Consider the following 144,179-nt stretch of genomic DNA (forward strand, 5'->3'; position numbering starts at 1 on the left):
AGCTTTTTACACTGTTAAAGACTTGGATTCCCATCCTAAACATAGACAAAGTTTCAAAAACTAATGTTGGACGTTTGATGGAGTATTTCTGTGTCAAAAATACTCCTTCCGGTTTCTCACAAGTTTCGGCGAGTTTTTTTTCGAGTATGGGTCTATTTGACGTTAATAAGAGCGGAAGGTCCTTGTATGGGCCGTACGGGCTCTTCTCCCGGTAGGGTGCGCGCGCGCGTGACTAGAGCACGCTGTAAACAGTCTCTCAGCTGCAGATCCAGTCGTCCGTGAACGGCGCCGCGCTCCACTTTATTCCTATGGGTGACATCAAGCGACTTCAACGCTTCAGCACAGCATTCCGGGAAGGCAGCACTGCATTTGAACCGATTTGAACGCAGAAATGACGGGAAGCTTGACAACATCGTTTCAGTTGCGTCTCAAAATGGATTTACACGCCACTGCTGTCACAGGACTTTACCAAATCATACCAAAGAAGTGTGTTTCTGACGGAGCGGTCCCAGCGATAAAGCTTCGACGGTGAGTTAACTTAAACTGCTTCAAATGTCTCTGCTATTGGCTACCGTCGCATGAGTAAACATCAGTAAACGACACGATCGCGTGCTTCGTCATTCAAATGCGCTAACGGTTACTCCATTGTTGTTCTCTGTATAACGTTACAGTATTCTGACGTGCAAAACCGTTTTGCTTGCTACTTCTAAGGTCTAGTCGCATACAATAGTCCATAAACCGAATCATGTCCTCATACACTGCAAGTAAACACACAGAAATGTGGAGAGGCCATTAAATACAGTAACTTACATACCACAGAGACGGACGTCCTGCTGTTGCCATTTCTCCTGTTCAATTTATTTCTCCCTCAGATTTGATTGTGGATCATTATTTGTATTAGCTGAGATAGATGGGTTCCTCCACGCTTGAGGACGTCACCGCTTTGCGCGCTTGTCATTCTTTAGCTCCGCCCACACGATACGCCTCCAGGCGCTCGTTTTTTTCCGGAAAGACTCGGTACAGCCTATATTTCTTTTATAAATATGATAAAACTAAAGACTTTTCGGAGATATGAAGGATGCAATACTACTCTATAGGTACTCAAGATTGACATGAGATTGACTGAAACTGAGTGTTTCACCCCCCCTTTAAGTCTACAGTTGTCACATGATCCTGCTGGCTCAAGAAACATTTCTGATAATTATCAATGCTGAAAACTGTTTTTATTGCTTAAACTGTGACATTATTTAAAGAAATCACCACTTTTATTTAAAAAAGATGCATTAAATTAATTAAAAGTTGCAGTAAATGTTACAAAGGTATTCTCTAAATACATGCTGTTCTTTTCAATTAATCTTTGTATTCAATTAATTCGCCTTGTGCTGTATATACAGATACATATCCATAAAAATTGAAGCAGCACAACTGTTTCCAGCATTGCTAATAATCATAAATGTTTCTTGAGCAGCAAATTAGCATATTAGAATAATTTCTGAAGGATCATGTGACACTGAACAATTGAGTAATTATATTGAAAATTCAGCTTTGACCATGAGAATAAAGTACATTTTAAAAACAGAATAGTTATTGTAAATTGTAATAATATTTCCCATTATTGCAGTTTTTACTGTTATTTTAGATTAAATAAATAGCGTTGGTGAGCAGAAGAGACTGGAACATAAAAAACTTTTGAGATCATTCAATATAGTTTGTTCACAATCAGAACTCTGATTAATGATTTATGTAACATTTTCTGCAAAGCAGTGGAGAAGAGAGAGGCTGTGATGAATCTATTTACACAAACTGCCCAGAGGCCCGTGTTTATGACAACTGGGGGGTAAGTGCGACTTTGCATTCTTGAGAAAAAAAATACTGTTTCACAACTTTTGCATGCAGTCTGTTTCTGAGAAGTGCATCTGTTCATTAGATATTCATAGGAGTGTTGGTCTTGTTGTGATCTGAATGTGTTTGTGTGATATATGTTAAAAATCTTTGTAGATAAAATGAATTATCTATGCAACTTAATCTACTTTGTTTAAATATCTGTAACATATTTTTGCTTCTTTTTAATTAGTGTGATGTGAGACCATCTGAAAGCGCCTTGGAAGATGAATCAGTCTATGCTAACGTTTGACAAAATGAACATGTGTTGCCCTACCAGGACTGACCAAAAATGATCAAAAATTGCCAAAAAGGTCCTGCTATGTGGTAATATCATACATTTGAAAGTGTTTAAAATAATGCACTGATATATTTAAGCTTGGATGTTAAAATAATTCCTCAAATATGCAATCTGCAACAAGCTGCCTTATATTACATGTTAATAAGTTGTTATGGTCAAATCTATGCAATGTAATGCTTTCACTGAATATATATATATATATATATATATATATATATATATATATATATATATATATACACACTTTTTTTTCCTAAGTAATATTAAAGGCGGGCGTACAAGGTGCAATATTTTTTTTTTTTTGCTGTCGTACGAACTGTTTTTCTCTCTGTAGAAATCGCACGACATCGTGGATCGTCGTGGCTCGCAGCACGTGAGAGGAAATGCGAAACGTGCCGAACACGTTACAAGCACCTCCTGACCTTAAGATCATTTTTAAGCATGTTTAGAAAATTTGGGGAGTCGGCCCAGTTTTCACCAGCGTGTGGCTCCTATTATCAAGGCATGCAAAGCCACGTCACATAGGCTTGATCTATGAGTATTATTATGCTATAGCTCAGTGGCTGCCTGCAACCATACAGCGTACACACACACACATGCACGCACCAACCTGGTCTCACAGAATTCTGTGAAATGAACACGGACCCATAAGTAAAAAATCTGTGGTAGTTTCACAGAATCGCCGAAAATTCCGTGATGGGTTCATGGAAGTGATGCCTATGTATGTCAATGACAGGCAGCATCCGTGGTCCACACACGGATTCCCAACACACATTTAATTATTTGCATTTGTAAAAGTAGACATGATTTTATGAATATTTATAGCCTACTTTTATATTTCGGAGTAACTAACTCCACTCCTACCCTAAACCTACCCACTTATCAACAACATAAAACACATAATTAATGTATTACACGTGTATTAATATTTGGCGGATGGACTCAACGTTTCTGATCGTTTTGGGGGATTTTCTTCAAACAAATCAATCGTTTGGCCTCGGAACACTTGGAAGTTTCTGAATAAATTGTGCCTGCCGTATCTGTGTATCTGTTATACCTGTTATATCCTGTTTTTTATAATACACAAATGGGTAGGTCTAGGGAAGGGATTGAGTTATGTGTTCAAAATAAAAATAAAAATAAATGTAAATAAATTACGCTGACTGAATCAAACTGACGAATATAAGGTGTTGGAACAGGGAATCTGTGTGGTTAAGGGTCTGTGTTCATTTCACGGAATTCTGTGAGATCAGGTTGCACACACACACACACACACACTCACTCTTTCTCTTTCTCACGTGTGCCGTCTCTCTCTGTTTCGGTTGAAATAAATGGCTATTGTTCTCTGCTTTTTAACAAATCATTTGCACACATATCTTTTCTTTATTTTTTGTATCTGAAGCTATCAGCAACATTGAAAGCTCCGATGTCTTCGTTTAATGCGAAAGCTTGTGTGATCACCGCCGGTTTGCCGTGCAGTACAGTCGTGTTGTGTTGTGTACCAGCAGATTTGATGTGATTATCAAATTAACTGACTCGTAGCGTCTGCAATATCTCACGACCTCCCGAGTGTCCGAATTTGCACAGTGTACGCCCGCCTTAAAGGGGTGGTTGCATGTGATTTCACTTTTTTAACTTTAGTTAGTGTGTAATGTTGCTGCTTGAGCATAAACAGTATCTGCAAGATTACAGCGCTGAAGGTTCAAAGCAAACGGAGATATTGTCTTTTAAAATTATGGTAGTTTATTTCCAACAAAAACGGCCGGTGTGGACTACAACAAGCTTCTTCCTGGGATGGAGACATCATAAACCCTTGCTAGTCTCTGCAGATGTGACTTCTGCCTGTAATGGTAAGGGGCGTGCGTTTCAAGACAACTTGTGCTTGGCACTTCAGCCAATAAAAATACATGAAACTACATTTGGCCATCTAACCAATCTAAGGCCCCATTTACACTGCATGGTTCAAGTGACCCAATTCCGATTTTTTCCTCTCACGTGGCACAGAACGGATATGACGTGAACGTGTAAGCAGTAAAAAAACGCATGAATTCCGATATCCTCAGATCGGATTCAGGCCTCACTCATATGTGGTAATAAAGCCGATATGATTCGGATACGTGCATTAGCGTCTGCCATGTAAGTGGTCAAATCGGATATTCCCCAGTAAATGCGAGTCATACGTCATTGAAAAAAGGACGGAGGCGAATGACATCAACTCAGGTGGACACAAACTGCGATCCAGTGTTGCCAAGTCCGTGGTTTTCATGCGGAATTGGGCTACTTTAACACAGTTTTGAGTTGCAATTGGCGTGTTTTGTTGTGAAAACCTGGCAACCCTGTCAAGGGCTCTCCTCTTTTTCTCCGCCTTAAGAGAGAAATGTTTGCCGACCTTTAAAGATATGTGGAACAGTGCAGACAGCAAAACATTGTGCAATCATTTTGTCTGTGTCCATTGCATATCGCACTGTTTTACTTCCTTTCACCGGTTAAGAGCGTCTGGGGCTGTTTCGCCAGTGTACAGTGTAAATGCAAATATCTGATACGGTTCGCTTTTGAAAAGATGATGTAAGCGGGTCGTCAAAAAAATCGGATATAGTCACCAAATCGGAATTGTGCATCAAGACCTGCAGTGTAAATGCAGTCTTAGACCATTGCATTTTTCGGAGGGATGGGCTTCATAGAAGCAGGAAGCAAGCTGTTCAAATGACAGTGGAGATAGCGGTGTGGAATAAAGGCCAAATATAAGAAAAATACAGCGTAAAAAAAAAAAGAAGTATTAAGACATGTTATACTGCGCCCCATAAACACAACCAAGCTTAGAAAAAAAACAAAACATGGAACCACCCCTTTAAGGCTTTTTTTAAGTGTAAGACTATACTGGAGACTAGTGTGCTTGTGAAATAATTTTGCAGTTGGCACATCATGTTCCTCAATTCTACACCAGCTAGCAAAGACTATGTACTTCCCAATAAACATTTCTGTTTTCAAAAAAAAAATGTTTCCTTCATTTCCTTTTCTTTTTTTATATCAAAAAAGATCACATGCTTTTTAATTGAGCTATTCTTGACCTAAAGCTCTACACTGTAAAAAAAAATTGTTGATTTTTGTTGGTTTAACTTAAAAAAGTAAGTAACCTGGTTGCCTTAAAATTTCGAGTTTATTGAAATTAAAAAGTTTAGTTGATACAATGAAGGAAATTTGTTTAAGAAATAGAAACTCAAAATATTATTGTATCTGAACCACATAAAAAAATGGATAAATCATGAAAATAGCACTATTTGGTATGTTTCACTTCGCATCAGAAATAAAACACACACAATTACCCAATATGCTTACAAAATCTTTTAATAATATTTTAATAAAGGTTGTCAAATCTCAAAAAATGTTCATTGTATTAACTCAAAATTTTAATTTCAATTAACTCAAAATTTTAAGGCAAACAGGTAACTTTTTTTCTAAATACTTTTTTACAGTGTACGGACTAATTTCTTACTAAAATTATTTAGTTTATGTATTTATTATTGGCCAATTTAATTCTCAGCCAGTAAACCTTCTAGTTGGAAGAAAGAAACGAAAAGAAAAAAAGAAAAGAAACTGAACGCTCACTTCTTATGAAATGAAAGTGAAAGAATGAAAGTTGAATAAACATTGGCATTTGAGGCCAGTTTCAGTTTATGTAAACTCTGTGAATATATCACCTGAAAATTCCTAATTAAATTAGCAACTGATAAAGGAAAAGATGAACTATTTCCTCCTTATAAACAAAAATCATCAAGATACCCCTGAATAAACCTCTGCAAGATTGCAATGTTTGAACTCTCGACACATTTGTAATAATCCTCCTCAAATTTGACTTTGAGCATTTTGGTTTAAGAAGTCATGAGTACAAAGTATACTAACTGTGTTACGTGACTAGACTTTCTCTCAATGGCTATGGCATCTGCAGAACTTACAATAACATTTGCACTAAATTAGCCAAGAACAATAATGCTGGCTCTAATACTGTGCATTGTTTGGATTGTGGTCCCCTAGGAAATCAGGAAACGTGCTTAGATTTGGCTACAGTCTGCTGTTTGGATTGGCTGATGAATGCTCAGATATGACCCTAAGTTGAAGCATCACTAAGCAAAGTACAAAACAAGAAATGATAACATCCTGTTAAAGTGATGTGCACCCATATTAACGGGGTTGGAAAGTGCCCCCTTTTTGGGGTGCTTTAAAAAAAAAAAAAGTTTTTATAAAGGAATATAGATAATATATATATATTACGTACATATTCCTTGTCAAACAAATAAAGTTACTAAATAAAATCTAAATATCAGGTCAGGAGATTAAACTTTGTCCTTTTGTTCTCTTTACCTCGCACACAATTCTTTTCAAAAAGAAAAAAAAAAAACACCACTGTCATCTTTTTTTCTCACAGGAAATCAAATGCAGAAGAAAGTACTTGATGAACAGTTTTTTCAACACATTTCATAGATCGTGACTGATCTGCAATAGCCATCTGCATTCATGGAACCTGCTATAAGATTTTATTTACAACCACTTTAGATTTACAAATTAGGAAAAATCTATCTAGTGACTAATTGTACACATTAATCAAGTTAATTTAACCATAAACAAACATAAAACTAACTATATAAATACATGTGGTTTAAACCCATATAATTGTTCATTAAAGCTGACGTTTATTTAGTACTTTACTTATCAGATCATTACTATCAAAAATTGACACTGCAGTCTGAAGCTATTTGTGACTACTACAATTAAAACACTCACCCTGGGTGTAGGTCTAAATATCCTTGCTTCTGCTGTATTATTTTATTTTATTTTTGTTCTTATAACAACTGAAAGAACTTAAAATACTCCATTGTTTTAGGTCAGACAGATAAGTGTACATTACTTGAACCTGTAAAAGGCCTTTTTTATTCATTATACACTCACAATAATAACAAAACACCGTGGTTTTGTAAAATAAAGAAAACTGACACGCATTTTCTGTCATCTCTGTCTCTGATAACTGCCCATCACAATAAACCGAAACTCTATAGGCTATTTGCCTCAGTCACAATAATAAATATGCACATAGTATACTTAAAATGTAATGAGATATTCTGATTATGTAATCCGTATGAAACCAACAAAAGGTACAGATTAATCTGCTCAAATGTAGATTTTTATAATGTTTATTATGTGTACTTCCCAATGAAGAAAGGGCAAGGCATAAGAGTGAAAATCTGTAAATTAATCTGAATCAGTCTGAATTAAAATGTAAAAATGGATTTAAAAAAAAAAAAAAATCTTTGTCGAAATGTTCTGATATTGTGTCATTAAAGATAATTAAAGTTCAAATGATTCTATGAATCTCTTTAGTTTGCGAACTGCACAAAATACCGATGGGGAAATATCCATGCATGCAATGATATATTTTGACAAATAAATAAATAAAACTTTTTCACCCCACCACCCCCTCCTCATTTTTTTTTTTTTTTTTTTGTGAGTGGGACATATTGAACAGCTCCTCCCCTTTTTTAATATAGCCAGTAACGTTGAGTTTATTTCACAGCTCAGCCAAAGCAGAGTAAGCTGCAGTTTCCTCCAGTATATATATATATATATATATATATATATATATATATATATATATATATATATATATATATATATATATATATATATATATATATGCACTCACCATGTCATTGTTTTGAAGCAAAGGTGACATTTGCAAATGACAAAGGTCACGTTAAGGTGACATTAAAAATGTCTTCTTCATTTGATCCATACCCCCAATAAATTCAGTCTGTTGAGAAATATGAAACAATAGAAATATATTCATATATCCAGATTAAAATGTAAATGTAAATATGAAATGCAATTGAATAAAGTATAATTTCTAATCTGTGACTATGTGTTATGTGATATCTGTGACAAATGATTTTGGACATGCATCAATTGCTTTCATACAACTCTCCGCTGTTTTATAACATTATAATTTGCTTGTCTTGTCAGGCAAAATTAACTTGTGAATGCTGAATAGTCATTCCATATAAAACTAGGCTAATAGTCCTTTAACAGATTGCTCCGAGACAAAGGCTGATGATCCAAGTGCAGTATTTATTGAGAGAAAGGGTACTCCACAATCGCTGTCCAAAAACAGGAAAGAGGTCATAACAGGAAATCAGTCCAATCAAGGAAACAAAACGGAGGAGACGGGCAGAAGGGTAATCTACTGAAAGGCAAGAAATACAAGACCAAGAGACATGAAACCATAGAAATGCTCAGAAATGCATTTGTGTCGCACTGTATGACAGAATGAACATGGTATAAATAGGCAGAGGTAATGAACACCGAGTTTAAACAGTGACTGCTAATGAGTCTGGGCAAAGGATTTTGGGCAATGTAGTCTCTGAGAGAGAATGACAGTCTGGATTGGAGTGCCCTCTGGTGGTTATGGCAGTCACACTGTTGAACTGTGACAAGCCCTCATTTCATTGCTTTGGCCATTAAATGTAGAACTAGTTGCCGAAATAAGTCAAGCTAATTTTACACGTTTTTTGTACTTTTTTTAAATATTTTTTTATTTTTTTAAATGTCTCCTAAATTGAAACAAATTATCTCAGGTGAATCTTACTTTTTGAGAAGGGGTGTGTGAACCATTAGTTCTATGTATGTTGTATGTTCAGTTCCAATATGTACTGCAATATTGTTTACAATTGTCTACCCAAAGGGAGTTTATGTTTTTCATACATATGGGTGTATTTTGTATTTATTTTTTATTTTGCACAATGCTGTGAACAAATTAGATGTGCAAAGAGCATATGCAGTAAAAATGTGAAACATACATATTCAGTGTCTTTTACAGTTACCTCACTAAATACAGTAATGTGTAACTTTACTGTATTTTTCAAATGGCTGTGTATATAGTATAGTGCTGTCTTGAGCATTTTTCAGGTTGTGTCATCAATATCTGACTTTTTGGCACTGGAAAATATTTGCAGAGTAAACTGTCATACAGTTGACAATGGCATTTGACTATCTTGTTCATAAACAATATTGACTTTTCCTCTTGATGACACTGACACTTCCATTGACATTAATACTTGCTTTTGAGGAATGAGCTAAATACATTTTGAGCAAGTGACACACTTTTGCAGATTATCAACTAGTTTTTGCAGTTACTTGTTAACTAATGGTTTTGAGAACTGCGTTGACTGTTGTGCAAATGTAAATAGTGATGTGTAAAATGCTCCAAAGCGCCTGAGAAAAACTATTATATTTTTTACCTAATGGCTGCAGCCATTCAGCAAGACACAACACAGAATTCTAATCCGCAGCATTCAGGTAAGTTGGTAGAAGGGGAAACAAATCATACACTTTTTTTTCACATTCACATTCAATAATTAGCATATTTCATCCGACCAATAAAAGGAAAGTGTTTTTAATACAAAAAAGTCAACCTTCAAATAATTATGTTCAGTTATGCACTCAATACTTGGTCGGGAATACTTTTGCAGAAATGACTGCTTCAATGCGGCGTGGCATGGAGGCGATCAGCCTGTGGTACTGCTGAGGTGTTATGGAGGCCCAGGATGCTTCGATAGCGGCTTTAAGCTCACCCAGAGTGTTGGTCTTGCGTCTCTCAACTTTCTCTTCACAATATCCCACAGATTCTCTATGGGGTTCAGGTCAGGAGAGTTGTCAGGCCAATTGAGCACAATAATACCATGGTCAGTAAACCATTTACCAGTGGTTTTGGCACTGTGAGCAGGTGCCAGGTTGTGCTGAAAAATTAAATCTTCATCTCCATAAAGCTTTTCAGCAGATGGAAGCATGGAGTGCTCCAAAATCTCCTGATAGCTAGCTGCATTGACCCTGCCCTTGATAAAACACAGTGGACCAACACCAGCAGCTGACATGGCACCCCAGACCATCACTGACTGTGGGTACTTGACACTGGACTTCAGGCATTTTGGCATTTCCTTCTCCCCAGTCTTCCTCCAGACTCTGGCACCTTGATTTCCCAATGAAATGCAAAATTTGCTTTCATCAGAAAAAAGTACTTTGGACCACTGAGCAACAGTCCAGTGCTGCTTCTCTGTAGCCCAAAAGTGGCTTGACCTGGGGAATGTGGCACCTGTAGCCCATTTCCTGCTCACGCCTGTGCACGGTGGCTCTGGATGTTTCTACTCCAGACTCAGTCCACTGCTTCCGCAGGTCCCCCAACGTCTGGAATTGGTCCTTCTCCACAATCTTCCTCAGGGTCCGGTCACCCCTTCTCGTTGTGCAGCGTTTTTTGCCACACTTTTTCCTTCCCACAGACTTCCCACTGAGGTGCCTTGATACAGCTCTCTGGGAATAGCCTATTCGTTCAGAAATGTCTTTCTGTGTCTTACCCTCTCACTTGAGGGTGTCAATGATGGCCTTCTGGACAGCAGTCAGGTCGGCAGTCTTACCCATGATTGCGGTTCTGAATAATGAACCAGGCTGGGAGTTTTTAAAAGCCTCAGGAATCTTTTGCAGGTGTTTAGAGTTAATTAGTTGATTCAGATGATTAGGTTAATCGCTCGTTTAGAGAACCTTTTCATGATATGCTATTTTTTTGGAATTTTGGGTTTTTATGAGCTGTATGCTAAAATCATCAGTATTAAAACAATAAAAGACCTGAAATTTTTCAGTCGGAGTGCAAAGAATCTAAAATATATGAAAGTTTAATTTTTATAATTACATTATGGAAAATAATTAACTTTATCACAATATGCAATTTTTTTTAGAAGGACCTGTAAACTGATCAACAGCAGAATGCATTAGTGTTTCAGATATGTTTTATTTATAAATACATTATTAAGATTAAAAGTTAACATTTATTAATGCACTTTGAATTAGCATGAAGGTAATCAGTTAACACAAATTTTAGAAAATGCTGTAGAATATATTGTCTATTGTTAGTTAATGTTAGTTATAGCATTAGTGTAAACAAATGAGACAGTCAAGTGTTACCCATAGCACCTCTTCTTGTGTATCCAGTTTAGCTGTACTCTGAATGTTTCATGTGGGACAGGACTTCCTGTTAGCACCTAACAAAATACAACCCATTTTCCTGCATGAATAAACATGCATTTTTTTTTTCTCAAAACATTGCTTTGGCCATGAACACAAAACTTTCAATGAAAAGAGTAGCCTAATGGATGAATAATGGGTAACAGTTATGAACCAATTTAAGTATTTAACTGTAAGGTAAAACCTTCATCCTTGAATACGGCACAGGAAGTCTAACAGACGTGTGAAAAAAGCACCCTCACTGACTTACACATGCGGGTTCAGATAAGAACAACAATACTGTAGGAAGCCCCTGATTTGTGAGAAGCTCAGAGGTAAGTCAGATAGCACTGATTGAAACAATTCATTTATTGAAAAAGTTATTGGAGATTTTACCCCCAAAATGGCATTTAATCTGTTGCTCCTGTAACAGATCATTGTTTTTCAAATTTACAGACAGAGAAATGTTATTCAACAATGTCGTTTTTGCCACAGTCTTCTTTGCTTTTTATCCTTCAGGTAACACACTTACTCTCATTTGTTTAGTTTTTGTATTTCTGATGTATTTTCAGCTAGTGGCTTTAAACTTAAAATACATAGGTCAGTCAAGTATTAAGTTTTGTATTTATGTATTATTTTGTACTATATTTATATTAAAGGCTGCAGTCTGTAACTTTTAAAAAATAATCCAAAATCAAATTTTGTGCAACCAGCCAGTTTTCAAAACTATCCCTGTACATTGTAATCTGTAATAATAATGGTAAGCTTGTAATAATGTGTTATAAATTGAGTGGATTTCCACTGGAAATTCCAGCATGTCTTTACGTCCAACCCGATCACACGTAAATGCGTATAATAGTACGAGTGTGCAATGTCGTGGAATGTATATGACAAAACTCATTTTGGCGTGCATATGATACGCATATATATAAGACACGCTCTTTAGGGTAGTGGGGTAGGGGGTTCGTTTGTATAATACGCCATAAAATGCGTATCATATGCATGCGAAAAACAGCATGGCCTAGACACGCCACTATGAGTTTTGGCGTATACATTCCACGACATTGCACACTCATACTATTTACACGCATTTTCGTGAGATCCAGGTGTTACATCATGTCTGTATAAAGGAGGAGTCCGACTAGTAGGCTATCACATGTGAGGATGCTGCAGGTGGCGGATCATTTATTATAGCCTTTTCTCACTGCAGCTGTAATAATTGCATTTATAATTTTGATGACGTTGTAATCCAGAAAACTCCAAATGACAATCCTCAGTGACAACTGGGGATTCACCAGTAGTCAAAATCAAAAGATTAAGCTGCACATAAATTGAAATCTGGAGGTAAAGCTAATACACACTACATGTAGTCACATAATGCGGATGTTGTTAACATTATGAATTTGAGAATGAAGTATAACAATAACAATAATTTGCATGGGTTGATGTGATATGAGCTAAGCGATCGTTAGATATACCATTGGTAGTACGGTTTATTGTAATGCTTTTTTTCTCAGTTGGTCAGAACAAAAGTAGCAGACATGTTACTTTCTGGTTCAGATGACATTTTCAGGTGAATATATATTATTTTTGTTGTACTTCCAAGACAATATCTATAATTCTGAAGTACAGTATAAAAAACAGGTGCGATGACTGACAGCCATACATACTTCTCAAACCGTTAGATTCATCCGCTCTGAGGTGAAGAGAATTGTGACATAAAGATAATAACACGTACAAGTAAAGATAATAATGTCACTAACTAACTGCAATTCCAGGTTTCAAACAGACATGGTGACAGAGAGGCAAAACATACTGACTGCAGCTTTAGCTTTTATAAATGAACCAATATTATTGTTTTGTTAGTCAGTTTTCATATCTTATGTTAAGTATTCATGTACATAATTTAGACTACATTTTCATTTAAATTAATAATAAAAAATACATAAAAAAGGTTTAGGCTAAATAATAATAAAAAAAAGTATTTGCACTTTTCAGTATGCATCTTATTTTTTCCACATGTGCTTTGTTAAAGGTCAGCATTCAAGCAACAAGCATTAAAGTGATGTGTTAAACGGTCTAGTTCCAGTGGTGTCAAAGTGAGGAAGTGTGCAGTTTCATTACTAATAGAGTTTGCGGTAACACTTTACTATATGGGTGCACTAATATTGATTAATGCTTAACTAATGCACAGATAATCATGAATCATGAAGAACTAAACCATGTATTAAAGAAGCACCAGGTAACTTTTCAACCTTCATAATATATTTTCAAGACCCTTGTGATGACACATCGACTTACAATAGGTTGAATGACATGTCTGCCATAGCCTGACGGGGTGTGTATCGTTTTTAATCGTAATTTTAAACTTCGGGTTTCGGGTAGTAATCCTAGAACAAAAAGAACTACAAAATCCGACTGCTTTACGGCTTCTTTTCCACCACCATCCCCACTTCCTTAAACTCAGACCTGCGAGCCCAATTATCGTCTGTTTGCCATATGTTATATACTTCTATAGCATAATGTTGTTTTTGTGTATTATGATGAACCTTGTGTTTTTTGGCTGAAAAAAACTAATTTCAAATGTAAGCCTATGTCTAAATGGCATGTACAAGTTTGGTAGGGGCTACATTCTTGCAAGTAAATACAAGATGTACAAAATCATATTTAAGGATACCTAACATGTCTGTGATATTTGTTTATTTGTCTTGCCTCAAGCTATAATGCCAATCGATTTTTCAAATGTGCAGATTCAACTATGGAAGCTTGATATTATAATATTGACGATATATGGTTATTACCTTAGCCTGACAAGCCAGACCCACATCAAGATGTTTGGTCTGGAAACTCACCATTGACGGCTCAATCCGAGGGGCGGGATAAACGGTTGTCTTTCGAACTCCCTCTGCACAGCGTGCACGTAGTTGGATAGCGCTACAACCAACCAGAGCAACGAAAGTGAAGCAGAGCTCATTGACAGATTAAACTTTCGTCGTATCCGGTCGGCAAAACTCAGAACACATCTTCCCTTCTTAAGAATGACTTCAGTGCCGCTCTTTGTTCTTTTCTAAGAGAAAAGCTTAACGCCAAGTCTTCCAGAGTCGCGGTCAAAGCTGATTCGAAAGAGCGCCATTCACCAGTTTCACATTTCACATGCGACGCAATATATAATAACATATTATTTATTATATATATATATATATATATATATATATATATATATATATATATATATAATATTATTGTCCCATAATAACATATTATATTAACTAATAATTTATAATAATTAACTAATAATTTAATAATAATAAAGTAATCATTAATAAATGCTTTAGTTTTTCATGAGTCATACACTAACTCATTAACACTAAGAATTATCTGTGCATTACTTAAGCATGAATTAATGCATATTAGTGCACCCGTGTAGTAAAGTGTTGAGTGTTACCGAGCTTGCAGGATCACAGATTTTTTAGATGGTCTTCACTGTCTGCATATATGCATAATCAGTGGTTGAAAAAGCACACATATTTTCTACTTCAACTTAAATGTCTTGGATGTCTCCATTCTTGCTATTTGTTACAGGGAAGGCTCACACACAAAACTGGGTGAAGCAATGGCCAGGTGAAGTGTACATCACACCAGGAGAAAACATCACCATACACTGTCACACTCATGGAGACATTCAGGAGGCCATCTGTTTAGTACATTGGTACTATAACAAGAACAGAGATGGGAAATACGACCGCATCGACAAGCTAGCTCAGTTTAGAGGAAGACATTTTGAACAAAGCAAAGCAAACCACTCAAATTTTACCCTGACATCCCTAGCGCTCATCGACACCGGCATGTTCCACTGTAATTATATCTGCAAAATTGATGGCATTCATGAGCAGTACTATGGGACCGGGACTAGACTTTCTGTATATTTTAGGACTGAAAATGTGACTCAGGCCAGCCCACTGTGTACCTCCAATATTACAAGTAAGAAGCGGGTATAGCTTTGAAACCGGTATGGTTTGGTACATTTTCACTATCACTCTCTTGTTCTCTGACTTTCTCTAGCTGTTTCTTACTTTCTTTCTTTTTTCCCCCAGATGGAGACGAGGGTACCTCCAGAGTTTACCTGCTTTTCCCCTTTCTTGTTTTAATTGTTTTATTATCTAAACTTGTGGTATTTATATACATGAGTTCGGTTGCACTTTTTTCTCCACATTAAATCAAATCCATACGTTTACTCGATGCAAGGCATGTTTATTTATATGGCATATTTCATATACAGTGGTAACAAAGAGCTTCAACTTGTATAATTTAGTGAGATCATTTTATGTAAAAATATCTAAGGAAAGAAAAAGACAAAATGAAAACCAATAAAAATGTTGAAATAAATAATTAAATGATTAAAAGAGAAAGAAACAGTGTTTTCACTACTGTACAAAAGTTTGGAGTCAGTGAGATTTATTTTTAAAGAAATTAATAATTTTACACAAGGATCAACAACTGTTCATTACATTTATCAAAAGTGACAATACACACTTTTACATTTGTTACAAAACAAACCTATTTCAAATAAATGTGTATCTATTTCCAACATTGATAATAATAAGAAACATGTATTTTGAGCATCACATAAGCATATTAAAATTATTTCTGAAGGCGTGACATTGAAAACTGGAGTAATGCTGAAAATTCAGCTTTACTATGACAGGAAAAAAAAAATATTAAAACTGTAATATTTCACAATCTGGCTGATTTTACTGTTTTTGATCAGATAAATGCAGGCTTGGAGACTTCAATAAAACATAAAAAATCTAAGGGACCCCAAACTTTTGAACAGTAGTTTATACAAGGACAGTAACTGAATGAAATAATGTAGAGCAATCAGATATAGCAAAGTAAAATACAGCACAGCAGTTTAGTGAGAAAATACACAAAACAATGAGGACAATCATCATCAAATCCTATAAAGTACTCTTCAGTTTAATTACAATGGAAGATGTGACTCAGTGTGTGGGCACATTAGTGATCCCACATCCTGGTGTGTATGGGTCAAGTGTTCAACAGTCACTACATTCATTTCACAAGAAATGTTTTCCGTTATTGTACTAGTAAAACAATAAAAAAATAATTCAACATAAAATGCCCTTGTGCTTTGCATGAGGCTTTATTAATAATGAAACCACTGAAACCTCAACTTACATTTTTCTCTTTTTTTTTTTTCTACAATGGTGTGATGAGATAGGTTACACTGTGTGTGGCAGTATTTGCAGACGTAGCCATAAGGCTACCTGACTAACCTGTTTGCTCAGCTGTATGTAAATATTAATGTCAATGGAAATGAACATAGAAAATATTCTTCATTCTCATTATTTCATCAGTTGGAGGATGATGATAATCTCACATACACATTTTGTTCAGTTTGCACCTAAATCAGGTTATCTTGCCTCGATTTGTTAAATAATAACACATAAATAAATTAAAATATCAATTAAATAAAATTATATTAAATTAATTATTTTAATTATTTTAATATTATTTTATTTAATTAATAATAATTTTAAAATATTATTAAATATTATATATAAATGTTAAAATAAACAAATAAATTAATTAATAAATTAATATTATTATTTCTTGAAATAGCACATCAGATCCACATGTAGCCTAAAATAGCTGGATGTTGTGCCTGTTAGTAATTGGCATCTAAAATAATTATTAAAACAGTATCCTAACTGCATTAAATAATAATAATAATAATAATAATAATAATAATAATAATAATAATAATAATAATAATAATAATAATAATAATAATAATAATAATAATGTATGAAAAAAATGTCTTCGTCCCTGTAATATAATGGAACGGAAGATACAGATATGAAGTAAAGTACACCTACAAGTGCTGCAAATAAATAAAAAGGGAAAAAACTCTCACCACAAGGGGGAAACATTGACCTTTATTCCCTCAGCGCGTGCAGCTCTTGAGGGCTTTTAAAATGAGATCCGCATGGAGAGAGAGAGCGAGAGAGAGAGAGAGAGAGAGAGAGAGAGAGAGAGAGAGAGAGAGAGAGAGAGAGAGAGAGAGAGAGATCATATGACAGGGATGAGGGGTGTGTTCACTATCAAAACACTTTCACAAACGTCTAAAATGAGCTTTCAGAAAGACCGCCGAAGACTTTTTAAGTGCTGATTTTATTACCTCGTACCTCACAACAACTTTAATGCCTGAGAGTAAGAGTTTTCAAAGGATTTTACGATGATAGATTCTTGTGATGAATCACGCGTAGAAGGGAAAGGTAAAAACCATCTGGACAGTAATGGACCCGTTGGGAAGTTTAAGGGAATTAAGTGCAGCGTTGCGACGGGGAATAACAACAACTGTCGGTCCGTCGCACCTGTGACCTCACCTGGGTCTGCCTGCGCGCGCATCTCGATGCCAGGCGTGATGGATGCAGAGGGGCGAGTGGACGAATCCAGACTCAGGATGCATATATTTAAAAATGGTAAGTAATCGATCATCATCATCATCATATCGTTTGAGGACAGTCGCATCATAACATAGGCTAATTAGTTAAAACTGTTGGAAATGAATAACTTTTAAACATGACCACCACTAGCATGAGGTGACAGTAGAAGTTGTTTTAATGTATGGGTTGTGATTTTATTGTGATACCAGATCAGCATTCTCTTGTTTATATTGTTACACAACTTTTATCTGCATTAGCATTAGATATAGCATGTCTAAGGATTGTGACACCACAGTTTGTGTGTTTCTGCTTGACCAACAAAGTTTTCATTAAAGATTGCAGAGAGAGAGAGAGAGAGAGAGAGAGAGAGAGAGAGAGAGAGAGAGAGAGAGAGAGAGAGAGAGAGAGAGAGAGAGAGAGAGAGAGATATCATAAAACTAGTGGGTGTATAGCCACCAGTGTAAAATGTATTACTAGCTACTAATTACATATTCAACAGTGTAATTTGATTACTGTACTAATTAAATTCAAATGTCATATCAACCTCGACCAGTTTAAAAGTAGGCCTACAATGATAGACAACAATAACGTTTTTATTTTTATTTTTTATTATTCTTTCAAATAAAGCATATATAAATCTGCATAATATTCTTACAAATTCAGTATCTCCGAAAATTAGAACATTGCTTAAGACCAATACAAAGAAAGGATTTTTAGAAATCTTGGCCAACTTAAAAGTATGACCATGGAAAGTATGAGCAAGTACAGCACCCAATACTTAGTTGTGGCTCCTTTTGCCTGAATTACTGCAGCAATGCAGCGTTGCATGGAGTTGATCAGTCTGTGGCACTGTTTGGGTGTTATGAGAGCCCAGGTTGCTCTTCTGCATTTTTGGGTCTGGCATATCGCATCTTCCTCTTCACTATACCCCATAGATTTTCTTTGGGGTTAAGGTCATGTGAGTTTGCTGGCCAATTAAGAACAGGAATACCATGGTCCTTCGAGCAAGTACGGGTTGCTTTTTTTTGTGCAGGTGCCAAGTCCTGTTGGTAATTGAAATCTGCCTTTCCATAAAGTTGGTCAGCAGCAGGAACAGGACCTCAAGCAATGTGGATTGTGTTTCCCTCTTCTTTTCCTCCAGACTTTGGGACCCTGATTTCAAAAGGAAATGCAAAATTTACTTTAATCAGAAAACCTAACTTTGGACCACTCAGCAGTCCTTTTTGTCTTTAGCCCAGGCGTGACGCTTCTGACGCTGTCTGTTGTTCGAGAGTGGCTTGACACAAGGAATGTGACAGCTGAAACTAGGGCTTGGCGATATGGCCCCAAAAAATTATCACAAAATAATTTTCCATATCAGTCGATATCGATAAATATCATGATAAATGTAAAATTATTTCTTTAAAATTTAAAGGCATATTTTTGCTCCTGAGTGAAAGATGCAGAAAACAGTGATAATTTAAAACTGTGGTTTTAAACTATCCTTTATTGTCAAAACATGGCAAACACTTCCCAATAGGTGAACAATTTATTAAAACTGAGGTAGATTATATCACCAAAGACAAACAATTATGATAGCGATGTACAAGTCCGATGTTTTAGTCATTAAAGTTTGGTAGCGTTAGCTTGCAAGTCACCCACTACAACTAACAAGGTAATAAGCCTGCTGTGCGTGAATGTAGTTTATAGTACCACTGTGTTGGGCTTAATGTTGTATGGAAGAACTTAGAAGAAGCACGATCATTTAATAATTCAATTCCGCCTGGTGAACCTATGATAAGCAGCCCACGCACGTCGCTCTGTTTTATGTCGGATGGGATCGCCAAAATATCTCCGAACCACTGAAGTTGAGTGAACAAACTTGTCAACGATATCTGTGTCCTCCGAGTTGGTCGTAAGCGCTGCATTTTCTTCACTATTGCTCATTTTTATCGCTCCACTTCACTCCAAGCCTGTCAGCCACAGACTGTAAACAACAGCGCGTGCAGCTCCCAGAAGCCCGGTCTGCAATACGCATGCGCAGCATTATGCATAGCACGTAAGCATTACATCGAGAATTTATCGAACTGTTCTTATCGTTTTATCGAGGAAAATTATAACGTGATAATTATTGTTTTATCGCCCAGCCCTAGCTGAAACCCATGTTTTGCATGCGTCTGTGTGTAGTGGTTCTTGAAGCACTGACTCCAGCGGCAGTCTTTGTGAATTTCCCCCACATTTTTGAATGGGTTTTTGTACTATCCTCTCCAGGGTACAGTTATCCCTATTGCTTGTACACTTTTTTTCTACCACATATTTTCCTTTCCTTTACCTAATGTGCTTGGACAGAGAGCTCTGTGAACAGCCAGCCTCTTTTGCAATAACCCTTTGTGTCTTGCCCTCCTTTTGCAAGGTAACAATGGTAATCTGTTGGACAACTGTCAAGTCAGCAGTCTTCCCATGATTATGTAGCCTACAGAACTAGTCTGAGAGACAATTTAACAGCCTTTTGCAGGTGTTTTTAGTGAATTAGCTCATTAGAGTGTGCCACCAGGTGTCAAATTTGTTCAATATTGTTTTCAATATTGAACCTTTTTTTACAATATTCTAATTTTCTGAGATACTGAATTTGGGATTTTCCTTAGTTGTTAGTTATAATCATCAAAAATAAAACAAATTAACATTTAAAATATATCATTCTGTGTGTAATAAATGAATATAATATACAAGTTTCACTTTTTGAACAGAATAGTTAAATAAATCAACTTTTTGATGATATTCTAATTATATGACCAGCACTTGTATATGACACAATATGGAATAAAAGACTATCATAACTTCCATTTAATGCAGATTTTATGTAAATTTTATAAAGTCTTAATGAAAATGTAAAAACGCAACAACAAAAAAATTGTTATGTATGGGGATAAAAATACAATATCATATAAGTATAAAAACAACAGATGTCAATGGAAATCCCAATACTTTTATATTCAAATGCTTCTCTGTATTTGCTGATCAAATCAACAATCAAATCAGCTGATCAGGGGTCCGTTCTTCATACATTGCTAACTAGGGCTGAACGATATATTCTGTTTTAACATCGACATTGCCATGTGCACGTGATGATCGCTCAGATAGTCACATCGCCGGAACATGCGAAGTGAAGGGTAGTAGCCCATGGTGTATTAAGAGAACGGTAGCACACAGTAAACACGAGTTTGTTGCTGGAGTGACATGCACGTTCCGCGTGCCTGCAAATTGATTCGTTCGCTGTGCCGCTACTCACCGCTCACGGCCAAACATTCACTGCTAAAACGCGCGACGAAGAGGAGCCGCTGCATAAAAAAAAAAAAGTAAAAAAAAAAAAGGTTTTGTTTCGGCTACAAAAAGGAGTATGTTGACCAAAAAGAGGTACTTTGCATGGAGTGTCAGAAAGTTGTGGCCACAAAACAAGAACGGTCCTTGGAAGCTCTTAAAACGGCACCACAAAGCTCTTTACGACAAATACAAAGCAGGGCTCGACCTTAGCGCTTGTCCGGGACAAGTGGATTTTTTGAAGGGACAAGTGAAAGAGAATTTTACTTGCCTGATGGAAAAGAGCCTGATTAAATCAAAAATAACTAGCGAATCACCCAAATTGCAAGAATGTTTGCGCATTCATTTAGTGTAAGTGGCAATCGATAGTGGATAATAATATATAATGAACTGACAATAATAAGGTCACGGCGTTGACGCTCGTGCAGGCTCTCGAGGAGAAACTACAACACTTGAGCGTTTTTCTGAATACCATCACGACTGTAAATGACACTGATTTCATATGACAGTTCCATTTACATTTTAGATGCAATATTTAGTGTTTTTGTTCTATTTCAGCAGTGAAAATCGTTCACAGCAGACGCGTCTCACTCACAGCAAAAAGTGTGTTACTGAACGATTCAGCATTTGAATGAATCGTTTGAATGAACAACTCAGTGACTCACTCATTAATGGGTCCTGCACACTGTGCGATTTTTCAAATGTCACTTGTCAGACTGTACGAACATGATCCCCGATGTAAGCCATGTCACACTGTAAGATCTCTATTGGCATTAATGTCAGACTGCACAATAGTGAAGGCGCGTTAAAAACGGACGAGCACAAGAAAACTCGTCAGGAGTTTTATATCATCAATGAATGATGCGTTCGGTGATAGTGAGCTGCATTACACGCGGGACTGAAATGGTGGCTACAAAGAAATCTCTATCTCTCGTTTTGGTCATAGTTTGTCTTGAAAAACGGAGATATTTGACTGCCGTCGTAGGAGAAGTCACACTGATTGTGTGTGTGCCAAATCTTCTGACACTGCCAGAATTTCGTCTGAGGTAAAATTTGATTGCAGCGCTCATTTATCGGCTGCCGGTGAACATGACAAACTAACGACCAAAGACTAGGGCGGTTAATACTCGGTTAACCATAGTGTGCGTCAGGGTTATTTTTAGCTTATTAATTTGACGACCACCATCTCCGTAGTGAACACGCATATATAGAGAAATGCAAGTCATGGATTACATAATCAGAGAGTAGCCTATTTCTTTTCGTTTTAAATTGTTAAAAGACATTTTAAGTTTCTTAAGATCTATTTCATGTCTGCGAGGCGTACGCTGAGTTTCGTTAAATTAGGATGAGATGCGCTCCAGTTCACGAGCAATGATTAGAGCATGTAACGTTAGTATGCAGCCGAGAATGATTCACACAGACTCAGCGTTTGACTCGCACGGCTGAGCCTCTCCCGGCAGAGTTCAAGCATCTGTGGTCTCGTCCCTTCAGCTCTGGCCATCTTGCTTTCAGTCCGCGATTAGCTTTTTTGTTTTCTTCATTACAGTTAAAGTAACGTCTGCTTTTCTCTAGTCATTCACAAGTTTCTCACTTCAAACTTTCTTTCTTCTGCTCTGTTATGCACAGCGCGCGCGGCTCGCGCTCTGCTTCTGCCCTAATGCGACTTTTAGTCCAGTGCGACGTATGTTATTTTCCTCTTCATGACGCATATTTTGACTGATGCGACTCATACTCGGGAGCGACTTATAGCCTGAAAAATGCGGTAAGCACTGCATTGCAATACTTGCATTTTGCCCCGTCACTCTCATTTTTAAAGTGCTCCCACGCTTTCTTTGCCCGCTTCATTGCCCGCTTAGAAAGCTGGTCATGACTTCTTCTTGTGGATATTACAAATGTCTGGGAGCGTTCTGGCGGTCTCTAGGGGTGCAAACATATATTACAACTAAATTCAAGGCACGTCATTGACGCCACTTAACCGAGCAAAATGTTTCACTCGGTTACGCAATTTTTAACGGTTAATCGGTCAATCGTTTAACCATGGACACCCCTACCAAAGACGTCAGATTTTAGCCTAGGATCTGAGGAATCTTTTAGGATTTGCTAAATTTGTCTCAGACGGCCAAATCGTGGCCAACATCAAACTGTGTGCACCCGGCTTAAGATGGTCACCTGCTGCCACCTACTGGAGGTTTAGTTTCATGTTTACACATACTTTCCAACATTTATGTTTGTCACTTGTAATGAAGCTTGCTTATTAGTGAAATTATTAATATCATGGAATGGTAATTATTGACTTTAGCCTGGATTGATGGCTCTCAATATCGCAATATATATATCATTGGGGGAAAAAATATCGCAATGTAATGTTTTTCCAATATCGTGCAGCCCTGTCGCTAACTCAGTTATCTGGATTTGATTGTTGACGATTTGGCATCTTCTCGGATTGTTTGGTTCTTCGACGCTCATCCTAGACTTGATGTCATAGCAACAGGTCAGTAAGCTTAAAGGGGGGATTAAACACTCAGTTTCGGTCAATGTCATGTCAATCTTGAGTACCTATAGAGTAGTATTGCATCCTTCATATCTCTGAAAAGACTTTAGTTTTATTATATTTATAAAAGAAAGATAGGCTGTAACAAGTCTTTCCGAAAAAAGAAAAAAAAAGCGGATGGAGGCGTATTGTGTGGGCGGAGCTAAAGAATGACAAGCGCGGACAAAGCGGTGACATCCTCAAGCGTGGAAAAGAAACCCTAAATAAACCATGGCTATCAATCAGTTTCAACTATTCATATATGATCCAGAATCAGATCCGGATGCTGAAATAAATTGAACTTGAGAAGCAGCAACAGCAGGACATCCGTCGCTGTGGTATGTAACGCTACAGTATTTAGTGGCTTGTCAACATTTACGTGTTTACTTTTGGATAATGGGGACATGATTTGGTTTATGGACTACTGTATGCGACTAAACCATAGACTGTAAAAAAAATATGGACATAGTGTCCGTGACATCACCAATAGGATTCCGATAAGCCGTTCTGAAGCTTAAAATCGGGGCGAACTGGGCTTTACCATCTTGTGAGCAAGTCATCGCGTGTCACTCCCGCATAGCAGAAAATGCTTTATGTGACGCAATGACTATAGACGGCAGATAAATGGCTATCCACCTGTAACCACGCCCTTAATTATGCAGAACTTTAAGGCTTTATATAACGTAAACGAATGATTTATTAAAAAAATTCACCCCCCTCACAGTTGTCATGAAGGTCAAAATTAGCCGTACAGGCAAAAAACACAATTTGTACCAGGCTGTAAACATGTTTTTTTTTTTCTGATGTAAAGTTGACCATTTTAACATGGGGCTCAATGAGATTCTGCTCCCTTCTGGAGTCTGCCTTTAAACTGCAGTTGAGACATTTGCAGTTTACATTACTTCTGTATTGGCTTCAAGAGAGATCGCGGGAGGTTGCTGCTTGGACTAAACCTTAGCAATCGCAAGCAAAACGGTTTTGCACGTCATACATTTTATCGTCACCGCTCCATCAAAAACACACTTCTTTGGCGACATTGTTGATTTGGTGAAGTCCTGAGACAGCAGTGAGTGCAGTGTTTATGGGTGGTGTGCATTTGCTCTCTCTCTGGTCCGGTCGTTCGCTCGCGCGCACCCTTCCAGGTGAAGAGCCCGTGTGGCCCATACAAGGACATTCCGAACCATTGACGTCAAGCGGACCCATACTCAAAAAAAAAATTCCGAAACTTGTGAGAAACCGGAAGGGGTATTTTTGACACAGAAATGTCAAACGTCCAACTTTATTTTTTTGAAATTTTGTCTATGTTTAGGATAAGAATCCAAGTCTTTAACAGTGTAAAAAGCTCAGTATGCATGAAACAGCATCCCCCCCCCCCCTTAAACCTGCTCAGGGGGGAAGCCTTATTTCATGTAAACAGGATTAGATTGGATTAGATCTTCTGATACTTTATTGCAAGAATTCCTTACTGAACCAAGGGCAATAATATTAAATTATTAAAATGTTTAAAAAAAAAAAATAATAATAACATAATAATAGAAAAGTTTATTTGAAAATAATATTATATTTTTTTGTAAAAGGTGCATATAATACTATAGACACAGTCGCTTGATTGAGAGATTTATTTGTGATGGAATAATTACTTTATAGTTGTATTGGAGGTTTACACACTTGTTATGAAGTTAATCTGCGCCGTGCATTAATTTGAGCGATGATGGATATTATGGGAGTGACTTAATGCAGCGCAAGAAATGCAGATACTTTAATCTTGACCGTTAAGAAACTTTAATTAATACTGTCACACACGTTTTTTGCCAGGTGGCCTTTTTAATTATATGATGTCATTACATTGTCTTGACACCAGCCAATCGCTGCATCGCCGATCGTTGTTTTTGTTTATCGATGGATCTGCCCTCTTCAGGGAACACAAGAACGCAAGTTTATTATTATCTAATAAACTTAGATAACTTTATCCAGATGTTTTAATCCAGTCCTCAAATTTATTTAAAGAACCAAATCAGCCAGATATCAGTTATCATGATTAGAAGATTTGGAATCTGTCAAATCATCTCAGCGAGGTACAAAGAACTGACCCCAGGTCAACTACTCACGGTTATCTATATCAGTCAATCTTTGTTGCATTCAAAAGGAAGTAATTAACATGCAAAGCTCTTAGTTTAACATGATTTGCAAGAACATCTGTCTGGAATCACTGGCCTACCCAAAGGTCCTCTTGTCAAGTGCTAGTCAAGTGACATGTTGCCCAACAAACAGAGGAAGAATGGCTTCATAGTAATCCAGAGACCTATAGAAATGTGTAGAACTACAATAATAAGATTCATGTTAACAGGATTAGTCATGCTTTAGATATGACGGCAGACAGTGTGGTTGCTAGTTTATTTTAAGTGGTTGTGTCATGCACTGTTAGCAATTGATGTAATTTTTACAGTAAATTTTACAACAACTTATTGTATTCATTTTTTTATTGTAAATGCAAATGCATGATGGGAAATTTATGGACAGTCTTGTAATTTTGTTGTAACTACACTGTAAAAGCATTATTTTACAGCCACCGCATAGCATTGTGGGATTCCTACTATTTGAATTTTGAAATTGCGCGGCACTGTGGCGGCCAATGCACCAGAATCAAACATTTTTGGAAGGAACACATCTCAGGTATGAAACGTTAACATGAAATCTATTTTTATAAGTCCATGGATATATTAATACTGGTGATATGAGTGAGTGGTGATTGTTTCGTTTGGTATTTTTCAGTGACATCTCAGTGACTTGACACTCCCGGTAAAAAACACCACGAACCGACTGCGGTGAAGCGGCGTCTTTACTCAAACCATCCGGGAAAAGTTACCACATCCAGGTACGAAATATTCACAATTTTTCGTTTGGTATATTTCAGTAACATTAGCTAGAGTAACGTCGGTTCTCTATAACGTTAGCTCAACTCTCATCATTAAACTCAAAATGATTAGTTTGTTCTTTTTTTTGCTGAAGGAGATTCAAAGACCCGAGTCTGTAACGTTAAAATTATCCAAACTTTGGATCTACGGTGTTCTGTGGAAAGTTTTTTTTATGGCGCGCTTGACTTCTGAGAAGAACGTCACGTCTGCCTCCTGTCAGTGAGTTAGTTTATAAAGGTAACGTTAGCTTATGTTTGCTCTTTTCTTATTTTTCGTTTGGTATATTTCAGTAACATTAGCTATAGTAACGTTAGATCTCTATAACGTTAGCTCAACTCGCATGATTCAACTCAAAATGATTAGTTCGTTAATTTTGCTTAAGGAGATTCAGAGATCCGAGTCTGTAAAATGATCCAAACTTTGGATCTACGGTGGTCTGTGCTGTGGAAAGATTTTTATTACGCGCTTGACCATAAGAAGATTGTCACGTCTGCCTCCTGTCAGTGAGTTAGTTTAAAAAGGTAGCTGTTTGCTCTTTTCTTATAACTGTTAAAGCATATATCAAGAACAGATTTTATAACATTATTGTATATATATATAATTATTAATTAATTATTATAATAAATATATATAATTATATATATATATATTTTTTTATTTATTTTTTGTCCGTTTCGCTGTTTTGCCGAACATAGCTTGCTAGCTCCTGTCATTCTGTTTGTAATCTAGCTAACGATAAAGTGCCTTAAACTGAACTGCGCACGTTCATCTTAGAAAAATTATTTCTAAGTGTAGTAATCATAAAAGGTGTCTTTTTTTTTTTTTGCACGTGCTGAAAGTCCGGTGGTCTGTGGAAAGTTTTTTTATAGCGGGCTTTGACTTTGAGAAGAACGTCTCGTCTGCCTCCTGTCAGTGAGTTAGTTTAAAAAGTTAGCTTATGTTTGCTCTTTTCTTATAACTGTTAAAGCATATATCAAGAACAGATTTTATAACATTATTGTATATATTTGTATAAATATATTTCTTGTCCGTTTTGCTGTTTTGCCGAACATAGCGGCTAGCTCCTGTCAGTTTGTAATACAATAAAGTGCCAAATCTTAAACTGAACTGTGCACGTTCATCTTAGAAAAAATATTTTCAAGTGTGTAGTTATCATTAGGTGTCTTCTCTTTTTTTTTTTGCACTTGCTGAAAGTCCGGTGGTCTGTGGAAAGGTTTTTTTTTTTTTTTATGGCGGGCTTTGACTTCTGAGAAGATCGTCTCGTCTGCCTCCTGTTAGTGAGTTAACGTTAGTTTATAAAGGTAGCTTATGTTTGCTCTTTTCTTATAACTGTTAAAACATTTATCAAGAACATTTTTTATAACATTATCGTATATATATATTATTTTTTTTCTTCCTTTTTTTTCGTATAATCTTCCCTAATTTTGTAGTTCCCTAATCTTCCCTAATTTTGAAGTTAATTCTGTAATTTTTTTTAAATGTCTTTGAGTTGTTGATGGAGGGTGCGGTGGTCAAAGGAGATAATGTTCAAGGGGATCTGTGTAAGTCTTTCTCCACTTGAACATGAATTCATGTTAGGTGGCAATAGTGTGTTGTGCAGCTTTTAGTTATATTGTTAATGGGTTTCAGGAGAGATACTGCGCGGCGCAGACACATGGATTATGTCCATGGAAGGAGCATGTGTGATGGGGCCCCACAGCAACCTCCTGCATGGATTGGCAGCAGTCTTCGCTGCCTACTATGTCTTCAACTTGCAATATCCAGCAGAAGCCGCAAGCACACTTGAATTCATTCAGAGGTGTGTTTAAACATGGCACTGTCATGTTTAATTTTATAGGCATTGATTAGCTGTTTCAGGTGTGTTTGATTGGGATTGGATTTAAACTGTGCAGAACAGTGGCCCTCCAGGACCGAGATTGGGGACCCCTGCCTTAAAGGGTTAGTTCACCCAAAAATGAAAATTAGATGTTTATCTGCTTAGCCCAGTGCATCCAACATGTAGGTGTGTTTGTTTCTTCAGTAGAACACAAATGAAGATTTTTAACTCCAACCGTTGCTGCGCCAGTCATATAATGGGGTGAATAGGTAACAATTCTATGAGAGCAAAACAAACAAAAAAAACATGCTTAGACAATGTGCATAAAAAACCCTGCTGCTCCTGACGACACATTGATTTCTTAAGACACAAACCGATCGGTTTCTGTGAGAAACACAACACTATTTATGTTATTTATTTTTTTTACCTCATATCCCAACGAGTCTCATCAAGTTTTCCCATAGGCTATTACTTCCATCTGGTGAGGTCAAGCTGGTGTGATCATAGTATATATTATGTAGAATCCTCATTCGGCCGATCCGTGCCGGCACTAATGAGGCATCTATATATATATATATATATATATATATATATATATATATATATATATGATCGCACCATCTTGACCTTACCAGACGGAAGAAATAGCCTATGGGAAAACTTGATGAGACTCGTCGGGATATGAGGTAAAAAAAATTACATAAATACTGTTGAGTTTCTCACAGAAACCGATCGGTTCGTGTCTTAACAAATCAATGTGTCGTCAGGAGCAGCAGGGTTTTTGTGCACGTTGCCTAAGCATTTTTGTTTGTGTGTTTTGCTCTCATAGAGCCTTATCCATTCACATGATTATTTGACTGGCACACAGCAACGGTTGGAGTTAAAAATCTTAATTTGTGTTCTACTGAAGAACCAAACACACCTACTGTGTTGGATGCACTAGGGGGTAAGCAGATAAACATCAAATTTTAATTTTTGGGTGAACTAACCCTTTAATGTCTCATGTCATGGTTATGACCATGTCATATCAGTCTTAAATGTTACCTGATAAGTGTGTGCCTGCCCCCCCCCCCCCCCTGTTTTCAGAGCCTTTTGCGGCATAAATCCCCAGACGGGCAGCAAGGCAGAGAAAAAACGAGGGCTGAACGCACCAGTTTGCACTCTTCTGAGAAAACTGCTGGATTTTGAATTGGTGGGTAAGGGACATTAGTGGCAAGGGGACACTACAGGACAATAGGAGACATGTCAATAAACTTAAAGGGTTAGTTCACCCAAAAATGAAAATGATTTCATTAATTACTCACCCTCATGTCGTTGCACACCTGTAACACCTTCGTTCATCTTCAGAACACAAATGAAGATATTTTTGTTGAAAGCTGATGGCTGAGAAAGGCTTCAGATAGGCCTCCACTGGCATTCAGTACATTCCCAACCACAAGACCAATAAAGGCACTAAAAACATCGATACAAAGTCCATCTCACTACAGTGGCTGTACAATAATTTTACAATGCAACGAAAATAGTTTTTGTGCACAAAAAAGAATCAAAATAATGACTTAATCTGCCAAGTTATTGTCTTCCGTGTAGGTCTCTGTGAGCTCAGGCCATAGCGGCATTCCTCCTCTTCTGGGTCATGAACGGTGGATCTGCGTCATATTCTCGCGCATGCGTCGAGTTCACGTCAATAACTTGGTGGATAAAGTCATTATTTAGATTTTTGTGCGCACAATAACTTGTAAAATTATTGTACCACGACTATAGTGAGATGGACTTTGTATCGATGTGTTTAGTGCCTTTATTGGTCTTGTGGTTGGGAATGTACTGAATGCCAGTGGAGGCCTTTCTGAAGCCTTTCTCAGCCATCAGCTTTCAACAAAAATATCTTCATTTGTGTTCTGAAGATAAACGAAGGTGTTACGGGTGTCCAACGACATGAGGGTGAGTAATTAATTAAATAATTTTCATTTTTGGGTGAACTAACCCTTTAATCACAATATTGGTTTGATGTGTTTGAAATTGCTGATTTTTTTCTCTTTTGTTATATTACTCGTGTAAAGCAATAGCAGATGGAAAGCATCTCTTGTGTTGCAATGTACAGGGACAGTGATTTTAAATGTTAAAGATTGTTGTAAATGAGTGATTGTGCATTGTGCACTCTGTGTTCTCTTAAATTTTAAGAGAAAATAAAAAAAAATATTAAAAAAATACTAAGTGTTTTGTTTTTCTTTGTAGAAGTTTGAAAGAGGACATTTATCCAAGTTACAACATTTAATTGTAATATTTACAATATTCTCTCCTGTGAAAATACAGGAAATCCCTAAAATTACAGGAAATTCCTGGCTACTGAGTTGCCGTAAATATAAAATTTTGCTGTAATATTTACAGTATTTTATCCTGTGAAAATACAGGAAATTCCTGTAAAAGTACCAGTAAATTTACATGATTGTATTGTATTAAATACAGTACCTTGTTGTAGTCATTTTACAATAACAGTCCTGTAAACTGTTTACAGTAAATTTACGGCAACTATTAGCCAGGAATTTCCTGTAAAATTACAAGAAATTTCTAACAGTGTGGTTGCCCCTTAGATTTGTGCATCTTTTATCAGTAGGTTTGTTTAGTTTTAGTGTGGAATTATTAGAAATGCTCCAGTATTGAGTGATATCTGCAAATTAGCCATGTCAGTATATGGAGCAACTAGACTAACCCTGAACCCCTGATATAATTCTAAAATCTAACAGCTTGATAAATTAATTATATTGATGCTTTTATCTTTTACTTATGGCCAATATCAACAATTAGCTTACATTATAGTTTGATCTACTCTACAATAGGAGCTTAAATGTTTCTTCATTTTGTCACAATGTTGTTTTCAGAAATACACATTCTTGTATACATACATACATACATACATACATACATACATACATACATACATACATAGATACATACATACATACATATAAAATAATGTGTATTTCTGAAAACAACATTATATATATATATATATATATATATATATATATATATATATATATATATATATATATATATATATATATATATATATATATATATATATATATATATATATATATATGACCTCTATATATGTATATGATATCTGATCTCTATATGATATATGATATCTGTGACCTGTCAGTGACACAAGTCGGCAGCACTACTTTTCGAGCAAAATGAGAAATAAACTTTTTTTTTTCTTTCAAAATAGGTGATTTTTGCTTTTTTGCAGAATCTGTTAGTTGAGATCACGAATAAGCATCTCCGTGTTTGAGATGGCAGTATTGGTATACTTAAAAGGTACATTTTGAGGTTAAAATCACCTTTTGTCTGTGTGTATTTCCATACTGGCTTTTGTTATTGCCCCACCCTCAAATGGAAGCATGGCTAATTTTTTATGCAGCGCTCTGGCCAGCTCTAGATAATCAAAATTCAATGAAGATGGACGCTGCAAAGATTATCGCAAACGAGCTGAACCGTGGCAGTTACACTGAAAATGTTTTGAAGTAAGACAAGCCGGATGCTTATGAACAAGCGACGATGAAGGCAGCATAATACGACTAAATAATATCCCTAATCTACAACTGAAGGACTGGCGTCAATCGAGTTGGATCGTAAGATATTAGAGGCTATATCCTGGCCAAATTTGCCCAATGGCCCCTGTCCATCATGGCCTCCTAATAATCCCCATATCCTGATTGGCTTAATCACTCTGTCTCCTTTCCACCAATCAGCTGGTGTGTGGTGAGCGTTCTGGCGCAAAATGGCTGCCGTCACATCATCCAGGTGGATGCTGCACATTGGTGGTGGCTGAGGAGATTTCCCCCCTTCTATATGTAAGCGCTATATAAATGTAATGAATTAATTATATATCGATAGTAACATTTTACGGGGATTAAAACAGTGAAATTGGGAAAATCCGTAACTTTGACTGTATTTACACGAGGAGAAAAGAGAACTCTTTGCATGGGAGACAGTCCTGTAGCCAGAAGCTTTGTCCAGCTTTTGTACAACATACAGCTGGATTCTTTAGCTGTGGAAAAGAGTGGCAGGACATGCAAATTATTGGACATTTTTAGAGGCAAAGAGACACACAGTACATCCACAAAGAAGACCCCAACAAACAGAAAGTATGCCCAAAGGACTTATTTCATTGGCGGCAACGAGATCTGCAAGAATACTTTATTGTTTCTTATAAAGCTGAGTTTCCATAAACATCAAAGTTTGTCATTTTGTGTTCATTCTAATAACAAATAAACGTTATCTCATGTTTAGACCTTCCCATACTTGTCTATTGTTATTAACTGTTGTTTTTAATTGTAATCATTAGCATCGTATCACTTACAAAAAAAAACCCCATTATTATAATGGGCTTTTAGATGGTAAATGTTAGCATCTGCTATCATTTATTATTATTAGTATGCGGTCCGATTTTTCCCGTTTGCATCTGTCGCAACTTTAAATAGGGAGCTTTACAGGGGGTATGGCTTATTTAAATGAGATGTAAATAAGCCCTAATGTCACTCCCAGCAGGTGAGAACAGGTGAGAACTGCACAATCTTTAGAGGCTGTTTTCTCCCTTTTTAAAATGCCTACCTAAAAAATGGCCACAACTTCTCCAAATATTATCATATCGTTACACATCGTTGGAAAGCTTGGAGATTACACATGAAGACTAGACATGTATCAAAGGTCACAGATGTTTATCAAATAACTTGTTCATGTCTCTTTTTTTAAACCTAAATTTCAAAATTCAGAATAGGCAGTGATTTCCCAGTAAACACAGAACGTTCCCCTAACGTTCCCATATGGTTCCCGTTTGGTTATTTTTGTGGTGAACCAAATAACGTTCTGGGAATGTTCTATTGGTTGTGTTTTTTTTAACCTAAAGAGAACATTCCCAGAACGGTCCCTGCAGGGTTTTATTTTTATAACCTACAGAGAACCTTCCCGGAATGTTCCCTGCAGTTTATTTTTGGGTTTTATTTTATAACCTACAGAGAACCTTCCCAGAACGTTCCCTGCAGGTTATTTTTGGGTTTTATTTTATAACCTACAGAGAACCTTCCCAGAAAGTTCCCTGCAGGTTATTTTTTAGATTTTATAATATGTATTTGGGGTATTTGTATATTTCGTTGCTCCGCTCCTCTGTTCTAAGCAAGCAGAGGCATTGTAAAGTTTTGGGAAAAGTTCTGCTAGGAAACCTAAGTCCTGCCATCCATGTGGATGCTACTTTGACACCTTCAACTTACCTAAGCATTGTGGCAGACCATGTTCACCCTTTCATGGAAACAGTATTCCCTGGTGGCTTTCAGCAGTAAAATCCACCCTGCCACAAAGCAAAAATGGTTCAGGAATGGTTTGAGGAGCACTTCAACGAGTTTGAGGTGTTGACCTCCAAATTCCCCAGATCTCAATCCAATCGAGCATCTGTGGGATTTGCTAAACAAACAAGTCAGATCCATGGAGGCCCCACATCACAACTTACAGGACTTAAAGGATCTGCTGCTAACATATTGGTGCCAGATACCACAGCACACCTTCAGGGGTCTAGAGGAGTCTATGCATTGATGGGTCAGGGCTGTTTTGGCAGCAAAAGGGGGACCAACACAATATAAGGCCATACATCTTTTGCCTGATTGATGTTTACACACATAAATCCTTATGTGTTACTTTATCATTGAGATTATATTTTAGTTTTTATTGTTTCAGATTTTAATTTGAAAGTTTTAGCTATTGTGTTGTTTTTGCAGTTTTTTTTTATCAGTTCTAAATATTCGATATGTCTATATCGTTTTTTTAAATATTTTTTATCAATGCTAGTTATTTAAATACTTACATCTCTAAAGTAACTCTGCACCTAATAGCGTTCATGAGATTCAGTCACATTTGAAGCTTAATATTCAGCAACACACCCTAATCTTTCAACACAAGTATGTGGCACGAGAGTGTGATGCAAATGTGACCACATGAGTAACGTTTAAAGACATACGTCACGATTCAAAGCATTTCACCAACTGTCCTTCAGTGTATGTTCTGCAGTGCATGTGAAAACCTCTCATCTCCAAAACACATTCCTCCTATTTACTGACATGAGAATCTGTGCAAAGTGAATGAATTACATAATCAGCTCTGTAAGAAGGGGATTAGAGGTTGTTTTTGTTCTGTGTGGACCCTCAAACTCTCTCTGCCCCGACTGTAAGAGCTCATTGTGAAATGCTGAATTGCTAATGCTAATACGATGCAGGCACATAGGTTTGCACAGACTTCTCTTTGGTGCAGTACATATTTGAAATGATGCAATTTTGGTATCATAACAGTGATTATGCTCTTGTTTAGTCAGTACATTTGCTTAAACTGTTGTACTGATGCATTGCCTTTTCAATCGACTGTATGTAAGGAAACTGACAATATATTTGATACTCATTAGTAAGCAAGTTATCATTTACATTTACATTTACATTTAATCATTTAGCAGACGCTTTTATCCAAAGCGACTTACAAAAAATCAGTTATCAGTTAGTTCAGGGGGGTTCTAGATGCCACAGACCCCAATATGATCATACTGTTTATCTCTAAACTTTCACGGACCCCATAGGACTTACTTGCATACCCTGGAAGACACCAGACCCCAGTTAAAAAAGTTAGTTAACCGATTTAGAGATCCAATTTCTTTAAATAAATAAATAATAATTTGGTCCCACTTTGTATTAGTTGGCCTTAACTACTATATATGTACATTAAATAAGTACAATGTACTTAATGTGTTCATATTTTATTGCATAACACTTGCTGATATTGAGCTGGGATACGGGTAAAGTTAGGGACAGGTGTGGTGTATGGGTAAGTTTAAGGGTAAAGTTAGGGACTGGTGTGGTGGTATGGGTAAGTTTAAGGGTAAAGTTAGGGACTGGTGTGGTGGTATGGGTAAGTTTAAGGGTAAAGTTAGGGACTGGTGTGGCGGTATGGGTAAGTTTAAGGGTAAAGTTAGGGACAGGTGTGGCGGTATGGGTAAGTTTAAGGGTAAAGTTAGGGACAGGTGTGGTGGTATGGGTAAGTTTAAGGGTAAAGTTAGGGACTGGTGTGGTGGTATGGGTAAGTTTAAGGGTAAAGTTAGGGTCAGGTGTGGTGGTATGGGTAAGTTTAAGGGTAAAGTTAGGGACTGGTGTAGTGGTATGGGTAAGTTTAAGGGTAAAGTTAGGGACTGGTGTGGTGGTATGGGTAAGTTTAAGGGTGAAGTTAGGGACTGGTGTGGTGGTATGGGTAAGTTTAAGGGTAAAGTTAGGGACTGGTGTGGTGGTATGGGTAAGTTTAAGGGTAAAGTTAGGGACAGGTGTGGTGGTGTGGGTAAGTTTAAGGGTAAAGTTAGGGACAGGTGTGGCGGTATGGGTAAGTTTAAGGGTAAAGTTAGGGACAGGTGTGGCGGTATGGGTAAGTTTAAGGGTAAAGTTAGGGACAGGTGTGGTGGTATGGGTAAGTTTAAGGGCAAAGTTAGGGACAGGTGTGGTGGTATGGGTAAGTTTAAGGGCAAAGTTAGGGACAGGTGTGGTGGTATGGGTAAGTTTAAGGGTAAAGTTAGGGACAGGTGTGGTGGTATGGGTAAGTTTAAGGGTAAAGTTAGGGACAGGTGTGGTGGTATGGGTAAGTTTAAGGGTAAAGTTAGGGACAGGTGTGGTGGTATGGGTAAGTTTAAGGGTAAAGTTAGGGACTGGTAAAGTTAGGGACAGGTGTGGTGGTATGGGTAAGTTTAAGGGTAAAGTTAGGGACAGGTGTGGTGGTGTGGGTAAGTTTAAGGGTAAAGTTAGGGACTGGTGTGGTGGTGTGGGTAAGTTTAAGGGTAAAGTTAGGGACAGGTGTGGTGGTGTGGGTAAGTTTAAGGGTGCGTTCACACTTGTAGTTCGGTTCGTTTGGTTAGTTTGGTCCGGACCAAAAAACAAAAACAAACATAATAGTCCTGGTCCGCTTAGCGTTCACACGGGCATTTTTAACAGCGCACCTAAAGTTACCGAACCAAAGGCACAGGGAGACGCTCACAACCTGATTGGTCGGTTTATATGACGTAGGAGCTCGTTTACCGAACATGCAAAACAATGCTGTGTGCGGATTACACGCGCGGGCATTTTATGTGTGTACATATGGCATTATTTTTTACCAGAGAACTCATGAAGAGCTCATGAAATGTTCACAACATTCAAAACAACACTGTGTGCTGGATTAAACGCGATCATTTTATGCGTGTACATGTGGCATTATTTTTACCCGCTGAGAACTCATGAAGAGCTCATAAAATGTTCAAAACATTCAAAACAGCAGCAGGATTTCCTCCGTTGTGCAAAAGAGACGGCCGTTCTGTCGTCTGTACCTGCTAATAATGGGCAACACAGGAACTTTGATGAGAAGAGCCAGGTATGCTTTTTGTGTGTTTTTTCTAGCATTTTCGAAACATGCTCGTCAGACCAAATATTGATGAGGCTCTTCCTCGTTGCTCTACGTTTGCCCTCTAACGTTAAAGTTACTCATTTTGGATAACGTACACCGATCTTTCCGCGTCGTCAAATCAGCTGCATTATGCGTGGCATCTTGTGACATTATACGTCCGGTTTTTGGTCCGTTTACATGTCTTTGGTCCGTGTTGCGTTCATATATCAATCGAACCGCACCAGAGTTCGTTTGGAAGCGGACCGAGACCCATCTTTTTAGCGGTCTCGGTCCGCTTGTTTGGTGCGCACCAGAGTTCGGGTGGCAATGTTCAAATGAACCGCACTAACCGAGCAACCGCACCAGGGTTCGTTTTAATCGAACCAAACATGACAAGTGTGAACGCACCCTAAGGGTAAAGTTAGGGACTGGTGTGGTGGTATGGGTAAGTTTAAGGGTAAAGTTAGGGACAGGTGTGGTAGTATGGGTAAGTTTACGGGTAAAGTTAGGGACAGGTGTGGTGGTATGGGTAAGTTTAAGGGTAAAGTTAGGGACAGGTGTGGTGGTATGGGTAAGTTTAAGGGTAAAGTTAGGGACAGGTGTGGTGTATGGGTAAGTTTAAGGGTAAAGTTAGGGACAGGTGTGGTGGTATGGGTAAGTTTAAGGGTAAAGTTAGGGACAGGTGTGGTGGTATGGGTAAGTTTAAGGGTAAAGTTAGGGACAGGTGTGGTGTATGGGTAAGTTTAAGGGTAAAGTTAGGGACTGGTGTGGTGGTATGGGTAAGTTTAAGGGTAAAGTTAGGGACAGGTGTGGTGGTGTGGGTAAGTTTAAGGGTAAAGTTAGGGACTGGTGTGGTGGTGTGGGTAAGTTTAAGGGTAAAGTTAGGGACAGGTGTGGCGGTATGGGTAAGTTTAAGGTTAAAGTTAGGGACAGGTGTGGTGGTATGGGTAAGTTTAAGGGTAAAGTTAGGGTCAGGTGTGGTGGTATGGGTAAGATTAAGGGTAAAGTTAGGGACAGGTGTGGTGGTATGGGTAAGTTTAAGGGTAAAGTTAGGGACAGGTGTGGTGGTATGGGTAAGTTTAAGGGTAAAGTTAGGGACTGGTGTGGTGGTATGGGTAAGTTTAAGGGTAAAGTTAGGAACAGGTGTGGTGGTATGGGTAAGTTTACAGACTATTTTCGAGAGCTGTATTTTTTTATATATATAATATATATATATATATATATATATATATATATATATATATATATATATATATATAAATATAAAAAATATAAATATATATATATTCGATCAAGAATGAAAATGATATCATAATTTACTCCAAACTTGTATGAGTTTCTTTGTTCTGCTAAACATAAAAAAAGATATTTGTAAACATGTTTGAAACAAAGCAGAGAAAACAACCATTCTCTACCATTGTTGGGAAAAGTACTATGGTAGTGAATGGTTGTTTTCTCTGCTTTGTTACAAACATTCTTCAAACAGTATTTTTTTTGTGTTCAGCAGAACAAAGAAACTCATACAGGTTTGAAACAACTTGAGGATGAGTAAATGATGATATCGTTTTCATTCTTGATCAAACTATCCCTTTAAGGCCACCTATAAAGTGGGTCCAAAATGATAAATATTTTTTAAATGCATTGCATTATTTAAAAAAATAATAATAATAATTATATATATATATATATATATATATATATATATATATATATATATATATATATATATATATATATAGATATAGATATAGATATAGATATATATACACACACACTTTTTTTAAAAATAAAAAAATACAGCTCTCAAAAATAGTCTGTATACTTGTAGAATAAAATAAACTGACATTGTGAAATAGCGAATATCCTGAGCCATGTGTTCCTATTATACCTGCTCATCATCTTTAAATGTCTGTCTTGTGTTCTGTTTGTGTGATTCCAGGTGGTGTGTCACCTAATGAACGGGGTCAGGTTTGGCGCTTTCTTTTTGGGATGTATCCCTGCAGCTCTACGGCTCTGGAGCGCCACCTACTGCTGGAGCAGATGGAGGTGCGCTATCAGGTCATGAAGAGGAAGTGGCAACACCTGCTTCCTGGAGCCGTTCGTCTGCGTCTAAATGGCACTGATGGTAAATCATATTGCAGGATAGAACAAACACTTTTAATATGGAACTGGTTGCCCTTATCAACTCTTACAAACTGCAATAAAAGGTTCTGTCTTGATATTGAAAACCTTATACAAGTGACACGTGGGAATGTTGAACCACAGCTAATAATAAATAAATATAATTTTCTGTCTGCTTATTTTCCAGCTGAACTGTTGACAGCAGTGAAGTTTTTTGATCAGAGGCAGGATAGAGAGCAGAATCAACAGCAATATCAGTCAGAAGAAGCCCAAGAGAAAATGTCCTTTTTGCAACTGCAGGCTCAGGTAAAACTTCTAGCTAATATCTAAATATACTTACGTGAGATTTTATAGTGGCTGGAAAATGTGAACAATAAAAGAGCTTGGTTATATAGAAATGTATTTTAATAAATAGAAGTCAAATATTAAACACATTTGTGTAATAAGAAGGTACAGTATGTCCGGTCAGTTCTGATTTCATACTGACTTTAAGGTGCTTGATGTGCAGGTGCTATTTGAACGGGTAAACTTTGACCTGGAAGAGCTTCAGGAGGCCATACGCATCATTGACAAAGATGTTCCTCGAACCGATCGAGATCTTCCCTACTATCGGTGAGAAGTTTTTTAATTTGTACATTTGATTATGCTAAATAAAGAGTACGCGGGTCATAAAATACATAGAAAAGGCTATCAAAGTATTTGCTAACCTTTTTATCTTACAATTCTGACTTTTTATCACAATTTCGACCAATTGCGGAAAAAAATCAGAATTGTGAGGGCAAAGTTGCAAATACTTTTTTTTTTATTTTGATCTTGAAGTCATATCTTGATAAAGCTTTATGGTAAGAGAAAAGAGGGAGAATCAAAGAACTTTGTTGGGTCTTATTGTTGACATATTGTTATGGCTTTATGGTGTTTATTATTGAAGATTAGTATCTGTTCATTTCCTTACAGGAAAGACTTCCTTGTTCAGATATCCATGTTTGATTCTTCTATGGCTATTTAAATCAAACTTGATCTGCATAAACCAATAAGGAAGTCGATCTTCATGACTTGATGATTCTGTTTTAAAACTTTTTTGATGTTTAATTTACACCAAAATAGAGTTTTAAAATAGACCATCATTGCATGTTTTTTGCATGACATCTATTTTTTTTTTCTTGCATGGATTTTTTTGTCAAACAGCGGAGTGCCTTCTTCATGTTGTCTGCTGAAGAAAGTAAAGTCAGCAATTCCTTTCTAACGTCTGTTTAAATAAACATCATAGAGTTGTGAAATATACGGCTCATTTTGCATCACTAATGTGAGTTGCCAGCGCAATGCAAACATGTCATTGCCACACCAAATTTATCAAACGACCTTGAAGCTCAATGTAAATAACGCTCAGGCATCTGTCACACCATTTTACTGCGGTTAAACAGTAACTAGTTTTGAGTATGGTCCGCTTAACTCACTTTGGTAGCAGAATTTAATATCAAAGTACATACAAAATCTACAATTAGAGCAGAAAGTTGTTGCACTTTCACAAAGACATGGTGTTGTTGGCTTCTAAACAGATATATTATAATTACATGAACTAAATATGAAAATATTGGGATACACAATCATTACTAAAACAAAACAAATCCATATTTAATGATATATTCGCAAAAATGGTTTTCAAACTGACAATAGTTATGTATTTTGCTTTTAAGTATAGTTCATCATGTATTACGCATTGTAATCTTTAAAAAAAAAAAAATTGTTTAATAAAAGAGTGGTACTTCAAATTGATAACAATAATAATATAACATTTGCCTGCAGAAACATCAAACTGTCCTGATACCACTAACCTTTTTTTTTTTTTGCTGACAACAAAATGTTAAAATTATTGTATGCACTGCATAATTGTATTAAAGTTAATTTTTACTCTGTTAAAATACACCCGCTTAATGAAATCAGTCTTTTAAAGTGTAAACAAACTTCTAATCTGTAATCTGTTTTATCACAGGAATGAAGGTTTGGGTAACCTGCTTGTGTTAAGAGATATCCTAATCACATATGCTGCTTTTCACCCAGGTATGTGGTTGTAAATACACTTTGGAGTCAATTTTGGTTACATATTATTTTAAAGTGTCCATGTTTCAGTGTAATGTTACAGTTTAAGTACTGCGTAATAATAATCAATAGGGGTGTAACGATACACTCATGTCACGATTTAATATGAATCGCGATACTGAAATCACTATATATATATCCTGATATTTTAAACCCAAATAAAAATATTTTAATGTTTTTATTTTTATTTTTTACTTTTTTATTATTATTAAAGTAATATTATTATTCTTAGAGTATATTATTATCACGACCCACAAATCGGCCCCCATTAACATTATTAAAAATTATATTCAACATTTTATATAGTTGTTTTTTTATGTAATAATGTCACTGAAACTCCTTAAACTTTAATTTTTTCCCCCTCACGCATTACTCGCTCTTTCAATGCAGGCAACATTCTCTCCCAGTGCTCGCTATATCCCGCCTCTCCCACTATTAATACACTACACATATAGAATAAACCATATAAAATGCTTTGAATAATCATGGTACTAAAACTTAATGTGATCTGGTGTTTTAAAGCAGCACTAGGTAACTTTTCAACCTTCATAATATAATATTTCTTAAGACTCTTGTGATGACACATCGACTTACAATAGGTTGAATGACACGTCTGCCATAGCCTGATGAGGTCTGTATCGTTTTTAATTATACTTTTAAACTTCGGGTTTCAGGTAGTAACCCGACAACAAAAAGAACTACAAAATTCGACTGCTTTACGGCTTATATGTCACTTCCATCACCACCCCCACTTCCTTACATTCGGACGTGAGAGCCCAACTATCTTGTTTGTCGGATGTTATAGTCATGTCCAAAGCAGCACAGAAAAATAAGAAAGCAAAGGTTTTGTTGAAGGAAAGCAATAAGAGAAAAACGAAAAAGTGATCGGATTAAAGTATCAACATTGGACCAGAGTTTGCTTGTTAGCGTGAGCTGAAGGAAGAGGAGGTTTCACTGAGGAGTGCCGCTTTAAATAATGTTTGTGCTTTTGAAGTGCCGTTCCGGCCACACTGCACTTCAGATGATCAATTATATCAGTCACAGGTCTAATAGCAAGAAAGCGTGTCAAAATGACCGCTATCAAACTGTAAATGTTTAGCTCTTCTAAGAATGTTAATTCTGCATTTACTCCCTCTCATGTTGTTTTTGCACATCACGCAATCATTTGAATGCCCGTGTTTACTACAATATGCGTGTTGTGTTAAATATATTCAACATTGTGTATGTTTAGAAGACTTGAAGACTTCAGAATACTTGGATTAGACACTCGATTAGTTATTTTACGATGCCTTTATGACATTTATTGGATATTTTAAGTTCGAGAGGAATGGACTTTAAAAATGAAGGTACAGAAATCCCTTAGGTTTCATAAAGAATATCTTCATTTGTGTTTGAAAGTTAAACAAAAAACATGATGGTGAGTACTTATTATAATTTACATTTGTGGTAGCCTACATTTGTTCATTTGTGTTTAGGTGAAATATACTTTATAAATATGCCTGCTACAGCAAATTGAGCCTTGGATAAAACAACTCTATATCACGAATCATATCGTTTCCTTCAACGAAACATATTGTCTTAATTTTTGTTTTTATTGTGATATATCATTACACCCTGAGGAATAGGGGTTGGCTTATGGGTTAGTAGCATTTGATAATATGCATAATTTATAGTTATTACATATAACATGTATAACAAGGACACTAAAATAAAGGGCCCTATTTTAATGGTCTGAAGCGCATGGCACAGGTGCACTTAGGGCGTGTCCAAATCCACTTTTGCTAGTTTGCCACAGGGTTGTAGGTAGTCTCTTAATGATTAATGGGTGTGTTTTGGGCATAATGTGCAATAAAATAATCCGAGTCTCATCTCACATTCACTTTCCCTTTAAATGCCAGTTGCACTTGCACCATGGCTGATTCGCTATTTTCAAGGCGGAATTTGCACGTGGAAAGACTGAACGCTTCTCCAGAGAGGAATCCTTTTATTTGTAATATTTATAAAAAAATGGTGCTGCTGCATGTCCCTGTGTGTGCAATAAGCAGAGTGTATGCACATTGTGCACCAGCTTATAGACTGTTAAATTAAAAACTATATCAAAGTCTGTATTAAAAACTATATAGACTATAAACATAGTAATGACTATAGTGACAGTAAAGACACATACACACGTATACATATGTCTTTACTGTCACATTATAACTGTGTGTGTGTGTGTGTGTGTGTGTGTGTGTGTGTGTGTGTGTGTGTGTGTGTGTGTGTGTGTGTGTGTGTGTGTGTGTGTGTGTATGTGTGTAAATGCTGTTCTTTTGAACTGTTTATTCATCAAAGAGCCCTGAAAAAAATATCCCAGGTTCCATAACAATGTTAAGCAGCTGTTTAACAACTGTTTACAACATTGATAAAAATGAGAAATGTTTCTTGAGCATCACATCATCATATAACAATGGTTTATGAAGGATCATGACACTCAATACTGGAGTAATGATGCTAAAAATTCAGCTTTGCATCACAGGTATAAATAACATTAAAAATATATTTAAAACAGTTATTTTAAATTTAAATAATATTCACAGTATTAACTGTATTTTAATCAAATAAATGCAGCCTTGATGAGCATAATAGGCTTCTTTAAAAAACATAATCAAATCTTATTGAATGACCCCAAAGCTTTGAAATCTTTTATTTGGTTGGTTGTGATCTGATCTTGTTTTGCTGATGGAGGGATACATTGTGAAGTGGGCCTACTTAATTTATAATTTAAATGGGGTGGTTCATAACCTGTATGCATTTTTCTTCTGCTAAACACTAAATATTATATTTTGAAGAATTTGGTTAAGCAAAAAAGTTGATGGACCCCATTGACATCCATAGTATGGAAAAAAATGCAATGGAAGTAAATAAGGGCCCATTCGACCAACTTTCTTCAAAATATATATTTTTCAGTAGTTAGCAGAAGAAAGAAATTCATACAGGTTTGGAACAACTTGAGGGTGAGTAAATGATGATAAAGGAACTATCCGTTTAATCAGTTTCTTTCTCTGGTCTCTGCAGAAGTTAGTTACGCTCAGGGTATGAATGACCTGTGCAGTCGCTTTCTAGAGGTTCTCGACTCAGAAGTGGACACTTACTGGAGCTTCTCCTGTTACATGGAGAAGTTTTCTAAAGACTTCTGTGCTGATGGACTGTATCGCAAAATGGGTGATCCTTGGTTTTTCCAAACTGTTTAGATCTGTTTTTAGCAATAATAATGGCCCATACTGGATTTATTGATTCTAATGGTCAAATGCTCTTTCTGCTGTGGTGTTCATCAGAACTAGAAGCTGCTTTACTAAAAGAACTGGATCCTCAACTACACTCTCATCTGGTCACAGATAACATGGAAAGACTTACATTTTGTCACAGGTTTGTGTTGGTTTTCTTTTGCTTTCTTGTTTTCCTTCTCTTTCTGTCCCTTTATATGTTATCTGTGTCTTCCATTCAGGTGGCTTCTGTTGGGTTTCCAGCGGGAGTTTGAGCACAGCGATGCTCTGCGTCTGTTTGAGATTTTCAGCTGCGATCACCTGGAGCTCATCTCACAGCAGGTGGATCGTGCTCGATATCAGGAGAGACTGGCACGCAAACACAGCCTGGGTAAGAGTCCTTTCAGCCACCTATCTCTAGCTCTTAAAGGAGTATTTCACTTTAAAATGAAAATGACCCCATGATTTACTCACCCTCAAGCCATCCTAGGTGTATATGACTTTCTTCTTTCTGGTTAACTCAATTAGAATGAATAAATATCCTGATACTAATTTTAATTTTAAAATGAACTACTACTTTAGTCACCATGAAATGGACGATTCTTAGTTTTACAGTATTTATAATAAATGGTTTATCTGTGCATATCTTTGTTATTATTTATTATTATTATGCCCTCTAATCTTTAAAATAACACCCCCTCCCTCTTGCAGTGACTAAATGTCCCCCAATTTTTGTTTTTAATTTTGAGAAGCCATATCACTCGGATCAACATAACAATATCCCTAAAACAACTTAAGTTAACATACAACTTCCGTTTCATGCCAACTTTGATGTTATTAGAAAAACGGATAAACACTAGTTTTGTAATATGTGTGACATGTATTTATTGTGTTGTAATCAAATTTTCTCAGCACTTTTTAGGTTTGATTTAAAGAAATTAAATAAAAAAATTAAAATTCTCTCATTAATTACTTACCCTCATGTCGTTCGACACCCGTAAGACCCCCATATTTTTGTTGAAATCCAATGGCTCAGAAAGGCCTTCATTGACAGCAATGTCATTTCCTCTCTCAAGACCCATAAAGGCACTAAAGACGTCGTTACGAAGCCCATCTCACTACAGTCATTTTATGAAGGCACAAGAATAGTTTTTGTGTGAAAAAAAACGAAATAACGATAATAATAGCATATCGATTCATGATTCGGATCGTGTGTCAAACCGCCAAACTGCTGAAATTACGTGACATTGGCGCTCCGAATCCTGAATCGATACACTGATTCATACCGGTTCGAAACTTTGTTTTGAAATCGGCCCATCACTATATAAGTCGTTATTTAGTTGTTGTTTTTTTCGCACAAAAACTATTCTCGTCGCTTCATAAACTTATTGTAGAATCACTGTAGTGAGATGGACTTTGTAGCGACGTCTTTAGTACCTTTTATGGAGAGGAAATGACATTGTAACAATGGAGGCCTTTCTGAGCCATCAGAGTTTAACAAAAATATATTCATTTGTGTTCCGAAGATGAACAGAGGTCTTAAGGGTGTAAAACGACATTAGGGTAAGTAATTAATAAGAGAATTTTCATTTTTGGGTGAACTAACCATTTAAATGTGCTATATAAATAAAGGTTACGCTTTATTTACTTTATTCATTTACATACTAAATGATTTTGATTCATGACTTTGTGATCAGCAGAGGAGGAACCTGTGACGGAGGTACATGCCGTAAACACAGATTTCACCTTTGAACTCTTCCTGTGTGCCACCATCTTGCTGGAGAACCGAGATACTTTACTCAGCTGTAGGAACGAGGTTCAGCTCATACAGTTTACCAGCAGGTGTGTCTTTTTTTGTGTGTGTGTGTTTGAATACATGCGTTAGACATACATGTGTTTGCATGTGTGTGTGTGCCTGCGTGCGCGCGTGTGTGTGTGCATTTGCTGCGTGTGTTTGTTCGCGTTTGTGTGCATGTTTTTGCATGATGCAAAAACACACATGCAAACACTTGTAAACACACAAATGCAGACATTTGTGTGTGTTTACAAGTGTTTGCATGTGTGTTTTTGCGCTTGTTTGCTTGCGTGTTTGTGAGTGCGCATCTTGGTGCATGTGTTTGCTTGCAATGTTTGTGTGCATGTTTGCGTGATGTGTGTTTGCATGTGTTTTATACATGCATGTGTTTGCGTGTGCGTGGTGTGTGTGTGCATTTATCTGCGTGCATGTGTTTGCATTTTCATATTTGTTCTTCACTTGATATTGTATTACTTTTTGCAGTAGAATAGGCAAAGATTTTCACATTGAAACCTTTATAAACATAGTGTCCCCAGACTGTCTCACTTAAAAATGTCTAAAATTGTTAATCTCAAATACTTTTTTTCTTAATAAGAAAATCAAATGTAGTGAATTGATTTTTGTGCTGTGTTTTGTTATAAATCTCTCTTTAACATTATACTAATTGATTTGATATTTTGTATCTAATGCAATGATGTTCATAAATTGTTAATGTGACTTAAGTGTCTAAATGATGTTCATACATTTTTTATGTGACTTAAGCTTCTAAATGCTTTTTGGGGCGACTGTATAATGCATTTTTTTTTTCTTCATGCTGTCACGATCAGTCTGCAGGGCAAGCTGGACCTGAACAGCACCCTGAAAAAAGCTGAGGAACATTTTTACAACTACTGCAAACGCTCATCCTGGGACTATTTGAATGGCCTCTATCGCACACGCAAGAGCAAAGAGGAGCATTTCTTATTTCAACTCCGTAACCTTTTTTCCTGAGACCAAAAAGCCTACGTGCAATTTATCAGGAAACAATCTTGTTGACTGAAACTCGTGGAAAACTGACTTTATGCTCCGGTGGGATTTTGGGAATCCAGTGGGAATTTTATTCCAAAGAATGATGCTGCTTTTAATCAGAGTTTTGTACAGAAAAAGGATGGACTCCTTCCAAACAGTCCATTTGTTATTTTATCTTAGTTTATAAGGCTTCTATTATGGTGCCACAATTTAAGAGGACAGCAAAACACTAATTTAACCAGAAGATGATCAAAAAGAGTCTTTTGTTTAACCTTTTACCCTGACCATGCTTGAAAATATAAGTAGCATTTGGGAATTGAACAGATTTGTGATAGTACTGAAGAGTTGTAGACTTCAGAGATGATTCGTCTATTAAAGTAAAGCATTCAACACCACAATTTGCTTCATTTTGAACAGGGCTTTGTTGTGCGCAATGGCTGGAAAAACAGAAAACCGAAATCCTTACTGCTGATCTAAACGAGAACCTACCTGTGAATATTATTCAGTCTTAGAAGAACAGTGTCTATTTTACAGGCAAGCACAATATAATAATAGAAACACGGGCCCAGTTCTGAGAAGCTCTAGAAAACCCTCCGGGGTGTTGTCTTACCAGTCGTAGAGTGCTGGTCAGAAATAGCACGTTGAATCAGGACACCCTGAGACTACTTTGGTTTGTGGTTTGATTATGTAAGAGGCTCAAAGCAGTGTACACTTGTATAATATTGCACAAGTATAATATTGAAATATTGCGCATAACATTTGGTTATTATTTATTAAGAACTGAAGGCACATTTAGTGAGAGAGTGCTGTAGAAATGGTTTTATAAAATAATTAAATGACTGGCTAAATGACTGGGGGGTTACTGTAATTTTAATGCTGCCCACTGATGTTTGGATTAAATTTTGCACAGCATGTTTATTAATGTATAAATTTATGTAGCAATAATGTAGAGACACGGTGGTGTTAAACAGAATGAATTAATCTTATTGTATTTTCAAATCAATAGTGCCATTTGTGAACCTGTGTGTGTGTGTGTGTGTGTGTGTGTGTGTGTGTGTGTGTGTGAGAGAGAGAGAGAGAGAGAGAGAGAGAGAGAGAGAGAGAGAGAGAGAGAGAGAGAGATACTGAGAGTGAGTGTTTTTATTTTAGGATTACTATGTGACATTTAAGCTGTAAGTTTTTAGTGAGTCACTTCATAGAGAACAGACTCATGCATGCTAGCCATTAAATACTTTTCTGAAATAAAGTGTTGAGATTTGATTATAACTTTGTTTTTAAGTGTCTCTAATTGGTTTTACTGTTAAAGCTGAGCTATGGTCAGGGGCGTCAGACTAGGGGGATAAAGGGTACCGAGTACCCAGGGCCCAAGGCAGGGGGTCCCTTAGAAGTCAGTTTTCTATACATACATATACATTAATCAGAGTATGGCTTATTTTCTGTAAGTTTTAAGTGTTTTTATGATACAAATGCAATACCCCACCCATTGGTATCACTATGTTATTTGGTACGGGGGCCCAGCAAGATGATTTGTACCCAGGGCCCAAAATTTGGTGCTACGCCGCTAGCTATGGTACATGGCATTTTCCTTGAACGGGGCACACACCAAAAACCATAATATTAGTGCAATATTATTGACCACATAACATCACTTTGGGAATATAAGATTATATCTGCATTCTGGGCAGTTTTGAAATACTGAGTTCAGATTTTTTATTTATTTTTTCTGAATAAAAAGTCCCAAAATGAGAAAAATAGGTTCACAGAATAAGTGAATAACTAAAATTTTGACAAAAAATCTCAAGACAGAACCTTAGAATTCAAATATAACTTATTACGAAACACACAACTTTCCTTAATTCTGACACACAGTGACTGACTTTTTCTAAGGCATTAGAAGTTGACATAGTTTTTTAAATATTTTTTTTTATAATATTATATATATATATAATATTATTATTATTTTTTTTTACTAATATTGTAGTTTTGATCACATTCATCAAGCTAAGCTGTGAGTTACTGTGTGAGTTACTGTGTAAGCTGTAAGTTACTGTGAGAAAAATGTTCACAGAGAACATTTTCTGTAATGGGAAGTGTCAAATATTTGTTAACACTTTATTGAAATGGTCCACTTTAGACAAACTAACTGTGCAACTACATATCAACTTATTCTACAATCCCTAAAAGTTTACTAATACTCTAATGACTAGTTACACTGTTACACAGTTGGAATGTCTAAAGTGGAGAATCTAAATAAAGTTTAACCAAATATTTAATTAATTTATTTGCCATATAAATTAATTTAGTCTAATGCAACCCTATTGAAAGAACTTAAAAATTGAAGCATGAAAAAGTTATGAAAGTTTAAATTTACTGTAAATCAAATGTGCTGTACTAAATATTATTTTCTATGTGCGGGCGTTTTACTCTAAAATCAAAGCCAAACACCTAACCAAGTTGTGTTCCAAATTTGAAGTATTATTAAAAAGTTGCAATGATTTTGTTTAGGCATAATACCAACAATAGCCATCCATCCCATTGACATTTTTTGATGCACTCTCTTGTAACAAATGTATACATTTCTGTCTAAATATCACTTCTATCACAACATATGGAATGAAAAATATGCCACCCCATACACACACACACACACACACACACACACACACACACACACATACACACACAGACACTATAGTCAATGGGGCTTGAGATCTGTTTAGTTACGGACATTCTTTAAAATATCTTCCTTTGTGTACAGAAGAACACATAAAAGTATGCAGCTTTGTAACAACTCGAGGGTGAGTAAACAACAGAATTTTCAATTTTGGTTGAACGACCCCTTTAACACTGTCTGATAAACATAATTTGCGAGAGCATTTGTTGATCTAGTTTGCTACAGCACAACAGGGCATTTTGAGACAAAAAGCACCACAAAAAAGACCTCAGACAAAGTACTTTAATCTGCAAAATAAAAGGTGAGGACACTGCACTTTTTGAGTTTGTGTCATACTTAATAAAACGTTCCCATGAATGGAAACCAGTGTCTTGTGTGTTGCACTGCCTTGGTTGGTTGTTAACTCACTTTAAATGGAGACGTTTGGCTGGCGAGACTGCAACACATGAGAACTACAGCCTGGAACTTTCTCTGCGCTGTGGGTCAGGTGACTGCAATCTTTTCGACTGCTGTGGCTATATACACAGAAGAGTCCAGGGCTTCTGCCTCTGAATCCAGCAGTGCAGGAGTGTGAAAGGCACAGGACGCGCTCTAGCAGGGCTTTGGCCGAGGGCAGACCCCGTGATAAGGGAAAGGACACACGTTACACTTCGTTATCTCTCAAGTAGACAGCTTTACCAGTCAGGTAAAAGTGGTCTTTGAAGCATTGGAAGCAGCTTGGCTTGATTTTCTGTTATGTCTGCTTTAGATATGCAACGTTTTGGCAGTTCTGCATTAATATTTTCCACTTTTTATTGCACACTGCTAAACCAAAGCAAAGTTGTGTGTTCTAGTCCAAACTGGACTGATTATGCAGCCATCCATCTAATCCCACAGTAAACTGAGCATGTAAAAAGTATATAAAGGCAGCATAAGGATTTCCCAGAAGATATATAGGACCTATATATAATCTTTTAGGTGTATCCTAGAATGCATTTTTAAAATGTTGAAGTTTGCATAGATGCATGCTGGATACTTTTAATTATATTAATTTTTAATTAATATGAAATGCATTTATAATATCTTTTGCAATTGAAATATTACATTAAATATGTAATTATTATTAATTATTATCATTATTATTATAAGTTTTAGTTTTTGAAAAAATGTATGTACTATAGGCAGGGTTATCACTGAAATAAGCAAAGCTGAAATAACATGTAAATATTAATTTATATTATATTTAGCTTATAAACATAAAATAAACAAAAATTTGAAATGTTGCCTTAACTGAATAAAAAAGTTGAAACACTACAATTATTAACTGGAAATAAATACAAACTAAAACAAGTAAAAACGTATTAAACCTATATAGTAATAAATAATAATAAAATGACAACAGCACAAAAGGAAATTATTACAAACTAAACTACAAATAATGTAAAAAATAAAAATATCTGTTACACACAGCAAATCATGCATATTGTCGGTCACATGACCCCTTCAGCTCTAGGCCCTTTGTGTCTCTTAATTTCCACTGTGCTTATGTCTCATGACATCAGCTTTCCAAACAGCCTGCTTCTTTGTCAGGCCTATATTTTCATCTCAGGATTTAACCAAAATCTCTCTTTTGATTTGCTCTTAGTTAAGTGGGAGTGAAACCTCCAGTCGTTCTTCTATCCCGACCTGTTTAAGGAAACCTGGTTTTATTTTTATTTCATACATTATTTGAAATACATTATTATTATTTACTATATTAAATAATAATAATAATATAATAAGTATATTATTATACTCATTACCCCCCCCCACACACACACGCACACTTGTCCATGGCATGTAGCCAAGCAGGCAATCTAGTACTTTCTAAAGCAGCTGACAGCACAAGGCAGCATGACTGCAGCACAAATGTGGATGTAACTTGGGCGCAGGAAGTAAAGGATTGTAAATGTGTAACCGGTCAAATACAACAGAGAACACATACCTGATACAAAAGAACAAATGAGCAGCCTCTTTGATGGAATTTCCCTGAACATTTTCTATGAAATAATGAAGTGCACTTGTCTCCATGTGCTCTCATTTCCACATATTTAGCAGAAGACAAAAATATATCTCAAAAAAAGTAAAATGACATGGGTAAGTAAAGTAACATTATACACATTAACTGTAATGAAAAAACTAACAAACAGAAATGCTAAAAAATTACAATAAAGATTAAATATGATTATTAGAAACCAAATTAAACCTACCTCTGTACCTCACCAATTCAGTTTCAATATAAAAGGGAAGAAGAGGAGATGTCATCAGGAAACAATGTTGGCTTATGACATCACAACAATTAAAGGGCAAAGCATCAGCCAGCTACATTGTATGTAAATGAACTTTTTTTTTTTTTTTTTTTGTCTGAGAAGCCAGACCCACATCAAGATGTTTGGTTGAACTCACCTTTGGCAGGGCTCAATCCGAGGGGCGGGATAAACAGTTGTCTTTCAAACTCCCTCTGCAAGCAATTGGATAGCGCTACAACCAACCAGAGCAACGAAGGTGAAACAGAGCTAGTTGATAATTAAACTTTCGCCATATCCGATTGGCAAAACTCAGAACACATCTTCCCTTCTCAAGAATGATTTCAGTGCCCTTCTTTGTTCTTTACTCAAAGAAAAACTTAACTCCAGAGTAAGTGTTCCAGAGTCGCGGCCAAAGCCGATTTGACAGACCGCCGTTCGCCAGCTTCTTTGTTTACTAGCAGCACACGGAACCTCCGCAACTCTGCCGTCATTATGTTAAGCCCCGCCGACCGATTCTATACATGATGTGACTGGCCTGACCAGAGTTTGGTTTTTCCAGCTTAGAAGTCTATTGAGAGTTTCTAGACTACATTCGCGGCAAAATAGATTTGCTGCCGCTAGGGTGTGTATAGATTTCTAGGCTAAATTTTTGTGTGATTTCTACTTAAAGGTGCATTGTGTAAAGTTTAGCGGCATCTAGTGGTGAGGTTGCAAATTGCAACCGCTCACCCCTCTCTTTCGGTCCCGACCCAAATGCCACCCTAAACACTGCGGTATTCCTACGAGTCTACACTTTCATGACATAATGGCACTTTGACTGTTGGGAACAACAAGAACAAAACACAGCCTTCTTAATCGAAAACATCGTGCCACACCCTTGGTACATTATGATTAACATGCCAGATACATGTTTTATATATTTAGAGATTGACAAATTGTTTTTTGATGACTGATACAGATTACTCATGTTTAGTATGCATCCTATTATATTATTATTTACAAAATATTTTTTATTTATTAATTGTAATAATATTTATAAAATTTAATTATATTTATGCAAATTGTTTTGAGATCATTTACTTTTATATCCTTGTGGTTCATCTGTTAAGCTCATAATCTGCATTTATCACTTGAGAATAAATGTTCTGTAAAAAAAAAGTTTAATAATTTATGCAAACAATGCATTAAATAAATTGCTTTAGGGTAATGGCATTGTTGGACTCAGTACTGTACAGCTGTTTATACAAAACAAATACACATTTTAGGTGTAATTTAGTACATTGTATATATGTAAGAAAGTAAAAATTATTTCCCTGTCTTTATTAAAATAACTTATTCAGATACTTTTAATAAAATCACCATTGGTCATCTGGTCCAGACAGGATGTCGAAAGGTCCAGCAGTGGGTATTGATTTGGGCACCACCTACTCCTGTGTGGGAATCTTCCAGCATGGAAAAGTGGAAATCATCGCCAATGACCAGGGGAACAGAACCACCCCCAGCTATGTCGCTTTCACAGACACCGAAAGACTGATCGGGGATGCAGCCAAGAACCAAGTTGCCATGAACCCCACCAACACGGTGTTCGGTAAGGCAGCCAATAACATAATTTACCAGAACACGGTGCATTTTGCTTGAGGAAAAACATTAAAGATTGACATTGACACTTGAATATGTTACTATTCTCCATTAGGTGGCATTGTAGTAACTATAAAAGCAAATACTGTAATTCAGTCATTTCTTACTCAGCCAAAACCAGCAACAACTTTAAAGCAATGCTTGTTTGTTGCATTTTATTTGCTCAACAGATGCCAAGCGCCTGATTGGTAGACGCTTTGATGACCCAGTGGTTCAGTCTGACATGAAGCACTGGCCCTTTAAGGTGATCAATGATGGGAGCAAGCCCAAGGTTGAAGTGGAGTACAAAGGGGAAATTAAGACCTTCTACCCTGAAGAGGTGTCTTCTATGGTCCTCACTAAGATGAAGGAGATCTCTGAGGCTTACCTAGGCAAGGTGAATATAACAATGTAAAAGCACTGTTATCCATGAAATAATGTATAATGAACATAAAGCCTTTAATTGATCACATTGGCTACTTTAGTAGGATGCATGAAACCAAAACAGAGAAACCCAAGTAGTGAAGACCAATACTATCTCTAATGCATGAGTGCAACGTTTTGCAAACACAGTTTAGAGACACCAGTGGTGTTGAGAAATTAACCACAGATTAATATCTGATTCTGCAGCACGCGTTCTGCAGCACGCATTTGATGTTCAAATGTCCAAAGCACATTTCAAAAGTTTGAAATGTATCTTGACTTTTGAGAGATATTAATCAAGATAACAATGTTTTTGCTGGTTTCAGGAAGGATGTCATCTTGGCCACAATCGTTAGTGTCAACAAGGATGCTTTTGTGAACCCGTATTGCTTAAAAACTTTTTACAAGTAATATTTCTGAAAGCATCTACTGTTTCTTCATGAACAAAATGAAATTGAACAAAGTGAACTGTAATCATAAATGCAAATACTGTTATTAATCACAAAAATCTCTCCTCCACAAAAGTAAAACATCTCTATATTTTTTTCTTAGGGATCTCTTAGGGAGACATGGACTTCTAGGAGCTATGCAAATTATTCTAAAGCCAAAATTGGCTGTTGCATCACACTAGATGCTAAACATTCTGATTTATAGTGATTTTTTTTCTTGTTATTTCAGGCAGTGTCAAATGCAGTTATTACAGTACCTGCATACTTTAATGACTCTCAGCGCCAAGCCACGAAGGATGCTGGAACTATTGCTGGCCTTAATGTCCTTCGTATTATCAATGAACCAACAGCAGCTGCTATTGCTTATGGATTGGACAAAAAGGTATACAGACATCCTCAGATATACTTTACCTAGGTCAGGACTTTATATATAACTTGATACACATGCTTAACTGGTTGTAAAGATGTTTGGATGAAGTTGCTAGCAGACACTTTTGTTGTCCATCATCTCACTGATGAACTTTCGTTGTATTAACATTAAGGAGTTAGGAGGGTTAAACTGTTGCTTTATGGCCACAATTCACTATAGGTTGGTGGTGAGCGCAATGTCCTCATCTTTGATTTGGGTGGTGGAACATTTGACGTGTCCATTCTGACAATCGAGGATGGCATTTTTGAAGTCAAGTCTACTGCAGGCGACACCCATCTGGGTGGTGAGGACTTCGACAACCGAATGGTCAACCACTTCATTGCCGAGTTCAAGCGCAAGTTCAAGAAAGACATCACCGGCAATAAACGCGCAGTCCGACGCCTGAGGACAGCATGTGAGCGTGCCAAGCGCACACTTTCGTCCAGCACGCAAGCCAGCATTGAGATTGACTCTCTGTTTGAAGGTTCCGACTTCTACACTTCCATCACCAGAGCACGTTTTGAGGAGCTCAATGCCGACCTGTTCCGCGGTACACTGGAGCCGGTGGAAAAGTCACTTCGGGATGCTAAGATGGACAAGGCGCAGATCCATGACATTGTGCTGGTTGGTGGCTCCACTCGCATCCCCAAGATTCAAAAACTGCTTCAGGACTTTTTTAATGGGCGGGATCTTAACAAAAGCATCAATCCTGATGAAGCAGTAGCTTATGGAGCAGGTAAGACGGTTGATTTCCACTGCAGATGGATTATTAATCACTTTTGCTTTGCAATATACTAATCTTTCCTCAAATCCCACCTAGCTGTCCAGGCAGCCATCTTAGCAGGTGATAAATCAGAGAATGTCCAAGACCTCCTGCTGCTGGACGTCACTCCTCTCTCTTTGGGCATTGAGACGGCTGGTGGTGTCATGACTGTGTTAATTAAGAGGAACACCACAATTCCCACCAAGCAAACCCAGACTTTCACCACTTACTCGGATAATCAGCCCGGTGTATTGATCCAGGTAAATTAAAGAAGTTGTTGTACCTATCCCAGGTCAAATGACAGCATTAATATCGGTTTCCAAGCTGATTTGGTACAGGTCCACCTGGTGGAACATCAAAGATTGCTGTTCACCGGCTAAAATTAATAGTCAACCAATATGACCTTTATTTAAACCTCCTGACCACAGAAGGATTGCTGGTAAAGCTTGTCTCTTTTTCTGCCAGTGATTTATTTTTAAAGATTGCTGCCAGCATTTTTGGTTATTTTGGGGTATATAAGTTTTAACCACTTCCTGGATCAACATTTCTAATGCTTTTTGTCCTGTGTTTTGATCTGGATATACTGTACTCGTTCAGGAGATGTGTATTATTACCCTAGTGTATAAACGTGAAAACACAGAAAGCCGTAAAAACTGTAAAAAGGGAAGCATTTTTTCATGAATGACGAGTCAACTTCGTCAATGGCATGGAAAGTGTCAAAAAGCCTGATAAGGACACCCACAAACCAACATCCAGAAAATAACATGCTGCTGAACAGCAATGTTTGGCTTTTCAGGAAGGTCCTTGAAACTTTTCCAAACCATTGAGGTATTTGTAACCATTTGGAGTCTGTTTTAGTCATTTTTATTTTCAAATCCCTAGGTATATGAGGGAGAGAGAGCCATGACAAAAGACAACAACCTTCTTGGCAAATTTGAGTTGACAGGCATCCCTCCTGCTCCTCGTGGTGTGCCACAGATTGAAGTTACCTTTGACATTGACGCCAATGGTATTCTCAATGTATCCGCAGTGGACAAAAGCACTGGCAAAGAGAACAAGATCACTATTACTAATGACAAAGGTAGATAAAGAGTGGACTTATATACTCATTCAACTCTGGAATTCAAAACTAGTCTTGTTGGGCCGTGTTTACACCTGGTATTAAGATGTGGTTTGGTCAATCGGATCACAAGTAGACGCAGGAGACATTTGTTTACACCTGGTCCTTTAATCTCTTTAGTCAATTTAAGCTTTAGGGTGTACTCACACTAGCCAGTTAGAACCGTGTCCGAGTGCGTTTGACTACCAAAGCGCGGTTCGTTTGACTAGTGTGAGTGCTCCAAACCGTGCCCGGGCTCAGCTCGATTAGCCGGCCCTGGCCCGCTTGGAAGAGGTGGGCCAGATCACGGTTCAGTTGGACTCGGGCGCGGTTCGCATGCAGTGTGAGCGCTAACCGTGCTGGAGTCCGTAATCAAAGCTGCAAAGTCCTTGCTGCACTTCAGCTGGTACCTTGCAAACCTCCTCATACGAGCAGCACGATTACGTGAAAATTTTCGTGCTACTAAGACGACACATCTGTTTAACAACAGGCTGTGAGAGGGCTGTGGACCACTGTGTTCAGACTCAGAGAGCACCGCTCTTCCTGTTTATCCCGAAACCGTCGTGTCATAATGACGTAGACGTGCTCCGGCGCGAATGCTGAAACCCGAAACCGTTGCACCATAATGACGTAAGCGTGCTCCGGCACGAATGCTGAAACCCTATGTGAGTGCAGGCCAGAGGGGGAGTGGGGAGGGGGGCAATCGTACTCGGGCCCGGTTCATGGCAACCGTGCCTAGTGTGAGTACACCCTTAGTATCTTTTGTCCACTTTTACAAGTTCACACCTGTGTTTAGCATCATCCACTTGTGATCCAATAGACCACAACACATTTTAATACCAGATTTAAACAGGGCTTCCCACTAATCTCTTCTGTTTCTTTCAGGTCGTTTGAGCAAGGAAGACATTGAACGTATGGTACAAGAGGCTGACCAATACAAAGCAGAGGATGAAGCTCAGAAGGAGAAGGTCACCGCCAAGAACACTTTGGAGTCCCTGGCCTTTAACATGAAGAGCACTGTGGAGGATGACAAGCTGCAGGACAAGATCAGTGCAGAAGACAAGAAAACTATTACTGATAAATGCAATGAGGTCATAGCCTGGCTTGACAGGAACCAGGTAGGCAACATCCTAAAAAACAATCTACAGGTTACACTTGTTTACATGATTAAAACTATCCCTTTCTGTTATGATCATGTCATTGAAGGAACTTTATTTTATGGTCTCATCTTCAGGAAGTGAAATCCATTTGTGTAGCCACCTGGTGTTTCACCCAACCAATTGGCCTTTCATACTGTGCTTAGCCTTGGACTATTTTTGTTCTAAACCCTACTTTAAACCCTAGGTAGAAAAACATTATTTTAGAAGCAGGATTAGCCCCACTTTTAACCTAGGTTATGAAATCCCACTCTGCATTGTGGTTCAAAAAGTGGACAGTGTGAAACAATGTGGTGTCAGAATGTAATGCCGATGTTTAGCAATAGACACCCAATTGTATGCCTCATATTCATGTGCTTTGGACAATGATACATTGTAAAAAATATTTAGAAAAAAAGTTACCTGGTTGCCTTAATTTTGAGTTCATTGAGATTAACATTTTGAGTTAATACAATGAACAATTTTTGAGATTCGACAACCTTTATTAAAATATTATTAAAAGATTTTATAAGCATATTGGGTAATTGTGTGTTTTATTTCTGATGACACAGTGAAACATGCCAAATAGTGCTATTTTCATGATTTATTAAATGTTTTATGTGGTTCAGATACAATAATATTCTGAGTTTTTATTTATTAAACAAATTTCCTTCATTGTATCAACTCAACTTTTTATTTTCAATAAACTCAAAATTTTAAGGCAACCAGGTTACTTACTTTTTTAAGTTAAACCAACAAAAAACAACAAAACATTTTTATAGTGTAGGGAATGTTGTAAAACATTCAGTGTTTGAGGAAAATTTTTAATGGTGATTAATAACATAAGATATAAGCCTGCATTCAATTTACTGGGGTTAAGAATGTCCCAGGAGTAACTATGTCTCTTTAAAACCCCTAAAGAGATTTTTCCCAACCTTGTTCCTAAATGTACACCAAAGTATACACATTTTGGATGTCTCAATTATATGACTGATCTATTTCTTGTCTTTGAGTCTTTACTAATAAGCTGATGAGTTGAATCAAGTATGTTTAATTAGGAAATGTGAACATGAATAAAAAATTAAAAAGTAGGGTACAATAGGGCTAAATGTGCACCAGGGTAAACGGCTCAGTTGACTTTATTCTCCCTTAAACCTCTACATGGCAAAATTACCTTAACTTTTAATTAACCGCATATGATGATGCTCATGTAAATTTGGCTGATTCTTGAAGAGATCGCAGACAGCAATTATTCAATTATTAAAGTCATTAATTACTCACCCTCATGTCATTCGAAGACTTACTTTTGTCTTCAGAACATAAAGATATTTTAGATTTTCAGAAGAGAATAAATTGTTAAATAAAGTCTTTTTTTTCACACAAAAAGTATTCTTGTCGCTTCATAAAATTAAGGTTGAACCACTGGAGTCAAATGGATGATTTTAACAATGGCTGTTCCTGCCTTTCTGGGCCTTGCTTTAATGATAGTGTTAATTATATTGCTGTCTATTGCTGTTAATTGTCAATTAATTGACCCTGATTAATAAAATTAACAAAGTGTTAATTATATTGCTGTCTATGGAGAGGTCAGAGAACTCAGATTTCCTCAAAAAAATCTTAATTTTTCTCCAAAGATGAACGAAGGTCTTGCAGGTTTGGAATGACATGAGGGTGAGCAATTAATGACAGGATTTTCATTTTTGGGTGAAATAACACTTTAAAGCGGGGGTGAAATGCTATTTAATGCATAATGAGCTTTTTACATGGTTAAAGACTTGGATTCCCATGCTAAACATGGACAAAGTTTCCAAAATGAAGTTGGACATTTGATGGACAAAAGTACTCCTTCCAGTTTCTCCCAAGTTTCGGTGCCTTGTCTACCTCGGTGACTTCAGCTTGGGTGATGGACGAGTCTACCTCCGAGCCCCCAGCCCTTTGCCTTCTCGATGGAAGATGTGTTGGAGGAATTGAGGAGATCCTCAAAGTATTCCTTCCACTGTCCGACAATATCCCAGTTGAGGTCAACAGCTGCCCACCTCCACTGTAAACAGTGTTTGTAGGGCACTGCTTTCCACCTCCCGAGGCATTGAACGGTTTGCCAGAATCTCTTCGCGGCCAACTGATAGTCTTTTTCCATGGCCTCATCAAACTCCTCCCAGGCCCGATTTTTTTTTTTTGTCTCCACAACTACACGGGCTGCAGTTCATTTGGCCAGTCGGCCATCAGTTGTCTCAGGGGTCCCACAAGCAAGCCAAACCCGATAGGATCCTTAACTGCATCCTTTACTACCGGTGTCCACCACCAGGTTCAGGGATTGCCACCTCGAAAGGCACCAGAGACATTGCGGCCACAGCTCCGAGCAGCCAGGTTGACAATGTGGAGTGGAGAACATGGTGCACTTGGACTCAATATCTTCAGCCTCCCTCGGGATCTGATCGAAACTCCATCGAAGTTGGGAGAATGTAGATCTCACTGACAGGGGTCTCGGCTAAATGTTCCCAAAAGACCCTCACATTATGTTTGGGTCTGCCGAGTCTGTCCAGATTCTTCCCCTGCCATCGGATCCAACTCACCATCAGGTGGTGATCAGTTGACAGCTCCGCCCCTCTCTTCATCCAAATGTGTCCAAGGCATACTGCTGGAGGTCAGATGAGATGACCATCGATATCCGGTCTAGGCCGTCCTGGTGCCACGTGCACTGATGGACATCCTTATGCTTGAACATGGTGTTTGTTATGGACAAGCCGTGACTAGTACAAAAATCTAATAACAGTTTCTCAGATTTAGTTTCTGTTTTTTTTTTTTTTTTTTAAATGAACATTTAATGACAATATGTTTATCAACATATGTTTATAACAAAAGTATATTTTTATTTATAAAACTCTTTAACAAAATACTACAAACTTTGCTAAAGTGATTATTTTGAACAAGTAATACCTTTGATATTATTCAAATTATTTTTGCTAAAGTGTTTGTTTCAATACATTGTGCTTTTGCCTCTTTCTGATGAGTCTTTTACCCCACCACCTCATACATTTATATATTTTATTTTCACACAAAATTTGTTGCTCCATCAATGTTCAATGAAAACATACATATTTATTGTACAATCATAGACTATGGTAGCAGTGAAGCTAATTTTTCTTAAGTGTGTCTTAAACCCCATTGAACCCAACTGTTGGTGTGCCTTCAGTAACAGAGCTGACAAATGCTGCATTAAGCAATGCGTCACCTCATTGAACAACAAGTGAATCTTCTAAACCACTTCTTATGTTTTGTGCCACAGACCGCAGAAAAGGATGAGTATGAGCACCAACAGAAAGAGCTGGAAAAAGTGTGCAACCCCATTATCACCCAGCTCTATCAGGGCGCAGGTGGCATGCCGGGTGGAATGCCGGGTGGAATGCCTGGGGGATTTCCTGGAGGGGCAGGAAGTGGTTCCTCATCTGGTCCTACCATTGAGGAAGTGGACTAACCTTGACGCCACAACATCGAGGCTCATAAATAAGAACTCAACACAAAATCTGATTTATGTCAACTTGCTGCATCTCAAACTGGCTTCATATGAACTAGTGTTTACATACATTGATGTGTCACATGAGACCAACTTCTAGCTTGTGACCAAAGCAATATGGCACCTACGAAACAGCATTAGCATTTACATATTAACCAATGTTGGCATTATGTTGGCAAATCTGTAATTCTATCTGTAAGCTATTATTTAGTGGTTACAATATTAGTCATGCTACAATAACAACAAAATACCTAGTTGAGGTGAGGCCTGGTAACTCGTTCAGTTAGCTGTTATACTCATTATTCATAATTACTCCACAGGGAGAGGTTTTTGCACATCTGCTTTTAGTGTTTCCTGTATGATTCAATAAAAATAAAGCATATTATTTCCTCAATATCTTCTCATGTTTTTGTGACATAATATCTGATGATAAAATGAACAGCCTAAATCGTAGGCAACACACTATTTTCTGCAACTAAATGCCTTTATGGAGAAAGAAAGTTAGTTAAAGTCTCCTTTTTTGCTTTCAGAAATATAGGTCATGTTGCATTGTTTTCATTTTGCTGACTCACCTGTATCAGAATTACTTAGTTTTGACAGATATGACAGATGACATACAAACATGTCATCTGTAAGTGTAAGACACAAGCCACTTGTCAACAACATGATCTCGATCATTAGCTGTTTTGCTTTGGTGGCTTCTATGTTTTTATTAGGACAAAAGGTCACAGATTTTACTTTTAAATTATTAATTTATGTTAGTTATTTTAATATATATAGTGGATGTATGACATCACATCCCATATATTTTCCTAGCTTTTATATATAAATTTATTTAATGCATTATATATAGGTGAAAAAATATACCATGATGCTCAAATCCAACTAAAAAAAGACAAGCTTGTTAATTCATGAATTATTACTCACCCTCATGTTGTTCCAAATCCGTAAGACCTTCATTCATCTTTGGAACACGAAGATATTTTTTATGAAATCTGAGAGCTTTCTGTCCCCTCCATAGACTAAAGGTAGGGAAGACACTGATCAAATATTTGTAAGAACTGATGGCACATCAAACACAAACTAATCTTCCAAATAATTTGTTCAAATATAATTCCTCAAAATCAATCATCTATCACGAGGAAAGACCAGGGGCCGGTCAGTCGGCGTCAAGCCACAAACTCATCAGCTAAGTACTTGACAGCCTGACAAACTTTGAACTATGCCAAAGATAACAGCATACTTTGTTTGATCACCAGACAAAGACGAAAAAAAAAAAAAGATCTGTTTTCTCAACGACCTTTAAATGAACTCTGAAGTGACAGTAAGAATCCACAGGAAAAACCCACAGAACTTGTGTGTTGCATATAAATTGCACCAAATCCTTCAAACTGAATAACACCGCCCAAGCACCAATAGGATGGTTAAGTTAATGATTGGTGGTTCTTTCAGGTCATATAAAAATATATTGCTAGAAACTTAAGACTTCATCATTTATCTCTCTTCATTCTTTCCTCACTTTTCTCACTTCCTTTTCTGCAACCCGTGTAAGTGTGTGCGTGTGTGTGTGTGTGTGTGTGTGTGTGTGTGTGTGTGTGTGTGTGTGTGTGTGTGTGTGTGTGTGTGTGTGTGTGTGTGTGTGTGTGTGTGTGTGTGTGTGTGTGTGTGTGTGTGTGTGTGTGTGTGTGTGTGTGTGTGTGTGTGTGTGTGTGTGTGTGTGTGTGTGTGTGTGTGTGTGTGTGTGTGTGTGTGTGTGTGTGTTCGTGTTAGATATTAGTTTTACGTGTTAGAGTAATCAATAAAGTTTTGTTTGTATTTAAAGATAAGGGTTCTTGTGTTATGTGTTTATGAATGTAATGTCTTAAACTGCTGATCTAAGTTACCTGGCTGTTAAATAGTGCTTCACTATTCTGTGGATATTAATATCCACTGCAGAGATAGTTATGGCCCGTTCAAATCAACACTGGACGAGTCATTTGCTCGTCCGTAAAATAGACTCTTTTAAAATGTTTCTATTAATTAATTAATTAATTAATTTGAGCTAAATAGACCTGTTTCCCTTATATGTTGTCAGGCTGCACTAGTCCCTGCAGCAGCGCCACAGCTGTTCCTGTGTGCTTCAGCAAATCTAAAAGAGCTTTTTTCCATCCTATAATAGCAAATGATTGTGTTACTGGATGAAGTCGTTCTCTATTGTCGGCTGACGGTCACGATCACTGTGTCACGTGTTTGGCCATTTAACGCGCTGAAGCAGCATTCATGGATAGTTCATGTTCTCACTGCAGGAACATGACTGTCGCAGTGTTAGGGTCCAGGCTTGTTTGCCTCAGTTCTTAAGGGCAAGCAGCCACCCCTATGCCCCGATCTAATGCTCCCTCCGTTGGAAACTAGGAGATTGCTATTTCGGCGAATAGACAGAGGGACTTTAGGATTACGTTTCCTGCCAAGAAAGCCTCTGCGGGCCGCTATTCCCTCCACATTGCACCCTGTGTTGATGCCAGAAGAGCACGGCGGTCCCTCTGTTGAGCGACCAACTGTCTCTTTCGTTGTGCTGGCAGACGATCAGTTGTTGATTGCAGCATCGGAAGGTGAGCTGTCAACAGGAGAAGATGATGCAGCTGTGTTGCCTACTTCTGGGAGAGTGGCTTTGCCCGAGCCAGATCCCTAATTGGCAGCTATGCCTTTCAGGGCCACCGGGTGGGTCAGGCTTGAGTGGAACCCTCCACCGGGTCCTGAGCCATCTTGGTTGGATGATTGTTTTCTCGGTGTGGCCCGCACTGGTTCTCAGCATCCCAACCCGCTTCCTTTCTTCCTGGAGGTGCATGAGGTGACATGGTCCCTGTTTTCCATGAGGAACCTCTCTGGCTCCTCCTTCACCCTCCACCTGGATGGCGAGGGAGGCCAAGAGGTACGCGGGCATCTTGCCAGTGAAGCATGCTGTCTCAATGCAACTGCGTCCGGTGGTGGCTAATTGGAGGGGTAGTCCACATCACCCATACCGGGCCTGTAAGTTCCATCTAAACTAATGGAAAAGGCTTACAGAGCCTGTGTACAGGCTGCCTCTTCTCTCCATGCCATGGCGTTGCTGCAGGTCTACCAGGCCAAGGCACTAATGAACATTGCCCAGGGTGGTCCTGACCAACCATAGGATGAGCAGTGTACCGCCACTGATCTCGCCATTCAGGCAACAAAGGTGGTGGTGCACACGGTTGGTCAGGCGATGGCCACACTTGTGGTCTAGGAGCACCACCTTGCTCAACCTGGCCGACATGAAGGAAACATCAAGTATCGGTTCCTGGACTCCCCGTGTCGCCAGTTGCGCTATTCGCCAACACGGTTGAAACTTTGCCCAACAGGCTACACAGAAGCAGATGGAGGCGATCCGCCACATCTTGCCTTGGCGATTGTAGCTCCTCCACCTGCTTGTCGCCAACCAGGGTGCTACCAGCACACAGACCCCACTTCAGGCCACTCCACTGTGTGAGTCAGGTCCCTGTGTTCTACTTCGCTGCCCCACTGCGGGTGCATTTGTTGTGCCATTGTTCCCATTGGTTCGGAGTCTGGGAGCCTGGCTAGCACTTCCCAGCCAATCCCGCTTGCTCATCCACACAATTAGACTTGGCTATGTAATTCATTCGCCCAGTGTCCCCCGTCTTCAGGGGTATACTGTTGCTGGTGGAAAATGCTCCTTTGCTTCGGGAGGAGATTACAGTCCTACAGGCAAAGGGCTTGATTGAGCCGGTCCATCTAGCTGAGATGATGTTGGGGTTCTACAGCCCTTACTTCATCCCGTCCCCAAGAAAATTGGTGGGTTACAGCCAACCTTGGACCTGCAAGTCTTGAATTGGTCCCTTTACGGGCTGCCATTCAAAATGTTGATTCATAAACACATTTTCGAATGCATCTGTCCCCAAGTTTGGTTTGCTTATGATAGATGTGTACTTTCATGTCTCAGTTCACCCTCGACACAGACCCTTTCTTTGGTTTCCGTTCATGGATCGGGCCTACCAGTACAAAGTCCTACCCTTCGGCCTGGCCCTTCACGAAAGTCATGGAAGCGGCCATTGCTCCCTTGAGAGAGTGTGGTGTTCACATTCTCATCTACCTTGATGAATGTCTCATCCGTGCACAGTCGAGAGAGCAGTTGTGCGAACACAGTGAAATGGTGCTCAGTCACCTCAGGCAGTTTGGTCTTCGGGTCAACTGGGACAAGAGCAAACTTTCCTCTGTGCAGAGGATCTTTTATCTCAGTATGCAATCGGACTTGGTCAACTGGCCAGCGTGCCTCATGGTGGAGCACGTCCAGTCAGTGTTGAACTGCCTTGAATACACTCAGCAGCAGGACTGGGGCCCCACTGAAGTTATTTTAGAGGCTTTTGGGGCATATGGCATCCACAGCTGCAGTAACGCAGCTCAGATTGCTTTATATGAGGCAGCTTCAGCAGTGGCTTCATGGCCGGGTCCTGAGAAGAGTGTGGCAACACTGCATGTTCCATGTGGCTGTCACACCAAGCTGCCGTCATAGCCTCACTTGGTAATCGAAGCCTTTATTCCTGAGGGTGGGTATTCCCTTGGATCAAGCGTCCAGGCATGTTGTGATCTTGGATGCCTCTGCCACCGGAAGGGGGGCCACATACAACGTGCATGCAATTTCGGGTCTGTGGACAAGGCCTCAACTCTAGTGGCACAGCAACTGCCTTAAGTTTCTAGTAGTACGTCTTGCACTGGGTCGCCGCAAAGGGCTGTTATGAGGCAAGAACGTACTGCTCCGTATGGACAGCACTGTAACCGTTTTATAAATCAACCACTTACTTGTCTCCTCAGCGAAAAACAGTGTTTGCTGACACCTCCTATGTATACCCACACTGCGGGGCGGAGTCCTGCATGCAAATATCATGCATCGGTTCACATTCTGACGTACATCTCAATTCCCTCCTACAGGGAACGAGGGTTACATGTGTAACCTAGATGTTTTGTTCAAGGTAATTAAAGCACAGTTTTTTTTTTTTTTTATAAGTGAGGAATTTGTAAAAGTGTGATTTTGGGGGGTGGCCTCTGCTGTTGGGGCACAATAATTAAAATTATAATTTTCCATAATTTTCCAGTTGTTGGCATGACATGGTTAGATTCAGATGGTAAATATCATATATTATTGTAAGACATAATATAACAATATGATAGACCTATATATTAATCATATCATAATATAATAAAATATAAAATGTATTGTTACTGCTTATACATTTTAAATATAAAATGAATTGTTACTAAATCTAATGTGACTACATTGCACTACATTAAATTAACATTTAATGACAATATAATTTTTAAATGAAAATAAATATTTTCCTTTTTATAAAATAAACTAAATACTACAAATGTTGCTAAAGGTATTATTTTAAACAAGTAATAACTTTGATATTATTCAAAACATATTTTTTTTAGCTAAAGTGTTTGTAGCAATACATTGTGCCTTTTGCCCCATTCTGGAGAGCCTTTCACCCCACCTGCTCATATATTTATATTCATTATTTTCACACAAAATCTGTTGCTCCATCAATGTTCAATGAAAACATATATACTTTTTCTACAATCATATACTATGGGAGTAGTAAAGCTCATTTTTCTTATAGGGTGAGTTGACCCAAAAATGAAAATTAGACCACGATTTACTTACCAAGTCATCCTAGGTGTAGTATATGATATTCTTCTTTAAGATTAATAAAATCCGAGTTATATTAAAATGTCCTGACTCTTCCAAGCTTTATAATGGCAGTGACTTTGAATTTTTGGAAGTCCACAAAAGTCCATCATAAAACGGCTCTATGTGGCTCCAGGGTGTTAATAAAACTCTTCTGGAGCGAATCGTTTGTGTAAGAAAAATATCCATATTTAAGACTTAATAGACTAAAATAACTAGCTTCCAGTCGTCAGTGGTACACAAGTCTACTTGCACTAAATGAGTAACCACTGACGCAATGTATGTGTGGAGAAGATGGATAGATGTACTTTTATGGACTTCAAAATTGCCCCAACAATTCAATGCCATTATAAAGCTGGGAAGAGCCAGAACATTTTAAATTTAACTCCTATTTTATTCATCTGAAAGAAGAATGTCAGGTGACTTGAGGGTGAGTAAATCATATTCTAATTTAAATTTTTGGGTCAACTAACCCTTTAAGGTGTGCCTTTAACCTCATTGAACCCAACTGTTAGTGTGCCTTTAGTAACAGAGCTGGGACATACTGGATTAAGCAATGAGTCACCTCACACCTGCCGCAGACTTTAGAAAAGGATGAGTATGGGCACTAACAAGGAGCTGGAAAAAGTGTGCAACCCCATTATCACCCAGCTCTATCAGGGCGCAGGTGGCATGCCGGGTGGAATGCCTGAGGGATTTCCTGGAGGGACAGGAAGTGGTTCCTCATCTGGCCCAACCAATGAGGAAGTGGTTTAACCTTAAAGGGATAGTTCACTTTAAAATGAAAATTCTGTCATCCTTTACTCACTCTCAAGTTGTTAACAGTTAACTGCACCATTGACTTCCATAGTAGGAAAAAAAAAATACTATGGAAGTCAATGGTTCCAGTTAACTGTTCGGTTACTGACATTATTCAAAATATCTTCCTTCGTGTTCAGCTGAAAAAAAGAAATTCATACAGGTTTGAAACAACTTGAGGGTGAGTAAAGGATGACAGAATTTTCATTTTAAATCGAACAATCCCTTTAACATTAACATCCAGGTTCATAAATAAGAAATCAATTCAAAATCTGATTTATGTCAACTTGCTGCATCTCAAACAGGCTTCATATGAACTAGCGTTTACATACATTGATGTGTCACGTGAGACCAACTTCTAGCTTGTGACGAAAGCAATATGGCACTTACGAAATAGCATTAGCATTTACATATTAACCAATGTTGGCATTATGTTGGCAAATCTGTAATTCTATCTGTAAGCTATTATTTAGTGGTTACAAGGTTAGTCATGCTACAATAACAACAAAATACCTAGTTGAGGTGAAGCCTGGTAACTTTTTCAGTTAGCTGTTATACTCATTATTCATAATTATTCCACAGGGAGAGTTTTTTTGCACATCTGCTTTACAGTTAATGCGTTTTAGTGTTTCCTGTATGACTCAATAAAAATAAAACGTATTATTTCCTCAATATCTTGTCTCATGGTTTTGTTAAATAATATATCATGAAAAAATAACAGCCTAAATCATAGGCAACACACTTATTTCTATGATAAAATGCCTTCATGAAACAAGAAAGTAAGTTGAAGTCTCTCTTTTTTTGCTATCAGAAATGTAGGTGATGTTGCATTGTTTTTGTTTGGCTGACTAACCTATATCAGAATGAGATTGTTGTTTTTTCCTCATATGACAGAGACAAACATTCATTTGCTCCTCCTAACTGAATGAAAGCAGCTGCATGTATTGTGAAATTTAATAGATGCTAGAGAGAATATAAAGCCGGAGAGACACCTTATAGCAAACAACAGCAAGACACAAGCCGCTTGTCAACAACATGATCGAGATCATTAGCTTTTTTGCTTTGGTGGCTTCCACTCTAGGTGAGTTTTTATTAGGATAAAAGGTCACAGATTTAATTTCTAAATGTTTAATTTATGTTATATATATATATATATATATATATATATATATATATATATATATATATATATATATATATATATATATATATATATATATATATATATTTATATATATATATATATATATATATATATATATATATATATATATATATATATATATATATATATATATACAAATGCTATTCATCTTGAGGATAATCAACTCTATTGTTCAGTATTGTTCTGTAGAAAACTAAACAACATTTTTAGTGATATTTTTCTCACTTTGCCTTTTTATGAACTTTGCTGACAGGATGTGGAGTGCCTCTAGTTCAGCCTTTGGAAATGGCTGCCCGGCCTAATGCTGGGGACAATATAGCAAATTTAGTTGGGGGAAGTGATGTGATCCCTAGTGTTATTAATGGAAGGGAAACACTCCCTTGGCCCTGGCAGGTCTTTATCCAGGTAGTGTTACAAGTTTTAAATATATAATCAAATATATAAAAAAGTATTTTCCAAAGCAAGAAGATGTTTTTTTAATGTTTTTATTAATGGATCCACTTCTAATTTCTTATCATATTATAATGGTCATGGATCTCATTCTCTGTTTAATGATGTACTCATGATGTTCTTTAAATTTTAACCAGAGATCCAATGGTGATCTGCTCTGTGGTGGTTCCCTGATCAACAACAATTGGGTCCTCACTGCTGCCCACTGTAAAGTTCAGTAAGTATCTATCTATCTATCTATCTATCTATCTATCTATCTATCTATCTATCTATCTATCTATCTATCTATCTATCTATCTATCTATCTATCTATCTATCTATCTATCTATCTATCTATCTATCTATCTATCTATCTATCTATCTATCTATCTATCTATCTATCTATCTATCCAATCATTCTATCCAGGTATTTCGATTTTGATACAAATGTACAGTATTCATCTAGTCCTGCTATTCCTTTCCCCGCTGTCTTTCTAGGGCTGGAGTTAATTATGTTATCCTTGGACAGAATAACCGTGGCTCCAATAATGAACGTATTCAAGTCAAACAAATTGCTAAGGTATCATCTTTAATGTGATTATTACATTAACATATATGTTTTAAATCTTTAAGTTTAAATTGAATAATTTCAAAGTTAATGACTGATCAAGGCTGTATTTATATGATCAAAAATGCATTAAAAAATGAGATTGTGAAATATCATTTGAGTCTAAAATAACAGTTTTATAAAAAAAAAAACAGAATTCTTGATGAATAGAAATAATTACGTAACTTAAATAATTAATAGAACATAATTAGTTTGAAATACAACTCATTTGTTGCATTATAAATCTCTTAAAAACTTTTTTAACAAAAATCTTAAAAGTTCACAAAAAAAGAAAAGAAAAAAAAGAGTTGAATACTATTTCCCCCCACCTGTGCATTTTTAATTGTGTAATAAATAATAACAATAAAAAAAACAGCAGTTGTTCCTTGATCAGCCTTTCAGACACTTAACTGCCTCATATTCTTCTTTTGCTTCTAGTGCCTTCTCTCATCTTGCAGCAGGCGACCCTGCCGATAGTGAGTCAGAATCAGTGTAGGCAAGAATTTGGTCAAAACAGAATCACTGATGCCATGATCTGTGCTGGAGCCTCTGGAGCCTCATCTTGCCAGGTATATGCAGACAGGTTCACACACATATTACATACAAACTATTAATTTTCAATATTTGAAAAACACACAATGTTAACATTGTCGCAATTCTAATCAGTGATTTCTGTCTGTCACCTACAGGGTGATTCTGGTGGTCCTCTGATATGCAAGAGCTCAGGTGTTTGGTATCAGGTGGGCATCGTGTCCTGGGGCTTTGAAAACTGCGATGTTAATGTTCCAATAGTCTACACTCGTGTCCCTTATTTTCGAAAATGGATTGATGACATTCTTAAATACAACTAGAGCACCAGCATGAGTATTTATCCTCTAGAGGACACACAAGAAGTCTCTCATCGCCACATTTAATCCCTTTTTGTTCACGGTTTCTGGTCCTCCTGTGTCTGAACATTCTGCCATTAGTCAAAGTTTCCAGATATCCTGTATATGTCTTTAAAACACTTTTTTGTAATGCTATTGTTTTGAATACTGAATATACCTCATGAGCATGCAAATTAAATTATTAGAAGCACAACTTATGTATTCACAATGTATCTGTTTTCATCTAATTGTAATTAACTAATTGTACTCAATAAATATTAAATAAATAATTGTTGGTCTTCTATATTCTTTGAGTATTTGTAACAACGCAATGACGATAATAAGCTTTGTGTGCTTGTATATTGCAAATAAAACTTTATTTTTAAGTTAATATACAGTATGGGGTCACAATACTTGAGCATCAAATCAGCATTTCAGAATTATTTCAGAAGGATCATGTGACACTGAAGACTGGGGTAATGATGCTCAACATTAACATCACATGAATAAATGACATGCATTAAAGTTGAACTATGTAGTATTTTTGCAGTAAAATATCCAAAAACCACTAGGCCAGTGTTATATATTTTGTTCAGTTGAGTACCAACAATATCCCAGATGTTTCCAACTATTTGTAAATTTTGAGAAAATTGCTATTTTAACTAAGGACAGGGACGTTGCAGCATTGCATTTGAGAGAGTCGCCTGTCAATTGCGTCATATCTGCGTTCCCCTCGGTTTCGGCTTTTATTTGGCATGAGCGCTTTACTCTTAGCAGTGTGAACAACTGAACGCACGGAGTGAAGTCATAACATCGTTTTAAACACACTTAAATGTATCTAATATGATAAACAGAGCTCCATTACCTCAAAATCATAACCGGAAGAGGGGATCTGTGCAGGCGCCCGGCAAATGAGTCCCGTCCCGTCATAATAAAAGTCCCGGTATTCGCGAGGGGGGTATTTGTTTAACAATTGCTCCAGCAGCTGTGCTCAGGTCCATAACACTCGGTCCTGCTCTGCTTTAGACTACAGTAACGTTAATAACCGCATGCATGAACGTGATTTCTGCCCGAGTCATATTTTCCACCGGCTGTGATGAGAAGACCACATCTCCCAAGATGCTGCGCTCACACTTTGCGTCATCAAACTACGCATTTGTTTTGCATAGGCGCCCTCCAGTGGACAAAAGCTGCATAGTGCACCTTTAAAGGGGCACTAAAGCGCTGGGAAGATGAATGTGTATTTAAAATGGGTAATTTATGTATTAGAAATGTGAATTTTTTTTCAATTTGGTGCTTTCTAGGCTGAGAAAAGCCATAAAATGTATTTTTGGCTCATGTGGATTAAAGACAACAACTCCTAGAATGCACTTGCTTCACTGAACTACGAGGCCACTCCCAAAGCCACTGCTACTGGATCACTGGATCACTTACCGACCGCGGCAATGCCCCTACCATTGTGTTCATTTTCATATAATCATTTAGTTCAGTTAGAGAACAGACACTACAATTAAAAACCGAACGTGTCTGTTCAACATAATGTGAGTGAGCCGAGCGAGTGTCACGGCACAAACGCAGCAGGAGTCAGATTAGCTGAGGTAATCACGGCCGCGGCATACATTTACAGCGCGTGTTCAGTCTGGTGCATTTTTAGTTCATGCCTTTGGAAGCTTAACTTTCAAAGGAATTAATTTGAAAAGTTGAAATACTTTGCTCCACCGTTCTGTTTACATGAATGCCCGCAGCTGCCGATAGCGCTGTAAGTGAGGGTTTGCAAGATCATTCGATCATTCAAGATAAAGACCATTATCTTGAAGTGTAGACCTTGTGGTTATAAGCTGTTCTTAGTAAATTGCTTCTGTGCTATAATGCCTGCAGTGATGATACGTGTTTTACTTAATCATTACTCGCATGCTACAAATGTTACACTTATCTTTGATTATACATTTAGAAATAAAGAAAGGACATTAGTTTGACACTGTCTCAGAGTCTTAATTTGGTCGTTAGTTATACCCCTCTTTATCCCACTTTATATAGTTGGAATGACATGAATTTTTTAGTAGTTTTGACTAAATTATTTTAAGTTCACAGACAAAATTACAACAAATAATTTCAAACCATTTAGATTTTGTGAATGTAATTCAATTCCGTGGAAAAGTTTTGAAAACAGCTTTTTGTGTGTGTTTAAAAATAATAAAACAGTCATTTAAACCTTTTGTAATATTCCACAGTATTTTTGATTAAAAAAAATGCAGCCTTGGTGAGAAAAAAGAAAGAAAATTAATATTGACGTCAAACTTTTGAAAGGTATTTAAATGAGTCTATATAAAATCAAAAACATAAAAAATCAAACCAAGTGGTATCTGCAATCAAATGGTGCTAGACATTTTCTCAATTTTGGAATGATTTAAAGGGGGGGTGAAACACTCAGTTTCAGTCAATCTCATGTCAATCTTGAGTACCTATAGAGTAGTATTGCATCCTTCATATCTCCGAAAAGTCTTTAGTTTTATTATATTTATAAAAGAAATATAGGCTGTACCGAGTCTTTCCGGAAAAAAACGAGCGCCTGGAGACGTATCGAGTGGGCGGAGCTAAAGAATGATGAACGCACACAAAGCGGTGACGTCCTCAAGCGTGGAGAAGCCCATCGCTATCGATCTCAGCTAATACAGATATACAGTCTTGTTCAAAATAATAGCAGTACAATGTGACTAACCAGAATAATCAAGGTTTTTCGTATATTTTTTTATTGCTACGTGGCAAACAAGTTACCAGTAGGTTCAGTAGATTCTCAGAAAACAAATGAGACCCAGCATTCATGATATGCACGCTCTTAAGGCTGTGCAATTGGGCAATTAGTTGAAAGGGGTGTGTTCAAAAAAAGAGCAGTATGGCATTCAATCACTGAGGTCATCAATTTTGTGAAGAAACAGGTGTGAATCAGGTGGCCCCTATTTAAGGATGAAGCCAACACTTGTTGAACATGCATTTGAAAGCTGAGGAAAATGGGTCGTTCAAGACATTGTTCAGAAGAACAGCATACTTTGATTAAAAAGTTGATTAGAGAGGGGAAAACCTATAAAGAGGTGCAAAAAATGATAGGCTGTTCAGCTAAAATGATCTCCAATGCCTTAAAATGGAGAGCAAAACCAGAGAGACGTGGAAGAAAACGGAAGACAACCATCAAAATGGATAGAAGAATAACCAGAATGGCAAAGGCCCAGCCAATGATCACCTCCAGGATGATCAAAGACAGTCTGGAGTTACCTGTAAGTACTGTGACAGTTAGAAGATGTCTGTGAGAAGCTAATCTATTTTCAAGAATCCCCCGCAAAGTCCCTCTGTTAAAAAAAAGGCATGTGCAGAAGAGGTTACAATTTGCCAAAGAACACATCAACTGGCCTAAAGAGAAATGGAGGAACATTTTGTGGACTGATGAGAGTAAAATTGTTCTTTTTGGGTCCAAGGGCCACAGGCAGTTTGTGAGACGACCCCCAAACTCTGAATTCAAGCCACAGTACACAGTGAAGACAGTGAAGCATGGAGGTGCAAGCATCATGATATGGGCATGTTTCTCCTACTATGGTGTTGGGCCTATTTATCGCATACCAGGGATCATGGATCAGTTTGCATATGTTAAAATACTTGAAGAGGTCATGTTGCCCTATGCTGAAAAGGACATGCCCTTGAAACGGTTGTTTCAACAAGACAATGACCCAAAACACACTAGTAAACGGGCAAAGTCTTGGTTCCAAACCAACAAAATTAATGTTATGGAGTGGCCAGCCCAATCTCCAGACCTTAATCCAATTGAGAACTTGTGGGGTGATATCAAAAATGCTGTTTCTGAAGCAAAACCAAGAAATGTGAATGAATTGTGGAATGTTGTTAAAGAATCATGGAGTGGAATAACAGCTGAGAGGTGCCACAAGTTGGTTGACTCCATGCCACACAGATGTCAAGCAGTTTTAAAAAACTGTGGTCATACAACTAAATATTAGTTTAGTGATTCACAGGATTGCTAAATCCCAGAAAAAAAAATGTTTGTACAAAATAGTTTTGAGTTTGTACAGTCAAAGGTAGACACTGCTATTTTTTTGAACACACGCCTTTCAACTAATTGCCCAATTGCACAGCCTTAAGAGCGTGCATATCATGAATGCTGGGTCTTGTTTGTTTTCTGACAATCTACTGAACCTACTGGTAACTTGTTTGCCACGTAGCAATAAAAAATATACTAAAAACCTTGATTATTCTGGTTAGTCACATTGTACTGCTATTATTTTGAACAAGACTGTATGATCCAGAATCAAATCTGAGGCTGAAATAAATTGAACAGGGGAAACAGCAACAGCAGGACGTCCATCTCTGTGGTATGTACTGTATTTAGTGGCCTGTCAATATTTGTGCTTGTTTACTCGCAGTTTATGAGGACATGATTCGTTTATGGACTATTGTATGCGACTAAACCTTAGCAGTAGCAAGCAAAACGGTCTACCAGGCCAAGGCACTAATGAACATTGCCCAGGGTGGTCCTGACCAACCATAGGATGAGCAGTGTACCGCCACTGATCTCGCCATTCAGGCAACAAAGGTGGTGGTGCACACGGTTGGTCAGGCGATGGCCACACTTGTGGTCTAGGAGCACCACCTAGCTCAACCTGGCCGACATGAAGGAAACATCAAGTATCGTTTCCTGGACTCCCCGTGTCGCCAGTTATTATATGTTCGCTATTCGCCAACACGGTTGAAACTTCGCCCAACAGGCTACACAGAAGCAGATGGAGGCGATCTGCCACATCTTGCCTTGGCGATTGCAGCTCCTCCACCTGCTCGTCGCTGACCAGGGTGCTACCAGCACACAGACCCCACTTCAGGCCACTCCACTGTGTGAGTCAGGTCCCTGTGTTCTACTTCGCTGCCCCACTGCAGGTGCATTTGTTGTGCCGTTATTCCCATTGGTTCGGAGTCTGGGAGCCTGGCTAGCACTTCCCAGTCCATCCCGCTTGCTCATCCATACAATTAGACTTGGCTATGTAATTCATTCGCCCAGTGTCCCCCGTCTTCAGGGGTATACTGTTGCTGGTGGAGAATGCTCCTTTGCTTCGGGAGGAGATTACAGTCCTACAGGCATAGGGCTTGATTGAGCCGGTCCATCCAGCTGAGATGATGTTGGGGTTCTACAGCCCTTACTTCATCCCGTCCCCAAGAAAATTGGTGGGTTACGGCCAACCTTGGACCTGCATGTCTTGAATTGGTCCCTTTACAGGCTGCTGTTCAAAATGTTGACTCATAAACACATTTTCGAATGCATCTGTCCCCAAGTTTGGTTTGCTTATGATAGATGTGCACTTCCATGGCTCAGTTCACCCTCGACACAGACCCTTTCTTTGGTTTGCGTTCAAGGGTCTGGCCTACCAGTACAAAGTCCTAGCCTTTGGCCTGGCCCTTCACGAAAGTCACGGAAGCAGCCCTTGCTCCCTTGAGAGAGTGTGGTGTTCACATTCTCAACTACCTTGATGACTGGCTCATCCTTGCACAGTCGAGAGAGCAGTTGTGCGAACACAGTGAAATGGTGCTCAGTCACCTCAGGCAGTTGGGTCTTCGGGTCAACTGGGACAAGAGCAAACTTTCCTCTGTGCAGAGGATCTTTTATCTCAGTATGCAATCGGACTTGGTCAACTGGCCAGCGTGCCTCATGGTGGAGCACGTCCAGTCAGTGTTGAACTGCCTTGAATACACTCAGCAAAGGGCTATTATGAGGCAATAACGTACTGCTCCGTATGGACAGCATAACCGTTTTATAAATCAACCACACTTACTTGTCTCCTCAGCGAAAAACAAATATGTGTTTGCTGACACCTCCTATGTATACCCCCACTGCGGGGCGGAGTCCTGCATGCAAATATCACGCATCGGTTCGCATTCTGACGTACATCTCAATTCCCTCCTACAGGGAACGAGGGTTACATGTGTAACCTAGATGTTTTGTTCAAGGTAATTAAAGCACAGTTTTTGTTTTTTTTTATAAGTGAGGAATTTGTAAAAGTGTGATTTTTGGAGGTGGTCTCTGCTGTTGGGGCACAATAATTAAAATTATAATTTGCCAGAATTTTCCAGTTCTAATGTACCTATTGGAGACAGAAAATGCTGTTTTGCAGAATTGTCAATAAAATTTTTCTGTAATGATGGCAATGTATTTTGTATTGTGTTGTATTTTCAGTGTGGTTTGTTCTGGCTGCATTTGGATTTTTTAATGTGGTGGGTACACAAGTATCTGGGTTAGATATTTGAAGAAAGTTGAACCAACTTACAAAAAGTACAACGTTGAGTTAACTTAAAAAAATAAAGCAACCAGCTGCAAAGCATTTTTGAGTTTACTGAACTCCAAGACCTCTGAAGTTGTGCTAACTTGTTTCTTTGAGTTGGACTGGTAAGTTGAAAAAGTTGAACCAACTTTTTGGTTTCAAAGTTGAACCAACTTACAAAAAGTACAAAGTTGAGTTAACTTAAAAAAATAAAGCAACCAGCTGCAAAGCATTTTTGAGTTTACTGAACTTCAAGACCTCTGAAGTTGGGCTAACTTGTTTCTTTGAGTTGGACTGGTAGTTAGATGGACTTACTGAGTAAAGTATAATTAACTTAATCAAATAAGTTTAGTGAACTTTCAAAAATGATTTGGCATAACTTCAACCACTGAAGTTGAGTAAACTCAAAAATGCTTTGCAGCTGGTTGCTTTATTTTTTTAAGTTAACTCAACTTTTTTTTTTTTTTACAGTGTGGCATGACATGGTTAGATTCAGATGGTAAATATCATATATTATTGTAAGACATAATATAACAATATGATAGACCTATATATTAATCATATCATAATATAATAAAATATAAAATGTATTGTTACTGCTTATACATTTTAAATATAAAATGTATTGTTACTAAATGTAATGTGACTACATTGCACTACATTAAATTAACATTTAATGACAATATAATTTTTAAATGAAAATATATATTTTCCTTTTTATAAAATAAACTAAATACTACAAATGTTGCTAAAGGTATTATTTTAAACAAGTAACAACTTTGATATTATTCAAAACATATTTTTTTTAGCTAAAGTGTTTGTAGCAATACATTGTGCCTTTTGCCCCATTCTGGAGAGCCTTTCACCCCACCTGCTCATATATTTATATTCATTATTTTCACACAAAATCTGTTGCTCCATCAATGTTCAATGAAAACATATATACTTTTTCTACAATCATATACTATGGGAGTAGTAAAGCTCATTTTTCTTATAGGGTGAGTTGACCCAAAAATGAAAATTAGACCACGATTTACTTACCAAGTCATCCTAGGTGTAGTATATGATATTCTTCTTTAAGATTAATAAAATCCGAGTTATATTAAAATGTCCTGACTCTTCCAAGCTTTATAATGGCAGTGACTTTGAATTTTTGGAAGTCCACAAAAGTCCATCATAAAACGGCTCTATGTGGCTCCAGGGTGTTAATAAAACTCTTCTGGAGCGAATCGTTTGTGTAAGAAAAATATCCAAATTTAAGACTTAATAGACTAAAATAACTAACTTCCAGTGGTCAGTGGTACACAAGTCTACTTGCACTAAATGAGTAACCACTGACGCAATGTATGTGTGGAGAAGATGGATAGATGTACTTTTATGGACTTCAAAATTGCCCCAACAATTCAATGCCATTATAAAGCTGGGAAGAGCCAGAACATTTTAAATTTAACTCCTATTTTATTCATCTGAAAGAAGATTGTCAGGTGACTTGAGGGTGAGTAAATCATAGTCTAATTTAAATTTTTGGGTCAACTAAACATTTAAGGTGTGCCTTTAACCTCATTGAACCCAGCTGTTAGTGTGCCTTTAGTAACAGAGCTGGGACATACTGGATTAAGCAATGAGTCACCTCACACCTGCCGCAGACTTTAGAAAAGGATGAGTCTGGGCACCAACAAGGAGCTGGAAAAAGTGTGCAACCCCATTATCACCCAGCTCTATCAGGGCGCAGGTGACATGCCGGGTGGAATACCTGAGGGATTTCCTGGAGGGACAGGAAGTGGTTCCTCATCTGGCCCAACCAATGAGGAAGTGGTTTAACCTTAAAGGGATAGTTCACTTTAAAATGAAAATTCTGTCATCCTTTACTCACTCTCAAGTTGTTTCAAACCTGTATGAACACAAGGGAAGATATTTTGAAGAATGTCAGTAACCAAACAGTTAACTGCACCATTGATTTCCATAGTAGGAAAAAAAAAATACTATGGAAGTCAATGGCTCCAGTTAACTGTTCGGTTACTGACATTATTCAAAATATCTTCCCTCGTGTTCAGCTGAAAAAAAGAAATTCATACAGGTTTGAAACAACTTGAGGGTGAATAAAGGATGACAGAATTTTCATTTTAAATTGAACAATCCCTTTAACATTAACATCCAGGTTCATAAATAAGAAATCAACTCAAAATCTGATTTATGTCAACTTGCTGCATCTCAAACAGGCTTCATATGAACTAGCGTTTACATACATTGATGTGTCACGTGAGACCAACTTCTAGCTTGTGACCAAAGCAATATGACACTTACGAAATAGCATTAGCATTTACATATTAACCAATGTTGGCATTATGTTGGCAAATCTGTAATTCTGTCTGTAAGCTATTATTTAGTGGTTACAAGGTTAGTCATGCTACAATAACATCAAAATACCTAGTTGAGGTGAGGCCTGGTAACTTGTTCAGTTAGCTGTTATACTCATTATTCATAATAATTCCACAGGGAGAGTTTTTTGCACATCTGCTTTACAGTTAATGCATTTTAGTGTTTCCTGTATGACTCAATAAAAATAAAACGTATTATTTCCTCAATATCTTGTCTCATGGTTTTGTTAAATAATATCTCATGAAAAAATAACAGCCTAAATCATAGGCAACACACTTATTTCTATGATAAAATGCCTTCATGAAACAAGAAAGTTAGTTGAAGTCTCTCTTTTTTTGCAATCAGAAATGTAGGTGATGTTGCATTGTTTTTGTTTGGCTGACTAACCTATATCAGAATGAGATTGTTGTTTTTTCCTCATATGACAGATACAAACATTCCTTTGCTCCTCCTAACTGAATGAAAGCAGCTGCATGTATTGTGAAATTTAATAGATGCTAGAGAGAATATAAAGCCGGAGAGACACCTTATAGCAAACAACAGCAAGACACAAGCCGCTTGTCAACAACATGATCGAGATCATTAGCTTTTTTGCTTTGGTGGCTTCCACTCTAGGTGAGTTTTTATTAGGATAAAAGGTCACAGATTTAATTTCTAATTGTTTAATTTATGTTATATATATATATATATACAAATGCTATTCGTCTTGATTGTTCAGTATTGTTCTGTACGAAACTAAACAACATTTTTAGTGATATTTTACTCATTTGCCTTTTTATGAACTTTGCTGACAGGATGTGGAGTGCCTCTAGTTCAGCCTTTGGAAATGGCTGCCCGGCCTAATGCTGGGGACAATATAGCAAATTTAGTTGGGGGAAGTGATGTGATCCCTAGTGTTATTAATGGAAGGGAAACACTCCCTTGGCCCTGGCAGGTCTCTATCCAGGTAGTGTTACAAGTTTTAAATATATAATCAAATATATAAAAACGTCTTTTCCAAAGCAAGAAGATGTTTTTTAATTTTTTTATTAATGGATCCACTTCTAATTTCTTATCATATTATAATGGTCATGGATCTCATTCTCTGTTTAATGATGTACTCATGATGTTCTTTAAATTTGAACCAGAGATCCAATGGTGATCTGCTCTGTGGTGGTTCCCTGATCAACAACAATTGGGTCCTCACTGCTGCCCACTGTAAAGTTCAGTAAGTATCTATCTATCTATCTATCTATCTATCTATCTATCTATCTATCTATCTATCTATCTATCTATCTATCTATCTATCTATCTATCTATCTATCTATCTATCTATCTATCTATCTATCTATCTATCTATCTATCTATCCAATCATTCTATCCAGGTATTTCGATTTTGATACAAATGTACAGTATTCATCTAGTCCTGCTATTCCTTTCCCCGCTGTCTTTCTAGGGCTGGAGTTAATTATGTTATCCTTGGACAGAATAACCGTGGCTCCAATAATGAACGTATTCAAGTCAAACAAATTGCTAAGGTATCATCTTTAATGTGATTATTACATTAACATATATGTTTTAAATCTTTAAGTTTAAATTGAATAATTTCAAAGTTAATGACTGTTCAAGGCAGTATTTATATGATCAAAAATGCATTAAAAAAATTAGATTGTGAAATATTATTTGAGTTTAAAATAACATTTTTATACATTTTTTTCAGAATTTTTGATGAATAGAAATAATTACGTTACTTAAATAATTAATAGAACATAATTAGTTTGAAATACAACTCATTTTTTGCATTATAAATCTCTTAAAAACTTTTTTTTAACAAAAATCTTAAAAATGCACACAAAAAAAGAGTTGAATACTATTTCCCCCCCCCCCCCCATACACTTATAGGTCTTCAACCATCCCAATTACAACAAAAAGATCAAGTACAACAATGATGTTGCCCTACTGAAATTGGCCAGTTCAGCACAGATGTCGCCCCGCGTCTCTCCTATATGTCTGCCTGGCTCCTCCGCCAGCATACTCCCTGGGACTCTTTGTGTGACCACAGGCTGGGGCAAAACTGAGACTGGGAGTAAGTCTGCAATTCTTCTCACCTGTGCATTTTAATTGTGTAATAAATAATAACAATAAAAAAAAACAGCAGTTGTTCCTTGATCAGCCTTTCAGACACTTAACTGCCTCATATTCTTCTTTTGCTTCTAGTGCCTTCTCTCATCTTGCAGCAGGCGACCCTGCCAATAGTGAGTCAGAATCAGTGTAGGCAAGAATTTGGTCAAAACAGAATCACTGATGCCATGATCTGTGCTGGAGCCTCTGGAGCCTCATCTTGCCAGGTATATGAAGACAGGTTCACACACATATTACACACAAACTATTAATTTTCAATATTTGAAAAACACACAATGTTAACATTGTCGCAATTCTAATCAGTGATTTCTGTCTGTCACCTACAGGGTGATTCTGGTGGTCCTCTGATATGCAAGAGCTCAGGTGTTTGGTATCAGGTGGGCATCGTGTCCTGGGGCTTTGAAAGCTGCAATGTTAATGTTCCAATAGTCTACACTCGTGTCCCTTATTTTCGAAAATGGATTGATGACATTCTTAAATACAACTAGAGCACCAGCATGAGTATTTATCCTCTAGAGGACACACAAGAAGTCTCTCATCGCCACATTTAATCCCTTTTTGTTCACGGTTTCTGGTCCTCCTGTGTCTGAACATTCTGCCATTAGTCAAAGTTTCCAGATATCCTGTATATGTCTTTAAAACACTTTTTTGTAATGCTATTGTTTTGAATACTGAATATACCTCATGAGCATGCAAATTAAATTATTAGAAGCACAACTTATGTATTCACAATGTATCTGTTTTCATCTAATTGTAATTAACTAATTGCACTCAATAAATATTAAATAAATAATTTTTGGTCTTCTATATTCTTTGAGTATTTGTAACAACGCAATGACGATAATAAGCTTTGTGTGCTTGTATATTGTAAATAAAACTTTATTTTTAAGTTAATATACAGTATGGGGTCACAATACTTGAGCATCAAATCAGCATTTCAGAATTATTTCAGAAGGATCATGTGACACTGAAGACTGGGGTAATGATGCTCAACATTAACATCACATGAATAAATGACATGCATTAAAGGGGCACTAAAGCGCTGGGAAGATGAATGTGTATTTAAAATAGGTAATTTATGTATTAGAAATGTGAAAATATTTTTTAATTTGGTGCTTTCTAGGCTGAGAAAAGCCATAAAATGTATTTTTGGCTCATGTGGATTAAAGACAACAACTCCTAGAATGCACTTGCTTCACTGAACTATGAGGCCACTCCCAAAGCCACTGCTACTGGATCACTGGATCACTTACCGACCGCGGCAACGCCCCTACCATTGTATTCATTTTCATATAATCATTTAGTTCAGTTCAGTTAGAGAACAGACACTACAATTAAAAACCGAACGTGTCTGTTTAACATAATGTGAGTGAGCCGAGCGAGTGTCACGGCACAAACGCAGCAGGAGTCAGATTAGCTGAGGTAATCACGGCCGCGGCATACATTTACAGCGCGTGTTCAGTCTGGTGCATTTTTAGTTCATGCCTTTGGAAGCTTAACTTTCAAAGGAATTAATTTGAAAAGTTGAAATACTTTGCTCCACCGTTCTGTTTACATGAATGCCCGCAGCTGCCGATAGCGCTGTAAGTGAGGGTTTGCACGATCATTCGATCATTCAAGATAAAGACCATTATCTTGAAGTGTAGATTTTGTGGTTATATGCTGTTCTTAGTAAATTGCTTCTGTGCTAATGCCTGCAGTGATGATACGTGTTTTACTTAATCATTACTCGCATGCTACAAATGTTACACTTATCTTTGATTATACATTTAGAAATAAAGAAAGGAAATTAGTTTGACACTGTCCCAGAGTCTTAATATGGTCATTAGTTATACCCCTCTTTATCCCACTTTATCTAGTTGGAATAACATTAATTTTTTAGTAGTTTTGACTAAATTATTTTAAGTTCACAGACAAAATTACAACAAATAATTTCAAACCATTTAGATTTTGTGAATGTAATTTAATTCCGTGGAAAAGTTTGAAAACAGCTTTTTGTGTGTGTTTAAAAATAATAAAACAGTCATTTAAACCTTTTGTAATATTCCACAGTATTTTTGATTAAAAAAATGCAGCCTTGGTGAAAAAAAAGAAAAGAAAATTAATATTGACGTCAAACTTTTGAAAGGTATTTAAATGAGGCCATATACAATCAAAAACATAAAAAATCGAACCTAGTGGTATCAGATGGTGCTAGACATTTTCTCAATTTTGGAATGATTTAAGGGGGGGGGGGGGGGGGGCATTCAGTTTCAGTCAATCTCATGTCAATCTTGAGTACCTATAGAGTAGTATTGCATCCTTCATATCTCCGAAAAGTCTTTAGTTCTATTATATTTATAAAAGAAATATAGGCTGTACCGAGTCTTTCCGGAAAAAAACGAGCGCCTGGAGGCGTATCGAGTGGGCGGAGCTAAAGAATGATGAATGCACACAAAGCGGTGACGTCTTCAAGCGTGGAGAAGCCCATCGCTATCGATCTCAGCTAATACAGATATATGATCCAGAATCAAATCTGAGGCTGAAACAAATTGAACAGGAGAAACAGCAACAACAGGACGTCCGTCTCTGTGGTATGTACTGTATTTAGTGGCCTGTCAATATTTGTGCTTGTTTACTCGCAGTTTATGAGGACATAATTCGTTTATGGACTATTGTATGCGACTAAACATTAGCAGTAGCAAGCAAAACGGTCTACCAGGCCAAGGCACTAATGAACATTGCCCAGGGTGGTCCTGACCAACCATAGGATGAGCAGTGTACCGCCACTGATCTCGCCATTCAGGCAACAAAGGTGGTGGTGCACACGGTTGGTCAGGCGATGGCCACACTTGTGGTCTTGGAGCACCACCTAGCTCAACCTGGCCGACATGAAGGAAACATCAAGTATCGTTTCCTGGACTCCCTGTATCGCCAGTTGCGCTATTCGCCAACACCGTTGAAACTTCGCCCAACAGGCTACACAGAAGCAGATGGAGGTGATCCGCCACATCTTGCCTTGGCGATTGCAGCTCCTCCACCTGCTCGTCGCCGACCAGGGTGCTACAAGCACACAGACCCCACTTCAGGCCACTCCACTGTGTGAGTCAGGTCCCTGTGTTCTACTTCGCTGCCCCACTGCGGGTGCATTTGTTGTGCCGTTGTTCCCATTGGATCGGAGTCTGGGAGCCTGGCTAGCACTTCTCAGCCCATCCCGCTTGCTCATCCACACAATTATCAATCAATCAATCAACTTTATTTATATAGCGCTTTTACAATCACGATTGTGTCAAAGCAGCTTCACAGTGTCCAACAGGATAATATTGCGACAAAATTAGATTTGGCTGTACAGTCGTACTGGAGAAAACAGTGATGTTATCAGCTTATTTTGATTTATCATATAGCGACAATGTTGGCAGATCAGTATTATAGTTTATAGAATTAAATAAGACCTAATTCATACATTTTATTTGTATAATAAGTTGAATGACTTAGATAATAATTTTAGTGTCCCCAACTGAGCAAGCCAAGCCAAAGGCGACAGTGGCAAGGAACCAAAACTCCATCGGGGCATGATGGAGAAAAATAAACCTTGGGAGAAACCAGACTCAGTCGGGGTGCCAGTTCTCCTCTGGCCTATTAACACACCGTGTAAGATTATTATTCTGGCAACCTTACAGGTCGGAAATCATATTAGATTGGAATATTCAAAATTTCATGGTATAAGAGACGGATTTATTTAGGATGGGGCGTCGATTACACAAGAGTATGAATACATGAAAGATCGGAATTATAGCGCCGAAGACGGGTTTTGAGCATGTCGTGCCAGTGAGGAAAATTCGGAGACACCATTTGACACGGCTCAGCAGACACTCCAGGATGAGCTGGTCATGTCCAGGCAGGTCCACCATCCGATCCGGACAGGGCCCAGATCCGGGATAAACCTCGGGATAAAAAGAGAGACTAACATTAGCGTAGATGCCACTCTTTGATGTAACGAGTACATCAGGTGTTATGGGAAGTGTTCCCGGTTCCGGCTGACCTAGTTAATGCAGCCTAACAATCAGTCAATTGATTTGAATAATGAAAGTTAAAATGTTCTATGTGTATGCCATAGTAAAGAGATGTGTTTTTAGTCTAGATTTAAACTGACAGAGTGTGTCTGCTTCCCGAACAATGCTAGGAAGACTATTCCAGAGTTTAGGAGCTAAATAGGAAAAAGATTGACCGCCTGCAGTTGATTTAGATATTCTAGGTATTATCAACTGGCCAGAGTTTTGACACCGCAATAGACGTGATGGAGTATAATGGGTTAAAAGCTCGCTTAAGTACCGGGGAGCTAAACTATTTAGTGCTTTGTAAGTAATAAGCAAGATTTTAAAATGTATGCAATGTTTAATAGGGAGCCAGTGCAGTGTTGACAGAACTGGACTAATATGATCATACTTCCTGGTTCTAGTAAGAACTCTAGCTGCTGCATTTTGGACTAGCTGGAGTTTGTTTATTAAGCGAGCAGGGCAACCACCCAGTAGAGCATTACAATAATCTAGCCTTGAGCTCATGAACGCATGTACTAACTGTTCAGCATTTTGCATTGAAAGCATGTGCCGTAATTTAGATATATTTTTAAGATGATAGAATGCGGTTTTACAGATGCTAGAAACGTGGCTTTCAAATGAAAGATTGGTATCAAAGAGCACACCCAGGTTCCTCACTGACGACGAGGGCTTGACAGAGCAGTCATCAAGTGTTAGACAGTATTCTCGGTTACTACTTGTGGAGCTTTTCTGTCCAATAATTAAAAATTCTGTTTTATCTGAATTTAGTTGCAGGAAATTACTATTCATCCAATTTTTTATATCAGCTATGCATTCGGTTAATCTTCTGAATTCGTAGGTTTCGTCAGGGCGTGAGGAAATATAGAGCTGAGTATCATCAGCATAACAATGAAAACTAACGCCATGCTTCCTAATGATATCTCCCAGTGGTAGCATATACAGGGTGAAGAGCAGCGGTCCTAACAGTGAGCCTTGCGGTACCCCATACTGAACTTGTGATCGGTGTGACATCTCTTCATTTACTGCTACAAACTGATAACGGTCAGATAAGTACGATTTAAACCATGCCAAAGCAGTTCCACTAACACCAACATAATTTTCGATTCTATTCAGAAGAATATTGTGATCGATGGTATCGAATGCAGCGCTAAGATCGAGTAACACTAATAGAGAGATACAACCATGATCAGATGATAAGAGTAAATCATTTGTAACTCTAATTAGAGCAGTCTCAGTACTATGATACGGTCTAAATCCTGACTGGGAATCCTCACATATACCATTTCTTTCTAAAAAGGAACATAATTGTGAAGACACAGCCTTTTCTAGTATTTTTGATAGAAACGGTAGATTCAAGATTGGCCTGTAATTGACTAATTCTTTAGGATCAAGTTGCGTTTTTTTAATAAGTGGTTTAATTATAGCCAACTTAAAAGTTTTCGGTACATATCCTAATGTCAAAGATGAATTAATGATATTAAGCAGAGGATCTATGACCTCTGGAAGTATCTCTTTTAATAGCCTAGTCGGTATAGGGTCAAGCATACATGTTGTTGATTTTGATGATTTAACAAGTTTAGCCAATTCTTCTCCTCCTATAGTAGTGAATGAGTGTAATTTTTCCTCAGTGACACTACAATGCTCTGTCTGAAGTGGTACGGTAGTAGACGGCTGCATGGTTATAATTTTATTCCTAATATTATCAATCTCACTAGTAAAGAAGCTCATAAAGTCATTACTGCTGTGTTGTTTACAAACATCAGAAGCTGAAGCTTTATTTTTTGATAATTTAGCCACTGCATCGAATAAATACTTAGGGTTGTGTTTGTTTTCTTCTAAAGTATAGAGTTGAGAAATAAGCAGATCTAGCAGTTTTCATGGCCTTTCTATATGCCATCATGCTCTCTTTCCACAAATTGCGAAAAACCTCCAGTTTTGTTTTCTTCCAGCTGCGCTCCATTTTTCTGGCTGCTGTTTTAAGGGCCCGAGTGTGCTCGTTGTACCACGGCATTGGATTATTTGCTTTAATCTTCTTTAAGCGCCGGGGAGCAACTATGTCTAAAGTGCTAGTAAAGAGAGAGTCAATAGTTTCTGTTGCAGCATCAAGTTCCTCTAGGCTATCTGTAATGCTGAGGAGATGGAACTGATGAGGAAGATTATGTACAAAGCAATCTTTAGTGGCAGTGGTTATCGTCCTGCCATATTTGAAGCGAGGGGATGGCTTTGCAGCCTTAGGTAAATTAAGTATACATGATATTAGGTAATGATCTGAGATGTCATCGCTCTGCTGCAGAATTTTAACAGTATCAACATTTATTCCATGTGACATTATTAGATCTAAAGTATGATTAAGGCGATGAGTGGGTCCCGATACGTGTTGTCTAACTCCAATAGAGTTTAGAATGTCTCTAAATGCCAATCCCAATGCGTCTTTTTCATTGTCTACGTGGATATTAAAATCCCCAACAATTAGTACTTTATCTACAGCTAATACTAACTCCGATACAAAACCAGCAAATTCTTTGATAAAGTCTGTATTGTGCCCTGGTGGCCTGTATACAGTAGCCAACACAAATGTCAAACGGGATTTATCATTTACACTACACAGCGTTACATAAAGCACCAAAACTTCAAAGGAATTATATTTGAAACTAGACTTCTTAGTAATACTGAAAATATTATTATAAATTACAGCAACACCTCCCCCTTTACCTTTCAGACGTGGCTCATGTTTATAACAATAATCTCGGGGGGTGCACTCATTTAAAGTAATGTAATCGTCAGGTTTTAGCCAGGTTTCTGTCAAACACAGCACATCTAAGTTATGATCTATAATCATATCATTGACAACAAGCGTTTTTGGCGAAAGGGATCGAATATTCAGCAACCCAAGCTTTATCAATTGTTCATCCGTATTATATCTGTTGTTTATTTGTTGGACATCAATTAAATTTTTACTGTTGAATGGTTTTGATGGTTTTTTGTATTTACTAATTCGGGGAACAGACACAGTCTCTATATGATAATATCTAGGTGAAAGAGTCTCTATGTGCTGGGATTTAGCTGACTTTGGTGACGTGAGACAGCTAGCAGACGGTTAGTTTAGCCAGTTTGTCTGCTTCCTGACCTGGGCCCCAGTGAGTCAAGGTTTAGCTCTAAGACTATGTGCCAAATTACTAGAGAGAAGAGCAGCAACAGCCCAGGAGGGATGAATGCCGTCTATCTTCAACAGGTCAGGTCTGCCCCAAAAACTTTTCCAATTGTCTATGAAACGTCCCCGGTTACGTATGTAACCTTAGTTCCCTGAGAACAGGGAACGAGACGCTGCGTCAGCTGACGCTACGGGGAACGCCTTCAGCGTGACAGGTGTCTGAAATCGCTATCAAATCACAATCCTACTGACCGTCGGCAGCCGGTGATGTCATCACCGTGCGACCAGGAAGTATAAAAAGGCACCGTGCCAACATGACAACATCCGCTTCGTCTGAAGGGACTGTGGGCAGGCACACCTTGAAGCATGGCCATGTGACGCAGCGTCTCGTTCCCTGTTCTCAGGGAACTAAGGTTACATACGTAACCGGGGACGTTCCCTTTCGAAAGGGAACTCGCGCTGCGTCAGCTGACGCTACGGGGAACGATATACCCACGCCGCCATCCTGAGGGGAGTGCACGCCCCTTACTGGCAGTGAGAACTGCCTGGACGAGTGTTCGCGGAAAGTCTGAACCACTCCCCCTCTAGCCACACAGGCTGCCAGTGACATCATTCCCTACGGTCAGAGCCCAAGCTATATGCCTAAGAGAGAACCTAACCAAGTTTTAACTGAGGTTTCCTACTCTCGGCTTGCTCGAGGGCCTGGGACCTACTACTTTCGAAGGAAGGAGTCCCTTAAGGGAATGTGGCTAGGGGACCCGAGGGCGCCACCAGCCGTCACTAATTCGGGAAAACCCTTCACCGAATGCCACCAGGGAGGCCTCACCTGGCATCACTTCTGTGGGACACCCCAGCTTGGCCAACCCTGTCTGTCAAAACAGAGCCTCCGGACATCGCTCTACTTATGAGCATCCAGACTGAGGGACTGCAAAGTGGCAGTGTCCTCCTCAGACCGGAACTCGGAGACGGGAATCCTGGAGAGCAGTACTCAGCTTAGTGCTTCTTACCCTTGCCATCGAGGGGAGTCTCTTCTGCTCGCTCCTAGGATCTACTGAGCACATTTATTACAGGGGTGCTCAGGAGGCCTAAAAAAGGCCTATGGACTGATCTACCCGGGAGGCCCCGAGGGGGGCCTGCCCGTCTGATCAGACTCAAGCGGCCGTAAGCTCGCAGACGACCCTCAATGAGGGGAGCTCTTAAGCCAGCTTGGTAGGTAACCCATGCTGTAGGCTAGCCAGTCCCTGTCCTGAAGGGACTGCGCAGCAGAAACGGAGTCTCGTTGTGCTAGGGCATAAGCCCGCCCTTGAGTTATACCGGCGCAGGCCGGGACCCACCGGCGGGCAGCCGCTAGCTGTCAGCCCAAAGCCAGTTATACGTTCCTGTTCCAAGGAACCGTTTCCCCTCCAGGGAGGCCATGAGGCGCCTCCACCCAGCACCGTTAGTGTTAGCTGTTTGCTATTAAAAGCCGCAGGAAGGTGGCTTTACTGGTTCCTCAGAGGGCTCATGAGGCTATAACGCCAGACGCCACCCACGCTAATGGCTAGCGTGTCACCGAGACCTTGGTCCGGGAATCCTCTCCCAAAAAGGCCCAAGGAGGCCTGACAGCATAATACACTGGCCTAACGAGCGTCCCAGCTCGGGGCTCACCCTCAGGCGGCCTGCAGGCAGGTGGCTTTACTGGTTCCTCAGGGGGCTCATGAGGCTATAGCGCCAGAAGCCACCCATGCTAATAGCTAGCTTGTCACCGAGACCTGGTCCGGGAATCCCTCCCAAAAAGGCCAAAAGAGGCCTGACAGCATAATACACTGGCCTACCGAGCGTCCCAGCTCGGGGGCTCACCCTCAGGCGGCCTAGAGCGGCCTACTTCCTGTCAGCCAACGTGCAAACTGTTGGGAGCTGTTGTGTTCCCGGGGCTTGCCTCCAGGGAGGCCTGTTTGATGCCTACGTACAGTCCGGTCTTTTTAGGGCGGCCCGGAGAGGCCTATTGCCGAATGGCAGTTCCCTATTAGATTGGTGACATACGGTGCTTATCCGATGGCAAATCCCACCGGAAACCCCGCAGGGCCGGGAAACGACCATAGGACGGCCTGAAGCGGCCCGTCCCTGATAGCAGACTATGCTAGCCGCCTGGCTAGCACCCGCGCACACTGTTGCAAGACCTGGGAACCGGGGCTCACTCTACAGGCGGCCTCAAGCGGCCTAGATCCTGTCAACCAATGGTCGGAACCCTAGGTCACCCCCTCAGGGGACGCCATGTGAGGCGTGCTGAAACTCAGCGAGCCCTTAAAGTCGGGCTGACAGTGGCTGTCTGCTGGCTGATGAGGACTGGGTATCCAGTCACTACCTGGGGACTCATCCCCAGGGAGGCCGTTAGGGGCCTACTTATGACGAGGTTTCTACTGCAACCGACATCGTTGGGGAGAACCCTCCCCGCTCACATGGGCCACGACGTCATGGGAACTCACCCGCAGGGAGGCCTACTGGGGCCTACCACCTGACCCAGAGTTAACTGCCCGGACTGCCTCGGCTGGCGTCTCCCGCCAGCCAGCCTTCTATAGTCGGTCCGCCCCAGCGGCCCATAGCAGCCTTCTGCGACGGCGCAGTCTCCCAGGTAGCGCCTACCAGCGTGGACCTAAAACACAATGCCCACAGCAGTGCACTCAGCATAAAGCGCCTTGAACCCTCTAAAGCGAGGGGAGTACAACTTACGCCACCTGCCTCCAGGGCGGCCGTCTGGTCGTCCAGCGGTCCGCCGTCCGCGCAAGGGCATCAGCCGTGACAGTGTTTCGACTCCAGGGGAGCATCCTACCAACTGATGCTTTCAGATGGTTGCGAAGTACAGCTCGACCCGAGCCTAAAAGGTGAAGCAGAAGACACAGAGCAAAAAGTGAAAGATATTGAACATACACTCACATAACCGGCCATTTCCTGAACCAAGCCGGGGGGCCGCCCAGAAGTGGCGGCCGCACTAGCTCTGGGGGGCGGGGCTAGCAAAACCAGTCTAACTGCGCACCGCGAAGAGACGCCTACCCCGTCCCCACGACCACTGGCTGAGTCGCGATTCATTCTGCTACACACCTTTATGCATTAATAATAACCCCCAAATGCAGAAGGGGGGGGGGGGGGGCATTGGCCGGACGACCCTACTGTGGGGAGGCCGGGTAGGGATATAAAGCTCCTGCGGGACTACCGACAGGAGCCCGGGGCAACTGCCAGAGCGATATGCCAGGGCGATATGCCACCGCGAGACGCCACCGTCATCCCATCAACAGCCTAGGCCAACTTGATGCACTAGCATCGGTCTGATAATCCCACACACAACGGCCCTAAACAGGGCTGGGACAGACCTTACTGTAGTTCATGCGCTAGCCTAACCTCACAAATTCATCTAGATATTTCACTAGCAGAGGTGCCAACGCTACCCAGAGGTGGCTACAGCTAAAAACGTTCGCCAGGAGAACATACGTCAGTTTATATCGCCGCTACATGCCCGCGGCATGTGCGGTGGCCTCAACTGCTCATATTACACATATCCAGAAGAGAAACAGCCTTATAAACTACTGTTGCTACACTAGCAAACATACAGCCTACATAAACACACTGTGTTTATACAAAACATCGTTCTAGCCACCTTTACCGGGGAACTACAGGCCCACTGTTACACTTTTCTTCATCTTTTGTAGACAAAATATCCCTCAGGGAAGCATAGAGTCCAAACATACGGCATTAAAAAGAAGAATGTTTGCCCTAAAAGGGGACTCACCCGCTGTCTTCCGTGCCTCATCGCTTCATGTAACATGCATGCTTCGGCGCACTAACCTGAGGGTGGGGCGCTTCATTCTCAAGCAAGGCCGATTTTGGAGGCGGCCGCGAAATCCCGCTATTCCCAGAGACGATGCACTGTGTGCGGGCAGAGCACACACCGGCCTGGCAGGCCGTCAGAGTCTCACATCCCCTCATCATCGGCCCGCGCGGCCTGGTGTGAAGCACGCCCGGGGAGAGAAAAGAAACACAACAGAAAAACAAAGGAGGGGACACATTCACATCACTTCCGCGCCCTCGGGGGCGGAGACTCACCACCCCGCTTCCGGCGCTGGAAGCGGCTCTTCTTCTCCTCCTGTTGCGGGTGTCCCGCCTCTTCTGCGTCCTACTCCTCCATGGAGGGGGCGCCCGAGAGGCTACGTTGCTGCGTTGGCCCAATCGATGATCCTCGGACCTCGAGGGGCCAGGGACACCCTCCTGCCTGGGCGCCGCCCCGGACCTCAGCGGAATACACGTTCTATATGCCGCTGAGCGCGCCCTCGCCTCTCTGAACCTTCCCACCACCGCCTCGACGGAGGTGCCGAAAAGCTCAGAGGGCGAGACCGGGGCATCAAGGAGAAAGGCCTTTTCTTTCCCCCCGATGTCCGCCAGGTTCAGCCACAGATGCCTCTCCGTGGCGACCATAGCCGCCATCGACCGTCCGATGGCGACTGCTGTGTGTTTGGCCGCCCGGAGAGAGAGATCCGTGGTGCGGCGCAACTCAGCCATCGCATCAGGGGGTAGGCCCTCCCCCTGATCGAGGTCCCTCAGCAGATCGGCCTGATAGGCCTGCAACACTGCCATTGTGTGCAAGGCCACCGCCGCCTGACCCGCCGACGTGTATGCCCTGCCGTTAAGACGCGAGGTCGTCTTAAATGGTCTAGACGGCAGGGCAGGAGCTCTTAGTGTCGATGGCCGCCCAGACGCGAGATAGTTCGCGAACGTCTCGTCGATGGGCGGCATCGACACATACCCTGCCTCGGCCAATCCCTCGACATCAGCGAAGTTAAACCGCTGATGCCGATGGATTCGCGCCGAGTAGGGTTTCTTCCATGCCCCCACGACCTGCTCGTGAAGGTCGGGGAGAAATGGAAGGCTCCCGGGAGCTGGGCGGCTATGGTCGGGGAGAAACCGATCGCCCAATCTGTCTGGGCGGGCGGCCTCTCCCCTGGCTCTCTGCCACGGCAGCTGAAGTCTCAGCGCCGCGCGCCCCATTACATCATACAGCTCCCCATACACGGGGCAGGATGGCTGGGAGGATTCAGCCTCAGCTTCATTTTCCCCCTCATCCACAGCCATCCTCTGATCGACCGGAAGAGCATGGGCTGACGACGAGGAGGAGTCTCCATCCGACTCCTCCTCCGTCAGCCTGCTCTCGCGACCTGGCTGATCATCCGCGAGAACTGTACTCTCCAGACGATGAGCCAGGTCCATCTGGGAGCCCCAGGACAGACGGCGCCACTCAGCCTCGGCTTGAGCGGGACCGCTCCCAGATGCTGGCTCTTCTTCCCTCGAGAAGAAGGCCAGGCGAGAGCGGAGCGTCCTCAACGGAAAACGCTCGCAGTTCGCGCAGGAGGCCCCCTCGAGAACCTCCCGCGCGTGCTCTTCCCCCAGGCAGAGCACACAAAGGGTGTGTGTGTCCTCAGGCGTAAGAAACCTGGGACACGGATCAGCGCACTTCCTGTACGCTCCCTTAACCTTGCGTGTGCACTTCATTTTACGACTTTCCAGCGAACCAGACAAAACAGTCCCTGAAGACGAAAGGATGTTGTCATGTTGGCACGGTGCCTTTTTATACTTCCTGGTCGCACGGTGATGACATCACCAGCTGCCGACGGTCAGTAGGATTGTGATTTGATAGCGATTTCAGACACCTGTCATGCTGAAGGCGTTCCCCGTAGCATCAGCTGACGCAGCGCGAGTTCCCTTTCGAAAGGGAACCTATGTTATTTTGCAGACACCACTTAGACAACCAGCCATTGAGTGATGATAATCTGCTAACTATTTCATCACTCCTTTTCGCAGGGAGAGGGCCAGAGAAAAATACGGCCTTTGACATCGTACTTGCGAGTTTACACACCTCTTTAATGTTAATTTTGGTGATCTCCGACTGGCGAAGTCGAACATCATTAGTGCCAACGTGAATAATAATCTTAGAGAATTTACGATTAGCTTTAGCCAGCACTTTTAAATTTGATTTGATGTCAGGCACTCTGGCTCCCGGTAAACATGTGACTATGGTGGCTGGTGTCTCTTTAGACCTGGCTATGTAATTCATTCGCCAAGTGTCCCCCGTCTTCAGGGGTATACTGTTGCTGGTGGAGAATGCTCCTTTGTTTCGGGAGGAGATTACAGTCCTACAGGCATAGGGCTTGATTGAGACGGTCCATCCAGCTGAGATGATGTTGGGGTTCTACAGCCCTTACTTTATCCCGTCCCCAAGAAAATTGGTGGGTTACGGCCAACCTTGGACCTGCAAGTCTTGAATTGGTCCCTTTACAGGCTGCCGTTCAAAATGTTGACTCATAAACACATTTTCTAATGCATCTGTCCCCAAGTTTGGTTTGCTTATGATAGATGTGTACTTTCATGTCTCAGTTCACCCTTGACACAGACCCTTTCTTTGGTTTGCGTTCAAGGGTCTGGCCTACCAGTACAAAGTCCTACCCTTTGGCCTGGCTCTTCACGAAAGTCACGGAAGCGGCCCTTGCTCCCTTGAGAGAGTGTGGTGTTCACATCCTCATCTACCTTGATGATTGGCTCATCCTTGCACAGTCGAGAGAGCAGTTGTGCGAACACAGTGAAATGGTGCTCAGTCACCTCAGGCAGTTGGGTCTTCGGGTCAACTGGGACAAGAGCAAACTTTCCTCTGTGCAGAGGATCTTTTATCTCAGTATGCAATCGGACTTGGTCAACCGGCCAGCGTGCCTCTGTGGACAAGGCCTCAACTCTAGTGGCACAGCAACTGCCTTAAGTTTCTAGTAGTATGTCTTGCTCTGGGCCGCCGCAAAGGGCTATTATGAGGCAAGAACGTACTGCTCCGTATGGACAGCACTGTAACCGTTTTATAAATCAACCACTTACTTGTTTCCTCAGCGAAAAACAAATGTGTGTTTGCTGACACCTATGTATACCCGCACTGCGGGGCGGAGTCCTGCATGCAAATATCACGCATCGGTTCGCATTCTGATGTACATCTCAATTCCCTCCTTCAGGGAACAAGGGTTACATGTGTAACCTAGATGTTTTGTTCAAGGTAAATAAAGCACAGGGTTTTTTTTTTTTTCAAGTGAGGAATTTGTAAAAGTGTGTTTTTTGGGGTGGCCTCTGCTGTTGGGGCACAATAACTAAAATTATAATTTTCCAGAATTGTCCAGTTGTTGGCATGATATGGATAGATTCAGATGGTAAATATCATATATTATTGTAAGACATAATATAACAATATGATAGACCTATATATTAATCATATCATAATCAGTGTTGCCACAGTTACTTTGAAAAAGTAATCTGATTACTGATTACTGATTACTCCTTTAAAAAGTAACTTAGTTACTTTATAGATTACTTGATTTTAAAAGTAACTAAGTTAGATTACAAGTTACTTTATAAGTTACATTCAGCAGTTGCCGACAACACCCCTGCCTCCTCAAAATAGAAATGACAACCGTTTTTGGCAACACACTTTATTGCATTTATGCCCGAGCCTGACGGCCCCGACTTTTTTACGCCCCTTTTTTTAGGCTTCTCCTTCGTTTTATATTTATTTTAATAATTAAAATGAACAATGAGATGTGCTGGTGGAAACAACATGAGACCATGATAGCTTGCGCCACTGTCAAGATATGGCTCGCGCAGGGTTAAAGAGTCCGTTTCTTCAGTGCAGCTGCTAGAGTTATGGCCTTTTTACTACTGGTTCCTTCATTCATTTTCTCTGACCAGGTATCTATCTGATTGCGAAATGACCAGGAGTAGGCCTAATGTCTTTCGAGACGTATTTAATTCCGATCACTCAAACAAACCAATTCAGAAGGTGCATGAAAGCATTTCAAACTAAACCGGACAAATGTAAATTTATTGGTTGTTTAAACCACATGTGTAAATTTTACTCCTGGCAAATAATTAAAAAATAAATGTGTGAGAGCGTGTTGTGTTGTAGTCAGATAGATATGATGGTGCTACTGCAACATCGCTGCAAATGAGTAAAGCAAGCCAACGCATATGGCCGTAAATGAAACTTTAAAATAAGTCACACAAAACACAATCATCTTCAATATAAATTAATGAGACTAATGATCTTACCAGTGCTTAGGTCGCTCTCTCTCATATTGCGATCTTTGAATTTGAAATGGGCTGCTGAATAAAATGCTAGAATCGTTTGCTTTGATGTGAACTCCGTTAAATGAGCATATACCGCCGGAATTGAAGATCGGATTTATATTAATTTTGCTGAAGTGTAAGGTAGGCTATAAGACAACCTGCATGTACTTTCTTTTTTTTTTTTTTTTTTAGATTGTGTAGCCCGTTTTTTTTTTTTTTTTGAGCGCCGTTGCGAGCAGAAGGCTAATCTATCAGCCTGCCTCAGCTCGTCAGAAATGCCTTTGTGGTGGTATAATAACTAGCCTACTTTGTTTTTGATGTCAAAGTAGTTATATTTCGTTTCGTTTCTTTTTTAAGTTCATTTCGAAAAATGTTTAGAGCAATTTTTTGTTTGTTAAATTAAAGTTTTAATTTTTTTATGTGACGACCCAGTGAGTTTACCGCATGTTTAATAGCCTAGTCTCTCAAACCAACTCTTGAATTGTCTTGCCTATATAAACTTTAATTTAACAAACAAAAAATTGCTCTGAACATTTTTCTTAATTAGGTTTATAAAGAAACGAAACGAAAAATAACTACTTTGACATTAAAAACAAAACTGAATTATTTTAATGGCTGCAACAATGTAAAAAAAAAAAATAAATAAAAAACACCCGAACTCGGGCTGAGAATTTTGATAAGCTGTCGGTTTTTACTAAGGAAAATGACTAAAATAGTAACTCACAGTGAATTGGATAAGTAACTTTAATCTGATTACTGGTTTGGAAATAGTAACGCGTTAGATTACTCGTTACTGGAAAAAAGTAGTCAGATTAGAGTAACGCGTTACTATGTAACGCGTTACTGGCATCACTGATCATAATATAATAAAATATAAAATGTATTGTTACTGCTTATACATTTTAAATATAAAATGTATTGTTACTAAATGTAATGTGACTACATTACACTACATTAAATTAACATTTAATGACAATATAATTTTTAAATGAAAATATATATTTTCCTTTTTATAAAATAAACTAAATACTACAAATGTTGCTAAAGGTATTATTTTAAACAAGTAATAACTTTGATATTATTCAAAACATACTTTTTTAGCTAAAGTGTTTGTAGCAATACATTGTGCCTTTTGCCCCATTCTGGAGAGCCTTTCACCCCACCTGCTCATATATTTATATTCATTATTTTCACACAAAATCTGTTGCTCCATCAATGTTCAATGAAAACATATATACTTTTTCTACAATCATATACTATGGGAGTAGTAAAGCTCATTTTTCTTATAGGGTGATTTGACCCAAAAATGAAAATTAGACCACGATTTACTTACCAAGTCATCCTAGGTGTAGTATATGATATTCTTCTTTAAGATTAATAAAATCCGAGTTATATTAAAATGTCCTGACTCTTCCAAGCTTTATAATGGCAGTGACTTTGAATTTTTGGAAGTCCACAAAAGTTCATCATAAAACGGCTCTATGTGGCTCCAGGGTGTTAATAAAACTCTTCTGGAAAAATATCCATATTTAAAACTTAATAGACTAAAATAACTAGCTTCCAGTCGTCAGTGGTACACAAGTCTACTTGCACTAAATGAGTAACCACTGACGCAATGTATGTGTGGAGAAGATGGATAGATGTACTTTTATGGACTTCAAAATTGCCCCAACAATTCAATGCCATTGTAAAGCTGGGAAGAGCCAGAACATTTTAAATTTAACTCCTATTTTATTCATCTGAAAGAAGAATGTCAGGTGACATGAGGGTGAGTAAATCATAGTCTAATTTAAATTTTTGGGTCAACTAACCCTTTAAGGTGTGCCTTTAACCTCATTGAACCCAACTGTTAGTGTGCCTTTAGTAACAGAGCTGGGACATACTGGATTAAGCAATGAGTCACCTCACACCTGCCACAGACTTTAGAAAAGGATGAGTCTGGGCACTAACAAGGAGTTGGAAAAAGTGTGCAACCCCATTATCACCCAGCTCTATCAGGGCGCAGGTGGCATGCCGGGTGGAATGCCTGAGGGATTTCCTGGAGGGACAGGAAGTGGTTTCTCATCTGGCCCAACCAATGAGGAAGTGGATAGTTAAAGGGATAGTTCACTTTAAAATGAAAATTCTGTCATCCTTTACTCACCCTCAAGTTGTTTCAAACCTGTATGAACACAAGGGAAGATATTTTGAAGAATGTCAGTAATCAAACAGTTAACTGCACCATTGATTTCCATAGTAGGAAAAAAAAAAATACTATGGAAGTCAATGGCTCCAGTTAACTGTTCGGTTACTGACATTATTCAAAATATCTTCCCTCGTGTTCAGCTGAAAAAAAAGAAATTCATACAAGTTTGAAACAACTTGAGGGTGAGTAAAGGATGACAGAATTTTCATTTTAAATTGAACTATCCCTTTAACACTAGAACATCCAGGTTCATAAATAAGAAATCAACTCAAAATCTGATTTATGTCAACTTGCTGCATCTCAAACAGGCTTCATATAAACTAGCATTTACATACATTGATGTGTCACGTGAGACCAACTTCTAGCTTGTGACCAAAGCAATATGACACTTACGAAATAGCATTAGCATTTATATGTTGGCATTATGTTGGCAAATCTGTAATTCTATCTGTAAGCTATTATTTAGTGGTTACAAGGTTAGTCATGCTACAATAACAACAAAATACCTAGTTGAGGTGAGGCCTGGTAACTTGTTCAGTTAGCTGTTATACTCATTATTCATAATTATTCCACAGGGAGAGGTTTTTTGCACATCTGCTTTACAGTTAATGCGTTTTAGTGTTTCCTGTATGACTCAATAAAAATAAAACGTATTATTTCCTCAATATCTTGTCTCATGGTTTTGTTAAATTATAGCTCATGAAAAAATAACAGCCTAAATCATAGGCAACACACTTATTTCTATGATAAAATGCCTTCATGAAACAAGAAAGTTAGTTAAAGTCTCTCTTTTTTTGCAATCAGAAATGTAGGTGATGTTGCATTGTTTTTGTTTGGCTGACTAACCTATATCAGAATGAGATTGTTGTTTTTTCCTCATATGACAGAGACAAACATTCATTTGCTCCTCCTAACTGAATGAAAGCAGCTGCATGTATTGTGAAATTTAATAGATGCTAGAGAGAATATAAAGCCGGAGAGACACCTTATAGCAAACAACAGCAAGACACAAGCCGCTTGTCAACAACATGATCGAGATCATTAGCTTTTTTGCTTTGGTGGCTTCCACTCTAGGTGAGTTTTTTTTTAGGATAAAAGGTCACAGATTTAATTTTTAAATGTTTAATTTATGTTATATATGTTATATATATATATACATAGGCTATTCATCTTGAGGATAATCAACTCTATTGTTCAGTATTGTTCTGTACAAAACTAAACAACATTTTTAGTGATATTTTTCTCATTTGCCTTTTTATGAACTTTGCTGACAGGATGTGGAGTGCCTCTAGTTCAGCCTTTGGAAATGGCTGCCCGGCCTAATGCTGGGGACAATATAGCAAATTTAGTTGGGGGAAGTGATGTGATCCCTAGTGTTATTAATGGAAGGGAAACACTCCCTTGGCCCTGGCAGGTCTCTATCCAGGTAGTGTTACAAGTTTTAAATATATAATCAAATATATAAAAACGTCTTTTCCAAAGCAAGAAGATGTTTTTTAATTTTTTTATTAATGGATCCACTTCTAATTTCTTATCATATTATAATGGTCATGGATCTCATTCTCTGTTTAATGATGTACTCATGATGTTCTTTAAATTTGAACCAGAGATCCAATGGTGATCTGCTCTGTGGTGGTTCCCTGATCAACAACAATTGGGTCCTCACTGCTGCCCACTGTAAAGTTCAGTAAGTATCTATCTATCTATCTATCTATCTATCTATCTATCTATCTATCTATCTATCTATCTATCTATCTATCTATCTATCTATCTATCTATCTATCTATCTATCTATCTATCTATCTATCTATCTATCTATCTATCTATCTATCCAATCATTCTATCCAGGTATTTCGATTTTGATACAAATGTACAGTATTCATCTAGTCCTGCTATTCCTTTCCCCGCTGTCTTTCTAGGGCTGGAGTTAATTATGTTATCCTTGGACAGAATAACCGTGGCTCCAATAATGAACGTATTCAAGTCAAACAAATTGCTAAGGTATCATCTTTAATGTGATTTTTACATTAACATATATGTTTTAAATCTTTAAGTTTAAATTGAATAATTTCAAAGTTAATGACTGATCAAGGCAGTATTTATATGATGAAAAAAAATGAGATTGTGAAATATCATTTGAGTTTAAAATAACAGTTTTATAAAAAAAAAAACAGAATTCTTGATGAATAGAAATAATTACGTTACTTAAAGGGGGGGTGAAATGCTGTTTCATGCACACTGATCTTTTTACACTGTTAAAGACTTGGAATCCCATACTAAACATAGACAAAGTTTCAAAAGTTAAGGTGGACGTTTGATGGGAGTATTTCTTTGTCAAAAATACTACTTCCGGTTAGTCATAAGTTTCGGCAAGTTTTTTGAGATCATGCGTCCCCTTTGACGTTAATGGGGGCGGAATTTCCTTGTATGGGCCTTACGGACAATTCTACCGGAAGCGCGTGAGAGAGAGAGAGGGAGAGAGCGAAAGTAACAGGCTACGCCCATCAAAGCGCTGGCTTGTAGGATGCTGCACAGGTGATGTGCACATAACAATGTCACCAAAAAAGTGCGTTTTTGGTTGCCAGACCAAGACAGTCCTGCACAGATTCCCCAAAAACCCCGCGTTAAGGCAACAGTGGATGTAATTTGCTTTTCCGGATCAGCAACTGAGTTGCGCGAATGTTTATATCTGTTCGCTGCATTTCGGTGCCGACTGTTTCATAAACAAGGCCCAGCTCTACGCCGGATTTTCCCGATCGCCTAATGCTGAATGATGGAGCAGTCCCAACGTTAGAACCGCAGGCGGTGAGTGAGACTGCTTCAAATGTCTGTGTTTTTGCCTATGCTCATCAAGTAGCCCAAACATGATCACGTATAGTTCATTGATCAATGGAGCATGCGATGTGTAGTGCGTGTACATTTGTTTAGCTGGCCACTATATGTGTAACTTTATGTTTGTGTATTGTAAAAGCACTCCAAACAACAATACACAAAGAGGGGGGAAATATGTTGAACTAAATAAGCACGCTTCTTCATTCAAATGCGCTACTATTCCGTGTCTTTGTATGTAAACACTAACTTAACCTGCCATGCAAAACCAGTCCGCTTACTGTCTACACAAACCACGCATAAACACACAAACACACGTGCACAACTTCACTTCCCACATGTACACCTTCAAAGACGATATAATTCAAGTATAAATATGTAAATAACACAAGTCGCTAAGCATATTATATAGTTAGTGTATAACTTGTACCACATAGAGACGTCCTGCTCTAGTCGTTTTTGCTGCTGCTCCTGTTCAACTGCAGCCTCTGGGTCTGATTCCGGATCATAGATGTATGGCTGTATCTGATTAAAAGCCATATTTTTATTTTGAATAAAGTTTTTTTCCCGCTGTTAGGGATGACACAGCTTTACGACGCACTCGACTCAACACAATAGCAGCAGCGAGCACACGTCATTATTTAGCTCCGCTCACACGACACGCCCCCACCCGCTCGGCTTTTTTCGGAAAGACTCGGAACAGCGCATCTTTCTTATATAATTATAAAAAAAATAAAGACTTTTCGGAGATATGCAGGATGCAATGCTACTCTATAGGTACTCAAGATTGACATGACACTGACTGAAACTGAGTGTTTCACCCCCCCTTTAAATAATTAATAGAACATAATTAGTTTGAAATACAACTCATTTGTTGCATTATAAATCTCTTAAAAACTCTCCCCCCCCATACACTTACAGGTCTTCAACCATCCCAATTACAACAAAAAGATCAAGTACAACAATGATGTTGCTCTACTGAAATTGGCCAGTTCAGCACAGATGTCGCCCCACGTCTCTCCTATATGTCTGCCTGGCTCCTCTGCCAGCATACTCCCTGGGACTCTTTGTGTGACCACAGGCTGGGGCAAAACTGAGACTGGGAGTAAGTCTGCAAGTCTTCTCACCTGTGCATTTTAATTGTGTAATAAATAATAACAGTAAAAAAAACAGCAGTTGTTCCTTGATCAGCCTTTCAGACACTTAACTGCCTCATATTCTTTTTTTGCTTCTAGTGCCTTCTCTCATCTTGCAGCAGGCGACCCTGCCGATAGTGAGTCAGAATCAGTGTAGGCAAGAATTTGGTCAAAACAGAATCACTGATGCCATGATCTGTGCTGGAGCCTCTGGAGCCTCATCTTGCCAGGTATATGAAGACAGGTTCACACACATATTACACACAAACTATTAATTTTCAATATTTGAAAAACACACAATGTTAACATTGTCGCAATGCTAATCAATGATTTCTGTCTGTCACCTACAGGGTGATTCTGGTGGTCCTCTGATATGCAAGAGCTCAGGTGTTTGGTATCAGGTGGGCATCGTGTCCTGGGGCTTTGAAAGCTGCGATGTTAATGTTCCAATAGTCTACACTCGTGTCCCTTATTTTCGAAAATGGATTGATGACATTCTTAAATACAACTAGAGCACCAGCATGAGTATTTATCCTCTAGAGGACACTCAAGAAGTCTGTCATCGCCACATTTAATCCTTTTTTGTTCACGGTTTCTGGTCCTCCTGTGTCTGAACATTCTGCCATTAGTCAAAGTTTCCAGATATCCTGTATATGTCTTTAAAACACTTTTTTGTAATGCTATTGTTTTGAATACTGAATATACCTCATGAGCATGCAAATTAAATTATTAGAAGCACAACTTATGTATTCACAATGTATCTGTTTTCATCTAATTGCAATTAACTAATTGTACTCAATAAATATTAAATAAATACTTTTTGGTCTACTATATTCTTTGAGTATTTGTAACAACGCAATGACCAAATCTTGAACAATAATAAGCATTATGTGCTTATATATTGTTAATAAAACTTTATTTTTAAGTTAATATACAGTATCGCGACACAATACTTGAGCATCAAGTCTCAGGGCTCAGTTTCAGTCAATCTCATGTCAATCTTGAGTACCTATAGAATAGTATTGCATCCTTCATATCTCCGAAAAGTCTTTAGTTTTATTATAAAAGAAATATGGGCTGTACCGAGTCTTTCCGGAAAAAACTGAGCGCCTGGAGGCGTATCGTGTGGGCGGTGCTAAAGAATGACGAGAGCGCAAAGCGGTGACGTCCTCAAGCGTGGAGAAACCCCTGCTATCGATCTCAGCTAATAGATATGATCCAGAATCTAATTCGGAGGCTGAAATAGAAACAGCAACAGCAGGACGTCCGTCTCTGTGGTATGTACTGCATTTAGTGGCCAGTTTATGAGGACATGATTCGGTTTATCAACTTTTTTTTATATAGCGCTTTTACAATCACGATTGTGTCAAAGCAGCTTCACAGTGTCAAACAGGATAATATTGCGACAAAATTAGATTTGGCTGTACAGTCGTACTGGAGAAAACAGTGATGTTATCAGCTTATTTTGATTTATCATATAGCGACAATGTTGGCATATCAGAATTATAGTTTATAGAATTAAATAAGACCTAATTCATACATTTTATTTGTATAATAAGTTGAATAACTTTAATCATATTTTTAGTGTCCCCAACTGAGCAAGCCAAGCCAAAGGCAACAGTTTATGGACTATTGTATGCGACTAAGTGTGTACTCACACTAGCCAGTTAGAACCGTGCCCGAGTGCATTTGACCACCAAAGCGCGGTTCGTTTGACTAGTGTGAGTGCTCCGAACCGTGCCCGGACGCGGCTCGATTAGCCGGCCCTGGCCCGCTTGGAAGAGGTGGGCCAGAGCACGGTTCAGTTGGACTCGGGCGCGGTTCGCATGCAGTGTGAGCGCTAAACGTGCTAGAGTCCGTAATCAAAGCTGCAAAGTTCTTGCTGCACTTCAGCTGGTACCTTGCAAACCTCCTCATACGAGCAGCAGGATTACGTGAAAATTTTCATGCCATAAAAGGCGACACATCTCTTTAAAAACAGGCTGTGAGAGGGCTGTGGACCACCGTGGACCAATCGACACAAAATTATCCACAAAGAAAACAGAGCAATGGAACCCCATTGTGTTAAGGGAGCGCCGCTCTGCCTGTTTATCCCGAAACCGTCGCACCATAATGACGTAAGCGTGCTCCGGCACGAATGCTGAAACCCTAGGTGAGTGTAGGCCAGTGGGGGAGTGGGGAGAGGGGACAATCGTACTCGGGCCCGGTTCATGGCAACCGTGCCTAGTGTGAGTACACCCTAAACCTTAGCAGTAGCAAGCAAAACGGTTTTGCACGTCAGACTAGTGTAACGTTATACATAGAACAGCAATGAAGTCCGTTAGCGCATTTGAATGACGAAGCACATGATCGTGTCGTTTACTGATGTTTACTCATGCGACGGTAGCCAATAGCAGAGACATTTGAAGCAGTTTTACTCACTGGCTGCTTCCAAAGCAGGACCGAACCTTTATCGCTGGGACCGCTCAGTCAAAAACACACTTCTTGGAGTGTGGAGATCCACTTTGCGATGTGACTGAAGCGATGTTGTGAAGCTTCCCGTCATTTCTGCGTTCAAATCGGTTCAAATGCAGCGCTGCCTTCCCGGAATGCTGTGCTGAAGTGTTGAAGTCGCTTAATGTCAAAGTTGAGGAATGAAGTGGAGCGCGGCGCGGACTTTAACCGACATAAGTGTTCACGGACGACTGGATCTGCAGCTTGAGAGCAGTGTTTATGGGCGTGCATTTCCTCTCTCGCTCTAGTCACGCGCGCACGCGCGCATCCTACCGGGAGAAGAGCCCGTACGGCCCATACAAGGACCTTCCGCTCTTAACAATGTCAAGTCGACCCATACTCGAAAAAAACTCTCCGAAACTTGTGAGAAACCGGAAGGAGTATTTTTGAAATTTTTTAGAAATACTCCATCAAACGTCCAACATTAGTTTTTGAAACTTTGTCTATGTTTAGGATGGGAATCCAAGTCTTTAACAGTGTAAAAAGCTCAGTATGCATGAAACAGCATTTCACCCCCCCCCCCCCCCCTTAAGGTTTAGTGGATGTATGACCCCAGTCCCCATATCATTCCCTAGCTTTCATATTAAAATTATATAATGCATCATATACATTTCTCAAGGTTAAAAAAATATATTATGCTCAAATCGAACTAAAACAGACAAGCTTGTTAAGTCACGATCGCCTGTTTACAAGCATCTGTACAGTGCTTTTCTCACACACACACACACACACACCCACACACACACACACAAAATGTATGCACATGGTTGCATTGTCTACATGCCATTCTCTTTGTTGTCCTTGTAGAGCATTATCAAGGTTCCAGTACAGAACCTGTGCAGACTAAACGTATTCCCAAGGTGTCAGCATTAAAGTGATTAGCATAGTGCTTTACTTGTTTACTTGTTCATGCTAGAAACCACAGGGGTTTTTATACATCTTTTCACAGTGTTCTGTGGTGTTAAAACAACCACAAAACACATCCTGTACATGAACAAAATTATAACAATAATTGTGTCAGAATGGAAAAAAAACTTAATACCCAGAGTTCATTTTCTTTCTTGAAACTGCTGCTTGTATGGGTTTGATGAGAAAGACTAGTGTCTCGGGTTGTATCATTGAGGCACTTGAATGCATTCAGAAAACATTTGTTTTAACAGAGGTTGTCAGCCAGCCTTTTTTGTCCCAGTCGACCCACTTTTTCTTGTCAATATTTCAACATACCTGTCATATGACTGTACTGATTAAGATATGCACGTTCCTGAGCTCTGAGATCCTACCAGCTGCATGGAAGCACCTTGATGAATTCCCAGTTTTATCAGATGTTAAAGAGAATATAAAGCAGGGGACATACTCAATGGGAACAACAGCAGGGAATTGCTGTGTGTGTCTCCATGATGTTCTGGATCATTAGCTGTTTTGCTTTGGTGGCCTCAACTCTGGGTGAGTTTATTTTGCTGCAACTTGCAATAAGTGTGGTAGGAATCTCTCCAGGTAACCATGTCTAGTTTTAAACCTGCAATCGTTGGCTAAAGAACAGAGGAATTTTTTTGATTGTTTGTTTCAAAATATAATATCACCCAACTCAAATTAAAAACAAACAACGCTTGTTTACCCATTATTTTATTTTGCATGTATTTATTTCCCTTACCATAGGCTGTGGAGTGCCTGCCATTAGGCCAGTCATTAGCGGCTACAGCAAAATTGTGAATGGTGAGAATGCAGTGTCCGGTTCATGGCCCTGGCAGGTCTCTCTCCAGGTAACTGTCTAGTTTTAATTATATGCAATTATTGTTCATAAGCAACTAGAGCAGGGGTGTCCAAACTGCAGAGTTTAGCTCCAACTTGCCTCAACACACCTTGAAGTTTCTAGTAGTACGAGCTTGATTAGCCGGTTCGGGTGTGTTTAACTGGGGTTGGAGCTGAACTCAGCAGGACAGTGACCCTCCAGGAGCAGGACTGGATACCCCTGAACTAGAGGGTTCTATAAACGGATTTGTATAAATGGATGATAAATGTATTAATGGCAATGTGTTCCTCATTCACTGAGTTATATCATTGTGTCATTTTAACGTATGAACCAGCAATCCAATGGCTTCCATTTCTGTGGAGGATCCCTGATCAACCAGTACTGGGTCGTCACTGCTGCTCACTGTCGTGTTCAGTAAGAACCTTTGAATCTTTGAACCTTTTGAAAAAGTTTCACCTAATAAACATACCAAGCCTGAGTTCTCTATTTTCAACTTTTCCTTTGTTTTCCCTCTAACCTTAGGGCTGGATATCACTATGTTATCCTTGGTGAGCATAACCGTGGCTCCACCGCTGAAGCTGTTCAGGTCATGAGGATTGCCAAGGTATCAGCTTTACTGACAATGGGCCATTACATATCCCATTTAATCACTGGGTGTGTCTCAATCCTCTCAGAGCACTGTTCAGGAAGTCAGCCCATTGATTGATACCCTGATCAGTGCCCTGACTACTGAACTAGTAAGCTGATTGAGAAGCACCCACTATCTGCTGATTGCATTGCTGTGTTTCTATGATATGGGCATTACCTCAGAAACCACAGGCTTTTGTCATTCTGCCAGCATTAAGTATTACTTTCTTACGAGGAAGGGGATTTTATAAATACTTGCTTCAAACAGATAAAAGCCCTAGTTTGTTTTAGTCCCTAAGAAAACTTCAAAGGTCATTCTCTATTAGCTTTATGTTGGGTTATATTGGGTTCTATGGTTTTGTATTAGATTTGTATTTTCATTTAACAAAGACATAAAATTGATCAAATGTTACATTTATACAGTTACAAAAGATTTATGTTTTTTAAAAAAGTTATTTAGATAGTTCTATTCATCAACGAATCCTGGAAAAAGATGGTTTGCAAAAAATATTAACCAGCAACTTTCAATATTTCAATATTTATAATAATGATAAGTAATGCTATCTGAGCAGTAATTCAGTATATTAGAATGATAATAAAAACGCAGCTTTGCATAACAGGAATAAATTAAAAATGCATTAACATAGAAATCAGTGATTTTAATGAGTTTACTGATAGATGATATTTACATTAAGTGCAAATAGCTGTAGATTATATTTACTAAGTGAAAATAGTGATATTAAAGGAGCAGTTATTTGCCAAATAAATAGCAATTTATTACATGTAATTTATGATTTATTTTGACATATACATACTATTTGCACCTCAGTATTGTTGTACATTAACAGGATGCAATAATAACAATGTAGTTATTTATATTTTTTAATTATTAAATGGATGCCGCCTTAAAGGGACAATACAAGCCCTCCTTACACCTCTACCTAACCCTACCCAATAAATGCTTTTATTATTATTATTATTAAACATTTAGTTTGGTACTTTATTTCCACATTTAGAATTTATACATTTATACAATGTATACATTTTCTTAATTTTATTTGAAAATAAATGCCTTTCCGATGTGATTTGTGACGAGAAAAAAGAGAAGAGCAAGCTTTGCAAAAGGCGGATTCGAACCAGTGTTGATTGCGACAAAACAGTGATCTATTAGCTATGAATACGCTTTTCTGATTGCGCCACTGAGGACGTTGAACTATGGGTGTTTTTTTGTTTTGTTTTTTGGTCTTGTTTCTGGCACAGCCAGGCATTGTTAGGCGGAGCTAGTGTGAATAGCACTTGGCAACAAGGCATGCTATTTGCACTTGGAGTGAATAGACACCCGTTAAAAAACTGCACTGACCTCAAACCTCGGAATGGTAATCTATGTATTATATAAATCTCATGAGATATTTTTTCTACCTACTGTAGGCCATCACCCATCCTTACTACAACAGTCAGACCTTCAACAACGACGTCACCTTGCTGAAACTGTCCTCTCCAGCCCAGCTGACGTCCCGTATCTCTCCCGTGTGTCTGGCTGCCTCCTCTACCAGTATCCCCTCTGGCACTCGTTGCGTCACCACTGGATGGGGCAAAACTGGAGCCACCTGTAAATTTATCATTAATATCACTAATGTCAAAAGCAATACCATTCATGACTAAAAGGACTTGATATGCTACAGTTTTCTTCTATCTGCTTTATTTCTACAGCAAGTCCTAATATCCTGCAGCAGACCGCACTGCCCCTTCTGAGTCCGGCTCAGTGTAAGCAGTACTGGGGTCAGAACAGAATCACAGATGCCATGATCTGTGCTGGAGCCTCTGGTGTCTCTTCTTGCCAGGTATTTGAGGACAGATGCTTAGGTATGTCTATCCATTCAATGCTTCAGTCCTCAAGTGTTTATATGGGTTTGTCTGTCAACTACAGGGTGATTCTGGTGGTCCTCTGGTGTGTGAGAGCTCAGGTGCTTGGTATCAGGTGGGTATCGTGTCCTGGGGCACCTCCGATTGCAACGTTCGCACCCCAGCCGTCTATGCTCGGGTCTCCTACCTCCGCCAATGGATTGACCAGATCGTCGCCTCTAACTAGAACTCCAAATCTGTGAAAATAATGCCAATAAAAATACTAAAAACACCTTATAAAGATGATGGTTATTGACTCAAACAAATAAAATAAAATAGTTTACAGGTGATAAGGAATCAAAAAATAAATGTGAGTCTGGACCCTATCATACGCACACACTCAAACATGTCAAGGGTGAAACATAAAAGGATCCCTCTCTGGGGAAGCGTTCAGTCTTTCAGCTCACAAACTCCGCCATGTAAATAGCGAGTCTGCCATGACGCAAGCACATATGGCTTTTAATGGGAATGGGAGATGAGACTCTGATTGGTTTGTTGCACGTTACGTTCAAAACACAGCCATAAATTATTAATAATATAGGGATAATCATTCAGACCATGTGCCTAGCAAAAGTGGATTCGGACAACCGAATGTGCACTTGCACCATGCGCCTCAGAGCATCTGCCCAGGTCATCAAAATAGGGCCCCCATGAGTAAGTTACAAAGAATTTTGACAGTAACATGATATATTTATAGTGAGGTGATGGTGATGGTGATGTAAGATTAATCAGAATTGACATTTCCATGGAACCATGACCAAAAAAACAGAGCACACTGTTACCATTACACAACAACATAAGGGGAAATAAGGACACTGACTAAATGACAGAGAATGTATGAAACTGATAAAAATGTACACTACCATTTGGATAAAACGTTTGGATCAGAAAGGTTTTTTAAAGTTTTGTAAAGAAGTCTCTTGCACATCAAGGCTGAATTTATTTGATCAAAAATACAGTAAAACACTAGCCTAGAATTCTAGACGCACCCTAGCGGCAGCAAATCTAATCTGCCGCGAGTGTCGTCTAGCAACTCTCAATACACTTCTGAGCTTTAAAAGCCAAACTCTGGTCTGGCCAATCACAGAGTTGGTGGGAGGGGCTTAACATAATGACGGCAGAGTTGCGCTTTCGTGCTTCTAGTAAACACAGTAGCTGGCGAACGGCGGTCTTTCGAATCAGCTTTGACCGTGACTCTGGAAGACTTGGAGTTAAGCTTTTCTCTGATAAAAAGAACAAAGAACGGCACTGAAGTCATTCTTAAAAATGGAAGATGTGTTTTGATGTGGGTCTGGCTTGTCAGGCTAGTAAAACACTATTACTGTCACAGTGTGTTTTGTGTTTCATGTTCACTTGTCATGTTCTGCCAGGCTTCCTGGTTGTCACGTGATTCTCATGCCCTTATGTGTTCTTTTGTCATGTCATTTGATTATTTTTTAATCAGTATTCACAGGAGTCCTTTGTCCAGTCATTAGTTCTTGTGTATTTAAGCCCTCAAGTTGTTTTATAGCCATAAGCATAGCCATAGGTTTATGATTTTAGATTATAAACTGCACTTGGGTTCTGCAACTTGGCTTCAGTGGACTTTGTTACAAATACCGTGAAATATTATCACAATTTAAAATAACTATATATTATATATTATGTATATGTAATATATATGTAATATTAAATGTATCCCGGTCATATTGAAATGAAATAATCCAGTCTTCAGTCACATGATCATTCAGAAAACATTCTAATATAATGATTGAATGCTGAAGAAACATTTAGCAAAAAAAAAAAAAAAAAAAAAAAAAAAAAAAAAAAAAAATATTGGTTCTGATTAATATTTTCATGGCAACCATGACACATTGTTTAGGATTATTTAATGAGTATTTGTGCATTTCTTTCTTTCTTTCTTTCTTTCTTTCTTTCTTTCTTTCTTTCTTTCTTTCTTTCTTTCTTTCTTTCTTTCTTTTTTTCTTTCTTTCTTTCTTGAGGGGGGGGGCATGAGTTCTTGTTCACATTAGCAGTACTGCCAAGGTTACAGTCAAAGTGATTAGCAGTAGAAGGTTTTTTTTTACACTTTGTCTGCCGATTGTTTTGTTGTGTTGTGTCTTGACCTTAAGCTCTGAAACCACAGGGCTGTGTGGAAAACAAATGTCAGACTAAAAGAAGGAACAGACCTAAATTTAAGCTGTTATTCTCTAAATAGCTTACCTTCTGATGAAGCTATTGCATTCAGTTGTTTATTTGAAGAGTTAAGATGCAAAAGCCTCTAAAAGCCACTTTGGTCAAAAATGAGATAACAATACTAGGTGAATGCTCTCTCCGCATTTAGTAGAAGTTCATAAAATACTTTCACTTCAAACCCACTAAATCCCATCATCAGCCCATTCAGAAGTACTTAAACTTGCGTAGAAACCGATACATAGGAGCCTGACAAAAAGTCTTATTTTTATAAAGTCAGACGGACTTAGAGGCTTTTGCATCTTTCCTTTATGTTGTGAGGTCGGGCCTCCATGGATCGGATTTGCAGAGCTCTCAAGTCTCACGCATTGGGCGTAAGACACACGCATTTCAACCCGTTCACACGCTCACACGCCACACCTTGTATTTCTCACGCAGAGAAATCGCCAGGGTAACACACACTAGGTTGCGCGCTATTAGAGGAATCAAGCGAGTTCCCCATAGAGTTCTGACAGCCCTGCCACGCACCAGTTAATCTAATAAAAATAGAGACCGAACAGCCAATCATAAAATAGATTTGCTGTATCTGGGTAAGATATAGATATTCCCTCCACCCATAACGTTTATGTTCTGATTCCAACGTCACATTCTGTGATTCACGCCACGGACTCGCTCATTGAATCAAATGCTCGCTGAAGTAACTTACTGTTAGTTGGCAACTAGAAGCCCAGATGACAGATGTAGAGACACAAAGATAACGGTGTCAAGTTAAGTTTCTGACAGCACTTTGTGTTTTCTGTTCTTAATCCCTCAACAAAACTTAAAGGAAGCCTTGTCTCAATCATGATTTGCATGAATTGCATTTTGCTATCATGTACGTTATTGCGCTCTCACTCAGTGAACATCTGTGCTCTTCTGCACTCGTGAATGCGGTGATGGACAGCTGTCCTCATTCCACTGCTGTTTGTATGGGATTTTTTTTAACTCACTTTCATTAATTAATTTATTAAAAGTAACTCCATTTTGTAAGATCATTTTCATCGAAGTAATTCCAAACATCACGAGGCAGACGACATTAGTGATCAAATACAGTCGAGTTATTAACATGCTCCACAGCACCACCCAGTGGATTTAGTTATAACTGCGAGATTTAGAGGGATGTATAATGGATTCACTGCATTTAGGCCAGCGAAGCAATTTTATTTTTCAAACATTAATTACAGATCAAATATATTTGTGCTCACCCCTATTTATGGAAGCTGAAGTGTAGCGATATAAAACTTGCAATGCAATATGTAAAATGGCAATGCATTTCAGTAATTAAATTTACATTTTCCATACCATGTGTGCAACATTTGGAGCAAAATAATAATTCAAGTTGATATAACTGTAAATTATATGAATAATATAATTTACATTTGCTATTTCCTACACTAGTTTTAACATAAAATTTAAACATAAATTGTATATTGTAGACTAATACTTTATATAAGTTGCAAAATTAAAATTAAAATGTATTGCAGAAATAATTAGATGTGTTTAACATGTTCAAGCAATTCCAAAAATTATGCCACGTCACCGCACTAGCCATTATTTTTAATGGAAAGGAGACTTAGGTGTTATTCAAGCATTAATTAAATTTTGCATGGTGGCAAAAAAATTGTTTTTACATTTTGTTATTTTAACTGAATTCAGTAATGCTTTTGAAATTAAAAACTTTGCTTTTAATAAACAAAATACATATTTGAAATAAAGACTGTTTGGAGTTGGGTGCTCCGTTCCCATAATCCACAGCCTTTGTTGTTATTTTGAGTGTACACAAATAAAAGTAGACAGTTTATAATTATGTCTTGTACTTAGCCTATCTGTATGGCTAAAAAATTATGGTGTATTGGTGTGGGAGTTGTTTCCGCTGTCATAAAGAGAGGAAAAAATACAACCATACTGATATAGCAAACAATAATCATAGGCAGCTTGTCTAAGATTATTTGAGAGTAAAATAATCTCTGTTGTAAACCACAGTTCACTTCAGCGCGACCGTGCTCATGTTAAGGTGCCACCATCCTCTGGGCTGAAGGACTCAAAAACCAACACCAATAAACAACACTAACCTCTCTCTCTCTCTCTCTCTCTCTCTCTCTCTCTCTCTCTCTCTCTCTCTCTCTCTCTCTCTCTCTCTCTCTCTCTCTCTCTCTCTCTCTCTCTCTCTCTCTCTCTCTCTCTCTCTCTCTCTCTCTCTCTCTCTCTCTCTCTCTCTCTCTCTCTCTCTCTCTCTCTCTCTCTCTCTCTCTCTCTCTCTCTCTCTCTCTCTCTCTCTCTCACACACACACACACACACACACAAAAACACACACACACTAATTAAATACATATTTATTTTATTTGTACGAATTTGTCATTTTTCATATCAGACCCCCGTACCCAGCTATACCCCCGTTGCTGCCGCCACGGCCGAAATCTCACTCTGAACTCAGTTCAAAACTTGAGAGCCCAAGTTTTGAGTGGTATGTGTCAAAATAACATCCACAAAGAGGGCAGGATATGTATGACGGTGCCACGTGTTCCCCAGGTAAGCAACACACACACACACACACACACACACACACACACACACACACACACACACACACACACACACACACACACACACACACACACACACACACACACACACACACACACACACACACACACACACACACGGCTATCCATGTGATTTAAAAGAAAGTGTGATTTATCAGACCAGGCCACCTTCTTCCATTGCTCTGTGGTCCAGTTCTGATGCTCACGTGCCTACTGTTGGCACTTTCACCGGTAACCAGGGGTCAGCATGGGCACCCCAACTGGTCTGCAGCTATGCAGCCTCATGCGCAAAAAACTTCGATGCCCTGTGTATTCTGACACCTTTCTATCAGAACCAGCATTAACTTCTTGAGCAATTTAAGCCACTATAGCTCGTCTGTTTGATCAGACCACACTTTTTAAGTTTTTTTATTGAGTTTTGTATTGTAGTGATTTCAAAAATACTCTATTAATTAATTTAGAGTATCCACTTATATAGAAACAACTTGAAGACAGCATATTTTAAATAATTGGTATTTTTGTAAAGGGGGGATCACTTTTTTTTCTACTGTTATTTTATTGCTACAACGATACGTATGATTGCTATGTTACATTTAAAACGATGCAGTATTTGCTAAATGAGCACACGACTGCAGTGTACATGTGTAAAGAACAACTTGTGATATGTAAACAATCCCCATATCCTGATTGGCTTAATCACTCTGTCTCCTCTCCACCAATCAGCTGGTGTGTGGTGAGCGTTCTGGCGCAATATGGCTGCCGTCGCATCATCCAGGTGGATGCTGCACATTGGTGGTGGCTGAGGAGATTCCCCCCTTTTATATGTAAAGTGCTTTGGGTGTCTAGAAAAAGTGCTATATAAATGTAATGTAATTATTATTATTATTATTATTATTATTATTATTATTATTATTATTATTATTATCCACAGTCATAGTCACAACGGTGACACATGAATATTGTTAACCCTGGAGTGCAGGCTTGTTGGGCCCAGAGACTTCATAGGGCACACTAACTTTGGCTATGAGTTACCGAATAGACCTAGACTGTGTAAACCCAGCCTGATCTGCCGGTGATTTGATTTAATTCATTTCTACTGCTTCTTTTAAACTTTTATGGGAACCAATCACAGACTGGCTTATCCACCTGGCACGCTATTGGCGAGTTTAACACGATGAGAAACGATGGGTCATTGCCTGTTGATCACGCCTCTTGTGGTCTGATTGGTTGAAGGACTATCCAATTGTGTACAATAATTGAGTTATTTGAATAATGCCAGTTAAATACACCTCTTGTGCAGTAGAAAATACAAAACAGACTCCCCAGACCAATGTTCAGTTTTAAATTGACAAAAAATGTACCCATACAGACAACATCAAAGTTCCCTTTGTCAGCGGTCTCAGAATGTCCTCACCCCTGGCTTTCAACATTTTCTTCACAACTGATCTGTGTGTACTCCCTTTCTTTGAAAACTCAGTTCCTATTTTTTTTCCCTCAGACATCGTTTTTTATCGCACTGTCTTGGTATTCTGTAAGATTCTAAAAATAAACTGTTCTTAGTTGTGTTTGTAAGGGGATGGTTGTGACAATTTTAGCCAATTTTAGCTAACTGTTTTAGCATAAGGGTTTGAAATTATCGCATTTTGCCTGAGAAAATAATATGTATTCTAATATCAAATCACAAGTTCACACTACACATATAACACATATAATATGGAGAGTAGATCTAAATGTGTATTTGGTGTGCTGTCTGGGGGTGGGGATTTTTGGAATTTGAGCTCGGAATTTGGCCCGAACCCAGAGTGCACCCCCATGTATGTAAGTGATTAGATCTTTCATTGAAAATGGGCTCGTCATATTTGTGACCGGCTACAAAATGAAGACGACTCCATTTGGTTTCTCAACTTAGCAATTGCAGACTTTTTCTCCTTTGCCCCAGTCATGCAACTTGTCTTTGGGAAGCCACTGGGTTACTTTTTGTCCAACCTTGTCTCTTTCATGATAGTCATGATTGCCAGTGCAAATCCTCTTTTGGCATTTAAACTATAGGATTGACTAAAGACACACAGTGAACAATTAACGCATAGATGGGTTATTTTTGCTGCTGAACGTATTGCATAATATAGGAGTTTCCCTTTCAGCTGCATAATGTATATGATGAGAGTATTTAAATGAATCATGATGAATCATTTGCGCATCGTCATTTTTGCAATTATCGCTCTGAAGCTAAATGCAAGTTAAGCTAATTTGACTTATTTAGTACATCTGGCCCTAAGTAGCTACATCCTATTGTGTTACAATGATTAATCTGATTTGTGTTGTAAATAAAAGTGTGTCAAAGGTGTCTTGTGACTTTTGAGTGTATATAAGGCAAGCAATAGTCAAAGTCAATGTCCCAAAAATGATTCTCTGAATATTAACTGTATAGGGAAAGTTTGTGTCACGGGATAGTGTCAGCTGGTAGTGAACAAATTCTCCACATTCAATTAATATTTAAGACTGCAGAAATGTAACTTAAAAGTGTATGGTCGGTTAAAAAAAAGAAAAAAATCAGTAGAAGCACATTTCTCTTCCAATACCATCCTACTTAAAGGGTTAGTTCCCCCAAAAAGCCAATTTATGTCATTAATGACTCACCCTAATGTCGTTCCACACCCCGTAAGACTATGACTTTATTCAGCATTGTCTTCTGTTCAGTGTTCCTCCAAAAAGCATCAAACGGTTAATGAATCAGTGAATCGATCAAAGATTCGGGTCGCAATGTCACGTGATTTCAGCAGTTTGACGCGATCTGAACTGCTGAAATCACGTGGCATTGGCGACCTGAATCTTTGATTGATTCACTGATTCATTAACCATTTGATTCTTTTTGAAGGGACACGGGAGAGAAGACAATGCTAAATAAAGTCGTAGTTTTTGATATTTTTGTACCAAAATGTATTTTCGATGCTTCAAGAGATTCTATTTAACTAACTGATGTCACATATGGACTACTTTGATGATGTTTTTATTAGCTTTCTGGACATGGACAGTAAAGTGTGCATAGACTGCATATGCTCTGGGACTAAAATATAAAATATCTTAAACTGTGTTCTAAAGATGAACGGAGATCGTACGGGTGTGGAACAACATTAGGGTGAGTCATTAATGACATAATTTTTGACATTTCATTTTATTGGGCGAACTAACCCTATAAGAGAAGAAAAGGGGAAGTCATCATCAGTTGTTGGCTTTCTAATAAAAGCAGAACTTGCAAAGAGGTTTTTATGGGACTGAAGCCATGCAGAAAATGGGTAAGAATACATTGTAAGCATATATGGGTTTGAGGAGAATACATTATCATTCTCTGCAGTTGCTTGAACATTTCTTGGTTTTAACTTTTTCTTTTTGTTAATTACTACACTCAAAAAATGATTCAGTTTTTTGATTCAGATTTAAATGATATTACTTTACTTTATTAAATTAAGTTGTGTCGAAATTAGATATGTTTGTGTTCAATCAGCCTAATATATTTAAAACTGAAGTTCACTTAATTAATTTGCGTTAAAACTACATGAAATATTTGTGCTGACATAACTAACTGGTCAGTGGATCTGTAGTTCCCAGCATGCTTTGCAAAGGACTGCACTAGGAGAGAAAATGTATGGATTAATGTGTTATTTTATGTGTTTTTCAGTAAAGGAAAAGATGTTATTAGTTTATGTTGGTGTTTAATGTTCAGTTATGTTGGACATTGAGGAGTTTCTATAATTTTGTGGTTACCATTATGCAGAAGAGTGGTGCCTGTCTTTAGGCTGTGGGCACTTATATACAAATTCCTTAAATGGAACTATATATACTATATACTTTCAATCTAAATGTTTTTAGTTTGTCAAATGAGTTATTTTTGCATTTTATTTTTATAAATATGCTAGTTTTTATTTAAACGTTTTAAAGGCCAATTCAATTGATAACAATGTTTACCTTACATAATAAACTTTTATAAATTTAACATAACATCATTAAGTAAATGGCACATATAAATATTATTTAACAGTGACAAATTCAAATGGTTAGTTTTTACTCAAAGAAATTGTGCCAGGTTAAGTTTTTTGTTGTTGTTCATATAACGTGTAAAAATTGCTCAATACAGTTGTGTGCAACCACTTACCACATTAAAAAAAAAAAAAAGTAAATTCAACAAGTTGTTTTTTTAAGTGTACCAAAAATAAAAATAGTTAAATCACTTGTGGACAGAATCATTGTCAAGCGTCTTATAAACTGTAACTGGGTCGTCTTATGTGAAAAGTGAAAACAGTATTTTGATGTTATGCATTTGAAAAAAGGAATGACAGAATTATCTTTTAATGCAATCATGTTATCTACTGTTGGACATTACAGAATAGTAAACATTTAAAATAGAAAATTAAATAAATTGATGAGAGTGTTAAACTCTATAAGGTGGTAGAAAATGTGTTGCATGTGAAATGTGACAAGCAATATTCAGATTCCAGAAACCAAAACTCACAGGGTTTTTTTTCTTTTGTTTTCGTGTAGCAACCACTACTTTTGGATTTCATAATGTGACCAGATTCGCTACGGACAATTCTACAGTGCAGAGAGAGATCTACATAATATGTATTAACCTTGCCATGTCTGCTGTAGGTCTCATTGGAAACGGTCTTGTCATATTTGTCACTGGTTACAAAATGAAGACGACAGTCAACTCCACTTGGTTCCTCAACTTGGCTTGTGCAGACTTCATCTGCAACTTATTTCTAATCATAAGGAACATTTTAGAAGTATGCAAAGGGGTCTTTGTTAACTTCAAGGGCATTTTTCTCCATTTCATGATGTACCAAAACTCATTTGCTAGCATTTTGCTGCTGACGACTATCAGTATGGATAGATGCCTGTGCGCATGGCTGGTCGTGTGGGCTCGCAATAATCGAACACTATTCAAAGCCAGAATCATCTGCATGATTGTGTGGGTTGTATCCATCGTCTGCTGCATCCCTGCAGTTTTCAATTACTCAACAGAGAAGAATGGAAGACTATTTAGCTATCCTATACAGTACTACAAGTTTCTAGTCCATTACAAGTTCATAGTGGGCTTTCTCATCCCCTTCCTGATCATTGTATCTTCATATATAGCTATCGGCGTGCGAGTCAAACGTCTCCAAAAGGAGAATCAGCTCAGGTCATACCGGGTCATTGTAGCAGTGGTCCTGGCCTTTTTTATATGCTGGCTTCCTTATCATGTCCACAAATTTATGTGCATAAGTGCAGTGGAGAACCAGTGGAGTAAGTCTTCTAAAGATGTCTTGTTAAAAACAGCAGATATAGTTGACTATCTGGTTTATCTAAACAGTTGTCTGAACCCCATTCTCTATGTGTTCATCTGTGATGAATATAAGAAGAAGCTTAAACAGTCTCTGCTGCTGGTGCTGGAGACGGCGTTTGCTGAAGATCATCTGGACATCAAAGTCTCAAAGCAAACAAAAGTTTCCACCATCTCAATGCCTGCCAGATGCCTGGATAACCAAACAAATGTTTAAGATTATCTAGATATTTACAACTTAAATTTTCTGCTTCGATGGCTACCCTTTTTAACATGTCCACATGGGATATACACAGCCACAAACTGCATTATACACAACCGTTTGCTCCACAGCAATTGTATTGGGGGAAAAGTGTTTGAATAATCTGGCAAAATCTTGTTGACTATTTTAATGTGACATAAATCTCACTTTATCTGCATTTCATGGCATGTGTAGGTAAGAAAAAAAAGTGGTTTTCAGTATAAAAAATGCTTTCCTTTTCCTGTAGTGACATGTAACAAAGCAGTTTAATTATTTTAGCCTACTTAAGTACATTTTTCTAGTTAGCTATCTTGTGTTAGCATAACTGATAGATTGACCAGTGCTGTGTGGTAAAATGCTACGACTGTTTTTAAATGTATTGGTTTGATGTCACATGTGTGTGGCATATGCTTTCATTTATTTAGTATGTTCATTAGCCTATTAAAGGCACTATGATTTTTTTAATAAAATATGCAAAAAACATTTGCACAGTGTGATATTTTAAAGGGTTACTTCAGCGATTAGCATATGGCTTTGTATCAGTTGAAACCCTGGAGTATATTCGAATGATTGTGCCCCTCCCTCTACTTTAGAGTTAAAATAACACTTTGGATATAGTGTTAATATTTTAGCTCCATAATAGTGTTAAAAATTTAACACCTAGAGTGTTGTTTCATAACACCATTAAGAGTATTTTTTTACACTAAACATGTGTTGCTCCCTTACTCTTAAAGTGTTAATTTAAATCATTCAGTGTTATTTTATGACACTTTAAAGTGTATTCATTACAGTTTTCTTACATTCAATGTTCTGAAAATGCTTTTTTATTACAGGAAAAAAAAAATAACATATGAAGAATAACTATTTTTTAATAGACAAAAATATCTAAGCACAACTGAACTCTGCACATTCACAGAGAAAATAATGGTACAAAAAGGCTATCATCTCCACTTTAAGCACAGCAACAAAGCCAGTGTACATTTAACTTAATTTGAGTATTATATTGAGTATAATTGAGTAACAGTCTGTTCATTGTAAAGTTACAAAATAAAGAATGCAAAGAGTTGTTTTAACAAACTAGTTTTTTATTAACAAGCAAGACCCTTTACATTATGGAAGGTTAACTTTTAAAATAAATGAATAAGCCATAGTATAGGCATTTCTTTCATCAGAATTATATTAAAGCTAATTTTCAAGTGGTGTGTAATACTTCAAGTCCTGCATGTCAGTGAATATATGTCCTTGGTCAGTGAAGTTGGTTCAGTACCTTCAACTTTGCAACAGAACAGCAGTACTTGAGTCAACACAACATTCAGCAGATGAAAAACAGTTGCAGGGTATCTGTGGATCAGTTGTGTCCAGTTGCTAACAGTTCAGTTCAGTGCATAGTTGTTGTTTCACATGCAGAGCAGGGAAGTTTGTGCAGATCCAACTCTCTCGAAAAATCCTGAAATGCTGGTTCTCTAGCCTAGACAACACAAAACCAGACCAATTACAATTAATATTATTTGTATTTTATAAATACAGCAAGTTTATGGTGGAAAACTTGCTGTATTTAAAGGGTTAGTTAGTTCACCCAAAAATGAAATGGCTGTCATTAATGACTCTCCCTACTGTTGTTCCACACCCGTAAGACCTCCATTCATCTTCAGAACACAGTTTAAGATATTTTATATTTAGTCCAACAGCGTATCTAAGTGTATGCACACTATACTGTCCATGTCCAGAAATGGAATAAAAACATCATCAAAGTAGTCCATATGTGACATCAGTTGGTTAATTAGAATCTCTTGAAGCATCGAAAATACATTTTGATCCAAAAATAACAAAAGCTACGACTTTATTCGGCATTGTCTTCTCTTCCGCATTTGTTTTCAAACCTCAAAAAAGATTCAAACGGTCATGAATCAGCGCATTGATTTATGATTCGGGTTGTGTGTCAAACTGCCAAACTGCTGAAATCACGTGACATTGACAACATGAGGGCAAATTTTTTGGGTGAACTATCCCTTTAAGAAATCTCACTTACTAGTCAGCTGCTGGAATGATTTTTGTTCCCTTCTTCCTGACTTTGTGATAGGCAGAGATTTCCCAATCTGCTGAGTATAAAATCAAACAGAAAACATCTACCTGTCAAATCATGAAAACAATTTGTTTTACTTTTTTTTTTTGTATTAGTATTTGTACCAAAAAAACTATGATTATTTTTTATTTTTGTGCCCATGATTCTATCATAAGTTATCTGTTAAATCTTACCATCACCAGGGAGGTTCTAGTCTGTAGTCTTCAAGCACCAACCCCAGGCCTTACTTGATGCATTATAGAAACACTCCTAAACACACAAATAGAAAAAAAATGTCTCAGGTTACGTATGTAACCATAGTTCCCTGAGAGGGAACGAGACGCTGCGTCGAAACGCTACGGGAACACAACTCTGCGTGATTGTGTTATGAAGCACTAGTGAAATCCGTCCAATAGCGTGGAGATACGTCATAGGCGGGTGACGTCATTGACCAGGAAGCTATAAAGCACACCTGGACCAAACGGTCATCAGCTTCTGAAAGAGTCGTACAAGTCGGTCACAGGCATGCCGGGAGTATGGCATCGCGACGCAGCATCTCGTTCCCTCTCAGGTAAACATGGTTACATACGCAACCTGAGACGTTCCCTTTATCGGGTGAACTCGAGCTGCGTCGAAACGCTACGGGAATGAAATACCCACGTCGCCATAGTCCCAAATGTCTGTCTATGTGAATTACTCAACCCATTCCAGGTGCAAACTCAAGGCAAGAGGGAGCAACCGACAGAGCCTGCAGGTCTCCTACTCTCTTCAGAGACAAGATAGCCAGAAGAAACACAGTTTTCAATGTGAGGAACTTCTCTGACACCTCTTCAATCGGCTCAAACAGGGCTAACATTAGGCCTTCTAACACTATGGCCAAGTCCCAGGTAGGCACCCTCGAGCGTGCCGCAGGCCTCACCCTCATCATACCACCGAGGAAATGAGTAACCCATGGGTGTCTCCCCACTGAAGCATTCTCTATCGGGGTGTGGTAGGCCGATATAGCCGCCACGTACACCTTTAGAGTTGACGGGGATAACCCTGCGGATAACTTTTCTTGCATGAACTCAAGTACTGAACCGACCGGGCAGTGAACTGAGTTTAAAGAGCGGCCTGTGCACCAGGCGACGAAAACTCTCCATTTAAGGGCATACAGTCTCCCCGTAGAAGGTGCTCTGGAGTGCAACATGGTTTCTATTACCTCAGTAGATAGACCCAATTATTAGAGCTGGGCCCCCTCAGAGGCCAAGCCCACAGTTTCCATAGCTCCGGGCGGGGTGCACTACTGACCCCTTCGCCTGGGAGAGAAGGTCCCTCCTGACCGGGATTTCCCACGGAGGACCCTCGAGGAGAGACACAATGTCTGACAGCCATACTCGGCCTGGCCAGAACAGGGCTACCAATAACAGCTGGGCCCCGTCCCGGCGGACTCTCTCCAGCACTCTTGGGAGCAATGCCAGAGGGGGAAAGGCGTACAGACGTAGCCTCGGCCACATCTGTACCATCGCATCTAGCCCCAGTGAGGCTGGATACGTGAGGGAGAAAAATAGGGGACAGTGCATTGTCTCTTGAGACGGAAACAGATCCACCTGAGCTCGCTCGAAGCATTTCCAGAGGCTCTCCACCACCTCGGGGTGGAGTCTCCACTCCCCCGGCACTACTCCCTGCCTCGACAGGGAGTCTGCCGCTACATTCAGGTACCCCGGAATATATACTGCTCTAACAGATAACAATTTGTCCCGGGCCCAAATCAACATTCAATGCGCCAGCTTCCACAACCGGCGCGATCTTAGACCCCCCTGCCGACTTATATAGGAGACCACCGCTGTGTTGTCCAAACGTACTAACACATAGTGGCCCTTGAGGTCTGGGAGAAAGTGCCTGAGTGACAGGAACACGGCCATTAGCTCCAGCTGGTTTATGTGCCACGAAAGCTGATGGCTGCTCCACAGACCCCGAGCTGAGCGGCCACTTATGACCGCTCCCCAGCCAGTTAGGGAGGCATCCGTCGTTAGCGTTAAGCGACGACAAGGAACCCCCAGAACTGGACCTTGGGACAGGAACCAAGGATCCTTCCACTTCACCAAGGCACGTAGGCAGCGCCGCGTGACCTTGATCAAGTGAAAAGGATTTCCTCTCGGGGAGAAGCCCTTGGCCCTGAGCCACCACTGCAAGGGTCTCAAGTACAGCAGGCCAAAATATATCACGTTGGACGTTGCTGCCATCAACCCTAACACTCTTTGGAAGTGTTTCACAGTGAGTGACTGACCTAGCCTTTTTCGGTTACCGGTATCCAGGATTGCTTTTATCCTGGGAGGAGATAGCTGAGCTGACATTCTTTTTGTGTCCTAAACTACCCCCAGAAAAGTAGTGCTCTGCTGAGGTGCCAACACACTTTTCTTTCCATTTAACCTTAGCCCCAACACTCTCATATGGGCGAGGACAGCATCTCGATGCTGAAATGCCAGTTGTTCCGACTGTGCCAATATGAGCCAATCGTCGATGTAATTGAGCACACGAATGCCCTGGAGTCGCAACGGAGCCAGAGCTGCATCCACGCACTTCGTGAAAGTGCAGGGCGATAAAGCTAGGCCGAATGGCAGCACTCGATACTGGAAAGCTTCGCCCCTGAAAGCAAACCTGAGGAATTTTCTGTGCTGCGGAAGGATGGAGATGTGGAAGTATGCATCTTTTACGTCTATTGTGACACACCAGTCCTCGGACCTGATCTGGCACACGATCTGTTTCAGCGTGAGCATCTTGAACTTTAGTTTCTTTACTGCACTGTTTAACTGACGCAGATCTAAAATAGGCCTTAGCCCCCCATGCTTCTTTGGAACTATGAAGTACCGGCTGTAAAACCCCGACTCTCTGCAGTGGGGAGGGACCCTCTCTATAGCCTCTTTTCGCAGAAGAGTCTGCACCTCTTGTTCCATGACCAGAGCCTGCTTGGAGGTTACTACTGTAGGAGTAACTTTGCTGAACACGGGCGGGTGTGACCCGAATTGAATTCTGTACCCTTTTGCAGGACCCATTCTGAGATATTCGGCAGAGTTTCCACGCTGCCAGAAAATCTACTAAGGGAACAAGCCTGTCGAGGCTGACCTCTGGATTCCCCTGGGCGGTCAGCCCGGTGTCCTGTAACAGCGCGCCGGCAGGAAGCAGCCGAACTGATCGCCCGAGGGCCCTCCTGAGAGGGCGCGAACATCCCCACGCCGCTATGTTTCCGGGCGGACATGGAGATATACGTTCGCCGGGGACCGCCGCGCCCTGAAGCACCATAGGTGGCAAGGTCGGCAGACCGGCCCCCCGATGGCATCGAGAGAGAACGGGCGCCTCGGCAAGCAGCACTCTCCCGAAGGAGACTGCCATCGGAAGCCCTGCGCTTCTGGCATCAGGACTTCTTCTTTGCCGAGGCCTTCCTAGAGATAATGACAGACCTTAAGTCTGCCCTACCTCGGGAAGACCTCGGCTGAGCGCGCTGCCCGGACCCCCAGCTGTCTCTCTGTGGGAGAGCCCCAGCAGCCACGCTCTCTTTCTGCTGTGCTCTATACAAGGAGGACGCACTCCGCTGAGGCTGCTTCCACCCTGCAGCCCCAGAGGGATAAGACTTCAGGGGGAGAAATCGCTGAAACGTGGCCGCTTGCTTCTTTGCCTCTTGAAATCTTTCGGCGACCGTTTTTACTGGATCGCCGAAGAGGCCGGGGAGATAGGAGCATCCATTAAGTATCTGTTATCACGCTCCTTAATCTCAGATAAATTTAGCCACAGATGTCTCTCCGTGGCCACCAGGGCTGCCATAGAGTGGCCGATGGATTTGGCCGTCTCCTTGGTGGCCCGAAGAGACAAATCTGCAGCCTTCCTCATCTCCGCTATCGTTTCCCTCCCCACTTCCTCACACTCATCATCTATATCCCTCAGCAGGTCTGCCTGGTATGCTTGAAGACAGCCACCGTATGTAAACAGGTGGCTGCCTGACCTGCTGCCGAATACGCCCTGCCCACTAAAGCTGACGTTGTTCTCACAGGCTTAGTGGGCAGCTGCAGGGCTCTGAGCGATGATGCGGACTCGAGTGCTGCTGCGTCTGCGCCTCAACCCAAGCAGAAGAAACCGCAGAGCGTGCTACCAACTCATGAACTGAGGCGTGAAATCCAGCGGGTAAGGGCAGAGATAGGGGATCACCCGTCTCTAACTCCGCCACTAATACCATTTGCGATCCCCAGGACGCGAGCCTTCGCTGCGCCTCGGCAACAGCGGGACCCGAGCCCTGAGGACCGCGAGCTGAAGCACCCTCCTCGAAGAGTGCCCGGCGTGATCTCAATGTTCTCATTGGGAGTCTTTCGCAATGCTCACAGCCAGCCCCCTTGAGAGCTGACTGGGCATGCTCAAGCCCCAAACACATTACGCACATCTCGTGTGTATCCCCACCCGTGATGTAGCGTGGGCAGGGAGTAAAACACTGTTTAAACTGTTTGCTCGCCATACTTTATTTCTTTTTTCTCTCAGTAGACACACACATTAAAAGGACAAACAATATTCACATAGAGCGCTTGTGAAGACACAGAAGCTGACGACCGTTTGGTCCGGGTGTGCTTTATAGCTTCCTGGTCGATGACGTCACCCGCCTATAACGTATCTCCACGCTATTGGACGGATTTCACTAGTGCTTCATGATGCAATCCCGCAGAGGCGTTCCCGTAGCGCTTCGACGCAGCTCGAGTTCCCTCAATAAAGGGAACTATACATTTAAACATGAAGGCATATCCAACATTAACCAAAAGTTAAAATGATAAATACATTTTGCATAAATATTTAAAATGAAAGAATTACTTAACCATTCTAAAAGTATTAGTCCTCCAAATAAGGAAATTGTGGAGTTGTTCTTCTGTTTTTCAGTCATGTGGTAGCTGTGCTGGTAAACAAGAATAAAAGATAGTTTGAGGATAAAGAAATAGTTTAAACAGTCTTAAAGAATACATTTTTCATTACTTTTAAACAGACCCCATTCATAATGAATCAATTATATTAAAATTCCTATGTACTTCAATTATTTCAGCAACAAGTAGGATAAAGGGATAGTTCACCCAAAAATAAAAATTATCCTATGATTTACTCACCCTAAAGTCATCCTAGGTGTATATGACATTCTTCTTTCAGACAAATACCATCAGAGTTATATTAAAAAAACATCCTGGCTCTTCTAAGCTTTATAATGGCAGTGAATGGCTGTTTCTGTTTTGAATCCATAAAAGTGCATTTATCCATCATGAAAGTGCAACTTTCCATCATAAAAGTGCATTCATCCTTTAAAAAAAGTGCATCTGTCAATCATAAAATTAATAAATAAGTCACTGGGGGTTTCATAAAGGCCTTCTAAAGCAATGGGATGCGTTTGTGTAAGAAATATTTCCATATTTTAAACTTTATAAACTAAAATAAGTAGCTTCCGACAGTACGGCCGTATGCAATGATTTACTTAAAGAGGAACCCTTGACTCAAGCAATGTGGGTATCTTTTATGATGATAGATGCACTTTTATGGACTTCAAAGCATAAACAGACATTCACTGCCATTATAAAGCTTGGAAGAGACAGGACAGTTTTAGTATAACTGATTATATTAGTCTGAAATAAAGTCATATACACTTAAGATGACTTTAGGGTGAGGAAATCATGGGCTAATTTTCATTTTCATTAAGTGAACTATCACTTTAAAGCATTAGTTCCCCACAAATTTTAAATTCTGTCATCATTTACTTACTTTTTTCTATTCTTTCATGATAATTTACTTACTACCATGCTGTCATAACTATAAAACCTGTCAATAAGTGATTTGAATTGGTATGCACAGAGGACATCAGCATTCTCACAAAAATGCGTATAAATAGTAAGAGTGTGCAATGTCGTGGAATGTATACGACAAAACTCATTTTGGCGTGTCTATGGCACGCTGTTTTTCGCGTGCATATGATACGCATTTTATGGCGTATTATACATACGAACCCCCCACCCCACCACCCTAATGTAACGCTCACTCTCTGGCTAATGACTTATGCCAATCTATGGACCAGCGTCTCAGAAAACTAGATTCGCTGCTGAGAAAGATGCAACAACAACAGTGAACAGACTCGGATAACAGTTTGGTTGAACACAATGTGTATTTGTTTTGAAGCTCTCAAAAGGCAAGTTGAATCAATGTGAAAATTAATACAAATAAAATAAACAAAATATTTTCACAATTGAAACTCTTTTCTTAATTTCATCACTCTTTCATTTTCACAGGTTTCATGAACCTTTTCAACAAGGTAAGCACTTTGTTTGTTCACTTCAAACCTCAAAATGTATCACAGTTTTCAACCCAACAAAACATTACACTTCTCAAAGAAATGAAATAATATCCTCTGATTTCAACTAGTCCGTTGGAAAAATGTAATTGTCCTTTTATCTGTTGATGAAGGAAAATATCTTCATCCCAGGAAAAAAACAACAGATGGGAAAAGTCATTCGATTTCCTACCATTTGAAGAGTTCAGAAAACTTGTCTTTTTGTTTCCACAGAAACCCAGAACTCAAGACTCAGACTCAAGGGAGGCTCGCCAGTCCAAACCCTCCTCACAACCACTGGAAGGCCGGGACAATTCCAGAATACGTATCTCGTCACACAAGACAGAGGACTTTGAAAAGGACAAAACACAAGGAAAAAAACCTGACCTTGAACAGACAAGGTCACAAAAATATCATTAATATCTTTGTAACAACATACAGCAAAACATTTTTAACTCATGAAAATAAATGTATAATCATACATTTTACACATAAACTGAACATATGTAATTGCACTTTTCAAATAAAGAATATATTTCCTTTATATATATAATGTTTGTGACTATTTCTTCCAACATAACAGACTAGTTATATATAACTGACCACTTTATCACATACATCAGCACACAGTTAGCTGTTATGTACCAAATGCAACATTGCACATTTTTATATGCATAAATCACTCACAAAGTCCATTTCTCTTGCTTTTCCACTTACACAACAATAACGATTTAATTGGTGACAATTAACAAGGCAATTTGACTTACCAAAGAGATCGTTAAACTCAGAAAATTCCAGAATGGTGAAGATACAGTGCGTCCCCTTTAAATCCTTCTCTTAACCTTTTTTTAAATCAAAAATATGCTCCGTGAACACTTTAGCAACACTGTCGCTAATATACTACATGTATATCACCATAGACTTTTAATTTTACAAGTTAAATGTCCGTTTCAGTCACATTATAATATCAATGTCATTTTTTAACTAATAGAAAATAAAATGCGTCATTTCACTTACATCCATCCATTGATAAAACACATCCAAATGATCACCTTCGGTGTTTCTATATCGCGGAGCGTCAGTGAACACCGCGCTCATTCATCATCTGTGCCCGATAGATAGAGCTGCATCTCATTCCACGAGCAAACCTCGTGCAAAACCCGGAAATCAATTTTTCCGCTGCGCCACATTCTGCGCTCTCATTGACTCATCTCAAGTACAAAACTGATCCTCATTGGTCAGATTAATAACCAGATGTAGATGTATATACATATATATATATGTATAAAAATAATATTTTCCTCTATGAATATATTTCTTCTAAGCTGTTTCCAGTAGTTTTCCACATTATTAAGTTGTTATATTAATCACATTATTTATTCTTATATTACTCTCTGGTAACCTTGGTTACACTTCCCCCTCCTGAATCATAGCACGTCCCTGTGCTTGGGAGTGGTGAAGTCACACAGGTGGAACTGCACTGGGTCCAGTATTGTGAGGATATTTAAGATATTCAGACTCTTCTACTGATTCAGAAAGGGCAGAGCTTAATCCTTGCAATAAGGACTGAATGACTGAAATCAAGGGATTTCCCAGCCGTGCATACTGCAACTTGTTCGGTGGTCTACTTTGCCTCATCGAACGTCTTGGATCCATATCTCCTGCATCCTCTGGCACCGCAGGAATGTCTGACGGATGTCTGACAAGGGGTGAGTCAGAATAAGGAATAACTCTCTCTTTATGTGCATCTGGCCCAGTTTCATTGACCACATCATATGACTCATCTGGTTGATTACTTGATTCATCAAATTCTTTTTCTGAGATTACTTTGGTTATTCTCTCTTCTCCATTACTTCTAGGTTCAACTCCAGAGGCGTCTGGTTCTGCATGATGCGTAAGAGGTGAGTTAATCTGGACTCCATCACTGACTGAGTTTTGTTCAGCAGGTGAATCATCACTTAACTGATCCAGGACAATTGATGATGGACTTACGGAATCAACTACAGGTAAGTTTCTTATACTCAATGTACTCTCTGACTCATGAGTTGGTCTCTTTTCAGGAATAACTCTAGAAGTGAACTCCAAGGACTCTCCAGGTACATCAAAGTGAACAGATTCACTCTCAGATTCAGAATGACTCATCTGTGCTTCAGCACCATCCTCGACTCTGGACTGAGCTCTTGTCCGAGGCCTACAATGTTCCTTTGGCTGGACAGGGTCTTCAAACTCAGTGTTAGGCAAGAACCCACAGGGCAGAAGTAAATCGCGATGCAAAGTACGCACTGGACTTTCCTTTCCTTCTGGCCGAACTGTATACACGGGGATGCCACTGCTTTTCTTTAACACAACATAGACGTCATGTTCCCATCTATCCGCTATTTTGTGCTTTCCTCTCAGCCGGACATTTCTTACTAGGACTCGATCCCCTATGTCCAGAACGGAAGCAACTACATTCCTGTCAAATCTCCTCTTGTTTCTTCCCGCTACCTTCATAGCATTGCGAGTTGCGAGCTGGTAGCTCTCCTCCAACCGGTCCTTCAGAGATTTCACATACTGCGAGTGAGACTGGGAGAAGTCATTGACTGGAAGTCCAAAAGCAAGATCCACAGGCAATCGAGGCTGGCGTCCGAACATCATTTCATAAGGTGAGTACCCTGTAACATCGTTCTTCGTGCAATTGTATGCATGCACAAGCGGTTTAACAAATTCCTTCCAGTGGGCCTTCTTAGCGTTCTCCAGGGTTCCTAACATTTGCAGCAGGGTCCTGTTGAACCGCTCCACTGGGTTCCCTCTGGGATGATAGGGGGTCGTCCTCACCTTACGGATACCCGCGACTCTGCACAGCTCTTGAATGGTTCGGGATTCGAAATCTGGGCCCTGATCACTATGCAATTTTTCAGGAAACCCATAATGCAGTAAGAAATGATCCCAGAGACATCTGGCCACGGTCCGAGCCTTTTGATCATTGGTAGGTATCGCAATGGCATATTTTGTAAAATGGTCAGTAATGACCAATATATCCTTTGCGTTGCTACTGTCTGGCTCTACCGACAAGAAATCCATGCAGACCAGCTCCAAGGGCCTGCTGGTCTGTATGTTCACTAAGGGAGCTGCCCTCTGTGGTGGAGCTTTCCTCCGAACACAACGCTCACAGGTTTTTATTTTTCTTTCCACAGAATTAGCCATTTTAGGCCAATAGAACCTGGAACGGAGGAGATCAAGAGTTCGCTCCAGCCCCAAATGACCCATGTCGTCATGTAAACTGGTGAGTACCATCTGTCGGAGATCCTTGGGTAACACTAGTTGGCTCAATGCTCTACCTTGATCCATTCTTTTCCTATACAACACTCCATTCTTGATTTCAAGCTTATTCCACTCTCTCATCCACATAACCATTGTAGGTGACTGGGATGTCCTTCCAAGAGGTTTTTCACCAGACTCTAAGTACTCCAGGACTTCTCTCAATTCAGGATCTGCTCGCTGTTGGTCTGCTAAATCTTCCTCAGAGAGGTGAGGGATCACAGGTAAGCCATGCTCATACTCTTCCTGGAATTCTTGGGGTAATGCACCCGCATCCATCATCATGGACTCTGCTAACGTCATCGAGACAAGGCAATGTCCATCCTGTGACTGGTCAACCTGATGCTTCTCACACACAGCCTTTACTGCTTCTGGCAGGATCACAGACAGATCTTTGTTGGTCTCAGCGAGATGATTCAGAGTGAACTGTTTAATCCTCTCCTGTTCTTTTTGAGACTCTAGATCATTCAATAGCTGACCGTTTGGACGTCTGGACAACCCATCGGCATCCTGGTTTTGGGCTCCCGCTCTATATTGGATCTTGAAATTATACACTGACAACCCAGAAAGCCATCTATAACTGGTGGAGTCCAATTTAGCAGAAGTCAGGAGGTAAGTTAAAGGGTTACTGTCGGTGACAACAGTAAATTCAGCCCCGTACAGATAGTCGCTGAACTTTGAGGTAACTGCCCACTTGAGGGCCAGAAACTCAAGTTTATGAGCGGGGTATCTGGATTCGCTCTTAGTTAGTCCTCGGCTAGCATAAGCAAGTACCCTCAACTGGCCTTCCTGTTCTTGATATAACGCGGCACCTAAGCCCACGGTGCTGGCGTCAGTGTGTAATACGTATGGCAATGTAGGGTCAGCGTATCCCAAAACTGGAGCAGTTGTTAATTTCTCCACAATTGCCTCAAACGCCTGCTGACAAGAAGCATCCCACCTGTCTCCCAGCTTTTCTTTTGGATCATAGTAATGACGATTGACGTCTTTACACTTCCTTCCTTTCCGAATTGGGGGATATCCAGCTGTGAGGTTGTTGAGTGGCTTGACTATTTTGGAGAAGTCCTGAACAAACCTCCTATAATACCCGGCAAATCCCAGGAATGATTTCAGCTCTTTGAGAGTCTGCGGCCTTGGCCAGGTTTTAATGGCCTCAATTTTCGCTGGATCCGTTTCCACACCCCGTTCAGAAACAATATGTCCCAAATATCGCACTGAGGTCTGAAAAAATTTACATTTCTCAGGCGAGAGTTTTAAGCCATATTCCTTGAGACGGGTAAGTACCTGCAATAGGCGGTGTTCGTGCTCCTCGAGTGTCTCAGAAAAAACTATAAGGTCGTCTATGAAGACTAGCACCTCTTTCCGGTTCAGATGACCCATACAGCGCTCCATGAGCCGTTGAAAGGTACTGGGAGCATTTGTGATCCCTTGCGGCATCCTATTAAACTCCCAGAATCCTTGTGGGCAGACGAAGGCTGTCTTGTGTTTATCCACTTCCTCCATCTCGATTTGGTAGTAGCCCGACTTCAAATCCAAAACGGAGAACCACTTTGAGCCGTTTAACACGGAAAACACCTCTTCCAAGTTGGGAAGCGCATAGGCGTCCTTTATAGTTTGGGAGTTAAGTTTTCTGAAGTCGATGCAGAGGCGTACAGAATTATCCTTCTTCCTCACCACCACTATGGGGGAGGCAAAGGGAGACTCAGATTCTCTTATAATTCCAGCAGCCAACAGGTCTTGCAGGTGTTTGCGAACAGCATCAACATCCTGTGGGTGAATGGGCCTAGCTCGATGTTTAAAAGGAGTTTCATCACTAAGTTTGATGTGATGTCGCACTTTATCCGTATGGCCATAATCCATGTCATGTAAGGCAAACACCTCAGGCATCGAGTTCAATAAAGCTGATATTCGGGTTCTCCACTCTGGTGGTAAAAGGGAATCACCAAAATCAATTTTTATCTGTGCGCTGCCAGGGTTCAATGGAGTCTGAGGAGAACCACATCTTGGCTGTGTCTCAATCACATGCTGAACAGCATACATTTCAGCAATTACAGCTTTTGGTGGAACAGCAATATCAGTCTGGGTGTCGTTTCTCACCACTACGGGTAAACTACAGGAGCGTTTAGCAGGCAAAGTATATAGTCCGCTAGCCACTAATAATCCGCCTGGCACAGAAGACATTTCTGGCTGCCCTAATGTTGTAAAGCTCTCTGGAGAACAATGACTTAGGTGAACAACTCCATCCAGAACAGCTACACTCCCTGCTGACACAATTTTAGGAGTAGTTCCTCCCAACGTCACACATCCTAGGACTTCAGTGCTCATTTGCTTGTGCCTGACATCCAGAATTTTGAGAACTGCTCGATATCCATTAAAAGCTGGATTAAGGTTTGCTGAGCTTTCTTGAGCATGGTTCGCATAAAGAGCATCAAGGGAGTTTGTTCCCACAAGGACTTGGGGCATGTGCATCAAATCAGGGACCACTAGTAATTTCTGTTTCTACTCCCAAGAACTCCTTAGGAAATGTCAGAGTGAGCTCTACATAGCCCAAGTAGGGAACTGATTGCCCATTGGCTCCCTCCACTTCCAGTAAAGACTCGAGTGACTTCATAGGGTGATTGGATAGATGATCGTGGTAAAAGGAAAGTGGAATGGTGGTTACTTGGGAACCTGTATCTAGCAAACAATTTACTGGAGTTCCTTCAACAAACAACTGGGCAGTACACTTCATTCCAACTAATCCTCTAGGTAATTTTCTCTGAATCACTTCCTCATGACACTTGTTGAATGCTTTTCTAGGTTTGCTAGGGCATGTGGGTCCTTCCTCAGTTTCTGTACGCCCTGCTACAGAGACTGATTGGAGTTTAACCGTGGGGATGCAACTCGGTTTTTCAGGTCCCACTGAGCCTGTTTCTCCCTCAGCTGACGTCGTTTGCTTTCTACTTTTGCGGGATTTGGATCATTTTCACAATTTACAGAGATATGACCACCTTCTCCACAGCGAAAGCAGTAGCCTGGACGAGGTCGATCTGAGGTCAATCCATCCATACTGACTGGTTTACTCTCTTCCTGTCTAGTCTGCTTAGGCTGTGACATAGCAGAATGGCTCCTGAACCCAGATGTTCTTCCTGGCTGATGTTTCTGTGATTCTGAGACAATTAATTGGGCTTTCAACTCTGCAACTTGTCTTGTTAGTTCAGCAATTTCCTCAGCCTCTGAGCTTCTGTATTGGACCTTCGGGGAAACTGCAGCTTCCACAGCTTGAACCTGGACTCGTAGTTCAGCCAGTTCTTTTTTCAGTGAAGTCACATCCACCACTTTGGAACAAGCGGGTTGACACTTTTGGTCAGTCAATGGTCGCATGGAAGCAAGCTGCGCATGAATTTCTGATATTTGCTTTTTCATGTAGTCTGTTTCAGGGGCTGCTCCGCTAACTACCTCATGTGAGTGAGTGGACAACTGATGAGCTGCAGCTCGTGACTTGGAAGGGGTTAGACCTTGTTTAGTCATCCCAAAATGACTCCTCATCCGATTTTCCTTTGAAGCTTGCCTGTCTTCCTCCGTTCTGACCGACACTACTAGTTCAGCGAAGGTTGGTGGGTTATTCGTTCTCCTTTCCAGCTGAAGATTGACAATTAAGCCGTTATCCCAGCACCCACGACAGAACTGCTTCAGCAAACTGCGATCACGCTCCCTCTCTGCAATGCCACCTCTCCTCACCGCTGCACTTAACATCACTTGTAATCGATGCAGGTAGCTGGAAGGCTTTTCTCCCTGATTCTGCAGCATCGTCATGAACCTTGCAAGCAGCTCTTCCCCATCCTCCACTGATCCATACACTGATTCAAGCAACTCTAAATATACTGAGGGCGATGATTGTGGGCTAATGTGTTTGATTACGTCAGCAGCTGGTGGAAGCAAGCTGTCTAGGATTCTTCTTGTACGAGACAAGTCTGAAATGGATGGATCCTCCAGTAGGAATTCCACATTTGCTCGCCATGTTTCAAAGTCTGGCTCATTTGGTGGACGTGGAACTTTCCCTGAGAAGGATCTGAGACGTAGGGAAGTATGCTGGGCTGTCACATCACTCGTCCTCACAACATGCTCAACCACAACTCTTTGCACACTAGGAGGATCGATCATATCCATAGTCAGAGCTGGATGCTGCGTCTTTGTGGCTGAAGGATTTTTAATTCTACCAGCATTTGGTACATTATTCATCTCATTCTCCTTGGACAGGTTTTGAGTTTTCTGGCTTTCAACACACAGCAATGGAGAAACGTTTGGTGAGAAAGTTTCTTCTCTACTTTCTCCCATTCTATGTGACATGGCGAGTGACCCACGGTCATTGAATGAACTGTCAGTACTGAGTCCCCGAGTTTGAGAGTCTGCTACATGACAGCTGGGCAACTGTTCAAGGGTAGGGCCAACTGACCTCACTTTTACTAACTCCTCTTTTAGCACGTCTTCAAAAGATTTGCCAGTAGCATTAGCAATGGCTTTCAATTCTGCCAAATAGCCCAAAGTAGCATCATCTTTAACTGCAGGTGAGTATACACTGCTTAGGGCACGCACAGTGAATATGACATCTGCATCTGAAGTACTAACAATACTTAAAGGCAACAGGGGCTTCAGGGTTGTCATTGCAGAGCTATGTGCAAACTCTATTATAACCTGCTTATGAAATTCAGATGTTGGGTCATCAATAAGCAGAGTACGACTGATGCTGCCATACCGTACAAGCCAAGCTTCTAAGTTCTGGTCAGATTCACTCAATGTTATGCCACTAACTATGACAGCATTGGAAACATTCACGTTTTCTCGTTTCACTATATCCATACTGTTAACACTGGGATAGCTTGTTTGACAGTAAGAATTATATTTGTTTTTGTTGTGCTGAGAAGTCACTGTTGTTGTTAAGCAATCAATCTCCTGGCTGGCTCGCCAACTTTTTGTAACGCTCACTCTCTGGCTAATGACTTATGCCAATCTATGGACCAGCGTCTCAGAAAACTAGATTCGCTGCTGAGAAAGATGCAACAACAACAGTGAACAGACTCGGATAACAGTTTGGTTGAACACAATGTGTATTTGTTTTGAAGCTCTCAAAAGGCAAGTTGAATCAATGTGAAAATTAATACAAATAAAATAAACAAAATATTTTCACAATTGAAACTCTTTTCTTAATTTCATCACTCTTTCATTTTCACAGGTTTCATGAACCTTTTCAACAAGGTAAGCACTTTGTTTGTTCACTTCAAACCTCAAAATGTATCACAGTTTTCAACCCAACAAAACATTACACTTCTCAAAGAAATGAAATAATATCCTCTGATTTCAACTAGTCCGTTGGAAAAATGTAATTGTCCTTTTATCTGTTGATGAAGGAAAATATCTTCATCCCAGGAAAAAAACAACAGATGGGAAAAGTCATTCGATTTCCTACCATTTGAAGAGTTCAGAAAACTTGTCTTTTTGTTTCCACAGAAACCCAGAACTCAAGACTCAGACTCAAGGGAGGCTCGCCAGTCCAAACCCTCCTCACAACCACTGGAAGGCCGGGACAATTCCAGAATACGTATCTCGTCACACAAGACAGAGGACTTTGAAAAGGACAAAACACAAGGAAAAAAACCTGACCTTGAACAGACAAGGTCACAAAAATATCATTAATATCTTTGTAACAACATACAGCAAAACATTTTTAACTCATGAAAATAAATGTATAATCATACATTTTACACATAAACTGAACATATGTAATTGCACTTTTCAAATAAAGAATATATTTCCTTTATATATATAATGTTTGTGACTATTTCTTCCAACATAACAGACTAGTTATATATAACTGACCACTTTATCACATACATCAGCACACAGTTAGCTGTTATGTACCAAATGCAACATTGCACATTTTTATATGCATAAATCACTCACAAAGTCCATTTCTCTTGCTTTTCCACTTACACAACAATAACGATTTAATTGGTGACAATTAACAAGGCAATTTGACTTACCAAAGAGATCGTTAAACTCAGAAAATTCCAGAATGGTGAAGATACAGTGCGTCCCCTTTAAATCCTTCTCTTAACCTTTTTTTAAATCAAAAATATGCTCCGTGAACACTTTAGCAACACTGTCGCTAATATACTACATGTATATCACCATAGACTTTTAATTTTACAAGTTAAATGTCCGTTTCAGTCACATTATAATATCAATGTCATTTTTTAACTAATAGAAAATAAAATGCGTCATTTCACTTACATCCATCCATTGATAAAACACATCCAAATGATCACCTTCGGTGTTTCTATATCGCGGAGCGTCAGTGAACACCGCGCTCATTCATCATCTGTGCCCGATAGATAGAGCTGCATCTCATTCCACGAGCAAACCTCGTGCAAAACCCGGAAATCAATTTTTCCGCTGCGCCACATTCTGCGCTCTCATTGACTCATCTCAAGTACAAAACTGATCCTCATTGGTCAGATTAATAACCAGATGTAGATGTATATACATATATATATATGTATAAAAATAATATTTTCCTCTATGAATATATTTCTTCTAAGCTGTTTCCAGTAGTTTTCCACATTATTAAGTTGTTATATTAATCACATTATTTATTCTTATATTACTCTCTGGTAACCTTGGTTACACTTCCCCCTCCTGAATCATAGCACGTCCCTGTGCTTGGGAGTGGTGAAGTCACACAGGTGGAACTGCACTGGGTCCAGTATTGTGAGGATATTTAAGATATTCAGACTCTTCTACTGATTCAGAAAGGGCAGAGCTTAATCCTTGCAATAAGGACTGAATGACTGAAATCAAGGGATTTCCCAGCCGTGCATACTGCAACTTGTTCGGTGGTCTACTTTGCCTCATCGAACGTCTTGGATCCATATCTCCTGCATCCTCTGGCACCGCAGGAATGTCTGACGGATGTCTGACAAGGGGTGAGTCAGAATAAGGAATAACTCTCTCTTTATGTGCATCTGGCCCAGTTTCATTGACCACATCATATGACTCATCTGGTTGATTACTTGATTCATCAAATTCTTTTTCTGAGATTACTTTGGTTATTCTCTCTTCTCCATTACTTCTAGGTTCAACTCCAGAGGCGTCTGGTTCTGCATGATGCGTAAGAGGTGAGTTAATCTGGACTCCATCACTGACTGAGTTTTGTTCAGCAGGTGAATCATCACTTAACTGATCCAGGACAATTGATGATGGACTTACGGAATCAACTACAGGTAAGTTTCTTATACTCAATGTACTCTCTGACTCATGAGTTGGTCTCTTTTCAGGAATAACTCTAGTAGTGAACTCCAAGGACTCTCCAGGTACATCAAAGTGAACAGATTCACTCTCAGATTCAGAATGACTCATCTGTGCTTCAGCACCATCCTCGACTCTGGACTGAGCTCTTGTCCGAGGCCTACAATGTTCCTTTGGCTGGACAGGGTCTTCAAACTCAGTGTTAGGCAAGAACCCACAGGGCAGAAGTAAATCGCGATGCAAAGTACGCACTGGACTTTCCTTTCCTTCTGGCCGAACTGTATACACGGGGATGCCACTGCTTTTCTTTAACACAACATAGACGTCATGTTCCCATCTATCCGCTATTTTGTGCTTTCCTCTCAGCCGGACATTTCTTACTAGGACTCGATCCCCTATGTCCAGAACGGAAGCAACTACATTCCTGTCAAATCTCCTCTTGTTTCTTCCCGCTACCTTCATAGCATTGCGAGTTGCGAGCTGGTAGCTCTCCTCCAACCGGTCCTTCAGAGATTTCACATACTGCGAGTGAGACTGGGAGAAGTCATTGACTGGAAGTCCAAAAGCAAGATCCACAGGCAATCGAGGCTGGCGTCCGAACATCATTTCATAAGGTGAGTACCCTGTAACATCGTTCTTCGTGCAATTGTATGCATGCACAAGCGGTTTAACAAATTCCTTCCAGTGGGCCTTCTTAGCGTTCTCCAGGGTTCCTAACATTTGCAGCAGGGTCCTGTTGAACCGCTCCACTGGGTTCCCTCTGGGATGATAGGGGGTCGTCCTCACCTTACGGATACCCGCGACTCTGCACAGCTCTTGAATGGTTCGGGATTCGAAATCTGGGCCCTGATCACTATGCAATTTTTCAGGAAACCCATAATGCAGTAAGAAATGATCCCAGAGACATCTGGCCACGGTCCGAGCCTTTTGATCATTGGTAGGTATCGCAATGGCATATTTTGTAAAATGGTCAGTAATGACCAATATATCCTTTGCGTTGCTACTGTCTGGCTCTACCGACAAGAAATCCATGCAGACCAGCTCCAAGGGCCTGCTGGTCTGTATGTTCACTAAGGGAGCTGCCCTCTGTGGTGGAGCTTTCCTCCGAACACAACGCTCACAGGTTTTTATTTTTCTTTCCACAGAATTAGCCATTTTAGGCCAATAGAACCTGGAACGGAGGAGATCAAGAGTTCGCTCCAGCCCCAAATGACCCATGTCGTCATGTAAACTGGTGAGTACCATCTGTCGGAGATCCTTGGGTAACACTAGTTGGCTCAATGCTCTACCTTGATCCATTCTTTTCCTATACAACACTCCATTCTTGATTTCAAGCTTATTCCACTCTCTCATCCACATAACCATTGTAGGTGACTGGGATGTCCTTCCAAGAGGTTTTTCACCAGACTCTAAGTACTCCAGGACTTCTCTCAATTCAGGATCTGCTCGCTGTTGGTCTGCTAAATCTTCCTCAGAGAGGTGAGGGATCACAGGTAAGCCATGCTCATACTCTTCCTGGAATTCTTGGGGTAATGCACCCGCATCCATCATCATGGACTCTGCTAACGTCATCGAGACAAGGCAATGTCAATCCTGTGACTGGTCAACCTGATGCTTCTCACACACAGCCTTTACTGCTTCTGGCAGGATCACAGACAGATCTTTGTTGGTCTCAGCGAGATGATTCAGAGTGAACTGTTTAATCCTCTCCTGTTCTTTTTGAGACTCTAGATCATTCAATAGCTGACCGTTTGGACGTCTGGACAACCCATCGGCATCCTGGTTTTGGGCTCCCGCTCTATATTGGATCTTGAAATTATACACTGACAACCCAGAAAGCCATCTATAACTGGTGGAGTCCAATTTAGCAGAAGTCAGGAGGTAAGTTAAAGGGTTACTGTCGGTGACAACAGTAAATTCAGCCCCGTACAGATAGTCGCTGAACTTTGAGGTAACTGCCCACTTGAGGGCCAGAAACTCAAGTTTATGAGCGGGGTATCTGGATTCGCTCTTAGTTAGTCCTCGGCTAGCATAAGCAAGTACCCTCAACTGGCCTTCCTGTTCTTGATATAACGCGGCACCTAAGCCCACGGTGCTGGCGTCAGTGTGTAATACGTATGGCAATGTAGGGTCAGCGTATCCCAAAACTGGAGCAGTTGTTAATTTCTCCACAATTGCCTCAAACGCCTGCTGACAAGAAGCATCCCACCTGTCTCCCAGCTTTTCTTTTGGATCATAGTAATGACGATTGACGTCTTTACACTTCCTTCCTTTCCGAATTGGGGGATATCCAGCTGTGAGGTTGTTGAGTGGCTTGACTATTTTGGAGAAGTCCTGAACAAACCTCCTATAATACCCGGCAAATCCCAGGAATGATTTCAGCTCTTTGAGAGTCTGCGGCCTTGGCCAGGTTTTAATGGCCTCAATTTTCGCTGGATCCGTTTCCACACCCCGTTCAGAAACAATATGTCCCAAATATCGCACTGAGGTCTGAAAAAATTTACATTTCTCAGGCGAGAGTTTTAAGCCATATTCCTTGAGACGGGTAAGTACCTGCAATAGGCGGTGTTCGTGCTCCTCGAGTGTCTCAGAAAAAACTATAAGGTCGTCTATGAAGACTAGCACCTCTTTCCGGTTCAGATGACCCATACAGCGCTCCATGAGCCGTTGAAAGGTACTGGGAGCATTTGTGATCCCTTGCGGCATCCTATTAAACTCCCAGAATCCTTGTGGGCAGACGAAGGCTGTCTTGTGTTTATCCACTTCCTCCATCTCGATTTGGTAGTAGCCCGACTTCAAATCCAAAACGGAGAACCACTTTGAGCCGTTTAACACGGAAAACACCTCTTCCAAGTTGGGAAGCGCATAGGCGTCCTTTATAGTTTGGGAGTTAAGTTTTCTGAAGTCGATGCAGAGGCGTACAGAATTATCCTTCTTCCTCACCACCACTATGGGGGAGGCAAAGGGAGACTCAGATTCTCTTATAATTCCAGCAGCCAACAGGTCTTGCAGGTGTTTGCGAACAGCATCAACATCCTGTGGGTGAATGGGCCTAGCTCGATGTTTAAAAGGAGTTTCATCACTAAGTTTGATGTGATGTCGCACTTTATCCGTATGGCCATAATCCATGTCATGTAAGGCAAACACCTCAGGCATCGAGTTCAATAAAGCTGATATTCGGGTTCTCCACTCTGCTGGTAAAAGGGAATCACCAAAATCAATTTTTATCTGTGCGCTGCCAGGGTTCAATGGAGTCTGAGGAGAACCACATCTTGGCTGTGTCTCAATCACATGCTGAACAGCATACATTTCAGCAATTACAGCTTTTGGTGGAACAGCAATATCAGTCTGGGTGTCGTTTCTCACCACTACGGGTAAACTACAGGAGCGTTTAGCAGGCAAAGTATATAGTCCGCTAGCCACTAATAATCCGCCTGGCACAGAAGACATTTCTGGCTGCCCTAATGTTGTAAAGCTCTCTGGAGAACAATGACTTAGGTGAACAACTCCATCCAGAACAGCTACACTCCCTGCTGACACAATTTTAGGAGTAGTTCCTCCCAACGTCACACATCCTAGGACTTCAGTGCTCATTTGCTTGTGCCTGACATCCAGAATTTTGAGAACTGCTCGATATCCATTAAAAGCTGGATTAAGGTTTGCTGAGCTTTCTTGAGCATGGTTCGCATAAAGAGCATCAAGGGAGTTTGTTCCCACAAGGACTTGGGGCATGTGCATCAAATCAGGGACCACTAGTAATTTCTGTTTCTACTCCCAAGAACTCCTTAGGAAATGTCAGAGTGAGCTCTACATAGCCCAAGTAGGGAACTGATTGCCCATTGGCTCCCTCCACTTCCAGTAAAGACTCGAGTGACTTCATAGGGTGATTGGATAGATGATCGTGGTAAAAGGAAAGTGGAATGGTGGTTACTTGGGAACCTGTATCTAGCAAACAATTTACTGGAGTTCCTTCAACAAACAACTGGGCAGTACACTTCATTCCAACTAATCCTCTAGGTAATTTTCTCTGAATCACTTCCTCATGACACTTGTTGAATGCTTTTCTAGGTTTGCTAGGGCATGTGGGTCCTTCCTCAGTTTCTGTACGCCCTGCTACAGAGACTGATTGGAGTTTAACCGTGGGGATGCAACTCGGTTTTTCAGGTCCCACTGAGCCTGTTTCTCCCTCAGCTGACGTCGTTTGCTTTCTACTTTTGCGGGATTTGGATCATTTTCACAATTTACAGAGATATGACCACCTTCTCCACAGCGAAAGCAGTAGCCTGGACGAGGTCGATCTGAGGTCAATCCATCCATACTGACTGGTTTACTCTCTTCCTGTCTAGTCTGCTTAGGCTGTGACATAGCAGAATGGCTCCTGAACCCAGATGTTCTTCCTGGCTGATGTTTCTGTGATTCTGAGACAATTAATTGGGCTTTCAACTCTGCAACTTGTCTTGTTAGTTCAGCAATTTCCTCAGCCTCTGAGCTTCTGTATTGGACCTTCGGGGAAACTGCAGCTTCCACAGCTTGAACCTGGACTCGTAGTTCAGCCAGTTCTTTTTTCAGTGAAGTCACATCCACCACTTTGGAACAAGCGGGTTGACACTTTTGGTCAGTCAATGGTCGCATGGAAGCAAGCTGCGCATGAATTTCTGATATTTGCTTTTTCATGTAGTCTGTTTCAGGGGCTGCTCCGCTAACTACCTCATGTGAGTGAGTGGACAACTGATGAGCTGCAGCTCGTGACTTGGAAGGGGTTAGACCTTGTTTAGTCATCCCAAAATGACTCCTCATCCGATTTTCCTTTGAAGCTTGCCTGTCTTCCTCCGTTCTGACCGACACTACTAGTTCAGCGAAGGTTGGTGGGTTATTCGTTCTCCTTTCCAGCTGAAGATTGACAATTAAGCCGTTATCCCAGCACCCACGACAGAACTGCTTCAGCAAACTGCGATCACGCTCCCTCTCTGCAATGCCACCTCTCCTCA

At 39.5% G+C, this 144,179-nt stretch overlaps 8 protein-coding genes and 2 long non-coding RNA genes across 13 annotated transcripts in view; all 10 read left to right on the forward strand.

The window, feature by feature from the left end:
* The window catches only part of si:dkey-238d18.5 (myelin-associated glycoprotein), a 22,143-nt gene extending 19,777 nt beyond the window's left edge, over positions 1-2,366 (forward strand). For both annotated transcript variants that reach the window (XM_067451624.1, XM_067451625.1), the window contains exons 10-11: positions 1,765-1,837; positions 2,075-2,366. In XM_067451624.1, coding sequence (XP_067307725.1) covers positions 1,765-1,837; positions 2,075-2,134 — 133 coding nt within the window. In that variant the 3' untranslated portion in view covers positions 2,135-2,366. The remainder of the gene's footprint in view (positions 1-1,764; positions 1,838-2,074) is intronic.
* A 9,080-nt stretch (positions 2,367-11,446) lies between these two features.
* LOC137085062 (uncharacterized) lies at positions 11,447-15,189 on the forward strand. The gene is made up of 3 exons (XR_010906885.1): positions 11,447-11,556; positions 11,678-11,740; positions 14,804-15,189. It is a non-coding gene; the product is annotated as an uncharacterized lncRNA (long non-coding RNA).
* Positions 15,190-17,327: 2,138 nt separating this feature from the next.
* si:dkey-238d18.4 (TBC1 domain family member 15) lies at positions 17,328-48,214 on the forward strand. Of its 2 annotated transcripts, none has more exons than XM_067451627.1 (10): positions 17,328-17,724; positions 38,625-38,810; positions 38,994-39,112; positions 39,315-39,418; positions 40,797-40,864; positions 43,958-44,104; positions 44,218-44,308; positions 44,388-44,536; positions 45,843-45,987; positions 46,768-48,214. In XM_067451627.1, the coding sequence occupies exons 1-10, from the start codon at positions 17,478-17,480 to the stop codon at positions 46,928-46,930; spliced, it is 1,419 nt and encodes a 472-aa protein (XP_067307728.1). In that variant the 5' UTR covers positions 17,328-17,477; the 3' UTR covers positions 46,931-48,214. The 2 variants fall into 2 exon arrangements, with proteins under 2 accessions (XP_067307728.1, XP_067307729.1); XM_067451628.1 differs by having other exon boundaries at positions 45,846-45,987.
* LOC137085063 (uncharacterized) lies at positions 25,980-29,566 on the forward strand. Its single transcript, XR_010906886.1, has 4 exons — positions 25,980-26,188; positions 26,288-26,390; positions 28,060-28,228; positions 29,333-29,566. It is a non-coding gene; the product is annotated as an uncharacterized lncRNA (long non-coding RNA).
* A 1,897-nt stretch (positions 48,215-50,111) lies between the features above and the next one.
* Positions 50,112-61,693, forward strand: hsc70 (heat shock cognate 70). 2 transcript variants are annotated; one of them, XM_067450257.1, is made up of 9 exons: positions 50,112-50,307; positions 53,272-53,477; positions 53,698-53,903; positions 54,608-54,760; positions 54,968-55,523; positions 55,608-55,810; positions 56,433-56,631; positions 57,535-57,767; positions 61,072-61,693. In XM_067450257.1, exons 2-9 carry the CDS (start codon positions 53,273-53,275, stop codon positions 61,258-61,260), a joined length of 1,944 nt encoding a protein of 647 aa, XP_067306358.1. In that variant the 5' UTR covers positions 50,112-50,307; position 53,272; the 3' UTR covers positions 61,261-61,693. The 2 variants fall into 2 exon arrangements, with proteins under 2 accessions (XP_067306358.1, XP_067306357.1); XM_067450256.1 differs by having other exon boundaries at positions 50,113-50,307; positions 53,268-53,477.
* Positions 61,694-67,600: 5,907 nt separating this feature from the next.
* On the forward strand, positions 67,601-70,850 carry LOC137084483 (chymotrypsin-like protease CTRL-1). Its single transcript, XM_067450758.1, has 6 exons — positions 67,601-67,750; positions 69,551-69,630; positions 69,891-69,972; positions 70,048-70,066; positions 70,438-70,568; positions 70,689-70,850. Exons 1-6 carry the CDS (start codon positions 67,601-67,603, stop codon positions 70,848-70,850), a joined length of 624 nt encoding a protein of 207 aa, XP_067306859.1.
* Positions 70,851-80,124: 9,274 nt separating this feature from the next.
* LOC137084210 (chymotrypsin-like protease CTRL-1) lies at positions 80,125-82,164 on the forward strand. The gene is made up of 7 exons (XM_067450258.1): positions 80,125-80,170; positions 80,350-80,501; positions 80,683-80,762; positions 80,991-81,072; positions 81,437-81,620; positions 81,752-81,882; positions 82,003-82,164. The coding sequence occupies exons 1-7, from the start codon at positions 80,125-80,127 to the stop codon at positions 82,162-82,164; spliced, it is 837 nt and encodes a 278-aa protein (XP_067306359.1).
* An 18,034-nt stretch (positions 82,165-100,198) lies between these two features.
* On the forward strand, positions 100,199-103,647 carry LOC137084211 (chymotrypsin B-like). The gene is made up of 7 exons (XM_067450259.1): positions 100,199-100,244; positions 100,445-100,596; positions 100,778-100,857; positions 101,090-101,171; positions 102,921-103,104; positions 103,235-103,365; positions 103,486-103,647. Exons 1-7 carry the CDS (start codon positions 100,199-100,201, stop codon positions 103,645-103,647), a joined length of 837 nt encoding a protein of 278 aa, XP_067306360.1.
* A 3,359-nt stretch (positions 103,648-107,006) lies between these two features.
* Positions 107,007-110,148, forward strand: LOC137085065 (chymotrypsin-like protease CTRL-1). Its single transcript, XM_067451629.1, has 7 exons — positions 107,007-107,071; positions 107,285-107,388; positions 107,713-107,792; positions 107,901-107,982; positions 109,434-109,614; positions 109,716-109,846; positions 109,933-110,148. The coding sequence occupies exons 1-7, from the start codon at positions 107,023-107,025 to the stop codon at positions 110,092-110,094; spliced, it is 789 nt and encodes a 262-aa protein (XP_067307730.1). The 5' UTR covers positions 107,007-107,022; the 3' UTR covers positions 110,095-110,148.
* Positions 110,149-117,761: 7,613 nt separating this feature from the next.
* On the forward strand, positions 117,762-120,199 carry LOC137084484 (C3a anaphylatoxin chemotactic receptor-like). Its single transcript, XM_067450759.1, has 3 exons — positions 117,762-117,780; positions 119,199-119,659; positions 119,717-120,199. The coding sequence occupies exons 1-3, from the start codon at positions 117,762-117,764 to the stop codon at positions 120,197-120,199; spliced, it is 963 nt and encodes a 320-aa protein (XP_067306860.1).
* Positions 120,200-144,179: the final 23,980 nt, after the last annotated feature.

The sequence above is a fragment of the Pseudorasbora parva genome, chromosome 8 (assembly GCF_024679245.1).
Source record: "Pseudorasbora parva isolate DD20220531a chromosome 8, ASM2467924v1, whole genome shotgun sequence".
In the NCBI taxonomy this organism is placed as follows: Eukaryota; Metazoa; Chordata; class Actinopteri; order Cypriniformes; family Gobionidae; genus Pseudorasbora; species Pseudorasbora parva.

Bases quoted from the DNA above. Each gene is read 5' to 3' on its own strand.
- si:dkey-238d18.4 (XM_067451627.1), top strand. From the start codon at position 17,478: ATGATAGATTCTTGTGATGAATCACGCGTAGAAGGGAAAGGTAAAAAC. The intron at 44,105-44,217 runs GTGATCCTTGGT...GGTGTTCATCAG, and splicing joins TGGACTGTATCGCAAAATGG to AACTAGAAGCTGCTTTACTA. The intron at 44,309-44,387 runs GTTTGTGTTGGT...TCTTCCATTCAG, and splicing joins AGACTTACATTTTGTCACAG to GTGGCTTCTGTTGGGTTTCC.
- hsc70 (XM_067450257.1), top strand. From the start codon at position 53,273: ATGTCGAAAGGTCCAGCAGTGGGTATTGATTTGGGCACCACCTACTCC. The intron at 54,761-54,967 runs GTATACAGACAT...AATTCACTATAG, and splicing joins CTTATGGATTGGACAAAAAG to GTTGGTGGTGAGCGCAATGT. The intron at 57,768-61,071 runs GTAGGCAACATC...TTTGTGCCACAG, and splicing joins CCTGGCTTGACAGGAACCAG to ACCGCAGAAAAGGATGAGTA.
- LOC137084483 (XM_067450758.1), top strand. From the start codon at position 67,601: ATGGGCACTAACAAGGAGCTGGAAAAAGTGTGCAACCCCATTATCACC. The intron at 69,631-69,890 runs GTAAGTATCTAT...CTGTCTTTCTAG, and splicing joins GCTGCCCACTGTAAAGTTCA to GGCTGGAGTTAATTATGTTA. The intron at 70,569-70,688 runs GTATATGCAGAC...TGTCACCTACAG, and splicing joins CTGGAGCCTCATCTTGCCAG to GGTGATTCTGGTGGTCCTCT.
- LOC137084210 (XM_067450258.1), top strand. From the start codon at position 80,125: ATGATCGAGATCATTAGCTTTTTTGCTTTGGTGGCTTCCACTCTAG. The intron at 80,763-80,990 runs GTAAGTATCTAT...CTGTCTTTCTAG, and splicing joins GCTGCCCACTGTAAAGTTCA to GGCTGGAGTTAATTATGTTA. The intron at 81,883-82,002 runs GTATATGAAGAC...TGTCACCTACAG, and splicing joins CTGGAGCCTCATCTTGCCAG to GGTGATTCTGGTGGTCCTCT.
- LOC137084211 (XM_067450259.1), top strand. From the start codon at position 100,199: ATGATCGAGATCATTAGCTTTTTTGCTTTGGTGGCTTCCACTCTAG. The intron at 103,105-103,234 runs GTAAGTCTGCAA...TTTTGCTTCTAG, and splicing joins GGGCAAAACTGAGACTGGGA to TGCCTTCTCTCATCTTGCAG. The intron at 103,366-103,485 runs GTATATGAAGAC...TGTCACCTACAG, and splicing joins CTGGAGCCTCATCTTGCCAG to GGTGATTCTGGTGGTCCTCT.
- LOC137085065 (XM_067451629.1), top strand. From the start codon at position 107,023: ATGATGTTCTGGATCATTAGCTGTTTTGCTTTGGTGGCCTCAACTCTG. The intron at 107,072-107,284 runs GTGAGTTTATTT...CCCTTACCATAG, and splicing joins TTTGGTGGCCTCAACTCTGG to GCTGTGGAGTGCCTGCCATT. The intron at 107,389-107,712 runs GTAACTGTCTAG...CGTATGAACCAG, and splicing joins CCTGGCAGGTCTCTCTCCAG to CAATCCAATGGCTTCCATTT.
- LOC137084484 (XM_067450759.1), top strand. The intron at 119,660-119,716 runs GCAGTTTTCAAT...TATCCTATACAG, and splicing joins CCATCGTCTGCTGCATCCCT to TACTACAAGTTTCTAGTCCA.